Source organism: Jaculus jaculus, chromosome 6, assembly GCF_020740685.1.
Source record: "Jaculus jaculus isolate mJacJac1 chromosome 6, mJacJac1.mat.Y.cur, whole genome shotgun sequence".
NCBI lineage: Eukaryota > Metazoa > Chordata > Mammalia > Rodentia > Dipodidae > Jaculus > Jaculus jaculus.
In genome coordinates, this window is record NC_059107.1 from 40,006,016 (window position 1) to 40,148,583 (window position 142,568).

Below are 142,568 nucleotides of genomic sequence, written 5' to 3' on the forward strand. Positions count from 1 at the left end.
ATTTGAGAGAGAGAGAGAGAGAGAGAGAGAGAGAGAGAGAGAGAGAGAGAGAATGAGTGTGCCAGGGTCTCTAGCCACTGCAAACGAACTCAGACACATGCATTACCTTGTACATCTGGCTTACATGGATCCTGGGGAATCAAACTGGGGTCCTTTAGCTTTGCAAGCAATTACCTTAATTGCTAAGCCATCTCACCAGCCCTCTTTTTTATACCTATTATCAGAAAAGTGATGACTTCATTTCACAATTTGATGGAAGGTCTTTAGTTTTGTTTTTTTATATTTTTAACTCATAGAATTGTTAATAACATAATTGATTTATACAGTTTGAGTAATTAGTGTCGTTAGAAATAAAGTTCTTCATACAAATAGTGTAGAGAGGTAACCCTCGCATTACTAAAAAATAAATTTTTATTTATTTGAGAGAGAGAGAGAGAGAGAGAGAAAGAGAGAGGCGGGGTGGGGGGAGGAGAATGGGTGTGCCAGAGCCTCTAGCCCCTGCAAGTGAACTCTAGACACATGCGCCACCTTGTGCAGGTTTATGTGGGTAATGGGGAATCAAGCCTGGGTCCTTAGGCTTCACATGCAAGCGCCTTAACTGCTAAACCATCTCTCTAGCCCACTACTAACATTTTATAATTAAACTGTTTTCTGTTTCAATTTTAAACATTGTATAGAAGTCAGTCTCAGTGCAGTTCTCCTTCAGCGCCATGGTCTGAGCTGCAAACTGCGACCTCCAGGTCCAAGCATCATAGGCTGTGTCCAGCTTCCACCCTGCCCATTCCATTCCACTCAGCTTTCTCTGTTTGACTTTGCCCACTGGTGCATCATCCTGCAGATATGCCATCTAGTCCCTAGGCCCGATTCTGCTTACTCAGCACAGCTCAGCTCAACCCTGACTGCCCTTTTCCTATTTAGTCACCTCAGAAGCACACCTGTTCACCCCCACATTCTCTTTCACTAGCGTCCCGGGAGCTTCTTCCGGGAAGACACAGGAGGGGCCCCTTGGTTGAGGGGAAAACCTGGATCTGGAGGATCCTTATACACCTGGCCCATGTCACAGCTGGATGATCTTGGGGCTGTCCTCTCACCTCTAACTCAGTCTCTTTATCTGTAAGAATGCAGCTGTTCCATATGTAACAACTGGCGCAATAGTGGCATGTCTCCTAACGGGGAAACCAGCTGCTCTCTGACTGGACTTGAGGCCTGGTACTGAAAATCTAATCAAAAGTCTATGGCTGGAGAGGTCCTTAGTTCTAAGGGGGAACTACTTCTGTTGTTTGGCTAAATAGATATAGCCACCAAACTGCCATATAAACACTTATATTTATACTCATATATTAACTTTTGGTTAAACAAACTTCTTTTTTTTTTTAATTTTTATTTATTTATTTGAGAGAGACAGACACAGAGAGAAAGACAGATAGAGGGAGAGGGAGAATGGGCGCGCCAGGGCTTCCAGCCTCTGCAAACGAACTCCAGACACGTGCGCCCCCTTGTGCATCTGGCTAACGTGGGACCTGGAGAACCGAGCCTCGAACCGGGGTCCTTAGGCTTCACAGGTAAGCGCTTAACCACTAAGCCATCTCTCCAGCCCTAAACAAACTTCTTTTCAGATGGCAGTGACCACCAGGGTGACTCAAAACTCATCAAAGTGCTGAGAAGTGACAATGGAGTGTTCAGTACTAAATGATACATCACTATTATATCCCCCAAAGTTCAGGGACCACTGTACAAGAGGTGGAAGAAAGAGTGTAAGAGCCAAAGGAAGGGGAAGAGGGCTAGCAACACTGACTTCCTAAGTGCCTTTGACATTCATGACCTCACAGTGGCTGATGCTACATATACAAGACCCGAGTAATAAGAGGGAAAAAAATATGACATCAAAATAGAAAACAGACCATTTGAAAAGAAAGGGGGATTCTCAGTGTTTAAGGTGCTTGCCTGCAAAGCCTAGTGACTGGGGCTCGATTCCCCGGTAGCCACATAAAGCCAGATGCACAAAGTGGGCATGTGTCTGGAGTTTGCTTGCAGTCGCTAGAGGCCCTAGTGTGCCCAGTTTTTCTCTTCCCTTGCAAATGAATGCAAAAAGAAGAAAAAAAAAAAAAAAGGAAAGAAAAAAGAAAAAAAGGACAGGGGATTTGGGAGGGGGAAAAGGGAAGGTGATTGGAGGGTTAACATTAAGGAACTTGTCAATAATTTTTTTTTTTTAGTATTTTATTTATTTAAGGGGGGCAGATAGATAATGGGCACACCAGGGCCTCTAGCCACTGCAAATGAACTCCAGATTGCATCTGGCTTTACATGGGTACTGAGGAATTGAACCTGGGTCCTTTGGCTTTGCTGGCAAGCACTGTAATTGCTAAGCCATCTCTCTAGCCCTATGGTTTGTTTTAATGTGTACATTCCTATTAGAAAAAAGTCACAAGACTCTCTATAGGATGGTTACACTTGTCATACTTGGCCAGGCCCAAGAGCTCATCTTTTAACTTCACAAACTTTTTTTTTTTTTTAAACTGTGCTCTTGAGCTTTTCCACAGTGACACCTGCCTCCAGTGTGGCAGGTAGCATCTTGGTACTCAGACCTCCTAGGCCTTCCCCTGTAGTGTGGGCTGAGGCACTTCTAACAAAAGCTGCAGTAGTTATAGATGGAATACCATTGACTGCGGGCTCGATGTAGCCGTGTAAGGTCCTGAGTTCAAGATGAGTTTACAAAATGACTCTGCCTCTCATCTTGTTCTCCTTTGCTCTGATCGAAGTCACACACATTGTGAGGTGACCTTAAGGTGAGATCCACAATTCATAAAGACTCAACCAACTGTGTCCTGCTAAGGACTACTTAAGTAACTGTAATCCCAGAAACCTGGGAGGCTGAAGCAGGAGGACCACAAGTTCATGACCACCCTGAACAATTTAGCATAAGGCCTTTTCTCAAAATAAAAAGGGCTGGGGAGTTGTTAGCCAGGGAGGCCCCTGATGTCCCCAAAACATTACAGGCATTGCCAAGGCTCTTGGGTCTCCCCCCCTCCTCCCACTGAGCAGTAGATGGTAAGACCCTACTGCTGAAGATTCCACATGCTTGGGCTGCAGGTCACTGTGAAATCAAGTTGGAGCTGAGCTGAAAGCCTCCTCCCTGTGGACCAGCTGACAGAAAGCTGGAAAGAACACCACTGCATGCAGCTTTATGGGAGGCATAAGTCATCAACGGTGGAGAACAGTGGACATTGCAAGTCTTAAGATTGGCCAGCCAGGCCAAATGGTGCCAATAGTGGCATGTCTGTTACAGGTGAAACTAACCACTCTCTAATGAGACTAGAGGCCCACTTTGTGGAAGGGAAAACATGCCTAGTACTGAAAACGTATTCAAAAGCCTATGGTGGGGAAGGTCATGAGTCCTAGGGATGTAATACCTGTTGTCTGGATAAATGCATATATTATGCCCATCAAACTGCCCTGTGAACAGTTTTCTTAATGTTCATACCCATGTATAAATGCTACTCTCCCTTTTGGTTAGAGAAGCTTCTCTTCTCAGATGGTAGCAAACGACCACTGAGATGATTCAAATCACCACAGTGCTGAGAAGAAATGAATGACAGTGGAGAGCTCAGCACTGAAACATCTATATGACACCTTCCAAGGCTCAGGGTCCATTGCAGAAGAGGTGGCAAAATGTAGTCAAAGGGGTAGGACTGCTTACAATGCACTCTTCCAGATACACAATGGCCTGGATAGCCATGACCTCACGGGGCATGGCTACCTACACATCTTCATAAAAGGAGGAAAAGAGGATGGCATCAAAACGACTAAATGAGAGAGTAGGGAATATGATGGAGGGTGGATTTGTGAGGGGGAAAGTGGGGATGAGAGGGAATTATCATGATTTATTGTCTGTAATTATGAAAACTGTCAATACAAAAGTTAAAAAAAAGGACTGGGGATGCAGCTCCATGATAGAGCATAGCATGAACTAGTCCCTAGGTTCAATCCTTAGTAGAGCTGGAATAAGTTTTTAAGAATTTCTAAATGATCATTTTTTAAAATTTGTGAACATTTCTGAACATTTGTGAGCAATCTTTGCCATGCTTCTATATTTCTTTGAAGGAATTATGTGTAAAGTTTATTGAAATTTAGGGTTTTAAAAAATATCTTATTACTTATTTGAGAAAGAGAGAGAAAAAGAGGCAGATAGAATGGGCACACTAGGGCCTCTAGCCACTGCAAATGAACTCCAGACACATGCACCACTTTGTGCATCCTGCTTACATGGATACTGGAGAATTGAACCTGGGTCCTTAGACTTTGCAGGCAAGTGTCTTAACCTCTAAGCCATCTCTCTAGCTCTAAAATAAAATAAAATAAAATAAAAATAAATTCTGACTAGTAAAAACAAAAGACACATTAAAAAAATCAGGTAGAAATCATATTTCCTTTTAATTGACTACTTCATTCACAACATTTTCTCTCTTGCTTGTTGCTCTGGCAACAGGTCCCTACCTCTCAGGAATAGTTCATCTGACTACACTGAGCTGGTGTGAACATGGGTCCCAAACCAGGACTTTGGAAAAGTAAAACAAGGAAGAGCTCTTAAGAGCTCACCTTTCCTTTTCCTTTGAAAGGGATTGAGAATCACAGCATCCAAACAAAGAAACTATGAGGCCTGGAGCTCAATGCAGACATGGAAACCAAACATGTTAGGCACGAAGCACAGTAACCACTCAAACACTTCAAGGTGAGTATATAACCACTGGCCTCTGATTAGGAATGTCCCCACTCCACCGTTCCACAGGAAGATGTTTTGGCTTGTATTTAATTTCCTAGAGGTATAAAATCTACTAAAGGATACAATGGATCAGAACAAATGAGCTTACTCACAAAAAATATTCCTGAATGATAGTTTTTGGTTGCTGAGAATATTCAGCACATTATCATTAGAAACATTCAGGCAATCAGAGAAAAGGCAATTCAACAGTGACAGCCACATTCACCAACAGGTTTATGTAGGACACATGGATACACACACCTCTTTTTTTTTTTCAGTGTATATGGCAAACAGCCAAACCCCCTGATCATCAAAATAACTTATTTTGTACATTACAGTGCACAGAACAACAGAAGGAAAGACACTTTTCACAGGGCAACTGAAAAGCATTGTGCCAAAGGTCCATGTTGCTCTGAAGCGGAAGGACTGGAGCCCAGGGCCTGTGGCCTTCATGAGCTTGACCCCTCCTCTTTGACTGCAGGGCCCTCGGCAGAAGCTGCTTCCTCAGCATGTTTTGCTGGCTTCTCCTCCTCCTCCTCGTCGTCTTGGGGATAGAGGTCCGGGTATTTCTGCATGCACTCCTGCATGGCTCGGAACTGGTCTACACAGTCTGAACCCTTGATGTCCTCTGTGCTATAGTGGAAGCAGGAAAAGGCTGACTTGAACTGTTCCCCACAGGGTCCGCTGGCCATTCCTCCAAGGCATGGGCAATTCCAGTTAATGTCTCCATTTGGCAGTATCAATCCTGGAATAGAAGACAGGCAAGGTATGGTTGAGAGATGTTCTCACTTTCAGAACATGTAAAGCCAGTCCAGTTCTCACAGTGCTGGGCAGGCCCTACCCTGTGGACCTACCTTTTGATTGGGATTAGGTTCAGATGTATAGTACAAAACCAGCAATCCCAGGCCCAGCTGGACAAAGTAGCTCCTGGCACTTCTCCTCATATGGAGCACTAGCTTATATTGTAAGCCACCTCCCAGTGCTGGGAGACTTAACTCTGAGACTTAAATGCTGGAAACCACTTAAGGAAAAGAAAACATGGGAAGCTGGGTGTGGTGACACATAACTTTAGTACCAGTGCTCAGGAGGCTGAGGTAGTAGGATCTCCATGAGTTCAAGGCCAGCCTGGGGTACAAAATGTGTTCCAGGTCAGTCTAGGCTAGAGTGAGACCCCACCTGGGGGAGCATGGGGTCAAAAACAAACAAACAACAATAACAAAACAAACCCCACACAAACAAAAGAAGCAGTGATTACTTAGTGAGAAACTTGTTAAGGGACTTAAGTACTACTCTCCTTCCAGTCTCTGCTCCCCTCACACAGGTGCCCATGCCATGTGTCACAGTTTAGCTCAGCACAGCACATGCTGTACAATGAAAAGCAAGTGCTGTGATAGCACTCTTGTAAAAATAAACAAAACAAACAAACAAAAAACAAATTCTCCCACTTGAGGCAAGACCTAGAATTCATTCTGTAGGCCAGGCTGGCCTTGAACTCATGGTTATCCTACCTCAGCCTTCCAGTGCTGGGATTAAAGGCATAAACCAACACATTTGGCTCCAAACAAGCCATTTAACCATGAGCTGAAGGAAGTGAGGTTACAGATGGCTCTAAGTAGGAAAACTGCATTGGCCTCTTTCCTTTGATTTTACCTTTCTTTTCCTCCTCCCAACACCAACTCTCTTTTGAGTTTCACTCTTGCCCAGGCTGACCTTGAACTACCTTAGCTTCCCGACTGTTGGGATTAAAGCCTGTGCCTCTGTGCTTAACTTTGGTTGTCTTATCTTTGAACTGTTCACATCTTATTATTATTATTACTATTTACTCATTTATTTGAGAGAGAGTGAGAATGGGCCACTGCAATTTAGCCACTACAAAGGAACTCCAAATGCATGTGGCCACCTCGTGCATCTGGCTTATGTGGGCAGTAGGGAATTGAACCTGGGTCTTTATGCTTCGCAGGCAAACACCTTAACTGATAAGCCATCTCTCCAGCCCTTTACATCTTAATGGAATGTTCCTGTTTTCCAAAATGGTTCAAAGAGGATTATTTCATTTTCAGTATATGATGATCATACAAATGTGATTAATAAAGAAGCTTCTAGCTGGGTGTGGTGGTGCACGCCTTTAATCCCAGCACTAAAGAGGGAGAAGTAGGTGGATTGCCATGAGTTTGAGCCCGGCTGAGACTACATAGTGAATTCCAGGCCAGCCTGAGCTAGAGTGAGATCCTGTCTTGAAAAACAAACAAACAAAAAAAGCTTAGTGGTTAAGGTATTTACCTGCAAAGCCAAGGGAGAAAGGTTTAATTCTCTGGGACCCACATAAGTCAGATACACAAGGTGGTACATGCGTCTGGACTTCGTTTGCTGTGGCTAGAGGCCCTGGTGTGTCCATTTTCTCTATCTGCCTCTCTCAAATAAATAAAAATAAAATATTTAAAGATGTCTTTGAAAAATAAAAAAGCTTCTTACATGAGATTTCTTGAGACAGGGAACACTAAGAGTGCCTTTAAGACTGGGAATGTAATACTTGCTTAGCAAGTGCAAGGTTTCAGCTTCAAGCCCCAATATGGCCAAAAAATAAAAATAAAAAAAGGAGAGACACAGAGAAAACAAAGCCTTTAAAATACCCACTGAAATGACCCATGACCCTGCACTCCAGGGATGGAGCAGAGTCCCACGTAAGTCCCAGCTGGGGAAGCTTTACCAGTCAATAGATGTGCTGCTACTTTTCTTTATAAATGCTCTTTTCTTTTCTCTCTCTTTTTTTCGAGGTTGGATCTCACTCTTGCTCAGGCTGATCTGGAATTCACTATGTAGTCTCAGGGTTGCCTTGAATTCATGGTGATCCTCCTGCCTCCCGAGTGCTGGGATTAAAGGCGTGTGCCACCACGCTTGGCTTTTAATATTTTTATATATTTATTTGCAAGCAGAGAGAGAGAGGCAGGTATGTAGGGAGTTAGAGAGAATGGGCACACCAGGGCCTCTAGCTACTGCAAACAAACTCTAGATGCAAGCACAAGTTTTTGTGTATCTGGCTTTACATGGGTACTGGGGAATTGAACTTGGGTCATTAGGTTTTGCAGGCAAGTACCTTGACTGCTGAGCCATCTCTTCAGCCCTAAAATGCCTTTCTTTAGCCATCATCTTGAGCAAACTTTTTCTTTTTTTTCAATCAGTATATTTTATTGAGATAAAAAGAAAATATGGGGCTATAGAGAAGGCTCATTGGTTTTTAAGTGCTTGCTTGCAAAGTCTGACAGCTCAGATTTGATTCCACTGTGTCCATGGAAAAAAAGATGCCCAAAGTGGCACATACATATGAAATTCATTTGCACCGTCAAGAGGCTCTGCTATGTTCAGTCCTTCTATAGACCATTCTATCAATCAACTGTCTATCCATCTATCTGTCAGTTAGTCAATCAATCAATCAATCAATCAATCATCCATTTATCTGTCTCATCTCTTCCTGTCTGTCTGATTTGAGCAAACTTTCTGATATCTGTCTGCAGTGTGGTTTCTGGGCTTCATGGAGACCAAGTCTGGACTATAGCCATGACCCACAGGATTCCCAGAGCCCAAGTCTCCCCTACAATTTACTACCTCTCCCTACTACCCTAGCATCTCAATGCAGAAACACACACACCAACAACAAAAACAGTGCAAATGCTGACCCCTGGAGGTTCAAGTCTACTAACCTGCACAATGAGTTTCCCAAAGAAAGAATACGGACATTGAGAAACTACAACTCAATTAATTAAAAAAACAAACAAAAAATTTGGGCTAGGGAGATGGCTCAGCAGTTAATGGGACTACTACCAAAGGCTGCTGTCCCAGGTTTGATTCCCCAGGCGCAATGTAAAGCCACATGTACAGAGTGGCACATGTATCTGAAGTTTGTCTGCTCTCTGCTTGCAAATAAATAAGATATTACAAAAACAAGAATAGGGCTGGAGAGATGGCTTAGTGGTTATGGCACTTGCCTAAGAAACCTAAGGACCCAGGTTTAACTCTTCAGACCCCATGTAAGCCAGACACACAAAGTGATGCACATGTCTGGAATTCGACTGCAGTGACTGGAGGCCCTGCTGCACCAATTTTCTCTCCTCTCTCATTAAAACAACAACAACAACAACAACAAAAACTACAGCCCAGAAGCCAAGTGTTGTGATGCATGTCTATAATTCAAATATTCAGAAGGCTAAGGCAAGAGGATCCCAAATTCACAGCCAGGTTAGGCTATACAGTGATCTCATCAAAAACAGAACAACAACAACAAAATTACATCTAGGTCTACAGAGTCCTTGCTTTATTCCTTCTCTGGGAAGGTAAAATGAAACAGTCACCAGCCAAGAACACCTGGTGCTAATAGGCATTAGGGCACACAATACAAACCCACAATAAAAACAGTAGCTTCAGTAGTTAAAGCCCAGATATTCATTTTAAACATATGGAGGGGGCTGGAGAGATGGCTCAGCAGTTAAAGTGCTTACCTGCAAAGCCTAAGGACCCAAGTTCAATTCCCCAGTGCCCACATAAATCTACATCAACAAGGTTTATGACTAGTGAATTAGTGTGTAGATTGTTGGTTCTAACAAACCTACCTTACTTACACAGGCTGGGGTTAAGCATCTCATGAGTCTGGCAACCTAGAACCTTTAGAGCAATGTCTTAGGCCAAGTAACCATTTCTGTATTCAACCATAAGCCCAGGAGTAAGTGCTCTGACTATCTTAGTTGAGCCAGGTTTTGGAAATTGCATCTATGTCCAGTGACCTTGACAACCCAAATGCTACAGGAGCACTTAAGGGGACCTAGCAGGGACTTCAGCAATCTCATAGGATCAGCCACCCGACTGCTGTGTGCTGCCTGTAAATACACTGGGTAGAATGGTAGTATTCACGTTGGTAACCTGATACTTTTAACTACTGAAATCTAGACAAGACTCCTCACAGCTTAACCACCATTGAACACAGCTGTCTCAAGTCAGTGTAAACATTCCAGAGAGAAGGGGCAAGGGTTTCAGTAGGGACAAACTGCTGCTTGATGGCTCAGGGCAGCTCCAACCTCTTGGAGACAGACATAGCATCCACAGGACCAGAGAGCTGGCTGTCACTAAGGTGGACACCTCCAACCCAGCCTGAGATGGGACAAAGTGGGAAAGGAACTCAACACCGAGCCTCCTTTTGAGCACATCTATGGGTCTCTGCATCACTTACCATGTTCCTCGTATGGATCATTGGGGTCGTCAGCTACTAGCTCAGCACTGCTGGGAGTTTCATGGTCTTCTTTGGTCACAAAAATAATTCGATCCTTCCCTAATGTTTAGAGAGGAGAAAGACACATTTCACTTAAGAGCAATGATGACACCTCAAACTCAGAGCAGCCAGTTTGAAGACTGTCCGACATGCAGCCCCCAACTGCTCTCAAAGCCTCCCCCTGGACTGCGGCACTGGCTTTGGAGGACAGCCTAGCAGACACTCCTCCTGACAGCTTGAGCTGGAGCCAAAGCACTACCTGGGCAGTAGGTAAAGAGGAAGGTGACATACCCTGCCTTCTAAACTTGTAGGAGACAAAAATACACAATCCAGCCAAATGTGTCTGTTCTGGTCCCCAAATCTGCCACCAGTCCTCTGTTGTAAGTCTCTTCTTCTTTCCACCAGGAAAGGAACAACACTTCCCTCCCTCCAGGCCTAGGTCACAAGGAGTCCTGCAAATTGAGGGCCAGAAGTTCTCAGGGTACTTGAAACCAGGTGCCTCACCTGACCCTGCTGCACAAGCTGCTCACAGGCTGGAAGGTGGAAAAAAGGGCACTACAGAAAAAAACAAAAAACATGCTTTCAGGTATCCCTCAAAGAGCCTGGGGACAACTGAGAAGCAAGAACACTGTAGGGCCCACAGTGAAGCAGCCATGATGGACCTCCCAGAAGAGAGCCTGGGAAATGCCCTAGCACCAGCCTCTGGGAAAATAAAAAAAAGACCACAAACAGCTGAGTACCCTCTAGGACTTCTGGTTTCCAATCATGGCATGGGAAATAGGGGACATGTAACAAAAGTGCTAATGTTTTCACCTTCCATGAATAGCCCAGAGAAGGCACAGTTCAGCTTCTTCAGGGTCTCCACCCTTGGGCCTGGCTGTCAGAGGGTCCTGAGGCCTCCAGGGAAACAGACACAGGAGGCAGGTGCATTATTGGGACTTGTTTCTAACAGTGTAAGGATACTGGATGCCTCACTTTATCTGAATCCTGCAATGACGTCACCCACTAAGTACAGCAGAAAGCAAAGGCTCAGCCAGGTATGGTGATGCACACCTGGAATCCCAACTACTCAAAAGGTTGAAGCAGGTTAGAAAGTTCAAGGCTTGCCTCGGCTACCATGTGTTTTTTTAAAAAAAAGAAAAGAAAAGTAAATTTAGAAAGAGACAGACAGACAAAAGGCTCCAAGAGGTTACCCAAGATTAACAGGAGATAGGCAAAACAGACCCCTCACCTAGCCAAATCCCTTGACTCTCGCTCCTGAATGCCTGGTACTTATGAGGACTTCATCTCACCTGCCTATAATCTTTGACCACCCGTTAACCCCATAGCAGGTATGTTTCATATCAGCACCCACAGTTTACAGTGGGTCATCCACTTCCCTGGCAGTCCCTGGAGGACAGACTAGATTGAGCCAACTTTGGGTCCTATGTGCTATCTAGTCCCTTCTCCCCACAACTTCCTAAGAGACAGTAGTACCTCAGTTTAGTGGCATTTGACACAGGGGAGGTAGCAAAGTGACTCTCTAGCCACGTCTGCACAGGGTCTCCCACACAGGCAGACAGCAACAATAACTAGGTCTTGGCACACACAGGGCCTGGAGCGCTGACCACCTGGGTGCTATGATCACACAGGTGGTCTCTGCCTCAACACTTCACAGTATCTATCTCAAGTCCTTCTCCAATGTGGCTTGGGAAGCATTTAGACATGGACTGACCTTGGAAACTCTGGCCAGTTTTCAACACTCAAAAGCAGCCTGCAAAACTGCTGAATGCTAAGCAAAATTAGCTGACACAGAAGTTCTCAGCTCAGCTCTGACAGCTGTGCTGCCCCAGACCTCAGCTCAGCACAGCCTAAAGCTGAGACTGTCATAGGTTCAAAAGGAAGGAGCACAAAACTGGGCATAGTCCAGAGACAAAGCCAAATCAAGCTCTCGGACACAGCCATGTTGCTCCTGGACTTCCCAGGGGACTGTGATACCCAGCCAGGTTAGGACTCAGCTGCCTAGCACAGTTCTACAGAAAAAAACCCATGCTCCTCCTGGAATACCAAGCTCTTGGACTCCCCCTTGGCACATGCTTCATACTGAATCCAGGGAAGAATAGTATCTGCAACATCTTTTGCACATTTGTACCCTGTGCAATGCCTTTATACCCGTGGGTTCGGTTAGTCCTCACATCATCGCAGGGCAGTAATTACCCATTCTCCTTTCTCCATAGATGGGAAACAGACCCGAAATAACAGTGAAGGCACAGCAAGAATAGTACCTCTGCTCTGAAGGATCCCAAATATGTCACCTTATATGCTGTGCACTCAACACCTGTTCCACAAGGCCTATGCTTTCTGAAGTGAATATGCTAGGGGGTTGGGGATACAGCTCAGGAGAAGAGCACTTGCCTAGCATTTGTAAAGTATTGAGTTGTCTCCAGAACTGAAAAAATAAATAAAAAGTAGATGCAAGAACCAGCACAAAATTAAAACTGAATTTGAAAGTCGGGTGTGGTGGTGCACGCCTTTAATCCCAGCACTCGGGAGGCAGAGGTAGAAGGATCGCCATGAGTTCAAGGCCACCCTGAAATGACAGAGTTAATTCCAGGTCAGCCTGGACCAGAGTGAGACCCTACCTCGAAAAACAAAACCAAAAACAAACAAACAACAACAAAAAAAAAAACCACACTGAATTTGAACTCACAATCCTTCTGTCTCAAACTCCTGTTTCTTAGGGGACTGCAATATGCAGCCAGGGTTGTTTTTTGTTTTTCGAAGTAGGGTCTCACTCTGGTCCAGGCTGACCTGAAATTCACTATGTAGTCTCAGGGTGGCCTTGAACTCATGGTTATCCTCCTACCTCTGCCTCCCGAGTGCTGGGATTAAAGGCGTGCATCACCATGCCTAGCTGAGTTTTTTTTTTTAAATATATTTATGAGCAGAGACAGAGAAGCTGCAAAGATACAGAGGAGAGGGTGGGCGCACAAGGGCATCTAGCTACTGCAAATGAACTCTAGATGTGTGTGCCACCTTGTGCATCTGGCTTATGTGGGTACTGGGGTGTCGTACCTGGATCTGTAAACTTTGTAGGCATCTTAACTACTGGGCCATCTCTCCAGCCCCAAGTTAAAGAGTTTGATATATTTGACTGCTTAGCACTTTCACCTTTAAAATCTGACTTCCTCAAATGCCTAGGATTTTTGGAAGGAAACTCAACAAATACTAAACTCCTCTGTTCCAGGGACCTTTCTGGAGTTTTAGGGGCAAAAGTCAAAACACCTCTCTCAGTCAGGCATGGTGGTGCACACCTGGCACTCAGGAGGCTAACTGCCATGAGTTCAAAACAGCATGGGCAGCATAGCAAGTGCCAGGGCAGCCAGGGTTACACAGTCCTCTCAAAAGCAACCTCTGCTGAGCACAGTGGTGCACGCCTTTATTCTCAGCACTTGGGAAGCAGAGGTAGGAGGAGCAATGTGAATCTAAGGCCACCCTGAGACTACATAGTGAATTTCAAGCAGCACCAAGTGCATCTGGCTTATGTGGGTTCTGGGGAATCAAACCTGGGTCCTTAGGCTTCGCAGGCAAGCGCCTTAATTGCTAAGCCATTTCTCCAGCCTCCACTCACTCTTTAGAACCTCAAGACTGGAGGGGATGAAGGAGCATGTATCTGAATAATAAAAAGCTCCCTGTAATAAGAGTATGTGTCTAGCCCTCATCAGCTCCTGCTCTGTACCAGGGCTTGTGGATCAGAGCTATGACACAGGCACGCTAGTGGAGAAGCCTGGTGGGGACGCAGATTTCCACTGAAGAAGAGAAACTCAGAGGTAGGATCCAATCTGGAGGTAGGTGTTTGATAAGAGTTTAGGGAGGGAAGGAGTAAATAAGACATTCCTTAAAGAACTGCACAGGCAAAGACTGGGAGGCAAGATGACACAATGCTCATTCCCACATAGTCAGAGGACTGGAAAGCAGCACTTGTAATATCTCTAAAGCCCTGGGAAGACACCGGCAGCCTTTTCTTCATGTCATCTATCACAGCATGAAATTATCCATTCATCTGGTGATGTCTTAATGCCAATTACTTCTCATGTCATAAAGACAGACAATGAATGTACCACTTTTCTCACTTCTATATGCCCAATGACTGGTATATCACAAGTGTGCAGTAAATGTTTGCTAAATGAACAGAAGGTAGGTTCTTTATTACAAAGAGAAAACTAGTGGTTTGGGGATTTAGCCCAAGGTTCAGACCTGAGCAGTCAAAAATAAGAAGGCTAATTTCCCCAAACTATGAAATGGAAAGATCTTTGAATCAGGAAAGATAGGACTCCTTGCTGCAGTGGCAGCTGGATCGACACACCCATTCTGTAGCCATGAAGCTGGGCGTGGTGGCGCACGCCTTTAATCCCAGCACTTGGGAGGCAGAGGTAGGAGGAGGCAGAGGTAGTGAATTCCAGGTCAGCCTGGGCTAGAGTGAGATCCTACCTCAGAAAAAAAAAAAAAAAAAAAAGGTCACGAAAAGACCCAATCCAAACAAAGGGAACTAGCACAAACAGAAAACTAAGGAAAGGAATAGTATGACACTTACAGAGAAATGTAGCCAACAGAAGGCCAAAGAATGAGGCTATGCACACACTGTGGAATATCATGAATGCCAAGCTGACCTTTAACCTGGAGAGTGGGTAGACCTCTGAAGTAACTGTCTACAGGTAAGTAATCTGCTCAGAAAAGAAGACAGGCATGTGCCTGGGTTTGTTCCATAATGATCTGAGCACTCACTATATATCAAGTCTTCTGCTAGCTCTCAGCTTGGTGGGAGGAGAGGCAGGATATACAATATTCAAAAAAAAAAAAAGAAAAGGTAACTTTGAGATATGAATGATGGAAAGGTTCAGGGAAGGCCTCTCTGAGGAGGTGACATTTGAGTGGGATCTTACAGGATAAGGAATTAGCAACGTGAAAATAAAAGCTGGAAGAGGGCTGGAGATATGACTCAGTGGTTAAAGGCACTTGCTTGTAAAGCCTGACAACACGGGTTTGATCCCTTAGAACCCACGTAAAGACAGATGCCACAAAGTGGCAATGCATCTGGAGTTCATTTGCAGTGGCAGTAGACTCTGCCATGCCCACATTCTCTCTGTGTCTGCCTCTTTCTCTCAAATAGAGGAAGAGAGAAAAGGCAATAGAGTCGTTGAGTAGCAATGGGAAGATGGGAAAAGATGAGGCTGGAAGAATAAGCCTTTACATAATTCCTTATCCTTTAATATATATATATATTTATATAATATATATTTGCCATATATATACACATATATGGCAAAAATAAAGGTCTAAAAGTGAGTGCTGTTAATTCCCATCCCCAAACCATGAAATGGAAAGATCTTTGAATCAGGAGATAGGACTCCTTGCTGCAGAGGCAGCTGCACACCCATTCTGTAGCCTCTGAACCCTCCCAGAGAGAGAGGTGGTATTCACCTGCCTGGCCTCATTGCCCCAAAGGCTCAAAACTGACTAGCCCAATGAAGAAGGGCAGCAGACTTGGGAGGAAATGAAAAACATGATAAGTAGCTGGGCGTGGTGGCACACACCTTTGATCCCAACATGAGGAACCTGAGGCAGGAAGAGTGCCTGAGCCAGAGTGAGACCCTACCTATTTATTTTATTTTTGCCACGTGGTGCACGCCTTTAGTCCAGCACTGGGAAAGCAGAGGTAGGAGGATCGCTGTTAGATCAAGGCCAGCCTGAGACTAAAGAGTAAATTCCGAGTCATCCTGGGCTAGAGGGAGACCTTACCTTGAAAAACCGAAAAAAAAACTGTTCTCACTAAAGATGTCAGTGAATTGTTTTGAATGGGGCAGTTCCTCTCTAGACTAGACTCCTCACCACAGAATTTTGAATAGCTCCAATTTTCTTGGTAGCTTTACATTCTCCAACCGAACATCCCCCTTTTCTGGCCAGGAGATTGGCCTCTTGAATATCTGAATGAATAAAGCCCAACCTTTCAATTTGCAATACAGGAAAGGGCCCAGAGTGGCAGCTAAGGAACCAGGAGGCAGTCAGTGAAAAAGAAATCTTGCCACAGACCTGGATAGTCCTCAATTCTTCGGGGCTGTTACGTAAAAGGTAGCAGTGGGGAACCAAAAGCGCGTTTCTTGACTTTGGCCAAGTCCCTACCTGTATTAAGTTTACTGTTTGATAAGACGTGAACACTAACAGAGTCTTGACTTATAAAGTCACTGCAAGATCGGCTAGATGAACCAGCCTCATTAAATTTAAACAATGCCCGATACGTACTAGGAGCTCAGAAGTCCTCCCGTGGGTGGATCTTCATTCACTCCGGCACAGCTCGCTCTAGCCCGGGACAGTTAGGAAGCCCGTGCACGAAGGAACCACGTGGGGCGTGCTAGGAGCGATCGTGGCTAATTGCTAACACTATCCAATTACGAGTCAGATACACTTCCACAACCCCTTGCAGGCCATTTGCGCCATCTCCCACGTGAGGCCCCTCTGAGAGTTGGGTTCGAGCTTCACCATGACCTTGGACTAGCCCTCTTCCCCAGGAAGCCTCTTGGTTTCTCATCAGTCAAACAAGGTCTTCGAACAGGCCGCACACTCTGCCTCCAAAGGTCCCTCGCGTCGCCTGCCCCCGCGGGTTGTGAGGACGCGGGGTGCCCCGGGGCCTGTGGCCGGGATGAACGGACCGCAGGTCTTGCACAGGCCCTGGCAGGCCGGTCTCCATGGCAGCTGCCCATCCTACCCACCTTCCTGCCGGCAGTAGGACATGGTTGCTCCCGGCGCTCGGAACACTGGCAAGGCGGCAGGCGCGGTAGCGGGTACACCTTCACGCCGTGACCTCCCTTCTCCTCAGGCGCGCCGGGCCGCTAGTGAGGCCCGCGCAAACCCGCCCCCTCCAGGCCTGCCCGCCGCGCGCCTGCCTCGGCTCCGGCTCAGCCGCGGCGCTGCCGCTCAGCCAAGAAACTACATTTCCCAACAGCCCGCGCGCGCCCTCCAGGCGGAAGAAACTACATTTCCCAGAAATCCTGCAGAGCGGAGGCGCATCAGTGACGTACAAATGCCTGTCGCAATTTTGTGGTCGAAGGCGTTTGGCTTCAGACTACATTATCCAGAAGGTCTTGCGGTGCGCACGCTCAGACAACTTGGACTCTCCCTCCCGTCCCGTCCCCAGCCGCGGGGCGGTAACCGGAGAGTCCCGCCCGGTCCTGGATTCCACGCCGAGTCTGGGTAGCTGAGTGGAAGCCGCGGGAGGTTACTGCTCGTCCTTACTCTGGTCTACACTCTTCCTAGCCAAGCGGAGCGCGGCGGCGGCGGCTGCGAGCGGGGTCCACCATGGCCGCGAACGTGAGTGTTTTTTGGTCTGCCGGGTCACACCCAGACTCCCGTCACTCGGGGCTGCCTCTTTCTGGGGACGCGTAAGTCCTTTAGCGGTCCGACCCCGTGTGTGTGGCCGGCCCCGGTCTCCCAGTGTCCCGTCCTCTTTCTTTTTCGGGTTCTTTGCTCCACCCTGTCCGCAGGCCGCGCGTGTTTGTGGGGGCGAGGCCGGGGTCGTCGCTCCCCGCTCCCCGCCGTGGGCTCTCCTCGCGCGCGCCACTTCCATCCCCGGTGCCCGCGCGGGCCCCAGGGCTGCTCCTGAAACCTGCGGGAGCTGCCGGGATGGAGCTGTCCAGTAAAGGGGTAAACCGAGGTTGGGATGCTGCAGCCGGCCTAGCTTGGGCTGGAGCAGAGGACTTCGGGATATCAGTAGAGGGGGCATTTTGTTATCTCTGGACATGTCAAGTGTGGATTTGGTTACAAGGCTCTGTGACTGATGATGGTTACTTCCAGTTTGCTGGTCTCTTCCCATCGTAACCAGTCGTCTTCCTTGAGATTTTTTTCCAGTTAAGCCCAACATTGATTTAACAAACTGAGCAGCATTGCCTACTAAGGGTATTGGGTGTGGGAAAAGCTGATGACTCACCACCCACCGCCTCCTCTGGGAAAGCGCCTCACGAGCCAGCCTGGTAGCACTGCCAGCCCCAGGCACACCCTCCCTCAAGCTTTGGTGGAGTGTCCTCGTAGCCCTCCTCTGCTCTGGCCTGTTACACCCTCTTTTGAGGCCCATCCCTTGTCCCCACGCCTCCTCCAGTTACTTAGAGGCCATAGTTTGTGTCACTCATTGCCCTAGCGAGCTCCGTCTGGTACACTGTTAGGCCCTGGCCAGAGGAGGGGGACAAGGAATACTGCGACTAGACTGGGTCTGTCAGAGGAGAGGGCAGTCAGTACACCAGCACCCCTGCCTACACCCATTCATCACTGTTGTATTTTACAGTTCCCAGCAGGAGAAAACCCCTGTCCAGGGCTGTCTACCAGCCTGGCATTCTATGCACAGCATGGGATGGTGCTGAGGAGGGCAAATTTAGACTCTTCTATTTCTTAAGCTCTGTGTTCATTTTCTCATGAAATCGGTGACTATGAAGTTGAAGGAAGGCCACTTGGCACAGAGCCTAGTGCTCAGGAGGTACTTAATGTATGAAAAAATCCATTTTCATAGGCTAGCACAGATGGTCCTGGTAGGCAGAGACCATCTTGAGTATGTTGTCTAATCCCTCACACCAAGGAACATGTACACATTTGGATAAGTTACCACAGGCCTTTTGTTTGTCCATTGTTACATTATTTTTCTGGGAGAATTTGAACAAACATCTATTTACCCTTGATAGAACCTAACAACAGACAAAAGTAATATTCCATCCAAGTCCAGTTTGGTAAGGCAGTGAGTTTTTTCTTCCCCCCTCCCCTCCCTTCTTTCCAACCAGTCTGTCTTCTATTCTGATGCCATCGTTTTGTTTTCCTCCTATTATGCAGGCCACTGTTAGCTCATGAATACCTTGATGGTTATTTGAAGAAGAATGATTTGAATGTCAAAATTTTACATAGAAACTTCTTTTTCTTTTCTTTTCTTTTTTTTTTTTTTTTGGTTTTTCAACGTAGGGTGTCACTCTAGCCCAGGCTGACCTGAAATTTACTATCTTGTCTCAGGGTGGCCTCGAACTCACAGTGCTCTTCTACCTCTGCCTCCCAAGTGCTGGGATTAAAGGTGTATGCCACACATACCTAGTTTTATTATTATTTTTAAGACTAAATCAACAGTCCTCAAGTTAGAATTGCTATCTCTGATTTTTGTCAGCACACCCACAGCTTGGTGGCTAGCCCTGGTTATCAGATATGGAGAAATCCGACAACATTCCTATTAGCTAACTCCCACAAAGTGCCTACCAGGCCAGGGCACTGAGAGCCTCCAGCCCATCATTGGACTATACCTCCATTTGACCCATGAGGAAATGTGGGAGGCACTACAGAGAGTTTCAGTTGCATGCAAAGGGCCCACAGCTGGTGGGTGGCAGAGCCAGGGTTGAAGCCCAGTCCCTCTGTCCTGGGTGATGAGCAGTGAACATATCCCAGATTATACTGTTCATAGGATGAGCACAGCCTGCTCCTGGTGACCTACCATTTGAGACCTATAGGAAGCTGCCTGGGCATGCCTCGTAACTCCATCATCCTGCTGGTCCTCCACAGCTAGAGCAGGCAGGTTCATGCTCCCTAGAGCCTCTCCCTCTACACCATCGCTCACACAGTTCCCTTACTAAGGACACTCTTCTCCTGGCTCTGCCTCTGCACTCCACTCAGTGCCTCCTCCTCCAGGGAGGTTGCCTTCAGTTAGACACCCAGTACAACCTCCTAGTGCTGCTTATGGCTGTGATCTGACTTCCCTGAAGGCCATCTGTAGCTCTTCCAGCACCATGGGATGTAGCAGGAACCTCAGGAAGTCTAGCCACTTACTACTCAAATTTCATTAAAAGTACAGTCCTAAGAACTTTTTTGTAACATAGCATGTCAGTTTTGTTAAAAGTTAGACAGTTATCTTCCCTGTGATCCAGCCATTCTGCTCCAAGGTCTGGTTGCTCCTCAGTGTCTGCAGAGGACTTCCAAGAACCTCCTTGGATATGAAAGTTGTTTGCCAGAACCTATCAAGGTCAGCATGTAATATCTGAACATTCCTATTATATGTAAAAACTTAATAAAAACTATGTATAAATAAATAGCAAAGTTCAGTATTTTTAGTGGTTGTTTAGTTTTGCAGTGCTGGAGATTGAACCAGGGACTTTGTGCATCCCATGTAAGTGCTCTAATACTGAGCAACAACTCCAGTTTGCAAAATTCTATATATGTGTATATGTTTTTTTCAAGCAGGGTCTTATTCTATCCTGGGCTGACTTTGAACTCACTCTGTGTGTAGTCCTGACCGGCCTCAAACTTGTGGCAGTCCTCTTCCTACCTCAGCCTCTGGAGTTCTGGGATTCAAGGCATATGCCAACCCTTCCTTGCTTATAATATATTTTTAAAGCTAATTATTCTGATTTTTAATGTTTTTCCCCCTCAGTATTCCAGTACAAGTACCAGGAAAGAGCATGTCAAAATAACATCCGATGCCCAGCCAGGCTTTCTGGAGAGGCTGAGCGAGACCTCTGGTGGCGTGTTTGTGGGCCTCGTGACCTTCCTGCTCTCCTTCTACTTAATTTTCACCAATGAGGTAAAGAGTTTGCAGTCCCCCTGGGCAGAGTGAGGGTCTCCATAGTGTCTAAGTCTGTGTTTGATAATCCAGGGCTGTGATTTGACAGAAGAGAAAGAGGGATGCTGAGTTAATCAGAATTCTTTCTGCTGTGATCAAGCTCACAATGCAAGCAAGAAGGGGAAGCAAACTACTTTACAAACCTGAGAATTCTGCTTCAGGCATGGTGGGATCTAGTTGTGACCATGCTGGGTTATCAAGAATATATAGAGAAAAAAGGAACTTTTTGTCTGTCTGTTTTCTGAAGTAGAGTCTCACTCAGGCTGACCTGGAACTCACTCTAGTCCCAGGCTGCCTCGAACTCACAATGATCCTCCTACCTCTGCTTCCTGAGTGGTGGAACTGTCTTTTTAAAATCAGTTTAGCAGAAGTTCCAGAGATCTCTCAGTATTTTGGTTTGGGTCTCAGTCCTCTGAACCAACCCCTGTGACCAGGGAATACATTCTGATTGGCTCAGCCTGGATCACATGATTCGGCTTGTATAAGTCACATGGGCTGAGAGCCAGGGAGAACAGAAAATGGAGGGATGGGTACAGGGTACACAGCGACACCAGCTATTCCCAACATGGGGGCAATGCTGAGATTGATGGGGACTGATGGGAAGAGGTCTTCCTGGGAAAGCAGGAGGAGTCCTTTTCAATCCTGAGTCTACACTTGCTAGACCTAATGGTAAAGTGAGGTGGTCTGTGCTCCTTGCTTGCCCAGTGCCTCCCAGCAAGCACAGGTATCCAACAGAACCTGAGTTGTACCGCCCTCCTCCCTCTCCCAGGGCCGTGCATTAAAGACAGCCACCTCACTGGCAGAGGGGCTCTCACTGGTGGTATCACCCGACAGCATTCACACTGTGGCTCCGGAGAATGAAGGGAGGCTGGTGCATATCATCGGGGCCCTGCGGACGTCTAAGGTAGGCTTGGTGTGATTGCTGACAATGAGGCTTAGGGCCTGAGTCTTGGATGTGGATGTGACTTCACTGCTCTGTAGCTGTGTGGACTCATGACTTTTCAGTCCCCCAGTCTTCACCTATAAGATAGGGGTGATAATACTGATAGTCTAATGGCCAGTTTCAGTGTGAACTTTACAGGTTAAGTGCCATTTTAACTATGACTAGTGTGTAGCCACTCTGGTTTTGGGAGTTCTGTTGTATCTTGAACGTGCAAAGAACTGCTTGTACCCTGAGGGTTGTTCTCCTGAGTATGGTGTTGAGAACTCTGGACAGGTAGCTCTGCTCCCTTGTGTAATAGCTGTGCAATTTTCATTCTTATCCCTATTCCCTATTTTTATTTCTCTTCCAAGTCTGCTGAGCCAGGGATTCTGGACTGATAGGAGTCTCATTTGAGTTTTTTTTCTTTCTTTCTTTTGTTTTTTGAGGTAGGGTCTCACTTTAGCTCAGACTGGCCTGGAATTTACTATGTAGTCTCAGGGTTGCTTCAAACTCACGGTGATCCTCCTACCTGTGTCTCCCGAGTGTTGGGTTAAAGATGTGCACCACCACGCCCAGCCCTCACTTCATTGTTTTTTTTTTTAAATATTGATTTGTTTGCAAGCAGTGAGAGGGACAGAAAAAAAAGAGAGAAAGAGAAAGTGGGTACATTAGGGTCTCTTGTCACTGCAAATAAACTCCCTATGCATGGGCCACTTTGTGCATCTGGCTGTACGTGGGTACTGGGGAATCAAACCTGGGCAGTCAGGCTTTGCAGGCAAGCACTTTTAACCATTGAGCCTTCTCTCCAGCCCTCACTTCATTTTTTGTTTGTTTGTTTGTTTGTTTCTTTTGAAGCTCTTGTCTGACCCAAACTATGGGGTGAATCTTCCGGCTGTGAAACTGCGTCGACATGTGGAGATGTACCAGTGGGTAGAAACAGAGGAGTCCAGGTGAGGTGCCAGGCAGTGAGGGTGGCATATGGAGATGTACCAGTGGTTAGAAACAGAAGAGTTCTGCTGAGGTGCCAGGCAATGAGATGTCACCTTGGGGTAAAGGACATACGTCTATGAGGAGAGAGTGTGGTGGTTTTCATGTTAATGCCATTTGACAAAATCAAAAGTATAGGGTCTGCCTATTAGAAGAATGTTATATTATCTCATGAGTAGACAGTAACCTTTTTATTTGGAGGTGGCAAAAATCCAGGGCAGAGTGGCCCAAGGCAGAAGTAAGGTTGCTCAGCTCCTTTACCTGGGATGCTCTGGCACTGCTCAGCCTGAGGCGTGACTAGATGGAGCTCTCAAATGGTGTCACTTGGCTCTGAGTGGCTCTCACACTGACAGTCCCTGCTCAGCTTTCCCCTGAATTGGCCCTTTCTCTGCCACAGTGAGCAGGTGGCATTCTTTTTTTTTTTTTTTTTTTTTTTTGGTTTTTTGATTTTTTTGAGGTAGGTTCTCACTATCCCAGGCTGACCTGGAATTCACTGTGGAGTCTCAGGGGGTCCTTGAACTCATGGCAATCCTCCTACCTCTGCCTCCTGAGTGCTGGGATTAAAGGCGTGCGCCACCACGCCCGGCTTGCCTTCTTATATCCTATTGGAAGCCCCAGAGTAGGCTTTTGGTGGTTGAGGTGTGGTACTGTAGCCAGGGCTGGGTCAGCCCCACCTTAGTCACATGTGAGTGAGAGAGAGTGCCTGGGAGACATGGGGGAGAGCTTTAGGGGTCCTCCTCTGGATGATTCCCCATCTCCCTGGGCTCTACTAGATGGTGCAAGTAGATACCTGAACCCATAGGCTGGGCTGGGTGCCTTTGGGTGAGTCAGGTGGAGGTAGGTATTCACTTGGCTGAAAAAGCACGTCCCATTAGGCAGCCTTCAAGGAATGCCACCTGCTATGTGGTAGGTGGGGAGCTCCTGTCCCTGAGCTGCTACTCCAAGACTTCTGTCCTTTGGAGGGAGTGGACGCTGAATCTACTTTCATCCCAAGATGTTTGGAGACCAGAAGCCCTTAGGAGACTGGATTGACTCCTTCCTGCCTGTGTTTTCTCTGCAGGGAGTACACAGAAGATGGGCAGGTGAAGAAGGAGACGAAATACTCCTACAGTGAGTACTCGGCCCCACGCCTGGCAACAGTGGGGCTGTGGGAAGAATACAACACCCAGTGTAGTTCCTAGATGCCAGTCCTCAGATCCCCTGCATGCCCAACCACGCAGAGAGGCCTCACGAGCTGGCCCCCACCCTCCTGGCCCAGGAGTCATGGGTTCTGTTAAGAGGACTGTGAGGCACTCTTACCTGAGTTGTTCTCTCTCCACACAGATCCTGAGTGGAGGTCGGAAATCATCAATAGCAAAAACTTTGACCGAGAGATTGGCCATAAAAACCCCAGGTGAGCTGGGCTCAGGCCTAAGTCCAGCCTTTCTACTTCTGTAGGTCTCCAGCCTATTTCTTCATCTGGAATTGAGTTCTTTTGTTCCATGAGTGGTGAAAATGTGGGAGATAGTTTTAAGGCTAAGCCATGTGCTGGCCATCAAGAACACAGAATGAGGCCTGACAGAAGGGCTCTAGGAAGAGTGGCGTTTGACTTGGCCTTTCTTAGGATCCTCAGATGCATGAGATGGGGCCATGGTGGTATCACTTGGGTGTGGCTGGAGCATGGGCTGGATATAGCAATTATCCAGGATGGGCCAGAAAGATGGTCAGGTGCTTGGAGGCACCCCAGGCTTGAAATGGGCAAGGAGGGCTATGTGGTCCAGAGAGGTCTTATCTGATAGCTGGTGGGGTAGGACAGGCTGTCAGGTGTCTGAGAAAGAAGGTATGAAGCTCTAGGTGACAGGACAGAGGAGGAGTACTCAGCTCACAGGAGGGAAACAGGAGTTCTCTGTGGGTGGTAAAGACAAGATGTCTGCTGCACCTGGGCTAGTTTGTACTTCCAGGTATCCCTTGAGTGGGGACCTACTAGTGCCCCATCACTAACAGCTTCCCCTCTTTTCCACAGTGCCATGGCAGTAGAGTCTTTCACAGCTACAGCCCCCTTTGTCCAGATTGGCAGGTTTTTTCTCTCTGCAGGTAAGTCTCAGTGCTATCCAGAGACCCTATCCTCTGGGCCCCTCCCAGAAACAGAGCCCCAGAACCCAGCCTTGTCTTAGGCATCCCTTGGCCAGGATTTTAGACAAGGCTGTCTCTTGGTTCCTCCCTCTAACTCGTGAGTGATTCCCCTTGTGAGCCTGACCTGGCATGCAGCTCTTTGGCAGGAAGAAGGAGCCTATCACTATCCCTGCAGTATCTTGAGAAATCGTCAAGGGATGAGGTGGCACCATTGGCCACAGCAACCCTGGGGCTCCATCCCTGGGCTGAGGAGGGTGATGGAGAAGATATTTGGGGGGTCCAGATAGCCAAGGTAAGGGGGGAGAGGCCGTGCCCTCACTGGCCACCTGTCAGCTCTACCACTTGTGGCAGCCAAGTGCTACCCACAGCAGGGTCTTAGTCCAAGATGTCAGCCCAGCTTAGGTGTGGATCACATGGTCAAAGACCAAGTCACCTCAGAGCTGAGGCCAGTCCGGCTTGGCAGGAGGTGGCACAGGGAAGTTTTCCTGAAGAAGTCAGAGACTGAGATGGGTTGACCAGCACAGAGAAGCCCTTTCTGCAAGAGATGGAATCGGGCGCGGTGTGGTAGGGCATGCTTTAAGCCCAGCACTTGGGAGGCTGAGGTAGGATTTCTGGGTGTTTGAGACCAGCCTGAGCTATAGAGTGAGTTCCAGGCCAGCCAAGGCAACACCCTGCCTCAAAAAAAAAGTTCAGGGCCAATCTGGCTACATAGGAAGACCTTGTTTCAACACAAAAAAGAAAATCATATTACAAGTGGGAGAGCCAAGTGGGGTGAAGGGCTGAGGGTGTGGGCTTAGTGGTGGCGTGTGGATAGGCTGTCTGAGGGTGCCATGGGGGAGGTACCAAGTTGCAGGGTTTGTAGATCAGGGATCTCCATGGATTCCATGGTTTCTGAGTACTCTGCTTCTTTCAGGCCTCATTGACAAAATTGACAATTTCAAGCCACTGAGCCTGGCCAAGCTAGAGGACCCTCATGTGGACATCATTCGCCGTGGAGACTTTTTCTACCACAGTGAAAACCCCAAGTACCCAGAGGTACATAGAGTTGGGGGCTTCTTACAAAACAGAGGCCACGGCCTTGGAGTGGCCATGAGGACAATACACAGGGAATGTACTGAGTGAAACTTAGTGGACAGGGCAGCTTGCACAAGGTGGGGAGGTGGGAAGAGTCAGTTACTGGTGGGTTGATGGCATCCTGTAATGCCCCACTTCTCTTCCATTCTCAGGTTGGCGACCTGCGTGTCTGCTTTTCCTACGCGGGACTGAGCAGTGATGACCCTGACTTGGGCCCAGCTCATGTGGTAACTTGGCTTTCCCTGGGCTAAGCTCAGGTCAGGGTTTCACAACTTCCTGGGGGAATGTCTGGGGTGCTTTGCACCTCCCTCTGGACATGCATACACATGCATATGCACTCATACAAGCAGCAGGCATGCTTTTGAGTGCTTTCAGGTACCTGTGTGCCCTGCAGCTGTCCCTTGGTCCCAGGCTGGAACTACATCCCCAGAGAGTTATTCTAGTCTCCTGCAGCTCCTTTCTCCCAGTCACAACTTTTGGTCTGTATTCTTCTCATGCTCCATATGCAGTCAGGAACTCGATGCCGGGGCCTGACCTAGAAGGGTGAAAGAGAAGACATTTGGGGTCCAGGTAGCCAAGGTGAGAGAGGAGAGGTAGACAGGGCAGCAGTCTGGCTGCCTTATGTGTTCTGCTCCACAGCCAGTCCCTGTTGTCACCACAGTCCTGCCCACAAGAAGCTCTCAGTCTGGGAAACCAGCCCAGCTTAGCCCCTGTTCTGCCCCAACATGAGCTTCTGCCTAAGTCCTTCTGGGATCATTGAGTGAAGCAGCTCAGCTGCACCCAGTCGAAGCATGGAGAGACTGCTCAGGGTCTGCTCATTTCCTTCCTGGCTGGAATGGACTCTGCAGGGTAGGCTGTGGGGCTCACCTTCTGCCCCTCTGATTGCCTCACTCACCTTAACACTGTCCTCTCTAATCAGGTCACTGTGATTGCCCGGCAGCGGGGTGACCAGCTAGTCCCATACTCTACCAAGTCTGGGGAGACCTTGTTGCTCTTGCATCATGGGGACTTCTCAGCAGAGGTGAGTTGCTGCTGTCTTGGCTGTAAAATAGGACGGGTACATTCATCCCTCCTTCCTCCCAGTGCTGTTGAAGAAGGTGTCACCACTAGAAGTTATAGCCAGTGCAATGTGGCAAGAAAAAAAGATAGGACAGCAGCCTCCTCTGGGAGGGCAGTGCTGGCCCCTGAGGACTGTGCAGAGCAGAGCTTTCAGGCTCTTGGCCTTACAGGGAGAACAGTGAGGTGGACCAGGAAGTAAGGATGGCTGTGCAGTGCCACAAAGCAGAAGCCACTGCTTTAGCCTGATGGATTTCTAATAGAAATTAGTTTCTGTGCTCAGGGCCTCTGTGACCAGATAGTTTTGCAGAGGTACATCCTGGAGCAATAAAGATTAGGGCAGGAAAGGGTTTGCCTTGTCAGTGGGCCCCAGAAATGCAGGGGCAGTATGGACAGTAAGATTGCCACAAAGCAGAGGTTACTCTGAGGTGCCTTTTCTCCTCTAGGGCATTGGGACGATGGAGTGTTGGGGCCAGGTGAGCGAGAGCAAGCATCCCATATACAGATGTTCCCATAGTCTTATGGGAATGCTTTTCCAAGCTACATATAGGGAAGGTCATGTCTCACCTAGTGCTAAGGAGGATGACACTGATAACTCAGCCCTGTGTCTCATGAGCTAGCCTCTGCCTAGGCAAGAAGTCCTTACCAACAGAAAAAGTGTTGATGGTAAATCTACTTCTATATATGCCATAAGCCAGACTGCTTGGGTTTCCATCCAGAAGGGTCACAAAGGGTCAGGAATGTGGCCATCATGAAGAAATCACTATGGCCCTTTCGTTTCTATTTTTGGGCTCTCAGCTGCCCTCTGTCCATCCAGTTGTTGCCTCTCTCTACACCCCTGCCTCATAGCCACAGTTGTGGTACTGTCTGGGCCCCACCTGGTCCTTGTCCTGGCCAAGACAGGGTGTGGTCGAGCTGTTGCACAAAAGTCTGCTTACCAGCCTCAGGGTGGAGCTGCTACCTCCCAGCCTGGTGGGCCATGAGTCATCCTAGGGGACATTCTAAAATCAGGAGGCCCTCTTCTCTCTGCTGGGACTCTTGTTCAGCTCCCAGCTTCTAACCTTCCAAGGTAGAGTGCCAGGTCTCAGAGCTGTCTCACACAGAGCTATAGGTGGAACACATGGTTACTGAGGCCCAGTAGAGAAGCTCTGCCAGTGCAGATTGGCATGTGTCACTGAGGAGAAAGCTGGGCCTGAAGTTAGGATGCCTGGACTCCAGCACCAGGGAACCCAGACCAGGACACCATACAAAGTCAGGGTGCCAAGACTCCAGTGCCAGGGCAGGAAAGTTCCAACACCCAGATTAGGACATAGCACATGGGCCCCTGCCCAGTCCTGGCTGTGCCAGTTTCTTACCCTGTCTGAGCCTGGGTCGGGCTTTCAGGTCTGGCAAGCAAGCAAGTGCCTTTTACCACTGAGCCATCTCTCTACCCTTTTTCTTTCCTTTCTTTCTTTCTTTTTTTTTTTTTTTTTCAAGGTAGGGTCTCACTCTAGCCCAGGCTGACCAGGAATTCACTATGTAGCTCCTCCTACCTCTGCCTCCCGAGTGCTGGGATTAAAGGCGTGTACCACCATGCCTGGCCACCCTTTCTCTTAAAAGTATTTTTTTAAACTTTTCTATTGACATCTTAAAAGTATTTTATTTAGCTAGGCATGGTTGTATATACCTTTAATCACAGCACTAAGGAGGCAGAAGTAGGAGGATCGCCATGAGTTCAAGACTACATGGTAAATTCCAGGTCAGCCTGGGCTGGAGTGAGACCCTACCTCAAAAATTTTGCGTGTGTCTCTCAAATAAATGAATAAAATATTTTAAAAGAGAGGATGGGCATTCCAGGGCCTCTAGCCATTGCAAACATCTCCAGATGCATGCACTGTCATGTGCATCTGGCTTACATGGGCACTGGGGAATCAAACCTGGGTCCTTAGGCTTCATAGGCAAGAACCTTAACTGCTAAGCCATCTTCCTAGCCCTTTAATATTGTTTTTTTTCTGCCATTGTTTTGTTTTTCAAGGTAGGGTCTCACTCTAGCCCAGGCTGACCTGGAATTCACTATGTAGTCTCAGGCTGGTCTCAAACTCACAGTGATCCTCCTTCCTCTGCCTCCCAAGTGCTAGATTAAAGGCATGAGCCACCATCCTTTTTTCTACTGTTTTTTTTGAGGTAGGGTCTCATTGGCTTGGAGTCACCAATTAGGCTAGACTGTTGGCTAGGGAACCCAGAGATCCTTCTGTCTCTGCCTCTCCAGGGCTAGGATTATAGACACACCCAATATTTTTACATGGGTGCTTGGGATTAGATTCAGGTCTTCTTGCTTACAAGATAAGCACTTTACTGACCAACCCTTTGTGATACAGATTTTGACAGGAGTGGGTACTGTTTAAATCATGTCCGGAAAGGCTCTCAGAAGAAATGGGACTTGAAACAAGGCTGGAAAAGTGCAAAGCTTGCTGGGTATGGCTGTGGGCAATTAGCATGTGCAGAGGCCTGATGTGACAGATTACTTGACCTGGTCTCAGCACAGACAGCCAGTGGGTCCCAGTAGCAGGCTTAGAGGGTGGCAAGGCCTCAGCAGGTTGCTGGGGGGGGGGGGTTGGGTGAAGCAGGGAGTCAAATGAGGGGAGGCTAGTACAAGGGCCCAGGTGAGTGATGGCATCCAAGTTCTGATTCTTAGCACTAATCCGCACCCTCGCCATTGTCCAGTGGGAAGTAGGATGGCCATTCCAGGTGAGACCGTGAGCTAAGCTACTTCTTAACACAAGGATCTCTAACATCATACTCTGTTGTGCCAGGCAGGTAGGAAGATGCAGATGAGAAGTCTGGCATTTCCCTGTGGTTTGTTCAGAAATAGCCAACAGCCTTCTGCAGTGTCTGCCCTGCTGGCTGAACAGGCTGGTAACTCCGAGTCCTGACACCCACCCAACTTTGTCCTACAGGAGGTGTTCCGTAGAGAACAGAAGAGCAACTCCTTGAAGACATGGGGCCTACGGGCGGCTGGCTGGATGGCCATGTTCATGGGCCTCAACCTTATGACTCGGATCCTCTATACCCTGGGTAGGTGTGGGGGAGGTCCCACTGTCATCTGTAAACCTTTGCAGGCTCCCTGGGCAAAGACTAGGCCTCTCTGTGTCCCACTAGGGAGCTTTAGGATAAAAGTCAGAGCAAGGCCAAGCATGGAAGATAGTGTTCACACCTGTTAAGGAATGGAGGTGCTCATCTAGTTCTGTGATCTGGAGGTCTGGCCAGCTCTGGCTGTTGGCTTACTCGCTTGCTCATCATTTGCTCCAGTTGAATCGCCATGGGGAGGAGGCTGGCCAGTCTATGGAATGACTAGACACTGGGCCGTTATGTTTCCCATTCAAGCTTCCCTTCCTCTGGGGTTTGTCAGGGAACTTTCTACTCAAGTCTTTGCACTATTGTATGGCCCTCTGTAGCCTTCTTAGAGTAGCAGCAGAAACCCATTCCCTTACACATTTACAAATTGGGGGGAAATGTGGCTGCAGTCAGAGCCAGGGATGTGAGAGCATCTTCATTTACAGATGGGAAATCTAAAGCTATGGCCTGAGATTTTCCCTGGACATCCAAGTTGTGCTGACAAAAATCAACCATATCACGGGTACATTATGGAGTGATCAGAATATTTGCTGTGTGATTGTAGACAGACCATGTTTTCTCTGAGCCTCAGTACCTCACCATTTGCCTCAGTCTGTGGTCCTGATTCTTCTGCTGGTGGAACAGGGCCACTTGGGACAGATGTGGAGTGTAGAGCCCACAGGACCTGCTGCAGGATGCACATGCACCTCCCTATCCATCAGTAACCATGCCCTGACGGAGCAAGTACTGGGCCAGCCAGTGAACAGGATAGACAAGGCCCTGTGCTCTACAGGCCTAGGGCAGCACTCAGGCTCTGGCCTGGCAGTCTAGAGCTTAAGTCCTGACTCTGGGAATGCAGGATACAGGGCATTTACCATATGATGGAGTGTGTCTTTTCAGTGGCCTCAGCATGGACTGTGAAATCTCAAAACACTCTCATACATCTGCTTTCCTGGGACTGGGAAGAGCAGGGACTAAGGGTGTGCCTGGCTAGTAGGCTTAAGGAGGTCTAGCTTCAGCATGAGGCTGTTTACCTTCCACATTGACCTCTTCCTCCTGCGCATGACAAGGGCTTGCCTTTCTCTGTGGGCAGAGAGGAGCATGGTGGCCTTGGTACCTCATGGTCTTTCTTTTCCCCACAGTGGACTGGTTTCCTGTCTTCCGGGATCTGGTCAACATTGGCTTGAAGGCTTTTGCCTTCTGCATGGCTACCTCACTGACCCTGCTGACCGTGGCTGCTGGCTGGCTCTTCTACCGACCATTGTGGGCCGCCCTCATAGGCTGTCTGGCCCTGGTACCCATCATCATTGCACGGACCCGAGTGCCTGCTAAAAAGCTAGAGTGAAGGAGACCTGAACACCTGCCCAACCCGTGTGGACCTCAGCGTCCAGGTCACTCTGGCTGCTGTCCAGCTTCATGGCACAAGACTGCATACCCAACTCTTAGAGGGGCCAGCGGTGATAGCATGCACGTCAAGTTTGGTGGTGTGTCTCACATCTTCCTCAGCCTTTTTCTTACCAGAATGCAGCTTTGGTGGGCAGCAGCAACAGCTCGAGGACAGCGACCCAGCAAGTGCTGCCCTGCTTATTTCCTCCCCTCTCTTGGCTGAGTGGGTGTGGTAGGCAGGCACTTCTGAGACAATGCAGGGACCCTCTGCAGACTTGATAATGAGCTCAGCCATGCTTCCCACTTCTCATCACTGTAACCAGGCAGCAGGACAGCCACACCCACCAGCCACATCTGTGACCCTAAAAGGCAGCCTTCATCCAGTACTGCTAGCTTCACTGGATTAGAGACTACATGGCCAGGTGAAGCAGGCAGACCTGAAGCCAAATTTGCGCTTAGAACTTGATTCGGTACCTAACAGAACACCAAAAATGTGGTGATGGAGAAATGGCATTTGCTGGGCTTTATGTTCACTGTATAGTTTGGCTGAACATTACTTAGCATGTGTGAGCCCTCCAAGGCCTTAATTCTTTTGTTCCATGTTCTCATGAACTCTTTCCTAAGGACTGAGGATTTAAAATTCAGGCTTGGAGCCGGGCGTGGTGGCACATGCCTTTAATCTCAGCACTTGGGAGGCATAGGTAGTAGGATCGCTGTGAGTTTGAGGCCACCCTGAGACTACATAGTGAATTCCAGGTCAGTCTGAGCATAAGACCCTACCTCTACAAACCTTAAAAAAATAAAAAAATCAGGCTTGGGCTGGGTGTGGTGGCATATGCCTTTAATCCCAGTACTTGGAAGGCAGAGGTAGGAGGATCACTGTGAGTTCAAGGCCACCCTGAGCCTACATAGTGAATCCCAGGTCAGCTTGGGCTACAGCAAGACCCTACCTTGAAAAACAAAACAAAACAAACAAACAAAAAAAAGCAAGAAAAAAGAAAAATCAGGCTCGGGAGGTGTTTCAGTGGGTAAAGTGCTTGCTGTCCTGCCATGAAAGCCTGAGACACGAGTTCAGATCCCCAGAATCCACATAAAATGCTAGGTGTAGTAGCATGGGCCTGTAAATCCAGCACTGAGTTGGGACAGGAGGATTCCTAGAACTGGTTAGCTTGTCTGAAAAATGAAAACAAGATCCTCCTAAGTAGTTAACATTTGACTTTTTTTTAAAAGTATATATATGATTTTATTTATTAGTAAACAGAGAAGTACAGACAGGAGAGTTTGGGTGAACCCAGGACTCAAGCCACTACAAATGGATTCATGTGCCACTTTGTGCATTTGACTTATGTGGGTACTGGGAAAACAAACCCAGGTTACTATACTCTGGATGCAAGTGCCCTAACCGCTGACCATCTCTCCAATGCCCTCCCCCACTTTTTTTGGCTTTCAAGGTAAGGTCTCGTTCTAGCCCAGGCTGACCTGGAATTCACCATGTAGTTTCAAGCTAGCCTCACACTAACAGCAATCCTCCTACCTTGGCCTCCTGAATGGTGGGATTAAAGGCATGTACCACTGTGCCCACTGAAAACATGTCATAACATATTGAGATTCAGAGCACAGAAAGATGTTAAATCTGTGGCTTACTGATTTTAGTTACCTCTGTCATCAGAAACCACCTGTTTGCCTAAAGATGGTTTTGAGGTTTTAGCTTTTCAAGGAAAAGACTTCACATACATAAACAGGGCTCCTTCGTGGTGATTTCTGGTCAACCAAAACCAAGAATCAGTGGACTAAGGCTTATTAAAGACTCCAATGTGTGTCCTAGCCTTTTTCTTCATTTTTGGTTGTTGGCACCTTAGCCTCAAGTTGCTGCCACAAAGTGGTCACTTTTGTGTTTGATAGTCACCTCTTTGCTTGTCCTGAATAAAGTTCACCCACACTTAATTTACATAATTTCTAAGTTCACTAGCTACTCTTACCCCTTCTAAAACACACTGTTAAAAAGCTGGAATTACGTTTGTAGTCCTTTACTTTGTATGTATTTGTAAATTATTTTGCCTTTGCTGGGAATGGTTGCTTTGGCACACAGTATTTGGTAGCTAAGTAAGGTGTCAGAACCTCTAACACTAGTATCTGTAATAGCCCTTCTTGCTGTCCTGGGACATCAGTGCTGTCAGTTGGGATTCTTGTTAAAAACAGCCAAAAGGGACTAATCTGGTTTTATGATTACAGTTACTGCTTGGTGAATGCTGCAGAGATTTCATTAAATCTCTACGCTCATAAAAGATGCTTTACAATCAGTAAAGTAGAAAATCCTTGGGACTGTGATTTTTTTTCTTACATAGACTTTGCCTGTCAATTCAACACGCTCTTGAAGAACAAAATGATACCAAGAATAATCTGATGTATAGAAAGCACACTGAGATTTGTATTCTTTGTTAAAATTTGAAATAAATTTCTATGTAACTTTTGGTATAGGACCTTGCCATTAGCCTGGTTTATAAAGCTGGGAGGGGTTTGTTGTGTTCATTTAAAGAATTGAGCCATTAAACCGGGCGTGGCAGCACACGCCTTTAATTCTAGCACTTGGAAGACAGAGGTAGGTGGATGACCATGAGTTCGAGGTCACCCTGAGACCACATAGTGAATTCCAGCTCAGCCTGAGCAAGAGTGAAACCCTACCTTGAAAAAAAATAAAATGAAAATTGAACCATTAGATTAACTATATGAATTTTAATCATTCAGTTCTATCCTACTTTTTTATATTTTAGAGAGAGAGAGAATTGGCAAGCCAGGGCCTTAGCCGCTGAAAATCAAATTCCAAGTGTTTGCGCCACCTAGTGGGCATGTGCGACCTTGCGCTTGCCTCACCTTTCTGTCTAACTTACTGGGATCTGGAGAGTTGAACATGGGTTCTTAGGGCTTTGCAGGCAAGCACCTTAACTGCTAAGCCATCTCTGCAGCACCTTAACTGCTAAGCCATCTCTGCAGCACCTTAGTTTTATTTCATTCATTCATTCATTTATTTGAGGGAAAAGGAAAGAGAGAATGGGCACAGCAGGGCCTCTAGCCACTGCAAATGAACTCCAGATACATGAGACACTGCATCTGGCTTTTGTGGGTACTGGAGAATCAAACCTGGGTCTTTAGTCTGCACAGACAAGCACCTTAACCACTATCTCTCCACCTCCTTTTACTTTTTTTTTTTTTTTTGTAAACTTTGAAAAAAATTACTTGCACATGTGTGTGTGTGTGCATGTAAGTCAGGGTCTCTTGTCACTGCAAATGCACAGACATTTGGCTTGACATGGTGGCTGGGGAATTGAGCTGGGATGGCAGGCTTTGTAAGCAAGCACCTTTTACCACTGAGCCATTTCCCCATTCCCCTCAATGTAGTTTAAAAAATATATACCTTGGCAAGCAGAGAAGAGAATGGGAATGCCACACCATGGCCTCTTGCCATTGTAAATGAACTCCAGATACATGCACTGCTTTATGTATCTGGCTTTGTATGTGGATACTGGGGACGTGAACTCTGGCCATCAGGCTTTTCAAACAAATGCCTAAATTGCTGAGCCTTTTTCTCCAGCCCTCAATTCTTTAAAAAAAGAAAGAGCAACTGAACCTTCCTAGTGCTTACTAAAGCCCACTTTGTTTTGGCTGTGTTAAAACTGACTCACACTTCATAAACCTTCAGTGTGTGCCAGAAGAGGTAGAAAGAGGATCCTGCGCAGCAGGTGCTGACTTTAATCTGGGACAGATGAAGCCTGCCTATAATTGGTTCATGTTGGGCAGGCTGTCAGTCTTATCTGTAAAATGAGGATGCCTTTCTCTTGCACAAGGTTATCAAGAGGCATGAATAAGCTGAAACCCATGTGCCTGACACATAGGGTACTTTTTCATTCATCTTCCCTCCAGCCCGAAGCAGTGTAATGCCTGGTGTGATGGCCTTTAATCCCAGCACTCTAGAGGCTAAGGTAGGAGGATCACTGTGCGTTTGAGGCCAGCCTTGGGGAGTTCCAGGTCAGCCTGAGCTAGAGTGACCCCTACCTTGAAAAAACCATTGCAGTGTAACACTGCTAACTGTACTCAGGCTAACAGGCTGACTTCTCAAACCTGCAATTTCATTCCCATGCCTCCTTGTAGCTGCTGTCCACACTTCAGAACCCCAGAAAAGGTGTTCACCTCTTGAAAACCTGGCAGACTCTGGCGCAGGAAGTATGAGAACAACTTCCATGGCAACCATCTGTTTCTCTACCACATGAGTCCAGCCAGGCTCTTGCTACATGAGTCATACTCTAGTGTTTTGTTTGTTTGCCTTGGTAAGAGTGACTCAACATGTCAGAGGCTATGCTCAAAGATGAAGTAACATCAGTCACACACATAAGACTGTGATGAGTTAGCAACCTACATGAAAACAACTTTCACTGTCTTCTGGGTGTTCTTAGCTAATAGAAACTCTGAAAGAAAACGTGTAGTTAAACATACTTAGGTAAATGCTTTTTATTTTGTTTTCCTCAAAATTTTACAAAAGTTCTCCTGAGAATCTGTAGCACAGAGCTTGGTAAATTCATTCAGCGATGAATAAAATCTAAGACAGATCCACTTTTACTAACATTTCCATAATTCTGAATAAGGCTTTCCCCTTCTTTCTTGATTTTAATTCTTTTTGTTGTAGTCTTCTGCCACAAAATAGAGCCCTAAAGTGCTCTGACATGAACAAATTTGTTCTGCTCATTTGCTGTTCCTGACTAGTGAAGCAGAGAAACTTGACATAGAAAAACTACATGGTCTGCAGAAGAGGTGAGAGAACAAACCCTTGACAGGTAAAGACCTCAGCCTTACTAAATGGCCAAACACCCAGAAATTTCCCAGTGATTTCTATGTTTAAAAAAATAATAATAAGGCAGGGGGAGGTGGCACAAGCCAGTAATCCCAGACCTTAGGAGGTGGAGGCAGAAGGATTTGGAGTTCAAAGCCAGCCTGGTTGAGACTCTATCTTTAAAAAAAAAATTATCTGAGTGTGGTGGTGCACGCCTTTAATCCCAGCACTCGGGAGGCAGGGGCAGGAGGATCACTGTGAGTTCAAGGCCATCCTGAGACTCCACAGTGAATTCCAGGTCAGCCTGAGCTACAGTGAAAAATCTAAAGAGATGAGAGTAGCAAGGCTGACAGGCTGGGACAGAGTCAGGAAGCGCTCCATATTTCAGAATGGGCTTTGCTAAGCTTCAAAAGCCCTACCCTGCATGGACCTGAAAAGAGGTGGTACCAGACCCATCCTGAGCAGGACTTCCATTTGGCCTGTAGTGCCCAAGCCCCGTCTGGCTACCTGTGTAGGCAGAGAAGAACCAGCGCTGGCTGGTGGAGACCTGCAGTGGGGTGGCAGGATCACAGCTTCTCAAATGGGAACAGGTGGGAAGCTGCCACTGTCCCTCTTCTGGTCTTCCTGGGGCACTTGGGCTTCTGCTCTTCAGCTTCTCGGTTTTGAGGCCAAGAGGCAGCCAGGATTCTGGCTGCTTCTGCTTTCGAGCTGGTCCCTTCTTCATCAGAAGAGAGTCCATCTCCTACAGCTGTGTGGGGAGCTTCTGCCTTGATCTGGAGGGGGAAAGTGAAGGGGCCACAGTCAGAAATGGGCACCTAAAAATTGCCTTCAGGAGGCAATGAAGCTGCCAGCAACCAACACAGCCTCGAACCTTCTCTAAGCCAGGTAATCTGGAGGATGAGGGTCCTGGGTGACACTGGCCTTCCTCATCCTGGGGACTCACTCATTCAGATTTGAGAACTGCCAGCAAGCAGTGCTGTAAACACAATGGCCAGGTAGGCAGCCACCCTCCAGCAGCTTAGTCTAGTCCAGGCATAAATAGCTGCCACTGTGTGTGTCACCTCTAGACAAAGGCACATTATGTCTCAGGTTCTACACACACAAGGTGAACGCAGCCCCTAGGGATGTAAGGCAGCTCCCCTGAATGCTGGCTGGATTAGCTAGGGAAGGGATCTTAGATGCAGGGGGAAATAGCACATGCGTGGCCAGGAGCCAGTAAGAAGAAAAAGCCGGATGAAGAGGCCCTTAGTGGAATTCAAGAGGTCAGTATACTTTGTAGGGAAATAGGCAGTGTAGGAGGCTTGAAAAGGAATAGAACATTCCAGAACATGACCCTGCTGAGTCTGAAACAGTACCTGTCATATAATGCAACTGCTCCAGGGCCTGCCTGTACCCAGATGGGCACCCCTTGGAACTGTGGGTCAAACTGACATCAGCTAGGCATGGCACAAGACAGGTGCTATAGAAGGTCTATCAAGCAAACGTGTAGGCTGGAAAGTGGTCATAGTCACTGCTGCTCAGCACACTAGACACTGCCTAGGTGGGGCTTAACAAATCAGGCCCAGTACAGACTTAAGAGGCTAGGAAACAGACAGCTGAGGCCTCCTTCCAGGGACACCTCTGCCAACAGGCAGGCATCTGAGCATAAAGCTGTCTACAACATGATGTTGGCAGAATCGGTCAGGCAATTAGTCCCCCCAATCCGAGGAATTTACGTCAGGCTTGCTTTGTTTGCAAAGACCCCATACAGACCTCAGCCCCAGTCCCATAGCGGAGTTTCAGTCTCTCCCTGATCAGCAGTCCTTTGACCAGCAGCTTCCAGTTTCCCAGAGCCCGCTTTTCCTTTTTCTGAAGAAACCAATTGGAGAAAATGTGAGGCACTAAAATTGTGGGAAAATGAAGACAGAACCTGAGACTTTAATATCCATGCAGCTTAGGTTAAAGACAATTGCATGCCCTAAGTCTCAAGGTCATCAAAAATCAAGCCTTCTTAACTGTCACAGACTGAAATTCTCACTCGATGTGGTCTAGAACTGAGCCTTTTAAGTACAGCCAGTCTTGGAACCTGCACCCAGGCAGTAGTACACAAGGCAGTGAACATGGAAGATCATCAGGAACCAGTTTTACCCAGTCCTTGTCCCCTAGGGCCCTTCTGTGAAGTCAGAATTTCAGAGCACAGGGAGAAAGCTTGGACAGGGGAGATGCACCCTAACTGTGTGCTCACCACCCCTCCCTTCTCCCAGGCTCTGCCTACCTCCTTCTCCTTCTTTTCAATGAGGGCCTGCTCGTTTTCCCAGGCAGCCAAGAGCACGTCTTTGAATTCCTCGCAGACAATGTACCCATCAGTTCTGTGGGACACAATAGGGATGACCTTCCCTGAGCCTGCTTCCAGCCCTGCCCCTCCTCCTCCTCTGTTCAGGTCAGTGGTCCTGACTGAGACCCTAACATTTCAGGCCACCCATGCAGAAGGCAGGCCTGAGGGAGCCTATCTAGGATCTGGAGACCCATCTCTAGCTCCACCCCACACAAGACAGCTCAGAACTAGGAAGGATGCTGACCCTATTTTGGCCGCCAGGATGTGGCCACCATGAAGGGACAGTGCTTTAATTCAGCAGCACTGCGACACTGGCTACACTGGATTTGCTACCTTCTAAGAACTCAGGATGCTTCCACTGTTAAGGCTGACTTTAAACGTGGAGTGTCAAACCTTGAAAGAACCACCAGCCCTAGCCCGCCATCTATTTCTATGGCCTCCCCACTCGCCATCAATGGCCTCTCACACACACGGGGTGGGAGTAGCCTCCATGGAAATCGAAGCCAGTGATGGCCTGCACGCAATCAATGTCCAGCTTGCGGGCCACACGGTGCAGATTGGGAAGATTCAGCTGGACACAGCCAATGGGCATCATGCTGGGCAGGAAAAGGTACACATTCCCAAACTCATTCCGTGGCACCTGCAAAGGATAGGTGTTCCAGGGTGTGGCCACTAGAACAGGCAGCCTGGCTCTGAACCCCCTAGGGCTCTCCTTACCTTCCCGCCCACTGCTACGGGGGGCTGATACTCCTCTGTCTGCCAGTGGCCAAAGAGGCCCAGGTCGTTTTGGTCCTGTAGCTGAGGTTCTGCAAGCCGAGCTTTCCGGGCCCGGTTAGAGTAGCCTTTCACCATCTACTCCAGAGGAAAGAGCCAGTTTACACAGACTTCCATCCCAGAGCATTACCCTACACAAGGACTGCACCCTTTTGTTAGCTCATTCATGCCATGTGGACAAATCTGCAACCAGGCATCACTTGCAGAGCAGGGCCAGGCTCTCGCCATCCAGGCACTGTTCAAAGCATGTTAAAGCATTGTTTTCTGTTCTTTGGTTGGAAGATAAACACTTGTCTTTTCTTCAAACCCCTCAAGCCAAAAAGTGAGCCATTTCTGGCTGCCAATCCCAGGCATGCACAGGGTAGGGTAGCTCCTCACCACTCTTCCACCCCCAGCTCCTGAGCCCTGAGCACTCACCCCCTGCAGTGTGCTCGCTGGTTACCTTGTAGGGTACTTCTCCAAGCCGCACCACTCTTGCTTGTTTCAGCCACGTGTCCTTTGAGTGCAGAGTATGCACACAATCCCTAAAGAAGCAACATGGGGAGACAAGGATGAGCTCAGTCCACTGCAGGCTGTGGGGACAAATGCCCTTGACCCCAACAGAAGCATGGCTGCCTGTTCCCACTGACAAACACTGCTGTGTAGAAGATCTGTTCCTTATGAGGCTTGGTGGTCGTGGCCACCCCCTTTGCCAGCTTTCCTCTCCTCTGCCAGCCACAGCCACAATGCAAGCTAAGCTCTCTCTGTGGCACGTGGAAGCTAAAAGTCAGCATGATGGCTGGAGAGATAGCTTAGCGGTTAAGCGCTTGCCTGTGAAGCCTAAGGACTCCAGTTCAAGGCTCAGTTCCCCGGGACCCACGTTAGCCAGATGCACAAGGGGACACATGTGTCTGTCGTTCTCAAATAAATAAATAAATAAATGAACAACAACAACAACAAAAAGTCAGCATGAGCAGGTGCCATTACTCACTACCAAGCAGTGCCTGCTTAAAATGTGATCTGCTGCAAAACAACACAGGGAGGAAATGCATGCGCAAACAGGAGTGGGGAGCTTTAAAGGAAATTAAACCATACACATGAAGCAAGCCACTCAGGGCGCTGTGACATTGCAGAGGCCATCATTCTTCTCCCTTTGTCAGGAGGCTCAACTGCTTCCCTTGTCAAGCCTTTTGTAAGAAGCACACCACTTCTTCTTCAGCTTGTACCCCTAACCTCTATATGGGGACAGGGGCTCCTACAAGCACATCTATCAGGTCTCCTAGTGCTGACAGCATGTACTACTGCTTAAAGCTGAATGTTTCTCTTTTGCTTTCCACTGCTGATTCTCAAAACAGTAGTACAAAGCCGGGCATGGTGGCGCACACCTTTAATCCCAGTGCTTGGGAGGCAGAGAGGGAGAATGATCACCGTAAGTTCAAGGCCACCCTGAGACGATACAGTGAATTCCTGGTCAGCCTGGACTAGAGTGAGACCCTACCTCCATCCCCCCTGCAAAAAAAAAAAAAAAACAAAATTGTAGTACAGCATAGTAGACAAGACTGGATCCTGCCTATACAACAGCCTGGCTGGTGACCTGCTCTAGTTGATCTACTCCCTGAGCTACATTATAGTCACCCAGTAATGGGGAATAAGGTCATCATCCCTTCCACCTTACACCTTAAGTGCTGGTGCAGTGTTTCTCTACCACTAACTCTGTGTCAGGGCTCAAAGCTCTACCATGCACAATGGAGGCTGAACATCCTTGACTGCCCACAGAAGTGACTGAGTCATGGTCAGGCAGGTTGGAACAGAGAAGGGAGAGTCAGGGATGCTGAACGGTAGGTATCATCTGAACATCCTAAGGAAAGTAGCAGGGAAAGACAAACAGTCCTCTCTGAGTAAATGCCAATGACTAGCCATTTCATACCATTAGGATATTCAGTTATTATTAAAAGTCTCAAATATAGCAAATGTTAGTGAGGACATGGTGTAACTAGGATCTTTCTGCATTGCTGGGGGAAATGTAAATGGAGTGGACCACTATGGAAACAGTACAGTGGTTCCTCAAAAACACTAGCGGTTGGGGCTGGGGAAATGGCCTAGTGGTTAATTGCTTGCCTGCGAAGCCTAAGGACCCCAGTTCGATTCCCCAGGACCCACATAAGCCAGATGCATAAGGGGGCTGTTGCAGTCAGGTTTGCATTGCTGGTAGAAATCACCCAACCAAGAGCAGTTTGTGGGGAAAAAAAGGTTTATTTTGGTTTACAGGTTCAAGGGGAAGCTCATGATGGCAGGGATAACGATGGCATGGGTAGAGGGTGGACATCACCCCCTGGCCAACATAAGGTGGACCATAGCAACAGGACAGTGTGCCAAACACTGTCATGGGGAAACTGGCAATAATACCCATAAGCTCACCCCCAATAATACACTGCCTCCAGGAAGCATTAATTCCCAAATCTCCACCAGCTGGGAACCTAGCATTCAGAACACCTAAGTTTATGGGGGACACCTGAATGAAACCACCACATTTCACCCTTGGCCCCCATAAACTGATGTAAAATGCAATGCATTCATGCAACTTTAAAAGTTCCCATAGTTTTTATGAATTCCGATGATGTTCATACAGGACCCACATAAAGCCACACACACAGTGACTCATGATCTGGAGCTTGTTTGTAGTGTAAGAGGTTCCAGCTTACCTATTCTCTCTCTTAAGTAAATAAATATATTAAAAACAAAAACAACAACAACATAAATGCTCTGGGATCATAAACATGTGCCACTAAGCCTGGAATTATTAGGTTTTTTTTTTTTAAGGGAAAAGAATGTTTTTTAAAAAAAATTTTGAGAGAGGGAAAGAGGCAGAGAGAGAGAGGGAGGGAGGGAGAGAGGGAGGGAGAGAGAATGGGCAAGCCAGGGCCTCCAGCCATTGCAAATGAACTCCAGACACATGTGCCACCTTGTGCATCTGGCTTACGTGGGTCCTGGGGAATCGAACTGAAGTCCTTTGGCCTTGCAGGCAAATGCCTTAACTGCTAAGCCATCTCCCCAGCCCTGGAATTATCTTTTTAATGAATGCTTTGGAGATTAAACTCAGAACCTCATGCTTGCAAGGCAAGCAATTTACCAACTAAGCATCTTCCTGGTTCTGTTTTCACATTCATTAAAAAAGCCTTGGGGGCTGGAGAGATGGCTTAGCGGTTAAGCGCTTGCCTGTGAAGCCTAAGGACCCCGGTTCGAGGCTCGGTTCCCCAGGTCCCACGTTAGCCAGATGCACAAGGGGGCACATGCGTCTGGAGTTCGTTTGCAGAGGCTGGAAGCCCTGGCGCGCCCATTCTCTCTCTCTCCCTCTATCTGTCTTTCTCTCTGTGTCTGTCACTCTCAAATAAATAAATAAAAATTAAAAAAAAAATTAAAAAGCTTTGGGCTAGAGAGATAGCTTAGCAATTAAGGCACCTGTTTGCAAGGCATAAATACCCAGGCTTGATTCCCCAGTACCCACTTAGGCCAGATGCACAACGTATCACATCTATTTGGAGTTTGTTTACAATGGCTCTGGCACCTCCATTCTATCTGCTACTCCTCAAATAAATAAATAAATAAAATAGCTTCGAAAAAACAGCTTTTATTTTCTAGCCTAACATTTCAGTATTTCCAAAAAATCTACTCTGGGTTGTGGAAATAGCTCAGTGGCTAAAGGAGCTTATTTGCAAAGTGTGCCTGTCTGGGTCCAACTCCCTAGTACTATAAAGCCAGATGCACAAAGTAGTATATGGGTCTGGAATTCATTTGCAGGGCAAGAGGCCCTCGAGTGCCCATATTCTCTCTCCCCTCACAAATAAATAAATAAAAAATGAGTAAATCACTTCTTCATTCATTTTTTTAAAAAAAGAGTGTGCACAAAGAACTCATGCCACTGCAGATGACCTGCAGACACATGCACCATTTCTCCAGCCCTGCTTTGAGAGAAAAATGTGTGTGTGTGTGTGTGTGCGCGCCCACAAACATATGTATTGCAAGCAGAGAAAGATAAAAGAGAAAGGGGGAATGGGGGCCAGGACCTCTAGCCATTGCAAATGAACTTCAGATGCATACATCACTGGCTTTATATGGGTACTGGGGAATCGAGCCTGAGGCATTAGGCTTTGCAGAGAAGCACCTTATCCACTGAGATATCCATCTCTCCAGTCCCTTTGTGGTCTTTTAATCCTTATTGAGCTTTCAACTTTAGTCTCTTCTCCATAGTACTCACACACATACTAGCTCACCTGAGAATGCTGTTAACCAGTGTGGTTAGTCTATGTGAACAGTAGTAAATCCTAGGCCACCAGGAGCCCAACCAGGCTGCCTTACATACCTGGAGTAGACAGCTTCTCCACGACAATACCCAAGGATGGCAGCTGTCTCAGGATAGATGGCTTCGTATTTCAAAAGGTGCCGCTTCAGGGCATACAGAGGATGGTTCTTATATGTGCCAATGGCAGTGGGCAAAGGCTGGTCTAGGTGCTTCTCCTGAAACTGAAGAGGCCAGACAGACATAGGTGAACATGGTATTTTAAGTGGAAGTGAAGTTTGAGGTAGACAATCTCCTAGCTTGAGTTGACAACAAATGACAGTCTAGATTTATGATTATGAACACTGGCTTTGTAACGTTACACCTGTAGCTCTAGCCATTAGGTGCCCCATAGATCAGTCAAATACCATGAAGAATTAAGCAATTTTGCGCCTTGCAGCAACTTCAGAATGCTATCCTTTTTTCAATCCTAATATACTTTAACCAGTTTTGGCAGTACCTGTTCTATTGGGTATGGCAAGGAGACAGCCTATGTTTTCTTTTTCTTTTGTTTGGTTTTCCAGGTAGTGTCTCAGGCTAGCCCAAGCTAACCTAGAATTCTCTAGTCTCAGGGTGGCCTTGAACTCATCTTCCTACCTCCACCTCCCAAGTGCTAGGATTAAAAGTGAGTGCTAGCACGCCTGGCTAGCGTCAGTTTTCTTCTGCAAGGACGTCTTACTTCAAAGCAACACTGATGTCCTGTAGCACAAGCTTACTTGACTCTACTTACAGGAAACTGAGCTGTTAACACCTACAAGAGGTGTTCCACACACAGATGCAACCACAATTAACACAGGTCCTTCTGCACTTGTCTTTTTCTTTTTTTGGTTTTTCAAGGTAGGGTTTTGCTCTAGCCCAGGCTGATCTGGAAATCACTATGTAGTCTCAGGCTAGCCTCAATCTCATAGCAATCCTCCTACCTTGGCCTCCTGAGTGTTGGGATTAAAGGCATGTGCCACCATGCCTGGCTCTAAGTCCCTTCTTTCTGAGGAGACAAATTTAGTGGGATGTGTGTCTGTGCAAGCACAATGAGAAAGAGGCCATCATATAAAAATGAGTCTTTCTTTCCCTTAGTATGACTTACACAACTTGCTCAAACTACTTTCAAGCTCCAAACTCACAACTAGTACTAATGGAGGTACACAGACTTCAAAGCCAAGTAGACAGGTTTTTAAATACCTTGTCAGCCACTTGGCTCTTCCAACGTTTTACCAGTAAAATGATGGCTATAACTCTAGCTAGCTCTTTAATGTTGGCATGACAATTAAATAAAATACCACATAAAAAACACCAACAATACTGCTAGATACATATGATGATCAAAAAAAAAAAATAAAGAAAGAAGTAATTGGGCTGGAGAGATGGCTTAGTGGTTAAGGCATTTGCCTACAAAGCTAAAGGACCCAGGTTTGATTCCCCAGGACCCACATAAGCTAGATGCACAAGGTGGCATATGCTTCTAGAGTTCATTTGCAGTGGCTGGAGGCCCTGGTGGAACCATTCTTCTCTCTCTCTCTGCCTCCTTTTCTCTCTTGTTCTCTCAAATAAATAGATTAAATAAAATTTTTAAAAAGGAAATAATTTTAATAACCTGATTGGGTCTTTGAGCCCTGGGCTGTCAGTGCCTTACCTCCAAGTCTTCTTTCTTTTCTCTTTTCATAAATGGGCTCTGGTAGGGTCTCAAGGTTTTGGTCCACCACTCAGCATCAACCCTACACTTGCGCGTTGCTGTCATCCAGGCTGGGTCGTATCTCTGAGTAACATCTCGGACCCAGCCATCACTGTCTATGCCTACAACATAGGTCACGGGCTTGGTGGCATATCTATAACAAACCACAGGCTGGTTCACCACACCGTGCACACAGTCCACACACACCCACTTTTCCTCTGGCTCACAGAACACCTCCAGCCACTGGTCTGCCCCAGCTTTCCTGTCTTCTTCCTCTGGGCCACCACTGGAAATCTTCTTGCTTCTCTTACTGGTCGATAAGCTTGAAGATACTGCTGGAAACTCTGAAAGCTTACAGTAGCTTCCATGTTGGGTCCTGGAATTTCTCTTGGACCCAGTCTTTGTCCTCTGAGGAGCTACAACCCTCTTCTGCCTAGCAGGGCCAGGTTCAGAATCCTCTGAGGAATGATGGGCTTCCCCACTGGAAAGTTCAAAGTCAGACCCGCTGCCGGCTGCGTCACTTCCACTCTCCTCTTTGTAAGACACTCTGGATGCCACCCGCCGTCCTCGGGCATTCTTTTGAGCACATGGATGACTCTGAGTTTCCTCTGGCTGTTCCCCATCTTCCTCACTGGAGGAGAGCCTTCTCGGCTCCTTGTCACGTGCAGTAGACTTGCTTCTCTTCCATTTGGCACTTGTCTTGCTATTGCCTTTACAAAATGTTTCCTCTTGTTTGGTTCTTTTGCTTGTCTTGGGTTTATCGTGGCTTTTTAGAATATGGCAGGAAGGTTCTGAGGAGGCTCCAGGACCATCTATAGATCTTTCCTTGGAAGGTTTCTTCCCCTGAAACAGATCAAGAAATTTTGTTAGCCAGCCTGTAATCTCAACACTTGGGAGGTAGAGGGAGGAAGATCAGGAGTTCAGGGTCATCCTTAGCTACTAGTGAGTCTGAGGCTAGCCTGAGCTGCATGAGACCCTACCACACATACACACCACCACCGCCACCACCAACAAAAAACACAACAGCGCTAGGACATGGCTCAATCATTTAAAAAATTTCTTGCGCTTGCCTACTGACTGGAATTCAGATTCCCAGAACCTATGTAAAACCAAATGAAATTAACACATGCATCTGTAATGCCAATGTGCCTAGGGCAATATGAAGCAGAGTTAGGAGAATCCCATAGCTAGCTAGTCTGGCATTTGCAGTGCCAGTGTTTTGCAGGCAAACAAAAAAGACTCTGCCTCAAACAAAGCAGAAGGCAAGGACTGACACCAGAGTTGTCCTCTAACCTCCACACATACACCATGGCACATGCATGCTTATGTACACATGCACCTACAAAAGAACATTTTAAAAATATTTTCCTTCACTTGAGAAAGCTATAGAGACAGAGAAAAAGGCAGACACACAGGGAGTGGATATGGGTGTGCTTCTGTAAACAAACTCCAGATGCATGTGCCACTTTGTATAACTGGCTTTATGTGGGTACTGAGGAGTTGAACCCGGATAGTCAAGCTTTGCAAGCAGGTGCCTATAATAGCTGATCCACCTCTCTAGCCTACAAGAGATTTTGCTATTTCTGTTTCTTTCTTTCTTTTTTTTTTTTTTGTCTCCCTCCCTCTTTCCCTATCATATGGCAGAAATTCTATATTTTTTTGCTGTTGTTTTTTCAAGGTAGGGTCTCACTTTAGCCCAGGCTGACCTGGAATTCACTATGGAGTCTCAGGCTGGCTCAAACTGACAGTGATCCTCCTCTCTCTGCATCTTGAGTGCTAGGATTAAAGGCATATGCCACCATGCCCAGCAAAGAAATCCTATAATTTAATACATCCAAATCTCTGGCTAGAGAATAAGTAAAGTAACACATCCCCAGATCAGACATCAGACTACAGACATCAGACTACCTTACTGATTGCCCTACCACACTATAATATAGAGTACTGAAGACTCAGGTGAGCCACAATATCGTTCTTTTCACCTTAACTTAGGTCATAACTAAAAACAGGGAAACCTTCAAGTCTTAGCACCCTCACGTGTACATACCCATTTTGCAAATCACTTCAGAACTTAATATGCTGTGGTTTTAACATAGGAATTACGCCATTTCCAAAGTGCGAAGTTTCAGACAGTGCCCACACCTCAATAAGGCAGCACTGAGCCTACTTCCCTGAGTATCTAAAAATGCAGAGTCCTTCACTATCAGCACTCCACACAGCTACTGAGGACCAGCAGCACTCTACCCAGTTTACAGAACACAAACTACAGGACCCTGGAGCCCAGACCTCTGCCAAGTGAATGAGCACACAGAGCTCAGAGTGGTAACTACCTACTTGTATGTACAACAATCTTCTAACACAGAGGATCTGCAACACAGGCTCAGTGGAACTCAGACTCCATGAATACTAGGTTTTAGAAACATCATAATGCCCAAATTCCAATTTGATAATTTCTCTATTCCCTCTTCTGTGGAAGCTCTGAACACCTCACCTTTGCAACAGATAACTTCAGAGGAATGGGCTGCAGAGACACCACCAACCTGGTCAGCAGTTGCAGAGAACGGAGAATCAGGAGAAATATCTATGATAAAAACAGAGAAAAACTTTAAGATATTCAGGACTAAATAATTCAGTGTTGCATACTGCTTGTTTGCAACATGGGAAAGAGAGGCAGCTGTCACAGGACACTGGTACCCTGCACACTATTCAAAACAATGCTGGAAGCTGGGTGTGGTGGTGAAACAGCCATCACTGACACTGGCACCCTGCACACTATTCGAAACAACACTGGAAGCTGGGTATGGTGGTGAGGCAGCTGTCACTGACACTGGCACCCTGCACACTATTAGAAACAACACTGGAAGCTGGGTGTGGTGGTGAGGCAGCCGTCACTGACACTGGCACCCTGCACACTATTAGAAACAACGCTGGAAGCTGGGTGTGGTGGTGAGGCAGCTGTCATTGACACTGGCACCCTGCACCTATTAGAAACAACACTGGATGCTGGGTGTGGTGGTGAGGCAGCTGTCACTGACACTGGCACCCTGCACACTATTAGAAACAACGCTGGAACCTGGGTGTGGTGGAGAAGCAGCTGTCACTGACACTGGCACCCTGCACACTATTAGAAACAACGATGGAAGCTGGGTGTGGTGGAGAAGCAGCCGTCACTGACACTGGCACCCTGCACACTATTAGAAACAATGCTGGAAGCTGGGTGTGGTGGTGAGGCAGCTGTCACTGACACTGGCACCCTGCACACTATTAGAAACAGTGCTGGAACTGGGTGTGGTGGTGAAGCAGCTGTCATTGACACTGGCACCCTGCACACTATTAGAAACAACGCTGGAAGCTGGGTGTAGTGGAGAGGCAGCCGTCACTGACACTGGCACCCTGCACACTGTTAGAAACAACACTGGAAGCTGGGTATGGTGGTGAAACAGCCGTCACTGACACTGGCACCCTGCACACTATTAGAAACAACGCTGGAAGCTGGGTGTGGTGGTGAAGCAGATGTTACTGATACTGGCACCCTGCACACTATTAGAAACAACGCTGGATGCTGGGTGTGGTGGTGAAGCAGCCGTCACTGACACTGACACCCTGCACACTATTAGAAACAACGCTGGATGTGGTGGTGAGGCAGCCGTCACTGACACTGACACCCTGCACACTATTAGAAACAACGCTGGAACCTGGGTGTGGTGGTGAGGCAGCTGTCACTGACACTGACACCCTGCACACTATTAGAAACAACGCTGGAACTGGGTGTGGTGGTGAGGCAGCCGTCACTGACACTGGCATCCTGCACACTATTAGAACCAACGCTGGAAGCTGGGTGTGGTGGAGAAGCAGCCGTCACTGACACTGGCACCCTGCACACTATTAGAAACAATGCTGGAACTGGGTGTGGTGGAGAAACAGCCGTCACTGACACTGGCACCCTGCACACTATTAGAACCAACGCTGGAAGCTGGGTGTGGTGGAGAAGCAGCCGTCACTGACACTGGCACCCTGCACACTATTCGAAACAACGCTGGAAGCTGAGTGTGGTGGTGAAACAGCTGTCACTGACACTGGCATCCTGCACACTATTAGAAACAACGCTGGAACTGCGTGTGGTGGTGAAGCAGCCGTCACTGACACTGGCACCCTGTACACTATTAGAAGCAACGCTGGAAGCTGGGTGTGGTGGTGAAGCAGGCGTCACTGACACTGGCACCCTGCACACTATTAGAAACAACGCTGGAACCTGGGTGTGGTGGTGAAGCAGCTGTCATTGACACTGGCACCCTGCACACTATTAGAAACAATGCTGGCAGCTGGGTGGTGGTGAAGCAGCTGTCATTGACACTGGCACCCTGCACACTATTAGAAACAATGCTGGCAGCTGGGTGGTGGTGAAATAGCTGTCACTGACAATGGCACCCTGTACGCTATTAGAAATAGCACTAGAAGCTGAGTGTGTGGCACACGCCTTTAATGCCAGCACTTGGGAAGCATAGTTAGGAGGATTGCCATGAGTCCAAGGCCACTCTGAGACTCTACAGTGAATTCCAGGTCAACCTGGGCTCGAGTGAGACCCTACCTCAACAACCAAAAGAAAAAAGAAAAACAAACAAACCAAACCAAACCAAAACCAGCACTATAAGATCTATCTTCACAGAAAATGTTTACTACATCTTAAAGAAAAAGAAAGGTGTGTGTATGTGTATAATTTTTTTTTTTTTATTTTTTTATTTTTTCAATGTAGGGTCTTGCTGTAGCCCAGGTTGACCTGGAATTTGCTATGTAGTCTCAGGGTGGCCCTGAACTCAGAACTCACAGTAATCCTCCTATGTCTGCCTGAGTGATGGGATTAAAGGCATGTGACACTACCCCTGGTGGTGTATTTTTATAAGTACAATGTGATCACATAAAAAAATATTATTTATTTGAGAGAGAGAGGAAGAGGCAGAGAGAAAGAGAAAATGGGCAAGCCAGGGCCTCCAGCCACTACAAACAAACTCCACACTCATGCACACCCTTGTGCATCTGGCTTACATGGGTCCTGGGTAATCAAATTGGGGTCCTTTGCCTTAACCACTAAGCCATTTTCCCAGCCCTAATCACATATTTTTTAAAATTGCATGGACTTTTAAAATATTTTATTTTTATTTATTTATTTGAGAGAGAGAGAGAGAATAAATGAGAATGAGCATGCCAGGGCCTCCAGCCACAGCATACAAACTCCAGATACTTGCACCCCCTTGTGCATCTGGCTAACATGGGTCCTGGGTTATTGAACATGGGTCCTTTGGCTTTGTAGGCAAATGCCTTAACTCCTAAGCCATCCCTCCAGCCCCTTGATCACATTTTTATAAGAAAAACTGTGACTATAAATATGGGGCAGGAGTATAGGTCAATGGTAAAGTGCTTGCCTAGCATGCGTAATAAGCTCCTAGGGTCAATGTGTACACACACACACACACACACACACTACATAAAAAAGTATACAGACATAGATGCATGCTTGAAAAGATATCCACCTATCAAGTTACAGATGTTTACAGGATAATACTTTTTTCTGCTGTTGAGTGAACTTTTCACGGAGAGGTAAGAACAAATGTCTGTGCCCCCAGATAGAGCACCAACAACAGAGCAAAGTAACAATTCCATCAAAGTCTAACTTGGTGAACCAGTGAGTTTAATGAGCTTATTTAAACAGTGTGAGTGAGAGGCTAAAGGAGCATGGGTAAGCCCAAAGCAACCACATTCTCAGCAGGAATGACCTTTCCTGTAGCTGCACAGATGGAGAACCCCACATCAGTTAGCCTTCACACAGTACACTCTTAACACCTCTCCCAAGACCACGAATCCATGTGCAGCTGGGGTACAATCACAGCTGGCAGAAAGACTCCAGAAAGAGTGGCTGACATCTAAGGTGAGGGTCTCATGATCCTCCCTACCTCAACCCTCTATGAGAGAACATTAACAAGCCCCATTTACTCTCTTTCTCTCTCTCTTTCCCCCTCTTCCTCTCTCAAATAAATAAGTAAATATTAAAAAAAAGAAATAGGAAGATAAGTTACTATCAGAAGCTATGATAGGTTAAAAATAGCAATTTTTGTCTTTTATCTTCTGAGGCTTAAAAAAAAGTGTGGGCTGGAGAGATGGCTTAATGGTTAAGGTGCTTGCCTGCAAAGCCTAAGGACCCAGGGTCGATTCTCCAGGTCCCATGTAAGCCAGATACACATGGTGGCATATACATCTGGAGTTCGTTTGCAGTAGCTAGAGGCCCTGGCATGCCCGATTTCTCTCTGTGTCTCTAATAAAAAAAAAAAAAAATAAATCTTTAAAAAAATAGTGTGAGATGCTAGGCATGGTGCACAGGCCTGTAATCCCAGCTCCTAGCACTTGGGATTCTGAGGCAGGATGATCAATGATTCCATGCCAGCCTGGGCCATAAAAAGGAAGATAACATACGTAATATTTAAAATATATTATAATCGAGGCCAGGCATAGTGGCACACACCTTTAATCCCAGCACTTGGGAGGCAGAAGTAGAAGGAGCACCATGAGTTTAAGGCCACCCTGAGACTACATTGTAAATTCCAGGTCAGCCTGGGCTAGACTGAGACCCTACCTTCAAAAAACAAAAACCATATATATGTATGTATGTATATCATACATACACACACACACACACACACACACACACACACACACATATGAATATATGACAATTGAAAACACAAAAACTGCAAAGTCAGACATAAAAAGCTGCATGTTATATTAATTCTTAAAAATGTTTTATTTATTCATTATTGGGAGAGAAACAGAAGCAGATATATAGAAGGAATGGGAATCCCAGCACCCAGGAGGCAGAGGTAGGAGGATTGCCATGAGTTCTAGGCCACCCTGAGACTACAGAGTGATTTCCAGGGATACATATCTTTCTGGATTGACTGTATATCATCTGGCTTACGAGGAGGCATCTTAATAGAGCTGGCCATGAGGGGTCGAGTCCATCTGGAACCCCCCACCATGCGTAAGAAGAGATTACTGGACAGAAAGGTACTGCTAAAGTCAGACAGCCCAACAGGTGATGTCTTACTGGATGAAACTCTCAAGCACATCAAAGCAACTGAACCAATACAAACTGTCCAAACCTGGATAGAGCTGCTCACTGGTGAGACATGGAACCCCTTCAAATTACAGTATCAGCTGAGAAATGTACGAGAACGAATTGCAAAGAATCTAGTGGAGAAAGGTATTCTAACGACCGAGAGGCAGAATTTCCTGCTATTTGATATGACCACTCATCCAGTGACAAATACAACAGAAAAACGACGACTTGTGAAAAAACTTCAAGATAGTGTGCTAGAGCAGTGGGTAAATGATCCTCAGCGCATGGACAAGCGAACTCTAGCACTCCTGGTCCTAGCCCACTCGTCCGATGAGCTAGAGAATGTCGTCTTCTCGCTGACAGATGACAAGTATGATGTGGCAATGAATCGAACCAAGGACCTAGTAGAATTGGACCCTGAAGTGGAGGGCGCAAAACACAATGCCAAAGAGATGATCTGGGCTGTCCTAGCAGCCTTCAATAAATCCTAAAGCTAGCAGGTGGGTTTCCCCTTTTGTCCTGCTGCCTAATGACTGGTGGCTGTCAGAGACCCCATCATTGAGTTTTGTGCGATAAGACATTTTCATCTGTTTTTCTTTTCCTTTTTTTTTCTTTTTGTTGTTGTTATTTGTTTATTTTTCTCAAGGTAGGGTCTCACTCTAACCCAGGCTGACCTGGAATTCACTGTGTAGTCTCAGGGTGGCCTTGAACTCATGAAAATCTTCCTACCTCTGTCTCCCGAGTGCTGGGATCAAAGGTGTGTGCCACCATGCCTGACTAATTTCTTTTCTTTTTCTTTCCATCTTCTTTTCTTTTTCTTTTTTCTTTTATCCTCTCATCTTTTGAATCAGACTCATGACTTGGGAACTTCTGGGCTTCTCCATCGACCTTGACCTTTCTGAACTAACTTGATTTTTCCCTGTACTTCTACTCCATAGAGGAATGAACTGGGTGAAGCCACACATCCAATAAACAGCTTCCATTTCTGAATTTAGTTTCATCTAATGTGCTTTTCAATAAACAGAAGTATCTAAATGGAGTTTAGAAATCTCCAGAATCAAAATGTGAATAAGATGAAGAAATAAACCATTTATTAAATTTTTATTTGTTTTCTATCCTATTTACATGTTTTTCAACCTTTGTCTCTCAGACTCTGTTAAATAAGTATGTAGCTTATGGAAATAACAGTGATTTTGAATAAAGGGCAGTGGAAAAAAAAAAAAAAAAAAAAAGGAATGGGCATGCCAGGGCCCCCAGCCACTGCGAATGAACTACAGATTCATGAGTCACCTTGTGCATCTAGATTATGTGGGTACTAGGGAATCAAACATGGGTCCTTAGGCTTTGTAGGCAAGTGCCTTGACCACTAAATCATCTCTCCACCCCCAACCCTTTTTTATGGTAAGGCTTCACTGTAGGCCAGGCTGACCTAGAACTCATTCTGTAGTCCCAGGCTGGCTTCAAACTTACCTACCGAGTGCTGGGATAAAAGGTGTGCACCACCATGCCTGGCTGTATGTTATGATTTTAAATAATCACAAGAGGTAGATCCACAGACAAGAAAGCAGACTGGCTTTTGGTTGGTACATGAGCCAGGAGAGAGGCTGGGTAACAGAGGGCATTTAACAGTTGTATATAGGGCTTACCTTAGGGGTGACACAGCTGATTTGGTTGCACAACTCTGTAAATGTACTGTCACTAAACTGCTCCCTTCTTTAAAAAAAACTGTCCAACCAATGAAACAAAAACATATGTAAAAGTATATAGGAATAAAGTCTGGGAGAACAAGAGTAAAATATTAATGTTTTCTCCTGGGTGGTGGTATTATGTAGCATTCATTACTGACCCTGCTTGATTTCTCTGGCTTATAGCCAAACCTGAAGAGGATCAAAGACACTATTTGATGTCTCTACATCATTTGGCCTCTACAAAAATGATGTCTGGTCTTTCTCCAAATTCTCTGGGAATTTAGAGTTCCCAAGTATAAGTGTATGGATTAACAGTAATCTAAGGATGAACCATGTTTTTATTACCATTAGTTGACAGTAGTAATAAAACAGTGCTGCTGGAAGAATCACTTACATGGACCAACTCTTCTTCATCCCGTGCAGAGTAAATAGCGAACCTCCTTTCCAGTGTTGTCTGCAGGCTATCTTGCTCACTGCTTGAAAGGTCTGCATTAACTGTAAATGTTCCAATGAACCTGAGGAAAAGCAAGCATTCCCTTGTTGTCAGAGCAAAGAGGAATTCTGTTGTCTTTTACAGCCAAGAAAACTGAAAGGGGTAGTGATTCCTAAGACCCACCTGCTTGCATTTGGCTCTTCCCTGCTTAGCTAGCTAATTCCTACCATCACTGAGACCCCAAAGCAGATGGAACCTCTTTGGACAGGTTCCTGGACTGGCCACCTGAGGGAAGCACTCTAGCCCTGGCACCCCTCTCTTTCAGAGCACCCCTCACAATATCCTATGTTAACTAGTTTAGGCAGGTTTCCTGCCAGCCTGGGAGCTTTTCCAAGGGTTGGAATCATCCTAGTGTTTCCTTCTCTTCAATGCTATGCTCCCACCCCAACCTGATGCACGCTTCGCCTTAAGCAGAAGAGGTCTATGGGACTGACTTGCATCCACCCAACCCTATATTCCAGCTCTGGAGGATGGATGGATGGCCTTACCACTTCACCAGGTCACAGAGGTAGTGGATGTCCACATCCTGAGGTGGCACTTTGGTAAAGTGAGTTGGAATGATGGAGAGGCCAATGGCAAGCAGATCTGGCTGGCTGCAAATGCTACTTCGATAGAAGCCGTTTGCCAGCAGGCATAGGAGGTGAACCTGCAGAGGAGAAGGGACAAACATGGAGAGAAGGCTAAAAGCCAGCAGAGCCAGGTGTGGTGGCACATGTTTTTAATCCCAGCACTTGGGAGGAGACCAAGGTAGGGAGCTTCTCTGAGAGTTCAAGGCCAGCCTGAGACTACACAGTGAATTCCAGGTCAGCATGGGCTAGAGCAAAACCCTACCTCAAAAATACAAAACAAGGGCTGGAGAGATGGCTTAGTGGTTAAGCGCTTGCCTGTGATGCCTAAGGACACCAATTTGAGGTTCGATTCCCCAGGACCCACATTAGCCAGATGCTAAAGGGGGCGTACATGTCTGGAGTTCGTTTGCAGAGGCTGGAGGCCCTGGAGCGCCCATTCTTTCTCTATCTGCCTTTCTCTCTCAAATAAATAAAAAAAAATGAAAGAAAGAAAAAATAAAACAAAAAGCTATCTGAAATTTTGCTGTCAAATTCAGGCACACTGTGGGCAGAAAATATCCACTGTCATTTCTACCTACACACCAGAAAAAACAAAAACTAACATTAGCCTCTCTTCCCTCCATGTATACTCAAAATACCCTTTCTTTCAAACAGTCTTGTCTTTTACGACACATATGCAGGATTTCTGGATGAAAGGCTCTAACACCTGAGGTTTACTCCAATGAGGCCAGCAGAAAAAAGTAAGCAGGGTGAGCCAAGCAGGACTACTCAGAGGCATGACTGGACGTTAGGCGAGGGGCAGGACTCACTGACTGCTCTCTCCTGTGTGTCTGAACCCAACCCCCATAATCTCTCCTCTCCTGACCTATCTATATCTGTCACCTTACCAAAAAGCTACAGTATTACATGATTGTCTCTGGCCCCCTGCCCCCCAAAAAGCCAAATGCTAGCTTCCCTCAAAGTTGGTCATCTTTCTCCCTAACAGCCTCTACTTGTTTTTTTTGGTTCTTCAAGGTAGGTGTCGCAATCTAGTCCAGGCTGACCTGGAATTCACTATGTAGTTTCAGGATGGCCTCAAACTCATGGCGGTCCTCCTACCCTTGCCTCTCAAGTGCTGGGATTAAAGACATGTGCCATCATGTCTGGCTTCCTCTATTTTTAATGAATGGTGCTATCTCTCACCCCTCACTTAAGCTTCAAACTTTATAGTCATCTTGATTCTTCTCATTCATCTCCAGCATTCATTAAGAAGCAAAACAAACAAACAAACAAAGCTAAAGTACCTCCTCTAACCTGCAGGCCTCTGGGAAGCAGATGTCACCTTAACTTTATCCAGGTCTTTTAACTCCAGAGTTTGTCCTTTCCCAGCACTCCTTGTCTTTACCTTATGTGTGTTCTCTTGTACTTCTTTATTGAAACGTTTCATCATCCTCCGAATATACGTCTCAAACTCCATTTTTATCTTCTCACTGTTGCATACAATGGAAAATCTGAGAGTGAGGTGGGAAACTGAAAAGAAACCTCACTGCCCCAAGCCACCCTTACCATGAGAATCACCCATCATGTTTGTTTGTTTCTGTTTTTCAAGGTAGGCTCTCTCTGTAGCCCAGAATGACCTGGAATTTGCTATGTATTCTCAGGGTGCCCTTGAACTCATAGTGATCCTCTTATCTCTGCCTGCCTCCAGGGTGCTGGGATTAAAGGTGTGCACCACCAGGCCCAGCACTCATCATGTTTTGCTGCACTACTCAGGCAAATATACAAGTGACCATTTTCTGTTCCTCATTTGCAACTTGCACTCAGGACACTGTGCATCCAGTCCACTGTCCTCTAGGCCAGCAAACTATGCCCACCCACAGGCCTCCAAGCGTGCCTCCCCAGAAGCCACACCGACTTCCTGTCTAGACTTTCTCCTCGGAAACACCGCCTCGGTATTAGCTGTTTATCTGACACTGCTCTCATGCATCATCTGAGTCACAGGAACGTGCAAGAAAACTTCCTGGATGGCACTTCACCTCCTCCCTCCTCCCTGCTAATCATGTTCCTCTTACACGTTAACCAGACTTTACTCTCTCTCTCCCTACAGTCTAGAGGACTGGGGGTCCTGGGAAGGGTGGAAGCTTCTAACAACAGTGGCACAGACTCATTTTATGGAGTAGTGGGAAGTGTGAGTCAATCAATAGGGATTTAGGTCCTAAATTCTCCACTTTCTGGCTGAGTGGCTAATGGAATGTGAACTCTCTGAGTCTCTGAAGCCTTGTTTATAACACTAAGAACTAGGTAAACCAAGAGATGGCTAAACGGCTTAGTTCTCGGCGCACAGGTGTTTCTTCTTTCTATCTCTCAGCAAGCCAGGACACCAGTGTTTCTTATTCCAGTCCTAAAGGCAAACCCAGGGCTCTCACCTGTGATTCCTGACCACTCTGATACTCAGTCTTGCTCACTTATGTGTTTCTTAAAGGTTGCTATTGCCTATTATGTAGAACCAGAACCCACAAGCAAGGGTCTACTCTTACCTTCTTTCTCTTGTTTTCGCCTGCTCTGGTGTTTCAATTTCTATCTCCACTGGCTTCACAGGCAGAACAGATGGACAGGAGGCAGAATCACCCAGAACAGGCTCAGTAAGTTCTATTAACAATCGTTTTTTTTTTAAGTTAATAGTAGTAATAGTTAATACACTAAACAAAATGGGGGTTCTGCTCAGAAGCATGAAGTGACAAATGGATGCACAGACCACTAAGCCAGCCACGTTTAAGGCTTCAGTAGTACACTGGTTACTGTGCTAAGTGTTCTCATTTACTTGTCTCACTTAAGCCACACGACAACCCAGGAATAGCTTCTTCAGATGAGAAAACTGAAGCACAGACACACTCAGCTGAATCAAATACACATTCCTCCCAATGAAGAGCTAGTGCCTGTACATGGGCTTTGGTAAATACCTACCCTTTGAAGAACAAAAATCCAACTTGGTATGGTGATGCACACCTTTGATCCTGGCACTTGGAAGGAGGTTAAGGTAGGAAACTCTGTGAGTTTGAGGCCAGCCTACATAGTGTATTCCAGCTCAGACTGGGCCAGAGTGAATAGAGTGAAACTCTACCTCAAAAAAACAAAAACAAAAGCTGGGCTTGGTGGCACATGCCTTTAGTCCTTGCACTTGGGAGGCAGTCCTAGCACTTCGGAGGCAGGGGTAGGAGGATCACCATGAGTTCAAGGCCACCCTGATACTACATAGTGAATTCCAGGTCAGCCTGAGCTAGAGTGAGACCCTACCTTGAAAAAACAATAATAATAAGATAAATAAAAAGTTTACAGACACTTAAAAGCCAAATACAAGGCCTATTTTTCATTTTCTTAGGAGTGGTAAGGTTATTCTGCCACGTAAAAGCATGGCATCCTCTAAGGACATGCATACTCAAATATTTAGAAGGCAAGTGTCAGGACATATGTAACATTTAAATGCTTCCACAATGTATATTTATAGAAAGATACATTCCATGTTAAAAAAGAAGTAAATTAGCAACTTTTCTTTCTTTTTTTTTTTCTCTCACAGATTTGAAATCAAAATAAAGCACCAGGGGGAAAGCATGCTGTACAGAGGGAACTAGGGAGCTATCATTAGCTGCCGCTCACTGTGTGTATATGATGCCTCAGGTCTATTACATCTGCAGCCTTTCCATAACTGCCCTGGAGTCTAGTCCATGTGCGGCTCAAATCTCCACTGGGTACTTACAAAGCAGGGTCAGTGAGGAAACTCTCGTCAGAGAGCAAAGTACCTGCTCATACAAGGCTATGCAGGTGGCTACAATGGGCTCTGAGCTCAGGACCAACCAACAGCTTCCCAAGCTATACCTCACCTATGGACATTGCTCTCTCTGAGGAAGAGAACATACAACCTTCTTTGGTATCCCACTGTGGTGGTTTGATTCAGGTGACCCTCATAAACTTAGGTGTTGTGAATGCTAGATCCCCAGCTGATGGATATTTGGGAATTAATGCCTCCTAGAGGGAGTGTATTGTTGGGGGCGGGCTTATGGGTTTTATAGTCAGTTTCCTCATGCCAGTGTTTGGCACATACTCCTGTTGCTGTGGTCCACCTTATGTTGGCCAGGGGGTGATGTCCACCCTCTGCTCATGCCACCATTTTCCCCTGCCATCGTGGAGCTTCCCCTCGAGCCTGTAAGCCAAAATAAATCTCTTTTTCCCAGAAGCTGCTCTTCGTTGGGTGACTTCTACCAGCAATGCAAACCGGACTGCAACACCCACCCATGGATGAACCTTTAAATGAAAGACAGTTCCCTACTGCAACTTTATTTGCTCTTGGTTTCAAAGAAAACAACGGTATTGCAGTAACTGGCATGGCCTTAAACAGAACAGTCCAACAGCTCTAAAAGAAAGAGATGCTTTACCTTCAACCTCTTCCCACTCATCCTCACTTTCTTCCTCATCTTTGTCACTGCCTTTGTCCACTGTGACCTCTCTCTTTGGATGCTTCCCCTTCCTGATGTTGCCTGTAAAGTCCCTGGGTAAAGAAAGATGAAGAAGGCTCAGACACCCTAATGTCATACTGGGGCTGAATGGCTTGTCCAGGACTCCTTCTGTTTGCTGAGAATCTGTGGAAACTAGGTACATAAAGATGGTTAGTGGCCCGGGCGTGGTGGAAGCCACGACTTTCATCCCAGCACGCGGGAAGCAAGGGGAGGAGGATCACCGTGAATTCGAGGCCACCAAGACTCCATAGTGAATTCCAGGTCAGCCTGGGCTACAGTGAGATCCTACCTCAGGGGAGGGGGGTTTAAGATAATTAGTGAGCACTGAGTTATTTCCTCCATCAACCTGGGACTAAAAAGCCCATCAAGACATGTGAAACTGAACTAATCTAACGAATACGAGATGTGCTGTCAAAAGAGAAGTAGAGCAAACTGGTACACACCAGTGATCCCAGTTTGGGAGGCTAAAGCAGGAAGCTTGTGAAATTGAGGCCAGCCTGAGCTACACAGCAAGATCCTGTCTTATAAAAAACAAACAAAATGCCAAAATAACTTATTAACTTATAATCCATGTGAAGAAAATGGAGTGTCTGGAAATGTTAAGGAAAAAGTTAAAAAGAAACAGTTGACTTAGGTTGCGTTATCTGTGTTTATACACACAGCTAAGGCCATAGATAAGAGAAAGGAATTCATAGTTGCCAGTCCTCCTATGAATCAAGTCAGAGAGTCTTTTCCATCATTAGGAAATGTGGAAGACTAGAAGTTAAAATTCTAGTGTCAAGATAAGTGAGGAGGTTATATTTAGCATGTCATAAGCAACAGAAACATGGACAGCTACTAGCTAAACAATGACTCAAATTAAATGGTTGCTAATGTAATTCATATATAAATTATGTCTGCAGTACTGAATTACTTTTAGCTTATATAAATCTGGTATTAAGTGAAAATACCTAAGCTTTCAGCAGACTTTTAAAATACTCCTGCTTTGAGGTCCAGTAACACATTCTTTTCAGCCTACTACTTCCTCTCACCATCTGGGCAATAGCAACTTCTGTGGTAAATATCAGAAACATTCGTAACTACAGGTTTGGCCACAGTTAACTCTCCGATGAAAGGGAAAGGAGGACTGAGTGTTTGTGGGTGGCATTCTGACCTATCTTTGTGTGGATACAATGGAAATCTCCATTCCACAACTGATGAGAGGCAACAGAGAGGCAGTGAGCTCAGTGGCATTCTTTACAAAGGCCAAGGGAAGATGGACCATGGTGGGAAATCTGCACCCATTCCTTTCCACTGCTGAACTTCTCTCTTAAACCAGGATTCCATGATCTGGAAAAGGCAACAGTATAAGAGAGGATTTGGGTTTTTCTTTTTTCAAGGTAGGGTCTCACTGTAGCCCAGGCTGAACTGGAATTCACAGGCAAGCACTTTAACTGATAGGCTATCTCTCCAGCCCAACCTGTAATTCACTATGTAGTCTCAGGGTGGCCTCGAACTTACAGCGATCGTCCTACTGCCTCTGCCTCCCTAGTGCTGAGATTAAAGGCACGTGCTACTGCACTCAGCAAGGATTTCCTTTGAAGCAGAGGGAAAAAAAATCCGTTTTTTCTCTATTCAACTACTCTCAAACTTTCTTAGGCACCAGAAAGTCAACTATTCTTATGTTCACTGTTAACCACATACAAATGTGAATATTCATCAAGAACAAAAAAAAAACAGTTGGTATCTGCCCTAGATGTCACACGACCCATGGGAATGGACCAAACAAAGTTCTACTTCTCTAACACCTAAGAGAGTTGCAAACCTGAAGATCTGGCATGGTCATTAAAAACAAAAAACAAACATAATACCGGGTGTTTGCCTGCAAAGTCAAAGGACCCAGGTTTGATGCCCCAGGATCCACATTAGCCAGATGCACAAGGGGGCACATGCATCTGGAGTTCGTTTGCAGTGGCTAGAGGGCCTGGCGTGTCCATTTTCTCGCTCTCTCTTTCTCTGTCAAATAAATAAATAAATAAATAAATAAATAAATAAAAACAAAATACTGGCAGACATTTTATACTCTTTAGAAACAGGAAAATGAGAAGAGAAAATAGGAAGAATAAAAGATTGGAGGATGACTTCAGACATGTATCCTCAAGGTGGAAAAAAGCACTTCAGGTAGAAAGGGGAACATGAACACAACTGAGGGGCAGCAAGAGGCTGGAGGTGCAGCTCAGTGGTACGGCACTTGCGTGTTATGCATAATTATGGCCTTTGGTTTGATCCCTAGTACAGTAAGAAAACAAAAACAAAAAACCCCAAGAAGGACACCAGAAGTGCTCAGTGAATGCTGAGAAGCCCAGCTTGGCAGAAGGAGCAGGAGCTTGAGAAGAGCAGTACAAAATCAGACTGAATGGCAGGTGAGTATCTTCTACCTCTCTGCTGAATCTTCAGGTCAGAGGTCCTGGCTTCTACTGAGTTTGCTGCTAGTGAACTGTGTAAGCACAAGTAAACCACTATGCGCTGTCACTGTGCTCATCTGAAGAACAGGAACAGGTTCAGCTCTTTTTAGTTGAGCTCTATCCAGAAAAGCTTCAAGATCCCTCCTCCCCAGATCCCAGTGACAAAGAAAAGAGTGGGTTTATTACCCACACTTCTCTGCTGGGAACAATCAATCCTGGGTCCCAAGTTCTGCCATCTCACCTGAAATCATCGCCTTCACTGAGGGCTTCATCCTGCATAACCTTGTGGCTCCCAGATTTAACAGACACCTTGGCCACTTTGTTTTTGGCTGGACCACCTGCTGGGCCTTCTAGGTGACTGCAGCCTCTCTTCCTCTTTCCTTGTGACACTTTTGAGGGTAAGCATTTCTTTATCTGTTTCAGTCTCTCATCTTCAAGGACATCTAGGTAACAACATAAAACAAGAAGCAAGCAGTGAGAGGAAAGGTGAAGGGAGTATGGCTTATGATCAGGTTCATGAGAGGCCCTGTAACCCATCTCAAGCTACATAATCCTGCACCATCATGTGCTCTCACACTTTCTTCACCTGCAGCCTATACTAGGTTCACAATTAAAAAAAAAAAAAAAAAATCAGGCTGGAGAGATGGCTTAGCAGTTAAGGTGCTTGTCTGCAAAGCCAAAGTACCCAGGTTCAGTTCCCCAGGGCCCACATAAGCCAGATGCACAAGGTGGCACATGAGTCTGGAGTTTGTTTGCAGTGCCTGGCACACCCATTCTCTCTCTCAAACAAATTAATTAAAAAGCATCCATTTTTCAAGCTAGAAATAAAATCCAGGGCCTTGCACGCGCTCTTAAAATAGCTTGTTTTCTGTTAAGGAGAAAATTAAAAGTCCATGAACTATTGATTTTAGTTAACCTAGGGTATCTAAACAATCTGTTTATTTACATATTATTATTAAGTAACTTATAAATAATATAGCAAGGAAGGATATTTTCTCCTTTTTTGCAAATATATTCATAAAAATGATAAATAAATATTCCTTTGCTTTTCCATGACTCTACTTCAATTTATTTTGGGAACTGATAATCTAGTTTTTAAGGTTCCGAAAGGGAATTATCAAATTCATTCATTCCCTCCATTCATCATTTGTCCAGTTGACTTTCTGGACAGGCATTTACATTCCCTGAACATATATTTTTTGCATGTTTATGTGAAAGGGGTGAAAACTCTTACCCTTTTTTTTTGTTGTTGTTTGTTTTTGAGGTAGGGTCTCACTCTAGCCCAGGCTGACCTGGAATTCACCATGTAGTCTTGGGCTGGCCTCAAAGTTACAGCAATCCTCTGCTTACAGAGTGCTGGGATTAAAGATGTGTGCTTCCAGGCCTGGCCTCACTTAAAAGATACACACACATATATATTTTCAAGGAGGTGGGAGAAGAAGACTGGGTGTGCCAGGGCCTCTTGCTACTGAACTCATGAACTCCTTCATGCACCAATTTGTGTATCTGGCTTTACATGGGCACTGGGAAATCCAACCCAGACCATCAGGCTTTGCAAGCAAGTGCCTTTAACCACTGATCCATCTCTCCAGCCCTCTCTCATTCACTTTTCATCTAAATGAAATAATTTAACTGAAGTTCATATTTGTTTTAATACTAGATGAATCATTAATTCAGTCATGTTTTGTTTTAAAAAAGTTTCCGGGCTAGGAAGATAGTTCAGTGGGTAAAGTGATTGCTGCACAAGCACGAGGACCTGTGGTTGGATCCCCAAATGCACATAAAATGTCAGGAGTGGGGCTGGAGAGATGGCTTAGCGGTTAAGCGCTTGCCTGTGAAGCCTAAGGACCCCGGTTCGAGGCTCGGTTCCCCAGGTCCCATGTTAGCCAGATGCACAAGGGGGCGCACGCGTCTGGAGTTCGTTAGCAGAGGCTGAAAGCCCTGGCGCGCCCGTTCTCTCTCTCTCTCTCTCTCTCTCTCTCTGTCTTTCTCTCTGTGTCTATCGTTCTCAAACAAATAAATAAATAAAAAAAATTTTTAAAAATGTCAGGAGTGGAAGAGGTGAAGATAGGATCCCCAGGGCTCACTGGCTAGCGTCTAGCAGAATTAGTGAACTCTAGTTTCAGTGAAAAACACTGTCTCGAAAATTAAGGAGAAGAGTAATAGCAGAACACCCTCTACGTCAGCTTCTAGCTTCTACATGTACACATCTGCAGTAGCAAGAGACCCACACAATTTTAAAAAATGTTTCAAAGAAAGGCCTCAAACTTGTAATAAGCCTCCTGCTGTAGCCTCCCAAGTCTGAGTGTACAGGTGTGCACCACCACTCAGAAATTCTTAACAAATGCTGAGTACAGGTGTGCACCACCACACTCAGCAATTCTTTTAAAAAATTATATTTATTTATTTGCAAGCATACAGAGATACAGAGAGAATGGACACACAAGGACCTCTAGCCATTGCAAACGAACTCCAAGAATCTTCAGCTTCTATCAATAAGCAAAAGTGAAAAATATTTCATATGTAAAATGAAAGAAAGACAGTATTTCAGCCAGATATGAGAGCATATACCTGTAATTCCAACAACCTGGTATGCTGAGACAGGACGATTATGAATTCCAGGCAAACCTGGGCTACAGAACAAGACTGTCCCCAAAACAAAAAAGGGGCTGAAAGCCAGGCGTGGTGGCGCACGCCTTTAATCCCCGCACTTGGGAGGAAGAGGTAGGAAGATTGTCATGAGTTCAAGGCCACCCTGAGACAACATAGTGAGTTCCAGGTCATCCTGGGCTAGAGTGAGACCCTACCTTGAAAAACCAAAAACAATGGGTGGGGGGCTGGAGAGATGGCTCAGCAGTTAAACATACTACATGGAAAGCTGACAGCCTGGGTTCAAGTCCCCAGCACCTATGTAAAGCCAGATGAACACACACACAAGCGCACACAAATAATTAAAAAGCAAAAGAAATGGCCACTGTGCTTGCTTTTCCAGCAAATGAGATTTACCATGAACAGTTGTATATGGCTTCTAGCAACCTCTCAATGCACTCAGAATGAAATTCAAACTCCTTAGCTTAACTCCATGCTAAGGGTCCTTCCCTTTCTTTACCTCAACTCCTCCCACTCACCCCCTTCACTACTCTGTCCAGCCAGGAGGCTGTAAGCTTCCTGTTCCCTCTACACAGAACACTTTCCCCAGAACTTCCTATGAACAGGTCAACATTCAACTGACCACAGATGCTGCCTGTTGTTGACACGAATGGAAGTTGTATTATACCAACCTGTTTACTCTGGCCATTGCTCTTTTCCTTTTTATCTTGTTATGTGCACTTACTGGCTATGGTGGTTTGAATGTAAATGTATGTCCCCCATAGACTTGGGTATTTATTTATTATTTATTTATTTGGGGGGGGGGTAGAGAAAGAATTAGGTGCACCATGACCTCTAGTCACTACAAACGAACTCCAGACACATGCACCGCCTGTGCATCTGACTTATGTGGGTACTGGGAAATTGAACCTGGGTCCTTTGGCTTTGCAGGCAAGCGCCTTAATCATTAAGCCATCTTGCCAGCACAACTCAGTGTTTATTTTTTAATTTAATTTTAATTTATTTACTTGAGAAGTAAAGAAAGAGGCAGATAGAAAGAAAGAATGGGCACACCAAGGCCTTCAGCCACTGCAAACAAACTCTAGACGCATGCCCCATCATGTGCATCTGGCTTACCTGGGTCCTGGGGAACTGAATCTGCATTCCTTGGCTTTTCAGGCAAGCACCTTAACCACTAAGCTCTCTCTCCAGCCCTTAAATTTTTTTTTCTATTTATGGGGGGGGGGCGCAGATAGAGAGCCAACTCAGATATTTCTGATTAAGATTAAGCTTCCTCCTTAAGTCCCCAGCAGCCTGCTGGAAGAGGTGTGTCACTGGAGGTGGATCTTGAGTACAGCCCTAGTTGGTGTGTAACGAAGCAGTATGAGCTCATGCTTGCTGGTGCTGATTTCTTTCTCTGTGCCATGGATGCTGAAGTGAGCCAGTTTCTTCCACCAGGAGGAAACTTACCCTGGGAATGGTCAGCCTGAAATAAATAAACCCTTTTTCCTATAAGTTGCTGGCATACTCATTCTCTCTGTCTCAAATTAAAAAAAATTTTTTTTCTTTGCAAGCAGAGAGAGAACAGAGAAACAGGGAGAATGGGTATACTAGGGCCTCTAGCTACTGCAAATGAACTCCAGATGCATAGGCTACCCAGCATCAGGCTGGTCATTAGGTATTGCAAGCAAAAGACAAACTCTGAGCCATCTCTCCAGCCATAAAAATGTTTTTTAAAGGCTATAGTGAAGAAACTTCACTGAAAAGTCCCCAGATTACTGTTCTGTGGCCTAAATCACAACTGTAAGGTCTTTGCAACCACAACTAATATGTTCAACTTCAAATCCTGGAAACTGCTTGGAAACATTGCAAACTCTGCTAGCTGGAAGAACTTAGACTATGTTTGGGTGTATCATTTCGACCTGTATGCTACTCTTGAGCTAGCCAAACTGAACATCTAACATGGGACCATGCCAAGAGCTTTATGGGCTGCCTCACTGAAAACTCACAACCACCCTGCAGGCTGTAGTATGATCCACAGCGGAAGTCCAAGGGCTAAATTACTTTTGGCAACAGATCCATGTGCACATAACTACTAAAATATTGCAGATGCACAAAGCTGGTGTCCAGGTGAAGCAATAACCTTGGAGAAATGCTTCTCAGGCCAAAGGCATTTCCATTTGTTTAAAACTTTTACTCTTTGAATTATCACAACAAAATACAAACTGAGCACAATGCCAGCTTTCTCGCACATCTCTTGCTGAAAGAGTAACTATCATGAAAGTCACACATTAAACAACTCAACTTTTCCAGAAAACATTTCCCAATCAATGTCACCTGTCAAACTTGATTGCTACTCTGGAAGCTTCAAAGGTCTGTATCTTCTCCTGTGATATTTCACATGCTTTACCTTGGATGATGTACATGCAAGTATATGTTAACAGTACTCTGTAAACTCTTCCAAGATTCCTTTACTACCTGTCACCTAACTGGTGAGCAGCACATAGCATATGCTCAAAAATATCATCTGTGGTCGGGCATGGTGGCGCACACCTTTAATCTCAGCACTCGTGAGGCAGAGGTAGGAGGATCACAGTGAGTTCCAGGCCACCCTGAGACTATTTTGTGAATTCCAGGTTAGCCTGGTATAGAGGAAGACCTTATCTCCAATGACCTCCCCACCATATCTGAATAAGTAAATGGACAAAATGAAACTTGAGTGGAGTAAGCCACCTCCTAAGTTTAGGAATTACTATTGCTTATTTCCTAATGAACAATGATCTTAAAATCTGCATAATCACAGAGCCTAGTGTTGTACAAGCTTCTGGGGTTACCTAGTCTAATTTCCTACCCAGTTATTTCAGAAGATCCAGATATCCCTTCTCCATCATCATATGTATTTTGTACATATTTAAAATCGTTTTGAGCATAAGTAAGGAGACAAGCAAAAGGAAGAATAAGATAGGACACATTAAAAAAAACATGATTTAACAAGGCTTATATAGGCAATCAAAAATAAAAATGAAGACCACCACAGAGGCTGGCAGGGCAATAATTGTGGTGAAATTGTCACAGAAATGGAAATGACAACCTTAAATTAGATGGCATGTCTTAAACCTGAAGTAGCGAAATTATTAACCCCATGCTATGGAAGAACATTCTGCCAAAAAGAAACATGAAAGGCAAAGGCTCCAACTGAGGAATAAACTTGGCATATTTGAGAACAGAAAGGCCATTTAGGGCTGAGCACGGTGGCACACATATGTAACCCCAGTCCCTGGGAGGTTGGATCCAGAAGGATCTAGAGTTCAAGGCCAGCCCGGTTCAAACAAACAAACATGTTGCAATAAGGAAGCAGGGGATCTAGAATGAAAAAACGGTAGTAGGGACAGCAGGAGAGTTATAATACTATACAAATTATGGGGTAGGGGAGAGACACTTAGGCCATTCTAAATGCGTTTGATTTTATGCTTAGAAAAGGGGAAAACAAAGAGGCTTGAAGTAGAAGCATGGCACATGACTTTTCTTGTCACTATAATTTGGACTGATGTGTGGAAAGGGATGAAGACAAGCCAGGAAGAGGCAACTTCACTCATTTAACTCAAAGACGACAACAGACTTAATAGCCATAAAAACAAAGGATAGGGCACAGACTTAGGTAGACCCAGGGCTGAAGTGGACTTGACGATGACCAGGTAAGGAAAAGCGGGAGGAAGGGTGTACTTTAACAAGGCAAAGGCATCTCTACTGACATGGGAAAAGGCGTGTTTAAAGGGAGAAACTGAGAGCTCTGAGGTGAGATTCAACTTGTTCTGGAAGTTGGCAGATCACAGCACTCTGCGTCCTATTTCAGTCAGTCCCGGCCCCCAACTAACTCCGCTGCGGTTTCCGCTCAACACCTGCCAAGAGGCAGGGCTTTCACCCCCTGGGCCACAGCAACAGGAAACGGGGCTACGCGGGGGCGAGGGCGGGGCCGGGGTGGGCTCCGGAGGACCCGGGCGGCCGGGATGCCGGCGAGGACCCGGGCCCGCAGCGCACAGGCGCGCGGCGGCTCCGCCCTCGGGAGCATCCCCCGGCCTCGCGAGCGGCCCGGCCCGGCCCGGCTCTCACCTGCCTCCTTACCGGGCGGGCCGGTGCTCACGCCCTCCGCTTCCGGCCCGCCGGTTTCGCGGCGCCGCGACCTTCCGCCGACCGCGCGCTTCCGAGCCATGCCCCGGCGTGGCACGACAGCCCGACCCCAGGGCAAGCCGAGGCGTGCGGGCCCGCCCCGCGGCCGAGCGACACCCCTCCGCGGAGAGCCGAGCCCCGCCTGCGCCGCTGCCCCGCCCCACGGGAACGCGGAAAGGACGAACCAGTTGTGCTTCCGGCGCACGGCGCCCTTCCGCTCCTGAGCACCGGAAGTGCCCGTGCGTTCTCGCGAGCCGCCGGAGAGGGCCGCGGGGCTGCGGACATGGCGGACGACGTCGATCAGGTAAGTGGGCTCCGGAGAGGGCTTCCCGCGCCCAGCCCCGGTCCTGCTCGGCCTCGCACGTCAGGGCCATCTCGTCCACATTCTGTGCCCGCCGGGAAGGGGCCTCTTCCCGGGCCATCTCCTCCACATTCTGTGCCCGCGCTCCTCTCCGTGCCCGCCGGGAAGGGGCCTCTTTCCGGGCCATCTCCTCCACATTCTGTGCCCGCGCTCCTCTCCGTGCCCGCCGGGACGGGGCCTCTTCCCGGGCCATCTCCTCCACATTCTGTGCCCGCCGGGAAGGGGCCTCTTCCCGGGCCATCTCCTCCACATTCTGTGCCCGCGCTCCTCTCCGTGCCCGCCGGGAAGGGGCCTCTTTCCGGGCCATCTCCTCCACACTCTGTGCCCTCACGCTCTTCTCCTTGCCCCTCAGGCTGGGAGAATGAGGAGTGTCAGCCCGCCTGACAGCTTACCCCTGGCGCCCTTTATGTCTCTTGAGCCTTTATCAGTAGTGTGCAAACGCTTATTCCCGCCCGTCTAGCTGTCAAGATCAAGATAAAGTGAAGGAGTTTTCACTTTCGAACTCAGCAGTTAATTTCACTTGTAACCAGCGGATATAGCCCACCAGCTTTGTGTGGTTCTAAGCACCAGGGACACTGGTCATGACTCACTTAGAGTCTGTGTTGTGGAGGAAGTCAAGCGAGCAGAAACCTGGGGTGCACAATAACAGCGGGGCCTAAGGCTTTTAAAAAACTTTTCTGTTCATTTATTTAAGAGCTACAGACAGAGAGAAAGAGGCAGAGAGAGAGCCCGCGCGCGCCAGGGCTTCCAGCCTCTGCAAACGAACAGCAGATGCGTGCGCCTCCTTGTGCATCTGGCTAACGTGGGTCCTGGGGAATCGAGCCTTGAACCAGGGTCCTTAAATTTCACAGGCAAGCGCTTAACCGCTAAGCCATTTCTCCAGCCCAAGGGGCCTAAGGCTTTTTCATCTAAGCTTCCCGCTTCCTCAGATGTGTTTTGCCTTTCCCAGGTAACCAATGTATATACCTCCCCTCCCATACACACACCTCTTCCTTAATGGACCGCGCCTTGGAAGGTGTGATAGAGATGTTTCAGTGCTGGACACTTCTCCCTCACTACTTCTTAGCACTGTGTTGCCTTTTGGATCATCCCAGTGGTCATCGCCGAGATGGCAAGGTTTTTAATCCTAGTTCAGAAGATCCAGGAGTTGAACCCAGATTGCCTGATTCCAAAACCAGTGTTTTCAACAGCCCTCTGTGCTGCCTACTGTTTATTGTACTGACCTATTGTCACCCCAAACTCAACTGGCCCTGTGCTAGATTCAAAGTCTCCCCTTAAATCTTCACCTCTGCTTAATGCTGTGACTAGTGCATGTTGTAAGTATTCTGTGACTGTTTTTCAAATGATTAAATAACATTGAAGATAAAACTAAGGTCCCTTTGTATACATCACTTAAGCCTGATAACAATATTAGGCAGATATTTTTGTTTTCTTGGAGAAATTAGAAGACTAAGACATAGAAAGATTAAAGCAACTTGCCCACGATCACAACATAGTAGTCATTCAAACTGCTCTTTAGTATTAGTACCTCATAAGCCTGCTTCTCTTATCAGCAACAGACCACCAATACCGTAGAAGAGCCCCTGGATCTCATCAGGCTCAGCCTGGATGAGCGAATTTATGTGAAGATGAGAAATGACCGAGAGCTTCGAGGTAGATTACATGTAAGTGTGTTAAATTACCTTGGTACCAGATGTTTCCTTCCTACTCTTATTCCATTGAAATCTGCAGTGTTAGTTGACTATTTTAATATTTATTTGTTAGAGACAGAGCAAGTCAGAATGGGTGGGGTGCGCCAGGGCCTCTAGCCACTGCAAATGAACTCCAGATGCATGTGCCACCTTGTGCATCTGGCTTACGTGGGACCTGGAGAATCAAACCTGGATCCTTAGGCTTCTCAGGGAAGTACCTTAACCGCTAACCTATCTCTGCAGCCCTTAGTTGACTGTTTTAAGTTGTGTAAGAAAGGAAGGTGGAAACTCACTTTTAGCCAAATGTAACTATCCTTTATTCATATTTTTAATATCCTTTCTCTTAATAGGAATATTTAGTATAGAACATTTTATCCCCTTCAGTTTCTGTTTACTTGTAACTTTTTGTTTGAAACAGTCTTGCCATGTATCAAACTCATGATTCTCCTCCTTCAACCTGCCAAGTGCTGGGATGGGCATGCCCTACCACTCCTGGCTTCGTTCTTTGTATTTAAAGAGTTTTGTCTTGCTTTTTACCTGTTGACGTGCACATGGAAAAAATTAAAACAGGCTAGGAATGTCGCTTGCTGGTAAGTGCTTGCCTGGCTATTACAAGGCCCTACATTCAAGCCCTCACATGACAAAGAAACAAAACAAACAAATTAAAACAACACCTGATTAAACGCTACAGAAAACATAGAATAAAAGCTGAAATGACTTTTATTTAATTGATGACTACTATTGAAGGTGGTTTATAAGCCCTCTTTTTTGTAGACTAACCATATATACATAACTGTGTATATCATCCATACAAAACAAATGTAACCTTAGTTGGATGTAGTGTCACATGCAGGAGGCTCATGTGTTGGAGTGCTATCCTGGGCTGCATGTTGGGGCTCTGTCTCAAGCTGTAGGATGTCTTTCTTTTTCATTTAATCATTTGTGAAAGTTATGGCTCGTGAGCACATACAAGCCTCCCTGTCTAACATGAGGGGACGCGTGGGCAGGAGCCCAGCAGCCTAATGACTGCATAGCATTCTCTAAGATGGTATGATATTTGCACTGTTTTCTATTTTTTTTGTCATTATAAATAATACCATTGTAAGTATTATTTTTATAAAATGGTAGGAGTGGATATCTTTGTAATACTGGGGATTGAACCAGGGCCTCACTTGATGCTAAGAAAGCAGTGTAGTACTATGCTAAATGCAGATTTTTGTATTTAATTTGAGACAGTCTCCCTAAGTTGCATGTGCTGATCTCAAACTCATAATCCTCCTACCTCATTCTCAAGTAGCTGGTATTATGGGCATGTGTACCAACCGCCCCTGGTTTGTTACTTTTGTTATCACTCTAACCTAAACTGAGAAAAATAGCTAATATCTATTGAGCATTAATTACATGCTGGGTACTATTACTCTGCATATTTCTATTTATTTGAGAAGAGGAGAGAGAGAATGGGTGTGCCAGTGCCTCTAGCCACTGCAAACCAACTCCAGATGCATCTGGCTTAAGTGGGTCCTGGGGAATTGAACCTGGGTCTTTCTGACTTTGCAGGCAGATGCCTTAACTGCTAAACCATCTCTCCAGACCAGACCCCTTCTTACAGTTTAGGAAACCCAAGCTTAGAAAAAGTTCTGAAAGTTCTGTAGAGTTGTCAGAGCTACAACATGAACCTAGCAGTCTCACTTCAGAGTCACTATTAAGAGCTATAGTTGGGCCAGGCGTGGTGGCGCACGCCTTTAATCCCAGCACTTGGGAGGCAGAGGTAGGATCGCCGTGAGTTCAAGGCCACCCTGAGAGTACAGAGTTAATTCCAGGTCAGCCTGGACCAGAGTGAGACCCTACCTCAAAAAAGCAAAAACAAAAAAAAAAAAAAAAAAAAAAGAACTATAGTTGGAAGCCACGCATGGTGGCGCATGCCTTTAATCCCAGCACTCATGAGGCAGAGGTAGGAGGATCGCCATGAGTTACAGGCCACCCTGAGACTACATAGTGAGTTCCAGGTCAGCCTGGGATAGAGTGAGACCCTACTTCAAAAAACAAACAAACAAAAAACTATAGTTGGGGGCTGGGGTGATGGCTTAGATGCTGCCTGTGAAGCAAAAGACTCAGGTTCAATTCCCCAGTACCCACATAAGCCAGATACACGAGTTCATTTGTCGTGGTTAGAGGCCCTGGCATGCCCATTCTCTCCCTCTCTCTCCCTCCCTTCTTTCCCCCTCCCTCTCTCTCCCTCTCTCCCACCCACCCCCTGTCTCACTTTCTCTCACTCTCTCAAATAAGTAAAAAATATTAAAAAGACAAGATCTTTAGTTGGTGCTGGAGAGATGGCTTAGTGGTTAAGACGATTGCCTGGGAAGCCTCAGAACCCAGGTTCAAGTCCCCAGTATCCACATAAGCCAGATGCACATGGTGGCCCTTGTGTCTGGGGTTTGTTTGCAGTGGCTAGAGGCCCCAGTGCACCCATTCATATTCTTTCTGTCTCAAACTAATAAAATTAAAATATATTTTAAAGAAAACCTGTAGTTTTCCTTCCTTGACACTTGAGCATAAAGAACCTCCGAGTTTGGGAAGGAGACAGTGGTCTTAATCTACATCTAGACTTAAGGGAGGAAGAACTCTGGGAAATGTAATAGAGTCAACCCTGAGGAGAAAAATAGAATGGATCTTAATTATCTGGGTTTATGCCACATGGAAAGACATGTTACCCTTAATTTGGAGGCTTCTTGAGTTCTTGACTTGGTTTTTTGGTTTTTGGTTTTTGGGTTTTTTTTTTTTTTTTTTTTTTTTTGGTTTTCTGAAGTAGGGTCTCATTCTAGCTCAGGCTGACCTAGTAGTCTTAAGGTGGTCTCAAACTCATGGCAGTCCTTATACCTCTGCTTCCCAAGTGCTGGGATTAAAGCACCACCACGCCTGGCTAGTTCTTGCCTCTGTATTAAGTGGCCCCAATTTTCTGTCTACTTATTTGCATACTCCGCCTAGCAGTTCCCCACATGGCTGGTAGACTGTTTTTATCTTGATGTGAGAAGACAAATCATTTAACACTTTGTTAGAGGTAAAATGTATGTGGGTCTGAAGAGGCCCCAGAGAGTTTTCCTTTTAAGTAAAATGAATGAACTTCAGAGGTTTCACTGAATGCCTTTGATATTTACTAAGCCCACCTGCCAAATCCACATTCTGGATAGGTTATATGCAGGCATAGTGTGCTCTACCTGGTTCATCTACTACTCTGGGATTAGTGGGTCAGTGACTGTTCTGTCTGGAGAACTGCAGAGCTGTCATCTTAATAGGTACACATTTAATTTAATTTAATTAATTAATTTAATAGATACACATCTTATACCACTTGCTGCTTCCTTGCTCTCACATCATTACATTCAGAACTGAAAGAAAACTGGTCAGTGAAGAATCTGGCATTGTTCATAATTAAATATTATAAATTATGTGACTGCTTTGGATATCAAGAAGGGCAAATATTTTAAAAGTAACTGAGTTATTTTGAACAGATTCACTTTTTAAAATACTTATCTATTTGAGAGAGAGAATGGGTATACCAAGGCCTCCAGGTACTACAAACGAACTCCAGATGCGTGCACCCTTGCACATCTGGCTTACGTGGGTACTGGGGAATTGAACCTGAGTCCTTAGGTTTTGCAGGCACTAAGCCATCTCTTCAACTCCCAAGCAGATTTATTTTTGATCATGTATATAATAAATGTTATATTAATGCAGCAAGAGTATTTTTTAGTTATGTGTAAAAATTTGTAATATTGTTATTGAATATGTTGCTTATAACTGATCCATTTACATATTATAAGCCCAGTTTTCATCCTGTCACAACTTCAGGCTTATGACCAACACTTGAATATGATACTGGGAGATGTAGAAGAAACTGTGACTACTATAGAAATTGATGAAGAGACATATGAAGAGATATATAAAGTAAGTAAGTTATACAATTTCTACCTATCACTTTGAAAATGTCAGTTCTCAGTGTGTAGCAGCATAACACATTTATGGAAACTGTCATGTTTAGATAACTATTTATAAACTTTACTGTTACAATATAGTAGTTCAGTGCAAAGGCTTGGGGGTCACAGATACCTGCTTTCAGGGAGGACTTGGCTTGTTCCTATGTGGATTTCCTTGGACAAGAGAATTAACTTGGTAGGCTTCTCACTGGTGAGCAGGAATGCTACTATTTATCTCAGGTTTACCAGATTCAGTGAGATTTTATATAACAGTAGTACAGGATAACAGTCTTTCATGTCACATGGATTTGACCTATCAGTACTTACTTTATAAGAAACTAAAACTGGGGGACTAGAGAGATGACTTAGTGGTTAAGGCTTTTGCCTGCAAAGCCAAAGGACTTTGGTTCCATTCCCCAGAACATGCATCTGGAGTTCATTTGCAGTAGCTGGAGGCCCTGGTGTGCCCATTCTCTCTGTCTGCCTCTTTCCCTCTCTCAAATAAATGAATAAAAAGAAAAAGAAACTAAAACTGGGAAATCTTTTTTGTTAATTTTAATTTTTTTAAATTTATTTAATTTGTATTAACATTTTCCATGGTTATAAAAAAAATCCCATGGTAATTCCCTCCCTCCCCCTCCACACTTTCCCATTTGAAATTCCATTCTCCATCATATTACCTCCCCATTACAATCATTGTACTTACATATATACAATATCAGCCTATTAAGTACCCTCCTCCCTTTCTTTCTCTTCCCTTTATATCTTCTTTTTAACTTACTGGCGTCTGCTACTAAGTATTTTCCTTCTCATGCAGAAGCCCAGTCATCTGTAGCTAGGATCCACATATGAGGGAGAACATGTGGCGCTTGGCTTTCTGGGCCTGGTTTACCTCACTCAGTATAATCCTTTCCAGATCCATCCATTTTTCTGCAAATTTTGTAACTTCATTTTTCTTTACTGCTGAGTAGAACTCCATTGTATAAATGTGCCACATCTTCATTATCCACTCATCTGTTGAGGGACATCTAGTCTGGTTCCATTTCCCAGCTATTATAAATTGAGCAGCAATAAACATGGTTGAGCATGTACTAAGGAAATGAGATGAGTCCTTAGGATATATGCCTAGGAGTGCTATAGCTGGGTCATATGGTAGATCAATCTTTAGCTGTTTTAGGAACCTCCACACTGATTTCCACAATGGCTGGACCAGATTGCATTCCCACCAGCAGTGTAGAAGGGTTCCTCTTTTTCCACATCCCCGCCAATATTTATGATCATTTGTTTTCATGATGGTGGCCAATCTGACAGGAGTGAGATGGAATCTCAATGTAGTTTTAATCTGCATTTCCCTGATGACTAGTGACGTAGAACATTTTTTTAGATGCTTATATGCCATTCGTATTTCTTCCTCTGAGAATGCTCTATTTAGCTCCAAAGCCCATTTTTTGATTGGCTTGTTTGATTCCTTATTATTTAACTTTTTGAGTTCTTTGTATATCCTAGATATTAATCCTCTATCAGATATATAGCTGGTGAAGATTTTTTTCCCATTCTGTAGGTTGCCTCTTTGCTTTTTTCACTGTGTCCTTTGCAGTGCAAAATCTTTGTAATTTTGTGAGGTCCAAAAGTGAGAAATCTTTAAACTATTCATGCTGTCAGAACTATAAACCTGTAAGATGGTTAGCATATGTTTGTTTATTTGGCAAGTTCCCCCCTCCCTCCCTCCCTCCCTCTCTCCTTCTTTATATATATATGTATATATACACACACATGCACACGCACACACATATATTGCCCAGGCTCAAACTCCCAATCCTCCTGTCTGCCTCCTAAATGTAGTCACAGGCATACACCATCATACCTGGTTCATAAATAACAGTTTTATGAACAATAACTATATTTTTTGAAGTGAAATATTTAGGTAAGAGTTGTTTAATGCCTGGCTTAATTGATAATAAGACTTACACATCTTTTTTTCCCCCACATTAAGTATATTGGGACATGTTGTTGTAAGTTAAACAAAATCTGACCATGAAGGCATTGAGAGATTACATTTAAAAAGCCTTTAGAGCCGGATACACGACAAACCTTTAATCCTAGCAGAGAGGCAGAGGTAGAAGGACTACCATGACTTCAAGGCCACCCTGAGATTATATAGTGAATTCCAGGTCAGCCTGGGCTAGAGTGGGACCCTATTTCAAAACACACACACACAAGCTTTCAGATGTAACAAGCACCTATTCACTATGTAGGCTCAGGTTGGCCTCGAACTCACAGCAATCCTCCTTCCTCAACCTCCTAAGTGCTGTGAGTAAAGGTGTGTGCCACCATACCTGGCTCTGTTCTTTCTTCCTTTAAAAAAATTAGGCTAGAGAGATGGCTTAGTAGTTAAGTGCTTGCCTGTGAAGCCTAGGGACCCCAGTTCAAGGCTCCATTCCCCAGTACCCATGTCAGCCAGATGCACAAGGTGTCACATGCATCTGGAGTTCATTTTCAGTGGCTGGAGGCCCTAGAGCACTCATTCTCCCCCCCCCTCCCCGCCTGTTTCTCTGTCTTTTGTTCTCAAATAAATAAATAAAATATTTAAAAAATTATTTGCAAGCAGAGAGATAGAAGAGAGACAGTGAATGAGCACACCAGGGATGCCATCCTCTGCAAATGCACTCCAGATGCATGCACCAATTTATGCATCTGGCTTTAAATGGGTACCAAGGAATTGAACCAGGGTTGTTAGGTTTTGCAGGCAAGCAGTCTTAACCACTGAGCCGTCCCTCCAGCCCTGGATGTCCTTTTCTCTCTCTCTTCTGCCTCATTTCCTTCACACAAATTCTCTCACTGCACCTACAGTTTTTCAGTTGGACCGGATGGCTAGCAAGCCCCAGCCTCTTAGCACTGGGTTACAGTTTACACAGCCATGGCTGGCTTTTTTTTTTAAATAGGTGCCAGCGATTGAAATCAGGTTCTCATGTTTTCTCAGCAAAAGCTGAAGGAAGGATCAACAGTCCCAAAACGGATGCAAACCCACAGGCCATAGGTATTTCATGGGACTTTCCCCTATAACTTACAGTGATGGCTTAGTGATTTGCTCATGGGACAGCAGAAAGCAGTTAGCCTTGCTCTTCTTTCTTCCACTTCTCCATAGAGTGTTTGTTTTGTTAATTGCTAAAGTTATGCTTGGCTCCAGCATACTCCAGCCGTCCATCACATTAACCACCTTCCTTCATAGAATTCAGTTTGGCTCGCCACTGGTTTCTCTGGGATATGCTGTGCCTTTTTGTAACAGAGCAACCTTGTACCTAGGCCTGCAGCACCCTCCCTCACCTTTCAGGGGGTCTCAGACCCCCGCACCCGCCCCCCCCCCCCACATTAATGTCCACCATTAGTTTCACCAAGTTTGTGTGTAAAGGCAACACGTTTAATCTGATTTTTGCCTCAGGGGCTGAGTTCCTTTGAGAAATTTTACCAGCCTTGTTCATATTTTTTTTTAAATTTTTATTAACATTTTCCATGATTATAAAATATATCCCATGATAATTCCCTCCCTCCCCACCCCCACACTTTCCCATTTGAAATTCCATTCTCCATCATATTACCTCCCCCTTGTTCATATTTTGGTTTGTTGTTTTTGTACTTCTTTAGTTTGGGCTCTAAAAGCAGCTGGCTATTCTAACCCTCTGGGTCCTATTTCTTTTCATCTTTGTCCAAAAAAACCAGCCACTTCTTGCCTGAGCTCCTCTCTTATACTTACTTGCTGAATGCTTCAGGTTACTAGCAATACCTGTTAACATTTGACTTTTTCCAACCACTTGCTTGAGTCTGTAGCTATGGGAAGTCTTTGAGCTACTCCTAGTTTTACCTTACATCTTGCCAAGGCACAATGAAGACTCCAAACATGCCATGTGTCTGGCTGCCCAAAGCCTGACCACTAAGCTGAAGTCTCCATGTCTGCATTGTGTATATGTGCCTATAGGAGCACGTGTAATGGCTGAATGGGGGCAGATTTTCTGCCCACAGGACAGTCCGTGAAGTTTTAGGTCAGCACGACAGCTCTCTTTCAGGTGCAGGTTTCTGTCAATGGCTCTGCTATCCCCTAAGTTCTCAGTGTTTCAGAGACCATTCAGTGGTAAAGGAATGACACAAATTGGCATTCATGGGAAGTACATGGGTCAGTCTGGATGAGGCTAACGCAGTGGTTAAAACTCAGTCTGTGCTGGGATTGGGGCTGACACTCAGTTGGAGAGCACTTGCTTAGTATATGCAGGCTCTCTGGGTTTAGTCCCCAGCATTCAAAAAACGTCATTCCTAACTAGACACACTCCTGTAATCCAGCACTCAAGCAGCTGAGGCATGAGTACCAGGCCGGTCTGGGCCACACAGAGAGAAAGCCCCTGTCTCCAAAAACAAACAAACAAACAAAAAAAAAAACTTTTACCCTGTGGCTAGATGTAGTTCCAAGGGAACCTCTGAAATACAGTCTAGCTACATGCCCAGGAAGAGGAGAGTGGATTTGGGTGAGTAGCTCTGGTCTCTGCCACAATTGTCATTATTCCAGAAAATAAAAAGCAAAAACTAACAAGTTGTTTTTATTATTGTTAATAATATTATTTTAAAGAAAGTGTTTTGGGGCTGGGAAGATGGCTCAACAGTTAAAGATGCTTGCTTGCAGACCCTACCAGCCTGGGTCCAATTCCCCAGTACCCACTTAAAGCCAGATGCATAATGTCATGTGTTATGCTTCTGGAGTTCATTTACGGTGGCAGGAGGTCTTGGCATGCCCATGCTTGCTCTGTCTTGTGCTCTCACGCTCCCCCTCCCTCCATGTGAGCGTGGGAACTTAGATTTGCATGAGAAGTACTTTTATCTGCTGGGTAATCTCCCCAGCCACAAAGTCCATATCTCTCTATAAAAACATTTTTACTTATTTATTAATTATTTATTCATGGTGGGGGGATCAAATGGGTACGCCAGGGCCTCCTGCCACTGGAAACAGGCACAGCACTACATTGTGCATCTGTCTTTATGTAGGGACAGGGAAATGGAACCCAGCTCTTCAGGCTTTGCAAAGCAAGCGCCTTTGACCACTGAACCATCTCTCCAGCCCTTTTTCTTTCTTTTGAGACAGGGTCTCTCACTAGCCCAGGCTGACCTGAAACTCACTTTGTAGTCCAGGCTGGCTGTAAACTTGTGGTGATTCTCCTATCTCAGCCTCCCAAATGCTGTGATAGGTGTAAGCTACCATGCCCAGCAAGTTGGGTTCTTTATGTTACAGAGGTGACTGGTTTTTATAGTCTGGCTTTTTTTTTTTTTTTTTTTTTGAGGTAGTGTCTCACTCTAGCCCAGGGTGGCCTCAAACTCACAGTGAGTTTACTACTTCTGCCTCTGAGAATGCTGGGATTAAAGGCTTGCACCACCACCCCTGGCTTTTATATATGTATATATGTATATATATATATGTGTGTGTGTGTGTGTGTGTGTGTGTACATGTATATATATATATATATGTTTTTATTTATTTATTTATTGCCAAGGAGAGACAATGGGTGTGCCAGGGCCTCCAGCCACTGCAAACGACTCCAGACACATGCGTCACTTTGTCCATCTGCCTTTACATGGGTACTGGGGAATCAAACTCAGGTCGTTAGGCTTTGCAGGCAAGTGCCTTAACCATTAAGCCATCTCTCCAGCGGTGTGCGTGCATGCACACTTGTGTGTGTGTGAGTAAAGTAATCCATGTTTTAAAGCTTATCTCAACACAAATAAATGACACACACATTTATATATAAATGCGTTTTTGTTTTTCTCTTCCAGTCAACAAAACGGAATATTCCAATGCTCTTTGTCCGGGGAGATGGGGTCGTACTAGTTGCGCCCCCATTGAGAGTCGGCTGAAAACAAATATCTATCCTGTGTAGAGAGTAGGAGACTATAATTGCCCCTTCATGTGGACAAGACATTCAGAGAGAGAAGCCTGCGAACAAGTTGATCGTAAGCAAAGACCCGAGGGCTCCCCCACCGGAAATGAGTTCATGGCAGCTTACAACTTCTTGAGCTAAATGGCATTTTTGTTTTTCTTCAATCTTTCAATAAATGTTGTCACCAAGGTGCTCTTTTTCAGGAGTTGGTTTGCGCTATTGTTCTTGCAGGCAGCTTCTGATTGTTTTTTCTTTAAAATTAAACTTGGTTTCCTTTTTTATTTTGTAATGTGTCTCCTGTAAATTCTTTCAGTGAATGTCTGGCTTTCATTTCATCCACATAGGCAGTGCATCTCCCTTGTTGAAGCACCAAACTGAGTGTCAGGAAGAAGAGTATTATACGCTTGCTTTCATCTGAGAAGACAGCTGTCTACACCAGCAGTTACAGAACATGAGAGCAGTGCTGGCAACAGCTCACATTGAGGATGCCATCAGAGTGCAAGGGTGAGGGCCCAAGACAGGCCACAGGGGAGGTGGTGGTTACTGCAACACTGGCATTCCAGGAGAACACAAAGCAGCTTCTGCTCCCGGTGCTGCACTTACTTTATGACTGAGGAAACCCACTTCCACTCTTGGATCACAGTTTGCCAATGGCAAGGCGTCTAGAGCAACAGCCTCAGCAGTCCGCAGAAGGTGGCCAAAAGCAAAGCTACTTAATTTCTAGCTTCAGTCAGCTGCACCCTTTGCAGTATGTAACATGCTAGAATCTGTAAAATGTATCAGGACAGGGTTTGAACCCAACACCCTCCACTAAGCAGGGTACTACATCTATGTAGAGAACTGAGCTAGGAATAGCCCAGTGGGTGAGCGCTTGCTTGTTCAGCGTATGTAAGTGTAGAAATGTTTTGTGCAGGACTTGCTTGTATCACACTGAATGTGTGTGCTAATCCATCACCAAGCACATGCTCATGTAAGCAGGATATTTTAAGCCATCTACAAGGAAGATCCTTTGAGTAGATGTCATTTTTGATTTCAATCTTTATTGTACCTGTCCCTGCAAGTTAGTGGGGAAGAGAAAAACAGGTGTGAGTGAGCGTATGGGGGTTTTATCTTACACAAGTTGGCAGGAAAGACCCTTGCTTCAGTAACTACTGCCTCATTGTCCTTAGGGTTTGGTGATGCTGGGAGGTAACCTGGTCACTGGAGAAAATGGGACTTTGTATTTCTAACAATAGCAAGTGGCCATTTCTTGGACCAAATGCTTGACTAAATGGTAACAGTAATAGCAACAATTGCCTGAGGCAGGTCATTCACAGTAATCTCACTACTCCTTTGGAGTCTTTCAAGAAGCATGGCTGGTACTAGTATGTAACAGCAGGATGTAGCTCCCAGCTCTGGGCGGAACATTGGCTCCCAGTGTCTGCCCCAGCCGCCACAATTCTCCCCAGCATTGTGTATCTAAAGATTTCTACACTTAATTCCTGGACACTACTCAATGCTTGGCCGTCTTTTGTTTCATATTACTGATAGCTTACTCTAAAACTTTTGACTGTGAAGACATTTCTAAAGTCTAAGAACATTAAAATCTGACATGGCTCTCTTCATCCACACACTCACCTCCAACACACAAACACCCACCCATCTAGTTGCCAAGATGAGGGAGAAAGAATGCTATTACAGGACGATCATCTATTATCCAACAGGGAGAGGAGGAAGTGTGAGTTTGGGAGTGAGTCCCTTTGGATTCAACACTCTACAGGGCCCTTGCCCCAGTCCCAACATCAAGGGCCCTGCTGTAGGCCTGCGGAGGTGCTATTCAGGCTGGGTAGCGGAGGGCCCCAGCAGCCATGCTTGAACTTCTGAAACGAGAGAGCACTCAGCTGATCCATTACCCAGGCTCATTGGAACTGGTGACTGACCCATGGTTTAAGTGTGAAATGTCCCCCACGGAATCATGTATTTGAACACTCAGTCCCCAGTTGTTGGTGCTGTTTTGGGAGATGGTATAACCCTTACAAGGTTTTAAAGCCCATCTCTGCTTTCTGTCATGTCTGCTATCTGACCATGCTATGATATGGGAGCAAGCTGCCCCATACTCTTGCTGCCCTGCCTTCCCCGCCCACGTCGATGTACCCTCAAACTAAGCCAAAATCAGTACTTTTCCCTTTGAGTTGCTTCTTGTCAGGTATTTGATCACAGCAAAGAGAAAAGCAGTGCAATGTCACTCAGCTCAAGGGAAACCTCAGCGGTACATGTCATACTTGGATGTGTTGGTCATTTCATGAGACAGGAAAGAATGCAGAGCCATCTTTGAGATGAAATATGCTCGAGTTGAAACCCATGTAACTGATTTAATCTGAAGTCATTAGTGACAAATGAACAATTTCAAGTAGTGAATTTTGAAGATCTGTCCAAACCAGATACTCTGTGGCATAATACTTCACTGTTGCTCACACATTGTCCCTGGCTATGGCCAAGAGGAATGTTCCTTGTGTGAACAACTCCTTGCTGTGAGCAGTGCTTACCTTTGCCAGACGTGGGAGGGGGAGGGTAGATGAAATTAGGAGTCATTCTGGCTGGATCACGGTGCACAATGATTTTTGGTATTAAAACACAAAAAGGCTCTCAGCTCTACTCATGATCTCGCTCTTGGGCAAGCTCTTTGCTGTGTCAGTTCCTCACGTCCACTCTCCCTGTTGGCCAGCTGCAGTGGGCTCGTTCTCCCTCAGAGTGCGGGCTCGTGTCCGTCCCTGGGCCTAAGCAGGATGCTCCCCACCTCTTAACTAGTGAAGAGGGAGGTTTTCTTCAAGGGACATAGGGAAGTGGGCCTGAGCGCTGGGGACAAGAACACCTTTTGTGTAGGATAACTCTGCTCTAAATATTGAAAGATAATTTGGTAACATCTCAAGAGTGATTTTAAGCTGCTGCTGTGAAGTTTAGGTGGAGCTTTGAACACCCAACAGAAGAGTGGAGGTGGGTGGAGCTCAGCCTTCCATGACTGGCAATGGGCCCCATAGCACTGGAGGACCCTGGGGCAGGCTGTATGTGGGGGAACTCTAACACGGAGGGATAGGCTGGGAGTATATCTTCTAGGAGAGGGTAGGATACTTGAATGGTGTGAGTTAAAAATACTGAGCAACTCCCAACAAGTGACAGCTTGTATTCCCATCCCCTGGCATGGGGTCTGCCCAAGAGTCTGTCCTCTATCTATACTGAATGAATGGAGATTCAGTAACAATGCCAGGGACCTTGGGGCTTTGGCATGAGAATCATGAGTAGAAAGGGTGAATGGTAGTTTGAATGAAGTTGAAGTGCACAAAGTTCTCCACATGGTGTCCTTTCCACAGTTGGGCAGGGCCGCCTTCCACCCTTCTGCCATCTGTGCTGTGTACCTCAGAGGACGGCAGGTGCCAGCTCTGAGCGGCTGACAGGGCATGGGTTTACGTGGAAAACACCAAAAATAAGGGAGACGTGGCCAAATGTTTTAAATTCCTGCCAGGGCCATTGCTCAATTTCAATAAGCCAGAACATGCGGGTTCTCATTTTTCTGGCTTCGTCTAGATGTTTTTTGGGTGTGGAAACAGCATGCCCCACTGAGGTTTCTGATATTGATTACCCCGGAGGAATTTTTTCTTGACGCTCTTCCCATTCACACCTACTGTGCTGTGGGATCAAGGTTGAGTTGTTGACAGGTGGCCCCCAGCTGCCCTCAGTGGTTTGGGATCTTGTAGTGTGATGGAATCAGGTGTGCTTCAAATTCCAGCTATGCCCTGTGCCAGCTGGACCAGCGAAGTGCCCTGAGGTCAGCAGCAGGGATTAGAAGGCACCTCTGAGAGCAGCCTGAGAGTGCTGGCATGGTACTGGCTCACCTGTGCCCAGGATGGAAGTCTCGGGTAGAAGCAGCACCAAAAGCTCACTCCATCTGACTTCATGCAACTGCCCCACGCTGTCCCTCCCTGACTACTTTTCAGAAGAATCGCAACTTTGAAATAATTTGATTCATTCAGTTAAAATTTACTATCCTGCTACATGCCAGGATCTTTCAGTAGAGGACCAGCCTAAACCCTCCCAAGTGCTAAGTGCTGTGAAGGACAGGAAGAGCATGAGGACATGGCGAGAGGTGGTCTGGGTATAGCATGGCCCCCATATCCTTATGTGTTTGTGATAAGGCTTTCACTAGACCCCCAGCTGGGAGAGCCTTGGAGAGGTGGGCCCTGGGAGGAGGTGTGGTGCTTGGGTGGTGTTGCAGTCCGGTTCGCATTGCTGGTAGAAATCACCCAACCAAGAGTAGCTTCTGGGAAAAAGAGGTTTATTTTGGCTTACAGGCTTGAGGGGAAGCTTCACGATGGCAGGGGGAAACGATGGCATGAGCAGAGGGTGGACATCACCCCCTGGCCAACATAAGATGGAACACAGCAACAGGAGGGTGTGCCAAACACTGGCAAGGGGAAACTGGCTATAAAGCCCATAAGCCCGCCCCCAATGATACACTCCCTCCAGGAGGCATTAATTCCCAAATATCCATCAGCTGGGAACCTAGCATTCAGAACACCTAAGTTTATGGGGGACACCTGAATCAAACCACCACAGGTGGGATCTTCAGGTCCAGCCCCACTGAGTGTTCACTGTAGGCAGCTCACACCCTGTGTTCTCCCTGCCGCTGCGGTGGTGTGATGCCTGGCTGTTTGCTCCTGCTGTGCTTTCCCCTCCACCACCACACTTCCCCAACCCCGTAAGCTGGAAATAAATCCTCTCCTTCCATAAGCTGTTTCTGGTTGGGTGTTTTGTCCCAGCAATGAAAAGGGAAGTGCAGCAGGAGAGGCAACAGTTGAGCGGGACCTGAGGGGACTTGACTGAATGGTGCGAACAGTTTTTTTCTGGTCAAAGGTCAGTTCAGCTGGATGTGGTGGGTCACACCTGTGCTCTCAGCACTCAGGCTAAGACACCACAGATCAGTGTGAGTTCAAGGCCAGTTCAAGGTCTGCACAGGGAACTCAGGCCAGTCCGGGTGATGGGATAAGACCTTGTCTCAAAACAAAAGCAAAAGTTAGGTGGTCATTGGGTGGGCTGGAGAACACGGAACCAGGCAGCAGATGAGGTGACAGAGGGCCCGATACCTCAGAAGTCCTGCTGTCACTCAGCGCTTCATTTCACACATAGTGAAGCAAAGCCCAGGGGAACAAGAAAACTGTCCTGGCCACAGCCCAGGGCTGGTCTAGTTCTAAGACCCAGTCAGGGCCGCTGCAGGCTCAGCTCTAAGAGGGCTGTCACTTGTTGCCACAGTGCCATGGTGTGGTTTGGAGGCTGTGTGGTCCCCTTCCTTCTGATCACGTCCAACCATCTCACCTTTGGGAGGAAACAGTCTTCTTTCTGAAAAGCTACCATTTGGCCGAATGAGCCCTGGCTTTCCCTGCACACAGCAGGAAAATGGACAGAGTGCTTTCCTTCACTGCCTCAGGGGGAGAGCAGAGGTGGGAAGCAAACCCGCCAGACCTGGCTCCAATTCTCACATGCTATGTGAATTGTAAAGTCTCTCACCCTGGGTCTCACCTGCTCTCATGAAGGGAACTGAGCTTACCCCTAAAAACAGCTCACCTAAACCTGCATGTCTTCACATTTTGAAACATATATATATATATAATTTTATTTGACAGAGAAAGAGGGAAGGAGAGAGAGTGAGAGAACAGCATGCCAGGGCCACCAGCTGCTGCCAATGAACTCCAGATGCGTGTGCCCCCTTGTGCATCTGGCTAACGTGGGTCCTGGGAAATCAAACCTGGTTTTTTGGCTTTCTAGGCAAATGCCTTAACTGCTAAGCCATCCCTCCAGCCTGTCTTCTTTTTTTTGGTCTTTTGAGGTAGGGTCCCACTCTGGCTCAGGCTGACCTGGAATTAACTATGTAGTCTCAGGGTGGCCTCGAACTCATGGTGATGGTGATCCTCCTACCTCTGCCTTCCAAGTGCTGGGATTAAAGGTGTGCGCCACCACGCCCAGCTCATCTTCACATTTTTTTCTCAATTTTTATTAACATTCTCCATGATTATAAAAAATATCCCATGGTAATTCCCTCCTCCCCCCCCACTTTCCCCTTTGAAATTCCATTCTCCATCATATCCCCTCCCCATCTCAATCAGTCTCTTTTTATTTTGATGTCATGATCTTTTCCTCCTCTTATGATGGTCTTGTGTAGGTAGTGTCAGGCAGTATGAGGTCATGGATATCCAGGCCATTTTATGTCTAGAGGGAGCATGTTGTAAGGAGTCCTACCCTTCCTTTGGCTCTTACATTCTTTCCGCCACCTCTTCTGCATTAGACCCTGAGCCTTGGAAGGTGTGATTGAGATGTTACTCAGTACTCCAGTCACTTCTTTCCAGCACTATGATACCTTCTGAGTCATCCCAAGGTCACTGCCACCTGAAAAGAGAAGATTCTCTACCCAAAGTGAGAGTAGCATTAATATAAGGGTATAAATATTAAGAGAAGTGCTTACTGGGCAGTTTGATAAGCATAGTATATACATTTCTCAGACATCAGCAGATGTTACACCCCTATGGGTTTTAAGTTTTCAGTATCAGGGATGTATTCCCCCCTTGTCTTCACATTTTTTTTTAATTTTATTTATTTATTTGAGAGCGACAGACACAGAGAGAAAGACAGGTAGAGGGAGAGAGAGAATGGGCGCGCCAGGGCTTCCAGCCTCTGTAAACGAACTCCAGACGCGTGCGCCCCCTTGTGCATCTGGCTAACGTGGGACCTGGGGAACCGAGCCTCGAACCGGGGTCCTTAGGCTTCACAGGCAAGCGCTTAACCGCTACGCCATCTCTCCAGCCCTGTCTTCACATTTTTTAATGGCACATGAAAACTAAAACTTGGAGCTGAGCATAGTGTCACATGCCTGAGATACCAGCATTCAAAAAACAGGCAGGAGGGGCTGGAGAAATGGCTTAATGGTTAAAGTGTTTGCCTGCGAAGCCTAAGGACCCAGGTTTGATTCCCCGGTACCCACATAAGTCAAATGTACATGGTGATGCATGCAGTTTGCAGTGGTTAGAGGCCCTGGTGCACCCATTCTCTCTATATATCTGCTTCTTTTGCTCTCTCTCAAATAAATAGTTTTGTTTCTTTTTCTTTTTTTAAGTGCCTTTAAGCACTTGGGAGGCAGCAGTTGGAGGATCGCCATGAGTTTGAGGTCACCCTAAGACTCCTTAGTGAATTCCAGGTCAGCCTGGGCTAGAGTGAGACTCTACCTCGAAAAACCAAAATAAATAAATAAATAAAAATAAAAGACAGGAGGATTGCAAGTTCTAGGCAAAACTGGAGTACATAACAATAACCTGTCTCAAAAAAAAAAACCATAAAAATTGCACACATAAATGTTCCAATATATGCATGCATGTGTAGTGTTTATATCGGCATAATATATATACTTCCTTAAAACTTTCAAAATCCTTTCTTCTATCCTTTTTATGCAGTACACATCACCACTGCCTATTGTCACCCTGGGGCACACCTGCTGTCTCAACAAACACTTCATATTTCAACACCAGAGGGCACTGTTCTCTTTTTTTTCAACCTCCTTGGTTTGCAGCATGTGAAAAGTACTGGCCTGCAAATTTGGTTAGTTGTTTTTTTTTTTAATACGTTTAAATTATTTATTTATTTATTTGAGAGAGAGAGAGAGAAATAAAAATGCAGATAGAGAGAATGGGCATGCCAGGGTCTCTAGCCACTGCAAACAAACTCCAGACACATGAGCCACATGTGCATTCAGCTTTACATGGGTCCTGGGGAATCTAACCTGGGCCCTGGGGCTTTTCAGGCAAGTGCCTTAACTACTAAGCCACCTCCCCAGTCCTTAAACACTTTATTCATTTATGAGAGACAGAAAGAGGCAGACAGAGAGTGTTGAGTATGGACGCACCAGGGCCTCCTGTCACTGCAAATGAACTGCAAACACATGTGCCACTTTGTGCATCTGGATTTTTGTAGGGAATCAAACCTGGGCCATCAGGCTTGCAAGCAAGTACCTTTGACTGCTGAGTCACCTCTCCAGCCCTAATTTTTTTTGAGGTAGGGTCCCACTCTAGCCTGGGCTGACTTGGAACTTACTCTGTAGTCCTAGGCTAGTCTCAAACTCACAGCAATTCTACCTCTGCCTCCTGAGTACTGGGACTAAAGTCATGGACCAGCATGCCCAACTCAGATATATTTTTTAAATTTTTTTTATTTTTATTTATTTATCTGAGAGTGACAGACAGAGAAAGAGGCAGATAGATAGATAGAGAGAGAGAGAGAGAGAGAGAGAATGGGCATGTCAGGGCCTTCAGCCACTGCAAATGAACACCAGACATGTGTGCCCCCTTGTGCATCTGGCTAATGTGGGTCCTGGAGAGTCAAGCCTCGAACTGGGTCCTTGGGCTTCACAGGCAAGCACTTAACCTCTAAAGCATCTCTCCAGCACAGCTCTATTTTTTCTTAATTCAAACAATATTTGGAAATTTGACCATAATATATATACTGCTTTCAGGAGCAAGAGACAGAAAACAGCACATGTGCATGGATCCCAGGAGAAAGTTACCAGGTATAGTGTCCTAACGATGTCTGCATCCTATGATGCTGAGCCAAGATTGTCCACAAGAACACATTCTAGAAGGATAGTTTGTGTCAGGACGCTGAGTCCTGTGCATGTGGTCAGAGAGTGGTTGAGTAGAGCTTTTGTTGGAGCTCAGATTCTATAGAGCACATTTCTGCTTCTACTTGAGTCTTAACGTCCCCACTTGCCCAAAACCTTTTTAGCTTGAATGATGTGCATCTCAGAGAAAGATCCAGAAGGACTCTGTTATTGATTAAAAATTTGGAGCTTTTAAAAACATCTTGGTCTCAGTATCTGAGGAACAACATTTATGTACTTCTAGGTAAGGATACAAGTTAGTCAAGAATCCTTGCATTCAAAACCTAGCACCATCTTGTGTGTACCTTCTGAACACCAGACTTAGCTGCTCTGGTCCTCAGTGTTCTTGCCTATAAGGAGGACTATAGCAGTGCCCACCTCAGAGAGCAGGGCTGAATATGTTCATAAAGGCCCTAGCTTGGAGCCTGGCACAGAGCAGGAAGTCAGAACCTTGTTGTTGCCCTCAGCACAACATGTTGTCTCTCTCCCAACTGCCATTTGGGCCTCTGGATGGTCTTCATGTTAGAGAGCACACATAGGTATGTCTTCATGCTGATCAAAGCTGCTCTGAGTTCTCAGTTCTGTCCTGCTGCATCTACTATAGTCTGGTTACAAATGTATGTTAATGGCCCCTCCTCCTCCTCCTCCTTTCTGTGGTATTGGGGATGGAACACAGGGCCTCATGCATGCCAGTCAAGAGCTCTGCCACTGAGTTATATCCCTAGCCCTTGTTGATGTCTTCCTGTCTTGTTTTCCTTTGTGACTTGCCAAGTCAGACCAATGCTGGGGGGTTGCGAGCTTGGAGATCTAGCTTCCCCTTTGCAGGGTCCCTTGTCCTCTCCCCCACTCCTTGGTTCTCAGCAGTGGTTTACTCAGTTCAGCTTTAGGGTATAAGAGAAATGAACAGAACCAGCTTGGTGAGCAAGGTCACCCAACATCACGAGATGATGACATCACTGTCAGCTGTAGCCCAGCAAAAACCCAGAGCTTGAATAACCAAGGGAAAGGGCAAGTCATCTTCATGGCAGGGTGACAGAGCTGGTGGCAGGCTTCCGTCAACTATCAGGGCTTCGGAGTGTTGCTGAAAGTTACCCAGGAACTGTACCTGCCTCCGCTCAGCCTGCACTGGGCAGTCTCTCTGTCCTCACAAGCTCAGAACAACAGAATCTCACCAAGGGGGACTTTTCCCCCCTTTCCTAGAAGAAAGGGGACAACTGCCAGAATCAAAATAGAATGTGAATCGTGTCATAGGAATCACATCCAATCCAAGCACACTCATTGTGCAATGCCCTTTGGGGGATGGAGTTGATAAGCAAAACCTCCAAGTTATTATCACTGTTGGAACTGACATTGCAGAAGGCCTCTAGCCAGCTGGTCGCTCTCTGAACTCATGTTCTGCAGTGCTGCATGTCAAGCAAATCAAGTCTTCAGTGTCCTATAGCCCTGCTTTGTAGCTGAGCCACATACTAATTCTATGTAAGAAACCATTTTGTTAAAGTGAATAGTTGTTCCAATTCATTTACCAACTTCATACTTTCATACATTATTGTCTTTTTATTATGTGCCTGATTTAATTTTTTTAATGTATATATTTGCTTATTTGAAATAGAGAGAGAGAGAGAAAATGGGCACATGAAGCCCCTCCTGCCACTGCAAAGAAACTCTGAATGCACATGCCACTTGGTACATCTGGCTTTACATGGGTACCGGGGAATCAAATCCAGGTTGTTAAGCTTTGCAACCAAATGCCTTAACCACTGGGCTATCTCTCCAGGCCCCTGGCTTAAATTTTTAATGCAGTTTTTCACAGGGTAGGAAATAACCTTGGATAACCTTCCTAAAGAACAAATAACAAATGAGAGAATTCAATGCTTGGCAGGTCTGTCACATATATGATACATATGGGCATAATTTTATCAATTAACATTTTAACTTCTTTTTGTTTGTGTGTTTGTTTCAAGGCAGGGTCTCACTGTAGCCCAGGCTTACCTGGAACTCACTTTGTACTTGAACTCAGAGATCCTTCTACCTTTGCCTCTCAAGTGCTGGGATTAAAGACATGTGCCACCACACCTTGTTTAACTTTTTATACTATGAGTATTTTTATTTATGAGAGAGATTGGGTGCACTAGTGTCTCAAGCCCTTGCTAATAAACTCCAGACACATGTACTACCATGTACATCTGGCTGATGTAGGTACTGGAGAATCAAACCTGGGTGCTTAAGCTTCACAGGCAAGCGCCTTAATCACTAAGCCATACTCTAGCTCACTATCAGTATTTTTGTATTCTATATAGAATAGGCATTTGAAAATACTCGTGAATGAATTTTGATAACTTAACTTTTTATTGTGATTTTTTAATGTAACATAAAATGTACCACTTTAACCATGTGTAAGAACATAGTTAAGCCACATGAAGTATATTCCCACCATAGTGTAATGTACTGTAGGTTTTCTTAAAGCAAAGATATATTTATAAATTATATAAGTATATGGATATATTTATAAATTATAGAACATGGTTCCTATCCACCACATCCTTGTGCCACAACATATTTTATTACTGTGCCAATGCTTACTTTTCAAAGTTTTCAAAGATTTGACAAGTAACTGTGAACAAAATCCATGGACAGTATTTAAAATACGAGCCTCACATGCTACATGTAGTTCAATGGGAGAAAGAGGTACCACCAGTGAAGATACTCAACAGTGGACCCTGCAAGCCTTATAATTGTCCATCCAGGCCAAATGAGCCAACGGGTGCAACAGTGGCACGTCTGTCATGGTGGAAACCAACTGCCCTCCAATTGGAATGGAGGCCCGCTCCATGGGGGGGGGGGACACATCCCTGATACTGAAAACTTAAAACAGGGGTAGCCATGAACCCTAGGGGTGTAACATCTGCTGATGTCTGGAAAAATGTATATACTATGCTTATCAAACTGCCCAGTAAGCACTTCTCTTAATATTTATACCCTTATATTAATGCTACTCTCACTTTGGGTAGAAAATCTTCTTTTTTCAGATGGCAGTGACCTTGGGATGACTCAGAAGGTATCATAGTGCTGGAAAGAAGTGACTGGAGTACTGAGTAACATCTCAATCACACCTTCCAAGGCTCAGGGTCTAATGCAGAAGAGGTGGCGGAAAGAATGTAAGAGCCAAAGGAAGGGTGGGACTCCTTACAACGTGCTCCCTCCAGACATAAAGTGGCCTGGATATCCATGACCTCATCATGCCTGACACTACCTACACAAGACCATCATAAGAGGAGGAAAAGATCATGACATCAAAATAAAAGAGACACTGATTGAGAGGGGGAAGTGTTATGATGGAGAATGGAATTTCAAAGGGGAAGGGGAGGAGGGAGGGTATTACCATGGGATATTTTTTAGAACCATGGAAAATGTTCATAAAAATTGAGAAAAAAAAAATTATTCCCACAAAAAAATAAATAAAATACGAGGCTCACTTAGAGAAAACTATGAGCTAACGCATTCTTTCTTCCTTCTCATAAGCTACACCTCTGTAGGTAGAAAGTGCCAAGGCTGGTAGGAGCATGGCTACCCTGCTCGTAGCTCCTCCAGTCTCCCCATCTAACCCAGGCAGCGCCCACACTCATATCACAGCTCATCTCACCACCTCCTACCTCACCTGCCCATCTGGCTTACCTCACGTTTTCAACCCAAACACACTGGCCTCCTTGTTATCCTCAAAAATGTCAAGCTCTGGGCCAGTGAAAGAAGTGCTTGCTCTGTGAGTATAAAGACCAGAGTTTGGATTCTCAGCACCCATGTAAATAGTAGGTAAGTAGGCTGCCACCTGTGATCCTAGCACTAGAGGCTGGATTGTAAGGCAAGCTGCGTAGCTGGTTTGGCAAGCTCTGGGTTCAAGTGAGACCTTGCCCCAGTAAATAAAGTGGAGAGTAATCATGGCAGACACCCAACATCAACCTCTGGTTTCCACATGCATGCACACAATCAAACACACCTATACATATGTGCACTCTCACAAAATATCAAGCTCCTTCCCTCTTATGGATCATTCAATTTTTCTTATGCTTCTTCCTAGAAAAAAATCTTAAATTGTGCTGACAACAAAATTGCTTACAGAGCTCATGAATCTCCTGATGTCAAGGATGCCCTATACCAACTAAGTCATTATTTCTGGAGGCTTCAGGATCAATATTTACAAACACACAAATAAACAAAAAAAACGGGAAAATATCTCCACAGGGAATTACAATGTATAGCTGCTCCTACTGTCCTGGATGAACATTTCTCACCTTGTACCTGGGATCAGCAACTGTAGCAGCACCTGGGGACATGTTAGACACGCAGACTCTTGGCTGGAGGTCTAGGTCAGAGCAGAGCACTTGCCTAGCATGTTAAAGGCTATGGGTTTGATCCCAGAACAAAGAAAAATGAAAAAAGCAGACACTCAGTCTCCATTTCAAAGTTACTTTGGGAGTAAGGTCTAGGAGCACATATTTGAACAAGTCCTCCAGGTGATTCATGCATACCCTGTTATGAGAACCACTGTCCTGCAACTTTGATACTCAGGATGTGTTCCACAGACCAGTATCATCGGCACATCCATGAAGCTTATCAGATGTGTAGAACCTCTAGTACCATCTGAGCAAGGATCTTCACTTCAACCAAGTCCTCAGTGACCCACTGTGGTGGTTTGATTCAGGTGTCCTCCACAAACTCATGTATTCTGAATGCTAGGTCTCCAGCTGATGGCAGTTTGGGAATTGGAGGTATGTTGTTGGGGAAAAGCTAATGGGTGTTACAGCCAGCTTCCCCTTGCCAGTGTTTGGCACACTCTCCTGTTGCTGTTGTTCACCTGATGTTGGCCACGTGGAGATGTCCAGTCTCTGCTCGTGCCACATTTTTCCCTACCTTCATGGAGCTTCCTTTAAAGTCTGTGAACCAAAATAAACCCTTTTATCCCTCCATCTGCTTTTGGTCAGGTGCTTGGTGCCAGCGATGAAAAAGTAATTACAACAGTAAAATTGGTACTAGAAGTGGGGTTATTGCTGCTAGAAACCTGACTGTGTGGCTTTTGGCCTTTTGGAACTGATTTGCAGGAGGAAAGAGGAAGGATTTGAAACCTTGATCTCAGAGACTTTGCAGTGCTGAAGGAAGAGTTTTATGGACCATTCTGGTCAAAGTTGAAAGATTTGAATGTAGTAAGAATCATGGACTATGAGGTTTGACTCATGAGGGGAAGAAAGAGCTTTGTCTGGACTGGGCTACAGGCAGTCTGTGTGAGTAATTTACTGCATCTTCCTATATCTTGAGAACTTTTTCAGGGTTGCATTGTGTAGAAATGGACTGGTGTGGGCAGAAGGATATGGCACAGAAAGAAATGAAATTTTTGGCCTGAAATTACTGCCTATTTAGCTGCAGTTGTTTGAGAGATTTCAGCTATGGAAATAGGTCCAGCTAATCTGCATTAGGACAGCAGAAAGAACATGGACTCTTTTGAAAGTAAGGGACCTGAGGGCTGAAGGAGTGTCCTGCTTTACAAAGTTGGCTTTATTCCCCCCCACCCCCAGATTAACAAAGTTGGTAGCCCACCTGGTACTATGGAGTATCTATAACAAGTGCTAGAAAGAGAAAGTCATTAGATTTACAACATGGTTTTGCATTTTGGAAATGGTCATGGGCAATGTGAGGCAACGTTGTTGGAAGTCCCTGTGTGCAGGCTCTATGGAGCCATGAGGATGAACCATGGTTTGCAATGGAAACCCAGTAGAGATGCCAGGATTACGGGGCAACTGCCAAAGAGAGCTGCCAGCTCAGGATGGACTTTGTTCCCTAGGCTGTGAGCTAGAGAGGTGGAACTGGAACTCCAGAGACTTGGCACTGGCTAGAATGATCAAACTTGGAGACCTGTCACAAATTAGAGTTGTCAAACTTGGAGTTGAAGAATTGATGTTTGCCATGTTTGTTTAAAATCTTGTATTAGTTCAGTTTTTATTTGTTATGCCTAATGCCCTCTTTTCAGTGTGAATGTTTATTCTGTGCCATTATGTTTTGGGTTTTTGTTTTGTTTGTTTACAGCTCAGTCAAGAGACCTTGGACTATAGGAATGTTTAAATAGCATTTGGAGTGATAAAATCTATAGGGACTTTTAAAGTTGAACTGAATGTATTGCATTTTACATAATGGATGCTCATCAATTTATGGGAGCCAGGGGCAGAATGTGGTGGTTTGAGTGAGATGTCCCCCATAAACTCATGTGTTCTGAATGCTAAATCCATACCTGGTGGCGCTTTGGTAATTGCAGCTTTACTGGAGGAGGTATGTTGCTGGGGGCAGGGATATGGATATATAGCCACTTTCCCCTTGCTGGAGTTCATCACACTCTCCTGCTCTGTTGTCTACCTGATGTTGGACAGGAGGTGATTCCAGCCTCTGCTCATGCCACATTTTCTCTTGCATCATCAAGTTTCCCCTTGAGTATATAAGCCAAAACAAATCCTTTCCTCTCGCAAGCTACTTTTGGTCAGGTGCTTTATCTCAGCAATATGAAGGTAACTGCAATATTCATGTACATGATGCATCAAGAAGCCTCTTCACTCAGGTTCAAGATGACCCAGAAACAGTAAGACTCTGGGAGCAGGAACCTGACCTACACCAGATCACAGTTCCTAGATATCATTTCACACCAAAGAAACAAGGCTCGCTTGATAAAAGGCTGATACCTTGACTGAGGCAGAGGAAGCACCAGATCAGTGTTTCACAAAGCAAGGAGACACTTTGAGAGTGAGGGCAACTGTAACAAAGACCCAGAAGCAAGTTCCAAGGGCTCTTGTTCACCTCATTTAAAATGAGTTTGGTAGTAGTAGACATAATCTATTGAATAAAACATAAATCCATGAGTTCATGGTTATATAAAGAAACACATGATTATATCAATAAATGTGAGAAGGTGTTACAGATGCTGCAGGAGAAAAGTCACCAGTGCTCTTGTGCAAGTGTGAACTCTGCTACAATACTGATCTGCCACGCAAGGTGTGCTCACTGATACAATGGTGGCATGAGTGTTATGGGAGTAACCAACTGCTCTGTGGTTGGATCTGAAGCCTACTCCAGAGGAGGGCATTCATGTCTGCTATCCTAAACCTGGACACAAGTCCTTTGGCAAATGGCTTCTGGGGAGAGGGAGCAACTTTCTGTCGTGGTGTATCCACTGGTAGGTTGCCCGTGCTCCAGTGATAAACCTCCTACCCATCACCTATGCTCTTTTAAGCAACCTTAATTTAACCCAGTGGGTCACATACACAAAGAGGCATGAAAGTAGGAAAGGGAGTAGTTGGGAAGAAGACAGAGCTCAGTGGAGATGGGAGAAGACAAGAGAGGGTAATGGAGGTAAATATGAGTGAAATACATTACACCCATGTATGATATTGTAAAAAAAATAAAAATATTAAAAAAGTAAATATGGGGGGAAAAACTATTTCTTTTTTTTTTCCCTTTGGCTATTTGAGGTAGGGTCTCACTCTAGCCCAGGCTGACCTGGAATTCACTATGTAGTCTCAGGGTGGCCTTGAACTCACAGAGATCTTCCTACCTCTCCCAAGTGCTGGGGTTAAAGGTGTGCACCATCATGCCTGGCCTATTTCTTATAGTAGAATACTAACTTTTGGAGTTTAGAAATGAGTTGTGTCCCCCAAACACTCATGTGCTGAAGGCTTGGTTGTCAGCCTGTGGTGCCCTTGGGAGGTGGTGGAACTTGAGAAGAGGGGGCCAGCCGGAGGAAGTTAGGCCATTGGGGGTGTGAAAGCAAGACAACCTTGGCCTATTTTCTTTCTTTTCTTCTCCACTGCCTTGCAGCAAATAGGTCTTCTCTGCAACATGCTTCTGCCACTAGCAAATGCTGCACCACAGGCCCAAAAGCAATGGATCCAAGTGACTATGGACTGAAACTTCCAAAATAACTAAAATGAATCTGTGTTCCTTAAAGGTGTCTATCTCAGGTGGTATTTTGTTTTGTTTTTGGTTTATTGAGGTAGGGTCTCACTCTAGCCCAGGGTAACCTGAAATTCACTATGTAGTCTCAGGCTGGCTTCAAATTCATGGTGATCCTCTTACCTCTGCCTCCCAAGTGCTTGGATTAAAGGCATGCACCACCACATCTGGCATCAGGTGTTTTGTCACAGTGAGAAAAAGCTGACGAAATAGAAGTTAAAGCAAATTGTCTATGAATAATAAAATGAGAGAGCATCAAAATATTTGTACTATAAAAGTAACAACTACTCACAAATGATTTATTAGTTACAAGTGTGAAAACAGTGACTTCATAGTGGAGGAATGTGGTGGAGAGCACCTGTAATGGTTTGAATCGGCTATCTCCCATGAACTCATGGGTTCTGAATGCTTGGTCCCCAACTAGTTGCAATTTGGGAGGTGGAGCCTTGCTAGAGGAGATGTGTCATGGGGTGGACCTTGTGATTTATTAGGCCTAGCTTGTCAGTGTTAGTCGGCCCACTCTCCTGCTGCTGCTTTCCACCAGCTGTGGCAAGGAGGTGTTGTTCAGCCTCTGCTCAAGTTTTTCCCTGCTGTCATGAAGTTTCCCCTCAAGACTGTAAACCAGAATAAATCCATTCCTCCCATCAGCTGCTTTTAGTTGGGTGTTTTGTGTCAGCAATGATAAGGTAACTACGACGCCATGGTTTAACCTCACAACCAATATTACCATCACTATACTCAGATGCACTGAGGATACAATACTACTTCAGTGGTCTTCCTGCCCAAAATGGCATTATCCTCAGGAACTATAGGCAAATTCAAACAGGGAAAAGGTTTCACAAAATAATTAGCCTGCCCTCTCAAAAGCACCACAGGGTCAAGAGAGAGAGAACAGTCAAGGAATAGTTTCAGATCAAAGCTGACCAAAGGGACAAGAGGGATGAATGTAATATGTGATACTAGAGCTGGAAAACTGTAATTTGAAAAGGTTATTGACTCCAAGAGATTCAAGATTAGATATTCACTGTGTTTACGTAAGACAGCTCTCCTTCCCATGAACTGCACACTTAAGTGTGTGGGTGGGAGTGTGTTTGCATTACAAGTGGTTCTGATAAAAGCATGTGCATAGCCAGAGAGGAGAGAGAATGGGTCAAAACATAAACATCCCATGAATCTAAGAGAGACTTTCTTGTACTATTCTTGGAGCTTTCTTATAAGTGTGAAGTTATATCAAAATGCATTTCCTTTTCTTGCAAAAGAAAATATATTGATGAGAGCAAACACCAAAATAGGCCAAGTGAGAAGCAGTGGCCTAGAACTGCCTCTTGCTTCTGAATTCAGGGTGGCTCTTGTCAGTCACTCAGGTCTCTACTCTGTGCCATGCTCACAGAGAGGTCCTCTCTACCCAGCTACTCATGTCGCCCACAACACCCCTAGTCCTCCTCCGCCACATCTCTATGGTGTCCTCACTGCACTGTGTAAAATTATGCTCAGATACACAGAATGTTTGTCTCCTTGTTTAGGATCTCTTTCTTCCAGAACGTAAACTTCCTAAGAATGGGGACAATTTCCCTATATATGTATCCTTTTGAAGGGCACCAAACAGCTAGCAGGAACTTCCTAGGTATTTGTGAGATGAATGAATGAATAAAATGACAAATCTACACCCCTGTGACTCAGTTTTCCTATCTGCAGATCCAATATCCAAACTCCCTCTTGGGCCTGACATTGAAGCAAGGAGTGTAAGGGAGTGGGAATTACAATGGAGTAACAGATGCTCTGCTATTCCACCCAGGCCAGTCCTGAGCTCTGGAGTTCAAGTGATCTGATCATCCTGCCTCATACTCCAAGTACCTGGGACCATAGTGCATGCCACCAGTCTTAGCTTGTCCTAGGCTTCAATTTACTATTTCTCATGTCACCCTCACCCTGATCTTGCAACAGTGCCAATAATGAGCAGATATGTGCTGAGTGCCTGATGCTAGCTAGGTACTGAGAAAACCCCTAAGGTTGATTAGGGTGCCAGGTTAGCAGGAGCTGGCTGAGAAAAGCCAAAAAGCTTCCCCAGCTCACCAGTGTCACACAGCAAGTACCAGTTGTGCTCTTTCCACTCCTGGTGACAAGGGACTCCAAAGACTGACAGTTGATAAGCCCTGGGGGGGGGGGCAGTGGCCTTCACGCCCACCTATGTCTAGAGGCCTTGCTGAACCTTCTTGGCAGAGAACAATAATGTGCTCCATGTTGGCCATTTCTGGTTGTGTTTCTTATTCTTCCATGGCCCCTTGGTCCTTCTTACTTAAGATAAGCGGGAGACTGTTCTGTTTCACTGGGAAAGGTTAAGTTCAACTCAACTTGAAAAGTAATCTAAGTTGGAGATGTGATCAAATCACCTCTCCAGAAACAAAGAACTGATGTGGCAAAAACAGAAAATAAAAACCCCACTTCAAAAATGTCTCAGGAAGAGACTGTATGTGAAGAATGAGAACAATATAAGGGAACTGGGAATTTCTTAAAAGATGCTTTATTTCTCTTCAGTTTATTGATCCTTTCCTGTCTGGAAGCTCTCTGCCAATCAATCACTCCGCTCATCACAAGGCCCTGCTTCCCTCTGTATATCTTTAGCCTCCTAAGCCCTGGGTAAGGACCACAGTAAATTTCCCTAGTTAGCCAGACAAATGTTTGTCTTGGGAGCTCAGTCACCATGCTGGGAGGTCTTGGATTCCTGGGATTTAGTGCATGCCTTGCCTCGGACTGACTAGGTGACCTCCGCTTCTCTCTGCCTGGGAGTCAGAGACTACACAAGGAAAACAACATTACAGAGTCATGTTTGCAGATTGCTCTGAGTTCCCTGCTGGAAATTGGAAGAGGGTACTTGGCCAAGGATATGATTTATCTGTGCCCATAAATGCTTCTTTTTCTGGAAGCCAGCTAATTAAGTTAGGAATTGGAAATGCATTCTCTGTGGGCAACTGCAACAGAGTCCTTACAGGAATGTGTAGACACATTAACAAAGTTTTGTTATTCTAGAGGGGAAAAAAAAAAGTCATATGGTCATAAAGTTCAGAGTAGGGGAGGGGATGCTCAAGAAGAAAGTGTTGTTCTCTGGAAGTATTGTTTACAGATGGTTAACCCAGGAGACAAGCTTTTCTTTTCATTGGATGGGTAAGACAGCCATGTGGATGATGAAAAGGCCCTGTGAGTGCCTATCCTCAAAAGTAAGTCAGAACAACAGACCTCTTGGTAGAGGGTGTGATGAAGTTCAGGTGATAGAAGAAGTTTCAACTAGGTGCCCCCCCCCCCCAACTCTGAGGCTCAGGGATCCCACTGTCATATACTCTTCTGACAGACAAGCAATGCTCAAGGACAAAGGGGAGGATCACAAGAATTTGAAAACTATGAGGTTCAAATCACACAACAAAAGCATGGCTTTTCCTGCTCTAACACAAGCATCAGAATGGAGATCACAGGAGAAAATGTTTCAGTCCAGTTCTACTGCTATTACAGAATGCCACAGACTGGGTAATTTATAACCACAAAAAAAGTTTGTTTGCTGGTTTCACACTAGAAAGTCAAAAATCATGGCACCAACATTTGATGAGGGTCTCCTTGCTGCATTTTAACATGGGACTAGGGCACCTGAGCATACCCACAGTGAGACTGAGGTCTCTAACAAGCCCAACCCTGTGATAACTTACCCACTCCCATTATAGCAGCATTAATCCCAGTCACCTTCTTAAGGTCCTATATCTCAGTCTTGTTGCAGTGGCAATTGAATTTTAGCATCAGTTTTGGAGTAGAAATCTAGACCATAGCAGGACACCATGTATTTAAAGAAACACTTTTAAACAGGAAAGGCTGTATGCACTGTGGAGCATGAAAGGAATTCTAGAAACCCCTGAGATCTCTCTGGTAGCTATCAGTCACAGGAAGCCCCATTACTGATGAGTGGAGAAGGAACCCAGCATTAGAAACCCAAAAAGGGTGAACACAGTGGTGGAAACTGGGAACAGTGAACTGGACGTGGTGGTTCTTGCCTATAATCCTGTCATCCTAGCACTCCAGAGGTGGAGATACAAGGATCATGAGTTCAAGGCCAGCATGAGCTACTTAACAAGCTCTAGTTCAGCCTAAGCCACATGGTGAGACCTGTCTCCAAAAAAAAAAAAAAAAAAATAGAGGAAAGATAAATTTGGGATGGTGTCAACTTTATCAGCTCAATAATAGCAGTTCCCAATTATTGGTTCATCCCCTCTGTACAGTAAAGTGTGCGGTTTAGAGAAGACACTGGATTCCCCTAGGGAGCCAGAATTCAAATTCAAGTCACTCTACTTTGAAATCCACATTCCCTCCAGTTTTTCAGTCTTCAATGAAAAGATGGGGCTGTCAACTTCATTTCTTGTACTGAGAAAAACTGAGCTCATAAAGGGAGATATAATAATGGACTAACCGAGTTCTGGTTGACACCAAATCTCAGCCTGGCATATTGTGAGGAAGCACTGTACACTGTAGAGTGCAAATGCTGGGCACTATTCATAGGGCACCCCAAATAATTAAACAAATATCCGACCCAACGACATGCCCTTTGCCCCATGCTTCAGTGCTTCTTGAAAACTCAAATGATAGAAAAATTCAATTTTAAGTGACAGTAGACTCTGAAGACTTCCATCAGGAATGAGTTTATGAAGCCAGGCATAGTGCCCTGTGTTTGTCACCCCAGCACTCAGGCTGCTGGGGCAAGAGGATTGCCACAGTTTGAGGACAGCCTGAGCTATAGCATGAGACCCTGTCTCAAAACAACAACAACAAAAATAATGAATCTGCGAATTCCTTATCTGTGGATACTTTTTATACTCAACAAAATAAGAGGATAAAGAAGCCTTCCTGAGCAGGGCCATATGGCACACTTTTTCATGATTACCTGTGGAGGCTGTTGTGGAATTAACTTCTTCCTCTGGCATGACTGGTGGAGCATGTTGGCTCATTTTGCTTTTCCTGCAGTCAACATGTACAGCAGCAGGCATTTGATTTTCTGGGTCTAGTTCTCTCTCTGAGGGCTCAAGCCTTTTTGATATTGTAACTATAAGGTTCTGGAGTGACCAAGATCATGGAAACTACTCTGAGGCTGACCAAGGTCATGGAAACCACTCTGAGGCAAAGATGGAAGCTTTTATTCAGGAAAAGCATGAGCTGCCAGGACTGACTCTCAAGAGCTGAGCACAGCCAACCTGAGATTCCAGATAGTGGGCTTTATAAGGCTTCTTCAGTTGGGGGAAGGTGAGGAAGGGGAAAAATTTAAATAAAAGTTTCTTTAGGGGAGATTTAAGATAGACAGGGTATGAACCAGACAAGATGAGGGGGCAGGAAATCATGACCTGGGTGGTGGGCGTTGTTAGGCAAGGAAAGGGTAATGGTTGGGCAGTTTCTTGAGGAATGTGCATGACCCACTTCCTTGTGTCTGTCACCACATGGTGAGTCCATTTTGGGAGCCTGTCCCAACCTAACAGTAACTCTTGAGTCTGTAAGGTGCTTTCCTCAAGCTGTGAGTTTCCAACTTCATAATGTAACCCAGACTTTAGTGGGATAGGACAGGTATCCTACGTATCCTCAAGTTTCTAAAGAGGGAAAGTCATGTCGAGGTTGGTTATAGTTCAGTCCTGCCCAGCATGAAGTTCATTGAGTGTCATATTTACTGGAGTCCCCCATCTTTCCCACATGGGCAACTGAACTGCATAGACTGATGGTGACAGCCTTATTGCTGTTTTCAGGATTCTCGGTGTCATTTTACATCTCATTGTCTCAAGTCAAAATAATACACTTTCAATTGAGGCTTTTCCAAGTTGAAAGAGATGCTACAGATCCCTGAACCTAACTTTTCCCAAAGTCTGTTTGTTAGACACTTCCCAAGATATAGTCCCCAGCAAGGGATCCTTTGCCCTAAGTTTGGGGACTGCAGTGTCCCCTATCTCCTTATGAATTACACCCTGAAAGGACAATGGCCAATCTGGTACTCTGATGAGTCACCCTGGTATTCCCAACATCACTGCACTGGTGGACCTGGGGGAGAGGGAGACTTATTTTTAAAATGAAAGTCCTTTTGGCCATCAGTTCTCATCAACTATCTCGTTTGAGGCAGGGTCTCTCATTGTTCATTATTCACTGTTGCATTTACTCAGCAGGCTAGCTGGTCCCTGATCTTCTGGGAAATTCTCCTGTCCCTGTCTCATATTTGGCCATTGGTGTGCTGTGATCACAGATGCCTCTCAGGGTTTCAGTCTTTTATATGGGGTCTGGAGATTCTAACTCAAGTGCTTACCATTTGCATGCAAGCGCTTTATCCACTGAGCCATCTCTTCTACACTTGCTTGTTTTCCCTCTTCCTTCCTTCTTTCTTCCTTCCTTCCCTTCCCTTCCCTTCCCTTCCCTTCCCTTCCCTTCCCTTCCCTTCCCTTCCCTTCCCTTCCCTTCCCTTCCCTTCCCTTCCCTTCCCTTCCCTTCCCTTCCCTTCCCTTCCCTTCCCTTCCCTTCCCTTCCCTTCCCCTTCCTTCCTTCCTTCCTTCCTTCCTTCCTTCCTTCCTTCCTTCCTTCCTTCCTTCCTTCCTTCCTTCCTTCCTTCTTCTCTCTCTTTCTTCTGAAAAATGCCCACTGGAAAATAACTTGGGAGCTATCACTCTAATCAGACCACCATCACATCACACTGCTGCATATGGCAAGTGACAGCAGCGAGGGCAAGGCAGTGACCTGGAGCTGTATAGTTAACAGACAACCTGCGCCTGGAACTCTGTGTTTCTGACCTCAGGATCCCGGTGCTTATCAGCTGCCCCTCCCAGGTAAAACTGTAAACAGCTATTAGCAAGATAACTGAGATAGCTGGGTGGTAAAGTGCCTTTTGACCCAAGTTTCATCTGAAGGCTATTGTACTGAAAAAGATTAATTGTGAAACCCCAATTTCAGTTCCTCCTGGGTGATCTTTCCAGCTCTAAGGACAGACACTTGACCTCTGCCCAGCTGCAGACTGCTTCCCACAAAGCAGCTTTGAAGAGTTGGAATAGGGGAAGATGGAAGGGCCAGTGACAGGGCTAAGAAGCCATCACCACAGCCCATAATAAGTCAGGCCTGTTCTGAGTAGGACAGGACACCACACAGGTGAAACATCAGGTATAAATCCAGCCCCATCATGGCATGTGTGCTCTTAGACAAGAAACTTGATCTCTCAGAGCCCCAGTTTCCCAGTGTGAGAAAGGGCTAAGAGGACTGGAGAGATGGCTTAGTGATTAAGGAGCTTGCCTGCGAAGCCTAAGGACCCAGGTTCAATTCCCCAGAACCCATGTAAGCCAGATGCACAAGGTGGCACATATGTCTGGAGTTTGTTTGCAGTGGCTGGAGACACCGGCATGCCCATTCTCTCTCATAAATGAACAAATAAATAAATATATATTAAAAAAAAAAAAAAGAAAAAGGGTAATGAAAGTACTTACATGTTCCTGGCACTGTGCTCTTAGAGAATTTTGTGTCATGGTCCCCTCACATGGAACATTGGGAAATAAAAACAGTACTGCCTTCCTTAGAAGGAGGTATTTGACAAGAGAAAGAAAGACTCTAAAAATCAGGAAACATCAAAGGCAACAATAGGCAACACCAAAGTACAGTTTATTTGAGAATGGCAAAGCCAACCAAGAATATATCATTCAAGGGCTGGAGAGATGGCTTAGCGGTTAAGCGCTTGCCTGTGAAGCCTAAGGACCCCGGTTCGAGGCTCGGTTCCCCAGGTCCCATGTTAGCCAGATGCACAAGGGGGCGCACGCATCTGGAGTTCGTTTGCAGAGGCTGGAAACCCTGGCGCGCCCATTCTCTCTCTCTCCCTCTATCTGTCTTTCTCTCAGTGTCTGTCGCTCTCAAATAAATAAATAAATAATTTTTTTTAAAAAAGAATATATCATTCAAATGTAATACATCACCTTTCTTGACATGGAAGGTGAGGTTAGCACTTCCAGAGCAGGCTTGCGTCTTTGGCTTTGTGTAAGTAGGCCCTGTTACCTTTTGGGATGGCTTTCAGCCTCACCAGTGCCGAGTGTCCACCTTGATTCCTCCCGGTTGCTCTGTGGACTGCTAGGCTGCTTGGTCGCTGGATCTGGTGAGGAGATTTTCAAACGTTGTACGGGGCTGGCTCTCATCACCCCGGGGAGGTTCGGGTAGGCAGCTCAGGAGGTGCGTGTTTGGTCTGTGTGTGACAGGAAGACCAGAATGGAGGTGGTTACTTGGGTGAACATTAGTGACAAGTTACTCAAGCCTTCATCACGAAGGTAAATAAGAGGTATTTTAACAACTTTTTATCGACAACTTCCATAAATATAGACAATAAGCCAGGACCCTAATCCTCTTGCTTCACCTTACCTCCCCGCCCCCAATCTCCCTCCCATTGAATCCCTTCTTTCCAGTTTTCATGTTATCAGTTTCTTCTTTTTCTTTTCTTGCCCTCCTATTATGCAGGTGGCATCAGCCTCCGTGAGATCATGAAGACCAAGGTGGCTTTTTTTTTCTTCCAAAGACTCTCACTAAGTTGTTCAGGCTGGCCTCAAACTTGTCCCCCATGGGCTGAGAGAGGCCGTATTTTTCCTGAAAATGGAGGCAAAGAGAAGTTATGGGAGATGAATAGACTATATTAACCTGGACTTTTTCATTAGCAATTCACAACAACAACAAAAAGCCAGAGATCTCACTGCAGGTGTGGGCGTGTCTAGGAGTCCAGGTAGCACTGCCAGGAATCTGTCTGCTCCGTTCTCTGCTGCTGACCCCTGAGCCAGGCTCTCCCCTCCTGCCGGCAAGATGGCTGCAGCAGCACCAATTGGACATTCTGCTGCTTAGCCATACAGCTCTTTCTCAAAGGTCCAGTGACAATCCTCAGAGCCATTATGCTCAGCCTGGCCCACATCACATGCCCCTTCCAATTTCCTGGGCTCATTAGCCAGACTGTTGTCATTTGTTTCCTCCTGAATATGAAGCCAACTTGGTCTCCTGCCTAGCATTTCCTCCTGTTTCCTTCATTCCTAACTCTTGTCCAATTGCTGCTCTCCCGTTTCCCATCACACCTCATTCAGCCCGGGCAAGAAGTAGCCCGTGCCAGGAGCCTGTGAATTAGGGTTGGAAAGGGTGAAAAGAAGCCAGTTCAGATAAAGGGAGGCAGCATTCTGTGGAAACAGTATGGTGGGAGACTTTTCATCTTACATGCCAATCATAGCAGTGCCCCTTGTCCATGGTAGTACCATCTAAGAACCAGTGACTGCCTAAACTTAGACAATACCAAACCCTGTATATGCTGAGTTCCCTCTCATGCATACCTGGGAGGAAGTTTCATTTGAAAATTAGGCAAAGTAAGAGATTAGAACAGTGGTAATTAATAAAATAAACCAATTATGACAATATAACATAATAAAAGATGTGCAAATGTGTTCTCTCTCTAATATCTTATTGCACTGTAGATCTTGGCAATCTCAGAATCTAATTTTTTTTTCTTTCTCTGTTAAATTGGGAATATAAACTGCCCTTCTCACTTAGAGAAGGTGCTTTATAACTTCTTTGCTTGTACAACTTGCCAGCATTTCTACTTGGTACTCTGAGGCCATTCTGAAGTAAAATAGGGGTGACTTGAATACCAGCACCATGACATCATCACGGCCTGCTATGCACCATAGCTGCTCAGTGGCCTACAGGTAGCATATACAATGTGGCTGCTCTGGACAAAAGCATGATTCATGTTTAGGGAGGGACAGAGCATGACAGTGTGAGATTACCTCATGTTTGTTACAAAGAGTAGCATGTAATTAAAATTATGAATGTTTGTTTCTAGAATTTTTTATTTAATATTTTCAAATCTCAGCAAATTAATCTCCAGACAATGGGGGATAACTACAAGATGAACACTGGCTGCTACCTAAGGACTGCCTCAAAGGGTATGCTAAAACTAAGTCAGAGCCGGGCGTGGGGGCGCACACCTTTAATTCCAGCACTCGGGAGGCAGAGGTAGGAGGATTGCCTGAGTTTGAGGACATCCTGAGACTACATAGTGAATTCCAGGTCAGCCTGAGCTAGAGTGAGACCTTGCCTCGAAAAACCAAAGAATAAAAAAATAAAACTAAAAACAAGTTCAGATTCAGAGGGAAAAGAAGAAGAAGCCTTGGTTGATGAATTATGTCTGTCTGGACCCCTGAAGCAAGTAATGCGGGAGACATGCCAAATATTTGCCAAATTTCATTACAGAAAGATCATGGAGTACAACTACTCAGTTTTGGGCAACTCCACTTCTTAGGCCTGTGATCACAGAGCAGTTATACAGGTTTGTAAGTAGCAGTGGCCCTATCTGCATGGTGAGGCCATTTATCCTAAAGAATAAAAGACGGGCTGGAGAGATGGCTCAGTAGTTAAAGGCACTTGCTTACAAAGCCTGTTCACCAGGGTTCAATTTCCCACTACCTGTGTAAAACCAGATGCACAAAGTGGCATGTGGGCCTGGAGTTGCCTGGAATAGCAAGAGGCCTTGGCATGCCCATTCTCTGTCTCTCTCTCTTTCTTACACACATACAAAAATGAATAAATTTAAATATTTAAAATAAATAAATAGAAGCCAGCATAGTGGCTCACACCTTTAATCTCAGCACTTGGAAGGCAGAAGTAGGAGTATCACCATGATTTCTATGTTCTTTTTTTTAAAAAAAAAATTAATAGGGCTGGAGGGATGGCTTAGTGGTTAAGGTGCTTGCCTGCAAAGCCAAAGGACCCAGGTTCAATTCCCCAGAACTCACATAACCAGATGCACAAGGGACACATGCATCTGGAGTTTGTTTGCAGTGGCTGGAGGCCCTGGTGTGCCCATTCTCTCTCTTTCTCTTTCTCTCTCTCCCCCCTCCCTCTATCAAATAAATAAAGAAAGAAAAACAAAATATTTTTTAAAAAATTAATTTTATTCCTGAAACAAATCCTACCTGCTTATGGGGTGCAATCTTTTTGGTGTTGTTCTTTTGGGGTTTTTTTTTTTTGAGGTAGGATCTCACTCTAGCTCACGCTAGCCTCAAACTCACAGCAATCCTCCTACTTCAGCCTCCTGAGGGCTGCGATTAAATGCGCCACTTTGTGCATCTGCTTTTACGTGGGCACTGGAATATCGAAGTTAGGTCATTAGGGTTTGTAGTAATTGCCTTAACCTCTATGCCATCTTTCTTGCCCGATACAATCTTTTTACTATGCTCCTGAAACCCATTTACTTGTAATTTGTGGAAGATTTTTGTATCTTTTAATTCATAGAAATATCAGTGTGTAGTTTTCTTGTGATATTTGTGTCTGGCTTTGGTATCAGAGTAATTCCCACTTTATAGTTTTCTTCAGCTCTTTGAATTTAAGCTGATTGATCATCTTTATGGTTTTGTTTACTAAGTCCAAAGCCTTCCTCCTCTCATGGATTTTTCCTTTCTTGGAGATAGGGTGTTGCTGTTCCAGCTGAAGCTGGCCTCAAACCTCAAACTCTTGCTCCTCGTGACTCAGCCTCTCCCGTGCTGAGATGCCAGGCCTGAACCACCACACCCCAGACACACATTGACTATTACTTTCTTTTCCCAAATAGGGTTTCATGTATCTTAGGCTGGGCTCAAACTAACTATATAGCCAAGGATAACCTTGAACTTCTGATTCTCCTGTTTCCACCTCTCACGCATGTGCTAGGATCAAAGGCCTGTGTCTCCACGCCCTGTGCCGGAAGTTCCAGGGATCAAACCTGGGACCTCATGTGTGCTACGCAATCATTCTAGCAACTGAGCTGCCCTCTCCCCCTCCCCCAGCCCCACATGGACCATTTCTATTAATTTTTGCATATGGGCCATAGATTCTTATTTTGTTCCATGACTCATAATATTTTATTGAAAATGATATTTTAGTATTATAATGTCACAACCCTGAAAATCATATTCTCCCTTCTTCATCAGAGTATTATTCTGTTGTACTGTTGTTGTCTATTTACTCACCTCTTTTCTGAATTAATTTGGGACAGGCTCTGTTCTTTGTGATGTAGAGTCACTGAGGCATTTGTTCTATTAGCCTGATAGTCATCAGACTTGAACATTTTGCCTGAGCCAAAAAAAGGAAAATAGTTCTCAGTATTTGTCAATGGACTCCTGGGACATGCCTTCACTTCTTAGGCAGGTATTTTACAACTCTACTTTGGACTTTCTTTCCTGCAAATGGAGAGCCTCAAGGACAACCAGAAATGAGAATTCAAGGCCTTTTCAGCTTTTTCTAATCCTAGCATGAAAGTGTGCTTCCATATTCCTAGGAATATCTGATAGCTTTTCAAAGCCTTTATTCTTCCAAGTGCATTAGTCTCTAAACTTTCTATTTTTTTTTTTTAATTTTGAGAGAGAGGGAGAGAGAGAGAAAGAGAGAGAATGGTCACACTTGGGCCTTTAGCCCACTGCGAATGAACTCCAGATGCATGAACCCCCTTTTGAGCATGTGTGACATTGCCTGCATGCATCACTGTGCATCTGGCTATGTGGGACCTGGAGGCTTGAACATGAATTCTTAGGCTTCACAGGCAAGCGTCTTAAATGCTAAGCCATCTCTCCAGCCCAGTCTATTCTTTCTTTGTGTGACTTGGTTTCCCTGTAGTCTGCTGCAATTATCTTGTGCTCCCTGTGCAGAAGCACCTTTTTATTTATTATTTGTGTATTTTTAACAAATGGCCTCTAGGAAGCTGAGTCAGCCCTTAGACTGCTCAGCAGCAAGCCAGTTCCTTAAGGGTCAAAGCAAACCACCACACTCCTTGGAGAAGCAGGTCTTTTTCCCCATTATGTACCAAGATCCTATAACAGGAATGTGGATGTCTTTAAGACAACTGCTGAGCTGGGGTAATTTAAATACCACAAAGTTCTAGTATCAAGATTCTGGTGGTTTCTTTGTTTTTTGCTTTTGCTTGATTAAGCATTCTCTTGGTTGCTGTAAACCTCTAGTTTTCAAGCTCCAATAAAGCTGATTTTGATAGCTCTTACCTATTTCCTTACTCCTTTTGTGAAAGCATGGGCTTCTGTAGTTTCTTACTCTGCCATTCTCACTCTAGGATTCTTTTTTCTTTCTTTTTTTTAATCATTTATTTGTTAGGGGGAGGGAGAGAAAGATAGAAAAGATATGGGTGCATCAGGATCTTTTGCCACTGTAAATGAACTCTAGAAGCATGTACCCCTTTATGTATCTGGCTTTATGTGGATACTGGGGACTTGTATGCAGGCCATCAGGCTTTACAAGCAAGCACCTTTAACCACTGAGCAATCTCCCTAGCTTCTGTCTTTTTAAAATCAAATTCAGGTTGTTAGGTTCTGCAGGCAAGTGCCTTAACCACAGAGCCATCTCTCAAGCCCCTGATTCTGTCTCTTAAGACACAATGTGTACTTCAAAAAAGCAGCCATTGGGCTGGAGAGATGGCTTAGTGGTTAAAACACTTGCCTGTGAAACCTAAAGACCCAGGTTCGATTCCCTAGTACCCACATAAGCCAGATGCACAAGGTGGCACATGCACCTGGAGTTCATTTGCAGTGGCTGGAGGCCCTGGCACACCTAGTCTTTATCTGCCTCTTTCTCTCTCTCTTTCCCAAATAAGTAAAGAAAAGAAAAAAAATACTTTTTTTTTTTTCAAAAAAAGCAGCCATTATTTGATGCCAGGACCCTGTCAGGTGACCATAGTAACAAAGAGGGGAAATTAGCATGGTTCCACCATCATCACTTGCTTCAGTAATCCCTGTAACTGTAGGCTCTGCTGAACTAGTACTCTTGGTCTTCCAGCGTGGCTGGGGGAGAATGAGGAAACGCTTCTCTCAGGAGCCCATAAATCTACAGTTTCCCCTTGTCATGTTAGGGTCTTCATGCCAGCAGAGCGCTGAGAGAAGAAAGGGATGTAGGATACTAATTATCATGAGGAAGTCAGCTAAAGCTGCAGAGTGAAGTCAGGGATGGCCAGGCCCAAAGCATGAGAGATGCATCCTGATATTTCTATGGCTAAAGATGATGGCTATAGGCGATGAGCCAACCGTAATCTGACCAGACCTCCAGAGAAGAGGTCCAGCTGTGCCTGCAGATCAGCAACCTCAATATGCCCTAGTGCTTGCTAGTCAAGACTGAGAGATTTCCAGAATGACTGGTGACACAAGGAACAATGATCAGCAGTTATCATCCTTATTTTTTTTTTTTTTTTGAGGTAGGGTCTCACTCTAGCTCAGGCTAACCTGGAATTCATTCTGTAGTCTCAGGGTAGCCTTGAACTCACAGTGACCCTCCTACCTCTGCCTCTCAAGGGCTGGGATTAAAGGTGTATGCCACCACGCCTGGCTAGCAGTTACTATCTTGAAACCAACTATATCTTGAAACCAACTATAGCTTGTCCCATTAACACTCTTTGTTGTTTGTTTGGTTTTTCATGTTGAAAATTTTCATTGTGTGTATTTGTTTTACATGGCACTATGTTGTATAAGGATAGTTTCATACAAGTACATATTGTATGCTAAGCATATTCCCCCCATATTCCCCTCACCTCTTCTTCCTTACCCCCTCCTTTGTTGCTGATTTTTGAGACAGAGTCTCACTTTGTAGTCTGTGCTGGCCTGGTGCTTGCTGAATGGACCAGGCTGACCTTGAGCTTGTAGGCGTTCACTTGTCTCTGCCTCCTGAGTGCTGGGATTATAGTTGTGAGTTGACATACCTGGCTCTTATCTTGACAGATGTTGTGACCAGCAACCTCCTAGAAAAATCGATAGCAGAAGGCTGTGGACTCAACACAGGTACCAGTGTCCTGCCCATACCTCTAGGTCTCATGCTTCGATGGAAGCTGGTCCACCTTCTATCTGCCAGTACCTGCATCTCACTGGCAGAGGTCCTCCTCTGGCTGCTAGAGCCTGCTCTCAGTACAGTCTAGAAGTTCCAGAGCATAAGCATCTGCCCCAGCAGCAGTCCTGATCCTCCACGAGGTGGGACATCACCAAAGTCATCAGAATGTCACTGGGTTCCACACTGGCCCCGGCATTTCCAGTGGGATTCAGCCCTTGTTGCTTACCAAGGTGATTTGTCTGTTTGCGCATGCTTTCTTGGCTCCTTCCCTTCCTTATCTCAGTTCTATTACCCTACAAGTACTTCTTAGCATGAAATAAACTATTTGCACTCAACTCCTTGGCTCAACGTCTGCTTCTTGGGCAGACTAGGCTGAAACACAACACTTTCCTCCCTTTTGTCTGTTTTCTTTCCTTTCCAACCAGAAAGCATGGGCACAGGCTCTGGTATATGTATTAATCAATATCTTCCTACCAACTGAGCCACACAGAAATGTTGGAAAGGACCCTGAAGGTATTGAAGGCTGATGAGTGGAGGCGGTAAGGCTGTGAGCGTTGAAAGCAGTAGGCAGGAGCCTTGCCAGAAGCCGACAGAGCCCAGGGCTGCTCTTTAGTCTCTGAAGGTGGATGGTCCCAGGACTCCAAGAGCTAACTCTATTTCTCCATAACCCTTCTAGCTTGTTCTTCATTTCTCTTTTCCTCTTGGTAACAAAACTCTTCAAAAGAACCTTTTTGAAGCCAGGCACTTGGGGTGGGGGACAGAGGTAGAAGAATTGCCGTGAGTTCCAGGACAGCCTGGGTTAGAGTGAGCCCCTACCTAAAAAAAAAAAAAAAGAAAAGAAAAAAAAGAAAAAAGGAAAAAAGAAAAGAAAGAATGAACCATTATGACTCCCTGCCTCTGACTACTCTCTTCCTAAAGTCTCAGGATTTTCTGCCCATTACACCACCAAAACTTCCCTCCTGCCCAACCACAGTATTTCACATACAAGCTGCAGCACAGCCTGAGGTCTGGTTCTCTCTCCTGCTATTTCCCCAGCTTCAGGGAACAGGAACTCTGTGTATGAGCTCAGGCCAAAAGCTTTGGTGTTCCCCTGCTTCCTTGCCACATCCAGTCTGTCAACACGCTAGGCAAGGGTCTCTGCTTCTAATCTTGCCTTCCCTGTCTCAACCTTAAAGCCTTAATCACCTTTCAAAAGGTTAGTCATCACACTCAATAGGAGAGCTCTTGCCTAGCAGGGTGAGATTCTAGGTTTGATCCCCAGTACCACAGATCACCTCACTGTTTCCCTCTAGCTCCCATGGGCAAATGTTTGAATTCCCTCAAAAGATACGAGTTTCCCTCACTTCCTGGCTCAAGAACCTCCAGTGTTCTCCATCATGTTGCAAAGCAAACCTAAAGTTCCAATCATGACGCACAGGGCCCTGTATGATCAGCTCTCTCCCCTTCCCTTTTCTTTCATCTTCTACTGCTCTTCTCCTCTCCTCAACTCCAGCTCCCATGGCTTTCCAGAAATTCCTTAAATAGCTCTCTGCCTGGCAGCTGGCCGTAGTTCTTTCTGCAGGTGGCCGCAAGACTTGCTCTCTCGCTTCTTCAAACTTCTATGCAAATGCAAGCTTATGTATAATGCCTCCTTGAGCCTAAACCAGTGAGCCCATGGCCTTAGAATTTCTATACCCTTCCTCTGCTTTATTTTTTCCCATAGTATCTATCTCCCACCTGACATTATATTTTATTGTTTACTGCCTCTCTTCCCAGCTAGCACGTGAGTTCTGTGAAAGTAGAAATTGCATGTCCAGTTTCCTTCTGTGGCACCCATGCATGGAACAAGCCCTGCTGAAGGAATGGATGAGGCTGTACTCAGTGAAAATCCACATAGGAAATCTATCTTCACTTTCATGTGGATCTCAGGGGCATGTCCAAGACATCATATAGCATTTAGAAGTACGAACTGGGATTCTAAAGGAAGTGTTTTTTGCTGTCTCCCTTCTAGCCTCTTTGTCAAGGGCTCAGTGCCCTTCTTTTAGTCATAGGAGATCAAAGCCTGTGCCATTGTTTGTTTCCCCACATGACCTTGGTCTGATCCTCTAGATACTCTGATTTTCTCCTATAAATCTTCTTCCAGCCTGGGGTTCTATGGTTTGTTTCTACCTGTGATGGCCATGGTCTTGATGCTTGACCCTGAGGAAAACATTCAGATACGAGTCCTGGCTGTCTCGGGATCCTTCATCTTCACCTCCATTCCTTCACATGAAACCCAACACAACAGTTCCCGGGACTTGTCTTCCTCATTGATAAAGTGTCCCATAACTTCTCAATGAGCCTGCACACTGTAACTGCAGTGATAATGGGCTATATCTGGCCAGTCTGGAATCCTGCCCATGTTCCAGACCTTACTATGGCTATCAGTTATCTGCTGAGCATGAATGATCAGAGGCAGAAAAAGTTCAAGCAGCCATTCTGATGAAAAGTGGAAGTGATTAATTTCTGCCACATGCGCTGGTCTTAGTAAGTGATAGGAAGAATGCATGTTGACAGCTGCCGTGGAGTTCACACCACACCGTCAGTCCTGTGCAGGAAGTAGATTACTCCAGGGCTCTCCAGCTTGTTGACAGCTTGTGCTTTCAGATAAAGTTGTCAGAAAAAAAAAAAAAGAAAAGAAAAAGGGCAGTCCCAGGAAGAGGGGGGTTTCCTGTGTGTGGAGGTTCTCCAGTAAAGGGGTATGCAATGGATGCTGTGGATGAGGTGGCACATGCCTGGAGGGAAGGTCATATCAATCCCAGCCTCCCTGGTGGCATCACAACCCAGCACTGTCCTGTGTTTTTTCCTTGAGACTCAAGGTCAGTGCTGATCTGCTAGGACATCAGTTAGGTCACAGGGGTATTGAATCAAATGAGAGGTGATTGGAACAAGCGAGTTTAATCCCAAGGAGAGCAAGGGTACAGGTGTCAGGAAGGGGTCACATCCAAAGATAAACAGGAAGCCAGAAAAATTCAGAGAGATGAAAGAAGTCACCATAGGGAAGATGAGATAAAGCAAAAACAAGTCAAGAACAACTAAGATTTGAGGACAGTAGTATTAAAAAGTTCTTTTTAGGTATGGAGAGATTGCTTAGTTGTTAAAAATCTTGCCTGTAAAGCCTGAGGACCCAGGTTCGATTCCCCACTACCTACGTAGACCAGATATACAAGGTGGCACATGTGTCTGGAGTTCGTTTGCAGTAGCTGGAGGCCCAGGCATGCCCATTCTTTCTCTTTTTCTCTCTCTCTCTGCCTCTTTCTGTCTCACTCACTCAAATAAATAAAATAAAAAATAAATATTTTAAAAAGTTATTTTTGATAAACCTAAAAGGGCTTATTCTACCTTGTTCCTTGGCCTGGCTTTAAAAAAATGACCAGAAAATTCAAGTTGTGCTGATGCATTCCTGAAAGCTCAGCACTTTGGAGGTGGAGGAAGGAGGATACTGAGTTCAAGACCAACCTGGGCTATGTAGCAAAACTCTGTCTCAAAAAAAAAAAAAAAAAAAATAGAAAGGAAGGAAAAGAAGAAAAATGACCAAATGTGGGTGTGTGTATGTGCTTGCTGCAGAGTGACAGTGAGAGGCCAATTCAGAAATCCAGAAATGCCTTGCAGCCATGTTTTCCCATCTAAATTGTTTTTCTGAGCTCCTATAAAAAAAACTGTATACTCTTGCAGCTTCAAATATCCATTTAATGGTATTGCATTTTAGCCACTTGGATGTCATTTTCTGGGCATTTTATTTTTACAAGAAGTCATAAGGCAGCAGCATCTTAATCTTTCCTAAGCTCTCGGATACATGAGGGCTTCCGCAGCATCCCAGCGCTGTGGTGGGTGTCATCAGGTAGCCTGGCCATAGTGAGGAAGCAGTACACACTGCATGGCTGTCCAGGGAGTTCCTGACCGTAAGAACCTGTTCTGCTGGCAGGTCTGCCTCCTCTCTCCCTCCCCTCGAGTTGCAGTAGTTTTCAGCCAGGCCACAGAGAGCAGTGAAAGCTCTCTGCCCCACCCTCTGTACGGCTCCAGCCGGGCTGGTCCTGGCATCCATGGGCAATGATCGAGTTCTCTATTTCTACCCTGAAGTATGTCACAGGAGAGAGCTTGACCTGGGTGGGGTGAGATGAGGAAACTGGATGCCTTCCCAGCCTCTCATGAGTCAGGTGTTCATGGTCTCATTCTTTTGTTCTAGAGAATTCCTGGAACATCACCCATTTTCTGTTATCAGTGCAAAAACACCTCCAATGCCAAGTGCTACTCTTTAGGGGTCACGTCCGAGGATCCTACAGGCAACCTCCTTCTCAGGTTGGGAGAGGTGGTCTGGGGGCAATAGACAGGGGGTCCCCTTTGCAGGTTCTCTGGGGCAATGGTGAGAAGTTTGAATTTGACTCTTAGAGCAATTAATGCAGGAAACAGGCCATGATCTGATACTCACTTGTAAAATACATCTCTGTCAGTAATATAGCTGAGAGAAAGGGGGAGTGAGAGCTGTGGGAGACCATCAGGGTTGCTACTGAAGTATCCATCACTCACATATTCATTCAAATATCTACTGTCCTCTATGGGCAGGAGACACCAGAAATAGGGTTCCTTGCTCTCCTGGAGCTTATGTTTGTGGGGTGCAGGGTGGAGAAGGACAATAACCAAGTACACAAGCAAACCACAAGACATGTTTTTCCAACGGTGATAAGTGCTGTGCAGAAAATAAAACAGGGTGCTGTGATAACACACGACCAGGGAGAGAGGTAATGGTCACTTCAGAGGTTGCAAGGACAATCTCTTTGTGGAAATGACACTTGTGCCGAGACCTAAATAGTGGGAAAGTGTGAGTCATGTGAAAAGGTGAAGTGGGGATGAGAGTCGTGTTGTACGCAAAGGAAATTGCAAATGCAAAGGGCTCGAGGCAGCAATGAAAGTGACGCGTGACTGGGGAGTGCAGAGCGATGAGTGGCGTCCTAAACAAGGAGTGGAGGGGTGACCAGGGGCCAGCCCTGGCAGATCCTCCGTGTCCACACCGAGAAGCTGAGCTCTGGTTTTACAGTGAGGGCAAGAGAACTCATTTAAGTGTTTTGAGCAAGGAGGCCACTGACAAATGCAGAGGCCAACCAACTACATCCTTATGGTCGTATCCAGTTCACCCTGTTTCTATAAATAAAGTAGTACTGGAACATTTATTCACATATTATGTACGGCTGCTTTTACCCCACACAGCATTGCTGAGCACTCGTGACAAGGACCACCTGCCCCACAAAGCCAGAACTATTTTCTCTCTTTCTGACCCTTTACAAGAAAGGTTGCTGGGTCCAAGGTCCATTCCAGCTGTTGTGTGGGCTGCACCGTGGTGCAGAGCTACAGACCACTGCAGGACAAGACTCGATGAGTTGTGCCCTTAGCCTCAGTCTCAGAGAAAAGGAGGCCGGCTTGGCCCACCAGGCTCATCTCTCTGGGTGTCTTCTCACTGCTCAGCGCACAGTGGCCAGAAGGGCAGACTCTGCTTCGCCTGATAAACTTAGCAAGCGGAGTTCATTGCTGCTTGCAGAGCCCCCACCCAAGCCATCACTGCCTGTCCTTTGTCTGTGGCACCTCGTCACCACTTTGGACCTTACAAGACAGCACGAGCCAAGCAGCTGTTCCCCATTACCTGCTTGTCCTGTTTTAGCAGCCCGTCATGACTGCCAAGTATGCCCACACCACTCCCAACAGGGAGCGAGGGATGCTGTGAGAATGGGATCTCATTTCTAATTCGCAGGGCTGATTGGTTTTGTTTTGTTTCTTAAGAAAAAAAAAAACATTAAATAAGTAAAATAGTTGAACACTATGTAAGAAAACTAACCCCAAACATCTGGGGTTTTGTGCTGTGGCAGCTTATTTTCATTCCTCTGGTTTTAACTGATAAATAGTCATAGAATAATTGAATTAGTCTATTTTTGGGGGGAGGAAAACCACTCGAGTTATGTAAAGAAATGATGAGGACTAGGGCAGGGGCAAGAAGACTTGGGAAGAGCTATCCCCTTGTAGCTCACCATAGTTGGAAGGTCAGAATGTACTTCAAGTTTGCTTCCATAAGTATTTATTTGAAAGCTACTCTGTAGCAGTCACTGCTGGGTGCTAGGAACCCAGGTGAATAAAGACCATGTCCCTGCCACAGGGACCCAGGCTCACAGTGTTCGTAACAAAAGCAACTGGGCCACCTGGACAAGATAACAAAAGCAAGCACGTACGCAAGTCTTTCATGTCCCCCACACCCCTCTGATAAGGGTATTATCCTCTCAGCTTTAACCTAGGGTATGAAGCTTCCACAGAGCTGAGATTTGAAGCATGTCAATTTGTCTTTGCAGCCTTTCCTTGCTCTTCAGATAGCAAAACTTGAACCCGTCACTACAAGTTCCAGGCAGGTAGGCTGCAGCCCGAGAACAGGTAGGGATGGTGAGTGGTGCACCAAGGGTGATGTGTAAGTGGAGGCTTTCAGAGGCACGGCGGATCCAGACCCTTCCATAACACTGTCAGAAAGAGTGGCTCAGCTCCACTCTCTCCTCGTCTGACTTCAGCATTGAGCAGGTCCTTCCTCCTCGTGTTTTCAACAAAATAACGGCATCTTTTCCTGAGTTTCAGCACAAAGCTCATGATTAACTCCGAGGGGCTTGGTTTGAGTTACATGACCATTTCTTCTTCTTCTTCTTTTTTAAAATCTTATTTATTTGGGAGAGAGAAAGATGCAGGGAAAGACAGACAGACAGGGGGGTGTGCACCAGGGCCTCCAGCCACTGCTAATGAATTCCAGACACATGTGACACCTTGTGCATCTGGCTTACATGAGTCCTAGGGATTCAAACCGAGGTCCTTTGGCATTTCAGGCAAGTGCTTTACTCACTAAGCCAACGATCCAGGCTCGACATGACCATTCCTGAGCCAGTCCCTACAACCATGCAGCCATGTGTCTATAGGACTCGCATTGGGTAAACTCAGCAAGCCACATGAACTGAGAACAGTCCTCTCCCGGAAGTTGTGGTTTGTGCCCTCCAAGGCTCCAGTGTGGGATGCTTGGTCCCCAGTGTGGTGGTGTGAAGCATGGTGAGACGTGTAAGAGGTGAGGCCTGGTGGGAAATGTATGAGAGCATTGAGAGACTTACGCAGTTCTTGTGGGAAGCTGACACAAGGGACATTACCGAAGAGCAGTCCTGACCTCTCCATGCTCTCTGGCTTCCTATGTAAACACTCCCTTCCATAAGCCAAGATGGCACCATGAAAATGTGACATAGAAAAAGGGACCCTCACCAGACACTTAGCTGTGGAGTCTTGGACTTTCAGCCCCCAGAACTGTGAACTTAATAAATCTCTTTTCCATGTAAAGTACCTAGCCTCAGGTATATTGTGACAGCAACATAAAATAGACTAGCATGTGTGTGCATACACACACACACACACACACACATATGTGCCACTCCAACCTCCTAAGTTCCTCTAATGTAACTCCTTTTAAAACTACAAGGAAGGGGCTGGAGAGATGGCTTAGCAATTAAGGTGTTTGCCTGTGAAGCCTTCTCCAGAATCCATGTAAGCTAGACAGATGCACAAGGGGTGCATGCATCTGGAGTTCATTTGCAGTGGCTACAGGCCCTGACTTGACCATTCTCTCTCTTCTTCTCTCTCATCAATAAATAAATAAATAAAATGTTTTTTAAAAACTACATGGAAACTGGGCTCTTTGGGGTCTGTGGATGGGATGCCATGGGATCCTGGAAGAAGGGAGGATTTGGACCTTAACTGGTTTGGCTAATTACCTAGTACATGACCTTGAGCAAATATCCTCCTATGAGCCACATCTACAAACAGGGCATCATAGAACCCTCCTTGCTACCTACAGGGAAGATTAGCCAGACTCTTCACAATGCCTGGCCCAGGAGAGGAAGCCCAGTGTCAGGAGAGGACCAGTGTAGGAAGGACTGTGGGAAAGCTACAGCTACCTCAGGACCAGAAATCAGTTGGAGGTAAGATGCGGTGGGTGGCCAGTGATTCAACCAAGATGACAGCCACCAGGCAGGCCAGGGCTGGCTGCACATGCATGCTGAGTCTCGGCACTGAGCTTCTGGGATAGGGCCCACTTGGACAAGGTGCTGTTTGTAAAGATCTGGCCAAGACGGTTGCCCTCTCCAGCTTCTGCTCCAGCCGGCTCCCCAGAAAGCAGCATTGCATTCCCAGAAAAAGCTGGCTCTGGGCCTGATGGAAATGCTGCCAGAATAGGAGATTTAGAGACCAGCCTCAGCTGCTCAGGGTGGGGGTGGCAGTGGGAGTCAAGGGGCTGCATTAGAGACAGCTGAGTAGGAGGAAGACATGCCAGGGCCTTCGTCAGGACTGGTGGGCACATGAAAACATGATGTTTGGATCTGACCCCATCTATCACCAGCTATGTGATCTTCGGCAGGATCTTGCATTTTCATCTCTAGAACAGGTACTATTAGTCATATCTGTATCAAAAGTTTGTTGTAAGGAGTAGACATGTTGAGCCAGGTGAGGGAGCCAGGAACAGGCCTGTGATACCAGAACTTGGGAGATAGAATCAGGAAGATCAGGAGTTCAAGGTTGTTCTTGGCAACTTAGCAAGTTCAAAACTATCCTGGGTTATGTGAGACCCTGCTTAAACAACAACAACACCCCCTAAAAAATTCCCAACTGAAAACTAGATAAGTCAATAGATTGGGTAAACTACTGTTGCAGGTTTACAAATAGGAATTGTCAGATGTTGTACCTGAAACCATAGATTATTAGAAACATTTCAGTACAGTGCCAGGAGTGGGATACCCTCTGGCGAGATGTTGGCCAGGGAGGCCCCTGATGACCCCCAAACATTACAGGTTATTGTTAAGGCTCTGGTTACTCACTAGAACTAGATGGGAAGACCCTACTGCTGACGACTCTATATGCTTAGGTTGAAGATCACCAAGAAATCAAATGGGAGCTGAGCTGGAAGCCTCCTCCCTATTAACTAGTTGTCAGGATGTTGGAAAGATTTATGCAGCCTGTTGGGGAAGAAAAGTCATCAATGGTCTTAACCAGCAGTGGACCCTACAAGCTTTACAGCTGGCCATCCAGGCCAAATGTACCAACTGATGCAATGGTGGCATGTCTGTTATGGGGGAAACTGACTGCTCTCTGATTGGACTTGAGGCCTGCTCTACGGGAGGGAATTTCTGCCTGGTACTGAAAACCTAATGAAATGCCTATATCTTAGAGGGGGGTCATATGCCCTATGTGGACAACTACTACTGTTGTCTGGCTAAACAGGTATATTATGCCCACAAAACTGCCCTCTAAATACTTATGTTTATTCTCCTATGTTAATGCTACTCTCACTGGAGAATCAAACCTGGGTCCTTAGGCTTCATAGATATGGACCTTAATGGCTAAGCCATCTATACAGCCCAATTATTTTTATTAAGTAATTTTATTTATTTATTTATTTATTTATTTATTTATTTATTTATTAGTTATGGACATACTCAGTATGTAAACAGTACATGTTGGTACCATCCTTTTCCTCATCCCTGCCCTCCCTCCAAAGGGACCCTTCTTGTTGGGAATACCGGTCATCCCCGCGGGAATTGTGGGTCATGCACTGTGGGGGCAGCCATCAGTTATAGGGAAGAGGCAATGCATAATGTCCCAACTTGTGGCTCTAACAATCTTTCCACCTCCTCTTCCATGCTGAGCCATGTTGGGTTTGTTTTAAGTCTACTTCAGTGATGGGCTCTTAGGAGCCTCTGAATCTCTAATTTTTGCTTTTTTTTTAATTTGTTTATTTGAGAGCGACAGACACAGAAAGAAAGACAGATAGAGGGAGAGAGAGAGAATGGGCGCGCCAGAGCTTTCAGCCTCTGCAAACGAACTCCAGACGCATGTGCTCCCTTGTGCATCTGGCTAACGTGGGACCTGGAGAACCGAGCCTCGAACCGGGGTCCTTAGGCTTCACAGGCAAGCGCTTAACCGCTAAGCCATCTCTCCAGCCCTAATTTTTGTTTTTGAGTCAGGATATGACTATACAGTGCAGGATAGTCTCAAGCTTACCAAGTAGTCCAGGCTGAAGTGGCACATGAAATTGCCCTGTCTCAGCCTCCTGAGTGCTAGGATTGCAAGCATACACCCCCCATGACTGATGATTCTACACCATTCTATATAAAATACTTGGGCATGTGCAGATTTGAGTGTATAGGGAAGGATGTGGAAGAAATCCCCTTTCAGATACCAGAAACAGCTATTCCCTGTGCCAACTAGAGTGAAAAACCAACGGTGCTTTGTGATGGTGAGTTTTATGTGTCATATGGTCCTGTTATTAAAACAAATTTAGTTATCTGGGTATAGTGGCACATGCTATAATCCCAGAACTCAGGAGGTTGAGACAAGAGGATTGTGACTTTGAGACCAGCTTGGATTACATACAGAGATCCTGTCCAAAAAAATAAAAAAAACATGGGTTGGAGAGATGGCTTAGCAGTTAAGGGACTTGCATGCAATACCTAATGACCTGGGTTTGATTTCCCAGTACCCACATAAAGCCACATGCACAAAGTGGTCCATGAAGCTGGAGTTTGTTTGCAGTGCCTAGAGGCCCTAGCACACCCATTTATATTCTCACTCTCTCCTTGCAAGTAAATAAATAAAGTATATTTTTTAAAAAACAAAAACACAGCTGGGTGTGGCGGAGCATGCCTTTAATCCCAGCACTGGGGAGTCAGAGGTAGGAGGATCAAAATGAGTTTGAGTCTACCCTGAGATTACAGAGTGAATTCCTGGGTTGGCCTGAGCTACGGTGAGATCCTACCATGAAAAAATAAATTAACAAACAAAAACAAACCAAGAAGCAGGTGTTTCTGATAAGGTACCTTGCAAGTGTGATAAATGTCCATAATTTATTGACTATAAGTAAAGGTTACATCTTACACGATAGAGATAGGTCTGCTTAAGTCTCTGGAAAGCCTTTAGAGCATAACTGGGGCTTGCCTAAAGAAGCTGTGCTGTACAGAAATCAGTAGCCTTCATATATGCTAACAACAAACACACAGAGGATGAAATCAGAGAATCACTCCCATTCACAATTGCATCAAAAAAAATAAAATACCTTGGAATAAACCTAACTAAGGAAGTAAAGAATCTATACAATGAGAACTTTAAGACACTCAAGCGAGAAATTGCAGAAGACACTAGAAAGTGGAGAAACATCCCTTGTTCCTGGCTTGGGAGAATCAATATCGTGAAAATGGCAATCTTACCTAAAGCAATCTACACATTTAATGCAATCCCTATCAAAATTCCAAAGGCTTTCTTCATGGAAATAGAAAAAACAATCCAAAAATTCATTTGGAATCATAAAAAACCTCGAATATCTAAAATAATACTGAGCAACAAAAAAGAGGCTGGTGGTATCACCATACCTGATTTTAACCTATACTACAGAGCCATAGTAACAAAAACAGCATGGTACTGGCACAAAAACAGACATGTAGATCAGTGGAACAGAATAGAGGACCCAGATGTAAGCCCAAGTAGCTATAGCCACCTGATATTCGATAAAAATGCCAAAAATACTCATTGGAGAAGAGACAGCCTCTTCAACAAATGGTGTTTTGAAAACTGGATAAATATCTGCAGAAGGATGAAAATAGATTCTTCTCTCTCGCCATGCACAAGAATTAAGTCCAAATGGATTAAAGACCTTAACATCAGACCGGAAACTTTGAAACTGCTAGAGGAAAAAGTAGGGGAAACCCTCCAACATATTGGTCTTGGCAAAGACTTTCTAAATACAACCCCAATTGCTCAGACAATAAAACCACAGATTAACCACTGGGACCTAATGAAATTACAAAGATTTTGCACCGCAAAGGACACAGTGAAAAAAGCAAAGAGGCAACCTACAGAATGGGAAAAAATCTTCGCCAGCTATATATCTGATAAAGGATTAATATCTAGGATATACAAAGAACTCAAAAAGTTAACTAATAAGGAATCAAACAGGCCAATCAAAAAATGGGCTAAGGAGCTAAATAGAGAGTTCTCAAAGGAAGAAATACGAATGGCATATAAGCACCTAAAAAAATGTTCTACGTCACTAGTCATCAGGGAAATGCAGATTAAAACTACATTGAGATTCCATCTCACTCCTGTCAGATTGGCCACCATCATGAAAACAAATGATCATAAATGTTGGCGGGGATGTGGAAAAAAAGGAACCCTTCTGCACTGCTGGTGGGAATGCAATCTGGTCCAGCCATTGTGGAAAACAGTGTGGAGGTTCCTAAAGCAGCTAGAGATTGATCTACCATATGACCCAGCTATAGCACTCCTAGGCATATATCCAAAGGACTCATCTCATTTCCTTAGAAGTACATGCTCAACCATGTTTATTGCTGCTCAATTTATAATAGCTGGGAAATGGAACCAGCCTAGATGTCCCTCAACAGATGAGTGGATAATGAAGATGTGGTACATTTATACAATGGAGTTCTACTCAGCGGTAAAGAAAAATGAAGTTATGAAATTTGCAGAAAAATGGATGGACCTGGAAAGTATTATACTAAGTCAGGTAACCCAGGCCCAGAAAGCCAAGCGCCACATGTTCTCCCTCATATGGGGATCCTAGCTACAGATGACTGGGCTTCTGTGTGAGAATGAAAATACTTAGTAGCAGAGGCCAGTAAGTTGAAAAGGAGACATAAAGGGTGGAGAAAGGAAGGGAGGAGGATACTTAATAGGTTGATATTGTATATATGTAATTACAATGATTGTAATGGGGAGGTAATATGATTGAGAATGGAATTTCAAACGGGAAAGTGTGGGGGTGGGGAGGGAGGGAATTACCATGGGATATATTTTATAATCATGGAAAATGTTAATAAAAATTAAAAAAAAAAAATAAAATAAAATAAAATAAAATAAAAAAATAAAAATAAAATAAAAAAAAAAAAAAAAAAAAAAAAAAAAAAAAAAAAAAAGAAGCTGTGCTGTAGACTGCAGCGTTAGGTATGCCTGAAGTCCTGTTCACCTGCCCTTAGACTTTAGCTTTGCCTAGCCTGCTTCAACACTCATGTAAGCCAATTCTTTGTTTGTTTGTTTGTTTCGAGGTAGGGTCTCACTCTAGCTCAAGCTGGCCTGGAATTCACTATGTAGTCTCAGGGTGGCCTCAAACTCACGGTGATCCTCCTACCTCTGCCTCCCAAGTGCTGGGATTAAAGGCATGCACCACCATGCCCGGCTTTTGTAAGCCAATTCTTTGTATAAGCTCATGATGTGATGAGGCAAGAGATATGCTAAAGATTGCAATTTGATAAAGTAAGGAAGAGTATGTCTGAATCACAAGAGCTTCATTAAGGTGTCCCTTGGCACTACCATCTCCTGTGGTTAACATTAATGGAGGACTACAATAGCCCAAGTCAGGTGGCGCTATTGACGGCCATTCCTTTCAGGGTTGAAGGTCTCGGCCACCCCACCAGTTGAAGAGCCATGATCAACTAAGGTGTTTGCTGTGGGCAGAGGTAATATGGCATGCACAGTGGAAGAGGTTAGTTATAAAGCCAGGCACAATCATGTGGCCATTTGTAGAACTGAGGTCTATAAATAATTCTGAGTATAGTCATACTTAATATTTTTAATATTTTAATTTAATTTTTTATTTGACAGAGAAAAGGGGAGAAAGAATGGGCATTCCAGGGCTCTCTAGCCACTGCAAACGAACTCCAGATGCATGCACCCCCTTGTGCATCTGGCTAACGTGGGTCCTGGGGAATCAAACCTGGGTCCTTTGGCTTTGCAGGCAAACACCTTAACCGCTAAGCCACCCCTCCAGCCCCATACTTAATTTTTTAAAAAATGTTTTATTTGAAAAAAACTTGGGCTGGAGAGATGGCTTAGCAGTTAAAGTACTTGCCTGCAAAGCCCAAGGACCCATGTTTGACTCCCCAGATGCCACATAAGCCAAATGCACAAGGTGATACATAGGTAAGGTTGCATATGTGCACAAGGTGGTGCACATGTCTGGAGTTTGACGACAGTGGCTGGAGGCCCTGGCATGGCAACTCTGTCTCTCTTGCTGTCTCTCACTGTCTCATTAAAAAAAAAAAAAAGGCCAGTCTGTTGGGCTTGCCTCAAAAATATGTTTTGAAAAAATTAAAAAATGAGTAGCCCTTTGGAAAAATACTGAGTTCTAGAAATCTGTCTGTGGCGTAGGAGGTTCTAGTGGGAAGGCTGGGTGCATGCAGCCCGTGCAGGAGGACAGCCTGAGGTAGATGTCTGCCTGCGCCTGTTGTGTGGGAACTGATCAGCACTCTACGAGATCCACTGTGCAGGGGCTTGTATCAGAAATGAGACATTTCCAACGTTATGATGACTTGATGGATGAATTTATGAGGGCATCTACTGACAGATATGGCCAGAATATACTCCTTCAGTTTGAAGGCTCTGGAAATCACCCCGCTTTCAGGTTCTTGAGAAAATAGCAAGGAGAATATTTGACCTTTGATGATGGCAGTGGCTGCAGTAGCTTTATCAGGTTTTCTTAAGAGTCATTAGCAAACAAATATCAGAACACAAAACCTTAATTCTTGGCGGGGAGATGTGGTTCTTAGAGTTGCAGATCCTACAGTTTTATCTACAGTACAAGGTGACCTCTCAGAAGCACAAAAGGAAACATGAATGTTTGACAAGAATGGGTTAGTAGCTAAAAGGCAGACTACTGAAATAGGTATTGGGAATTGTTTATTCATCGAACCCTAGAGTGTCTTACTACTCCTGAAGAGGCTGAGAATACACTGAATCCCTCAGCTGTGATTGGAGTTGCAGGTATGCTTGCTTTTTCACTGGTGCTGAGGTCAAAGCTGCAGCCTCATAGGAGGAAAGGCCTGCGATCTTAGACTGGCGATCCTGCAGCAGAGGCGGAGGGCAGCGGGCGAGCGTGCCCGCTCGGACGGGAGGTGTGTGGCTGCAAGTTCACTTGGACCAGTGAGCACCATGAGCAAGTCTTCCCACCATCTCAAGGAAACAATGTATATATTTTTCCACGGGTGACTCTGTCAAACACAACATATCACTGACAGTGTTTTCCTGGAAGCTGCCAAAGTACTGACAAGTCAAGTGGAAGATTAAGACAGCCCAAGAGAGACTTTACCCACACCTGCTAATATTCAGGAAGTTTATGTTAAGCGCTGCTGACTGAAGTTGCAGAATACCTACATGGCAATGCAATGGCTTTCGAGCCCCCAGAACCGGAAGCCAAGGTGTGTTAAAGGAAGTCTATGGCAATGTGAGTATGATTTCCTGTTACTAGACATGTGGGCAAGCCCGAGGCTGCATTAAGACTGTCTTGAATAACAGAAAAGAATCCCCCAATACTTCCCACACTTCGGGGGGATGTCCTTTTTAGGTGAAAATGAACAGTGTTATTGGAGGAACTGTGTTGTCTCTGTTTTACGCTTCCCACCACTTTGCTGCACTCACTTTCTCCATAAATCTCCACATGTGCTGGAGGTATATGTTTACAGTACCATTAATGCCCACCAGACTCTGCAGTCAAACAGCCATTCTCTCTCTCTTTCCTGCATCCCAAGGTCTCCTGCAGCTCAGATAGCCCTGAAACTTTCTCTGTAGCTGAGAATGACCTTGAATACTTGCTCCTGACCCCACCTTCCCAGGGCAGGGATCACAGGTGTGCTTAATTTGTCTAGTATGCATGCCTGCCAAGACATTTTAGTACTTACTGTTTCAGGTAACTATCTTTTCCCACCCATTTCTTTTAAGGTGACTAAGATAGAAATTTACTTCTGTATAGAATTTTTTGTTTGTTTTGAGGCAGGTTGTCAGTTAAGCCAGGATGGCCTAGAACTTGTTCTGTAGCCCAGGTGGCCCCAAACTCACAATGGTCCTCCTATCTCAGCCTCCCACTGCTGGAATTAGAGGTATGAGCCACCAAGACCAGCCATGAGTACAGAATTTTAAGAAACCAAATTTTAACCAGATTCCAAAGAAATCTTATATCTAAAACTCTTATTTACATCTGCTTCATTTTACCTTAGTGTTCTGAAATTCCTCCATAGTAGACACATGTAGGGAAATATGAAACTTTCCCCTATTTATCTGGAAGAACTAAATCAAGGTTTAAGTATAGCACTGTGGTCAGGAGAGAAAGGCTCTGGCTTATAAAGCCTGATGGCTTGAGTTCAGTTCCCCAGGAGCCACATAAAGCCAAGGCCCACAAAGTGGCACATGTGTTTGGAGTTCATTAGTGGCAGGAGGCCTGGGCACAATCATTCTCTCTCTCTCTCAAATAATAATAATAAAAAAAATTTGAAACCAAAAAAATAATATTATAAGATAATAGTAGGAACTATTGCTGCCTTTAGACAAAGCAGTCATTTTCCAATGTATAAAATCACTGTAATTTAATAAAAGAAATACCTTAAATTTAAAAAGAAAGAAAGATTAAAAAAAAGAGAAAGGACAAGAAACTTTTCTCTTTTTAAATGGAGTCAAGTGTGTCAGGCAAATACTCTACCAATGAGCTACACCTTGAGCTCTGTGCTTCCTTTTTATTTGTTTGTGGGTTTTGGATCGTTATTTCTGAGGTGAGGTTCTCATTCTAGACCAGGCTGATTTGGAACTCACTCTGTAGTCCCAGCATGGCCTTGAACTCATGGGATTCCCCTGCCCCAGCCTTCAAATGCTGGGACTAAAGGCTTATGCCACCAAGACCCAGCTAGTTGTGGAGTATTTTTTCTGAGATAGGGCTTGCTCAGAAGAAGGTCCAGGCTGGCCTTGAACTCAAGATCTTCCTGACTCAGCCTACTGAGTTCTGATCACAGGTACCACTATATCCAGCCAAACTTCTCTTTCTAAGTTGATTATCACAGAATTTTATCATAGTGAAGGAAAGCTGATGAATACAACTGACATTCCTTGAATGTCAGAGAATTATCTTGTGATTTTTTTCCATTAACAATTTAATTACTTGCCAGGTGTGGTGGTGCATACCTTTAATCACAGCCCTCAGGAGGCAGAGGTAGGAGGATCACTATAGGTTCAAGGCCACCCTGAGACTATATAGGGAATTCCAGGTCAGCCTGGGCTAGAATGAGACCCTACCTCAAAACAAACAAACAAACAAACAAAAAACAAATTTAATTTACTTAGTTGAAATATTATTGAAATTATTTCAGGTTGGATGAGTTTAGTAGTTTACATTTTATTTTCTGAACAGTTGAGCATTTCACCTAAATTGTCTAACTTATATGTGGGGGTTTTTTTCTTTTGAGACACAGTGTATAGTGTCTCACCGTGTAATGAAGGCTGGCCTTGAACCTGCATCAATTGTCCAGACTCTGCTAGGATTACAGATGTGTACCACCAACCTCTAGTTTGCTGGGGCTGCCAGGATTAAATACCACACACTGGGTACTTACACAATAGATAATCAGTTTTTTTTTTTTTGTGGTTATAGACCATCTGGTACATTTCCTGAGGCCTCCTTGGCTTGTAGATGGCCACCTTCTTGCTGGGCTTCACATTGTTGTTTCTCTATGCCATACATCCTAGGGTCTCTATGGGTCCAATCCTTTGAAAAAAATATTTTTTTTATTTATTTATTTGAGAGCGAGAGCGGGAGAGAGAATGGGCACACCAGGGCCTCTAGCCACTACTACAAATGAACTCTAGACCACATTGTGCATCTGGCTTTACGTGGGTCCTGGGTCCTTAGCCTTTGCAGGCAAACACCTTAACCCCTAAGCCATGTCTCTAGCCCTCCTCCCCTTTGTAAAATCAATTTTTTGTCATGTGTGTGTGTGTAGTATGTGTGATGTGTGTGGTATATAGTATATACATGTGTGTAGGACCCATGCTCGTGTATGTAAGGGCCAGAAGAGAACATAGGGTGTTCTCTATTGTTCCTCCACTTTTTTCCTTGAGATGGAGTCTTTCATTGAACTCAGAGTTGCTATTTTATTCAGCCAGACTATGTGACCAGTGAGCCCCAGTGATTCTCTCGTTTCCACTCCCCACAGGACTGAAGTTACAGATGTATGTGGCCACTCAAACTACATGGTCACTGTAGATGGAATCTGTCTCTCTCAGGCCCTTATGCCTATATGGCAAGCACGTATTCTCTGAGACATCTCACCAGCTCTCTGCGAGTCTTCTTATAAAGCCACCAGGCAGCATGGACTGGGGTTCACCTGACCTGATTGTTTTAATTCAACACTATCTTAAAGGTCCTTTCCCCAGTAAAGTTCTGAGACACTGGAAATGAGGAATCCGAAATATGAGTTGGAGAAGTGAGGTGAGGACATAATTTAGCCCCTAAGGGGTAATGAGCAAGCAGTGGACTGGCAGGACCGTGTAGCCATGTGTTACTAGATTGCAACAGGCTGTGAGGACACATTGCAGATGGCCCAGAAAATGCTGCAGATGTATGAAGAAAAGGTAGCAGGCTGGAAATATAAACAAAGGTGAGAGCAAAAGCCACAAAGGGTAGAGCGGGGCCTGGGGGATCAGCGGTGCTAAGAGGGGCTTCAGAAAGCCCACGCTCAGCTTGCCAAGGCTCCTGGTCCTGCCCACAAGAAGCCCCTGCCCAGCATTAGCCTCAGAAATCATTGTGCCTCCTCTTCCCTCTCCAAACCCCCTCGAAAAAATGATAAATGGAAATCCACAGGAATACACGTTATAACGAGACTGCTGAGAGCAAAAGACAGAAGAAATGGCGAATCTAGGGCAGCTGTAGTGTCACTGACTGACAGTAACATCCCCCAAGTGTGGCGTGCTCCGAGCCACCCGCTCATGAATGTGCTAGTCCAGCCAGGATTTTGGTAACAAAGTTATGCTGGTTTCATGAAAGGAATTTGGAAGCTTTCCTTCTTTCTCTGTGCCCTGAAATGCTTTAAATAGCATTGGAACTAGCATTTCCCTGAAGACTCATGGGTTCACTTATGGGTCTGGTGACTTGGTCCCCTTTGTACACGTTGTACTAAGGGATTCTCATGGTAGATGACAACCATGCCCATCACTCCAGAAGGTTCCCTGTGCTCCTTTGTGGCCCCTCTGTGTCCCCTAACTTGCTATACCAGATTGGTTTGAATGTTTTAGAATTTTATGTAAATGGAATCAAAGTTTTCTGACATTTTTCGTGTACATGTGGTTTACCATTGACCAAAATGTCCTATGTGGCAAGTAACTAATTATTTTGAGATTTACCCATGCAGTGTGTATCAAAGGCTCATTTATCTCTCTTGAGCAAAATTTCATGGTGTGAAAACACCACCATTTGTCTACACCTTTACCTGCTGAGAAGCACTTGAGCTTTTTTCTTTTCTTTTTTAAAAATATTTTTATTTTTATTTATTTATTTGAGAGAGAGAAAGAGTAAGAGAGAGTGAGAGTGAGAGAGAGAGAATGGGCACACCAGGGCCTCCAGCTACTGCAAACTCCAGATGCATGCGCCACCTTGTGCTTCTGGCTTTATGTGGGTCCTGGGAAATCAAACCAAGGTCCTTTGGCTTTGCAGGCAAGTGACTTAACCACTAAGCCATGTCTCCAGCCCTCTTCTTTTCTTTTCTTTTTCTTTCCTTGCCTTCCCCTTCCTTCCTTCCTTCTCTCCTTCCTTCCCTCCCTTCCTCCTTCCCTTCTTCTTTCCTTCCCTTTTCCCTCCCCCCCCCTTCCTTCCTTCTCTCTCTTTCTTTCATTCAGATTAGGTCTTGAACTCACAATGCAGCCAAAGATGGCCTTGAACTATTGATCCTCCTGTCTCTACTTCCCAAGTGCTAGGAATACAGGCATGTACCTCCATACAATATTTCATGGGTAAATATTTAGGAGTGGAAAAAACAGACTATATCACAGGCATACATTTAAGAAACCGCCTGTTTTCCACGGTGGGTGTTCCATGTTCCATTCCCATCAGTAGTGTACAAGTGCTCCAATTTCTCTCATGCTAGGCACAGCTGGTTTTGTGAGGAGAGGAGCTGCTGGTGGTGGATTAAGTTTTCCCTGAGAAGGAGAACAAGACCCAGTGATGTTGGCCAGGTCTACTAGTCCAATGGAAAACAGTATTCCAAGTTTAGATCCACTCACACATCTGACCTTTGATGTAGCCCTGGGATGCAGGTGAGAATTTGCAGCCCTGTATTTCAAATTAAAATTCAGACTTCCAAGCCGGGCGTGGTGGTGCATGCCTTTAATCCCAGCACTCAGGAGGCAGAGGCAGAGGCAGGAGGATTGCCATGAGTTTGAGGCCACCCTGAGACAACATAGTGAATTCCAGGTCAGCCTGAGTTACAGTGAGACCCCGCCACAAAAAATAAATAAATAAATAAAATTTAAAAAAAAATCAGACTTCCAACCAGGTGTGGTCTCACACATCTTTAATCCCAGCACCTGAGAGGCAGAGGTAGGAGGATTGCTGAGTTCAAGGTCACCCTGAGACTCCACAGTGAATTCCAGGTCAGCCTGGGCTAGAGCAAACCCTTCCTGGAAAAAAAAAAAATCAGACTTCCCAGGTCAACTTGCTGGAGATTATACATCAACCAAGGGTGACGCCTTTGGACTCTGGTCTGCATGTTCTTTCCACTGTGACACACAGTTGCAAAATGCTCTCAGGTCGACATTCTGGTCTCAGTTTGCTTTCAGGCACCATAGGGAGGACAGAGCAGCACACGCCCAATCATCCTTTCGCTCTTCTTGGGGTGCGGCATAGTAGTAGGCTTACAATGAAGGTAATGGCCTCCCTTGGGCTCTGCTTGCTTGCTTACTGGGCAGAGTATAAGCACTAGGTGTTAGATGCCTTGTGACCTGTGGAGAACCCAAAATGAAGACAAATTGTCCTGCCATCATGGAGTCTATTATCACTGCGGAAGGGGATCCAACTCAGGGCCTTCTGCATGCCAAGCAAGGAATTTGCTGAGGAGCCATACCCCAGCTCCCTTATGCAATTTCTAATCCTACTCACTTTACAGCAAGGATTGTTGATCTAGTCAGCTCTCCCTAGCTATGTGCTCTACATACACAAATTCAACCAAATGAAAATAAAATATGCTGTCATATGTTGCATCTAGGGGGCTAGACAGATAGCTTAGTCTTTAAAGTACTGGTCTTGAAGACCTGATCCCTAGAACCTATGTAAAATGTCAGGTGTGAGGGTGCATGCACAAACATGAACAGGCACACACACAGGCACACGTGCGTTAAAATGCATGTGGTAGTCAGGCGTGGTGGTACACACCTTTAATCTCAGCACTGGGGAGGCAGAGATAGGAAGATCACCGTGAGTTCAAGGCCACCCTGAGACTACATAGTGAGTTCCAGGTCAGCCTGAGCTAGAGTGAGACCTTACCTCAAAAAACCAAAAAAAAAAAAAAAAAAAAAAAAAGCATGTGGGAGCTGGAGGGATGCTCAGTGGTTAAAGGCACTTGCTTGCAAAGCCTGCCAGTCTATGTTTGGTTCTCCAGTACCCCTGTAAAGCCAGATGCACAAAATTGCACAAGCATCTGGAGTTCATTTGAAGTGGGAAGATGCCCTGGAGTGCTCATGCTTCCTCTGTCTCTGTCTCTCTCTTGCTCCCCCTCTCTCCATGCAAATAAATAAATAAAATATTTTTAAATGTATGAGGGCTGGAGAGATGGCTTAGCTGTGAAGGCACTTGCCTGTGAATCCTAAAGATGGAGGTTCAATTTCCAAGTACTCATGTAAGCCAGATGCATTAAGGGGTACTTGTGTCTGGAGTTTGTTTGCAGTGACTAGAGGTCCTGGCGTGCCCATTCTCTCTCTCTCTCTCTCTCCTTCTCTTTCTCTCTTTTTTTATTTTATTTTTTATTTATTTATTTGAGAGCAACAGACACAGAGAGAAAGACAGATAGAGGGAGAGAGAGAGAGAGAATGGGCGTGCCAGGGCTTCCAGCCTCTGCAAACGAACTCCAGACGCGTGCGCCCCCTTGTGCATTTGGCTAACGTGGGATCTGGGGAACTGAGCCTCGAACTGGGGTCCTTGAGCTTCACAGGCAAGCGCTTAACCACTAAGCCATCTCTCAAGCCCTCTCTTTCTCTCTTAAATAAATAAATAAATATATTTTTTAAACTGCATGTGAGGTTGGAGATGTGGCTCAGTGGGAAAAAGCACTTGCTGTTCAACTCTCAATACTCAAGTTCAGATCCCCAGATGCCATGTAGAAGCTGGAAGCTGTGGTAGACTTCTGAAATCCCATTGCATATATGACAATTAGGGAGGTGGAGGCAGGAGGATTTCCCAGAGCTTGCAAATGGAGTAGTGAACACCAAGGAGACACTGTCTCAAACAAGGTAGAAAATGAGGACTGACTGAAAGTTGTTCTTTGATTTCCACATGCATGCTATGGTACACATATACACACACAATACAAAATAAATATGTTAATTTTTTAAAGTTTTTAAAATGCATCTGTACTAAACATGTAAGGACTTTTTTCCTTGTCACTGATCCCTAAGTAATCCAGTGTAACAACTACTTATGCGGTATTTACATTGTAGTGAGGATTACAAGTCATCTGGAGATTTTTAAATTTTATTTTATCTGGAGATGATTTAAAAGTACAGCAATGCATTGCCCAAAAGCAGAAAGACATTCTGAGAAATGTGCTGTTAGACAGTTTTGTCATTGTGTGAACGTCATAGTTTGTACCCCCATAAGGGTGGCTACAGCATCACAAGGTGGTTCATCATGAGATGACCGTCTTATCTGTGGCACCTGGTTGACAGAAACATTGTTACGTGGCACACTGAGTGTAGAGGAGGGTGTGTATGTAATTTATGCTAACACATTGTGATTTATATAAGGAGCTTGAGCATCCATAGATTTTTGATACCTGTGGGGGAGGGGATCCTAAAACTAACACCCTGTGGTTACCAAGTACCAAGGCATGACTGACTATACATCCTAGGGCTGTGGGAAATTAACTAATATGTGTAAAGCACTAACAGTAACGTAAAAACTAATGTTTGCATGTCACAAACAGTGTGTATGGTAGTGATGATGAAGATGCCTGACCTGCAGAAACACTTGCGTATCAGCAATGGTCTGGTCACTGCGGAGTCCTCTGTGGTTTGAGGCAGGCATGGTGGCACAGATCTAGAATTCCAGTACTTGGAAAGATGAGATAGGGGGATCACAAGTTCAAAGCTACCTTGGGCTACAAACCAAAACTCTGCCTCCCCAAACTAAAATCTGGGGTTTGAACTCCAGTCATATTACCAGCAAGGTACACTATCTCCACAATTCAGCTTTCCCACTTGCCAAACTGGGCTTTACTCTTATCTTATTGAGGATGTAGTGAACCAAATTTTCACCCTTCCCCATATCCATGCCCTTTTTGTGATGGCTTCTGTCAAGAGGTAGAGTCTATTCCTCACTCCCTTCCATGGGGACAGCCTAGTACCTAGATTTGGTCAACTGAACATCTCTTCTTACTTTAGAACCCTGAGACCACCGTAGGAAGAGGCCCAATCTAATGGGAAGGATAAGGAGAGACAAATGACTGGTCAACCTTGTTGGCCTGCCAACATATAGGCAGTCCCCAGAAACCCAGCCAGCCTGCTGGCCTGCTGGTGCCCACAGACGCATTGTAGAGAGCCATCAACGGCCCAGCTGAGCCCAGCCCGCACCGCCACCTACAGAGCCGCGGGCGCACGTGGCCGGTCTAAGCCTCGAAGCTCTAGGCCATTGCGGCAGCAGCGAAGTGATCCGTCAAGCCAAACGCGCAGCCCGGAAATCCCAACCTCGGCACAGAATCAACAACCGTGATGACTGCGGTGGAAATCACCGTGCTATCCCACCTCAGGCCCAATACCTTAAAACGTTATTTCATAACTTCTATCCTAAAGTACCTCATGGCATAACACTGAAAAAAAAACGACAACAATAACCTCCAATGAACTCCCATTTATTTAAAAATTTTATTGACAGCTTCCTTAATTATAGACAATAAACCATAATTCCCTCCCCCCACTTTCGCTTTGCAAGTCGATTCTCCATCATATTCCTTCCCCCTTGTAATCAGTCTCTCTTTCATTTTGATGCCATGATCTTTTCCTCCTATTATGATGGTCTTGTGTAGGTAGTGTCAGGCACTGTGAGGTCATGGATAGCCAGGCCATTTTGTGTCTAGAGGAGCACGTTGTAAGGAGTCCTGCCCTTCCTTTGGCTCTTACATTCTTCCTACCACCTCTTCGGCAATGGACCCTGAGCCTTGGAAGGTGTGACAGAGATATTTCAGTGCTAAGCGCTCCTCTGACACTTCTCAGCACGATGGGTGCCTTTTGAGTCATCCCAGAGGTCACCGCCATCTGGAAAGAGAAGCTTCTCTAACCAAGAGTGAGGAGCTCCCACTTATTTATTCTTCAAGGCCTTGACCAGTTACCAAGACTGCAAGTCCTGCTAAGGTTATCTGGCTTTATATCCACAGTGAAGAGATACTTGCAGGTTCTCAGATTGGGAGAATTGGGCTAAAGTAGTGTCTTCGAAAGACTCTACCATGGGCAGGGAGGATCCGAGAGAGAGATAAGCTAAGCGAGGTCTGGTAATGAGTTCCAGGGGAGCAGCAATGGCAGCCACCTGCTTACAACCTCCATATCCCCATGGTTTAGAACAAACCTTAGACATCCTAAGTTACCCAGGGCCTGGGGTCACTTGGCCTCCACCCTCTTGAACTGCCCTTTTCACATTTCCTCCTTGCTTCACTCACGCCTGCTGCTCTGCTTTACTTGGTTCCTCAAATGTCCTCGACTTGTTTTCTCCCAGTGCCTTTTCTCCTGCTGTCCTGCAGCCTTTCCTGCTTCCTGTGTCACTGTGTTCACCCTACAGATTTCTATGGCTCTGATGTCTTTGAATCCTTCTAAGCCAGCTCACTCAGCCATACCCTCCTAAAATTGTGTGCTTTTCTTTTGTGGCAGACATCATGGGTTATACTATCAGCAACGTAGGAATGACATGATGGGCACCTGTCTCCTAGCAGACTGTGAGCTCACCAGAAATACAGCCAGGTCTATCTTGCTTGTGAGCTGTGCCCCAGAGCCTGGCCCAATTCCTGGCATATACTTGATATGAAGAAATGAATGGATGCTTATGAGTAGAAACCCTCTGGAGCTGAATATCAATGCAGATCCTGAAAGGGTGTTGGAGAGAACAGTCCATAGTCCTGAGAACTCTTTTCCTAGGAGACAATCTGTCTCATCCTGGAAGCATTTCCAGGACTCTGGCACCAGCTTTATAGCTGGAGGATACATTTAATCTGGTCAATAAATAACCAATCCCACCAGCCATGGTATCTGAGTGGAAAGTTCTTAAGGAGAGGATGACAATAATTTGGAACACCAAGTCTCTAACCTCGGGAGCATGGAATTCTCCTGCAGGGTCTGAATGTCTATTTGAACAAGGAATGTTTTCCCAAGACTTCCTTGTTTCATAAACAAGTCTGTGATCAGAAGCAAACAAACAACATGTGTAGACATCGGATGTTTGCAAGACTTCATCTAGCGGCAGCTGAAAGATGCCCAAAAAACGGAGCCGAAAGCAGCAAAAATCTGTGTAGCCAGGCCCTACTGTCTCCAAACAAGACCTTCATGACATCATTCCCCTTCATCCCATAGCGCCCCTCATCCCATTTGGACTTTTAGGCTTGAATGTAGTTATCTGGAAGCTTCAGTGTCCATTTGTTCCTGTTTCCCACGAGACAAGAAGTTCCATGAGGGCAGAGACAGACCTTGTCCACTCAGAGCTCGGGGCTTGTTAGCGGAGTTGTCTCTGTGAATATTTGCTCACTCAATAAGCAAAGGAGAAAGGCTGAGTGGCAAAAGGAATGGAGCCTGAGAGTGGGCTCAAAAGCAAGAACAGTAGAAAAACGGCGTGAAGGGTCAATAAGACTTGGAGCTCTAAATGAAGCCATTCCTGAAGTCTTCTCCACAACTGGAAGTTTTCATCACTAGCACTAGAATATCCCCTTTGTGGCTAACCCAGATTCACACCAGAGGGGCACATAAAGTTCACACCATCTTCATTCATAGTAGCCCTAAGAGAGACAAACTAAATCAGTGTTCATCAGCAGGTGACCAATACACCAACTCAAACACATCCATACAACAAGCCCATATAATGGAATGCCTTTAGCAACTCAGCAATAAAGGGTTAACAATAAATTACTCGCTATGGGCTGAATGTTTGTGCCCACCTAGAAGTCACACACTGAAGCTTAAGCTCCAGTATGTTTTTGATTTAGAGTTGAGCGTTATAAGGAAGTAATTGTGGTTAAATAAAGTCATGATGGTAGGGTGCTAACCCAATGGGTTTGGTGTCCTTACAAGAGAAAATGCCAGAAAGTGTCTGTGGTGGTTTGATTCAGGTGTCCCCTATAAACTTAGGTGCTCTGATTGCTAGGTTCCCAGCTGATGGAGATTTAGGAATTAATACCTCCTAGAGGGAGTGTATTGTTGGGGGCAGGCTTATGGGTATTATAGCCAGTTTCCCCTTGCCAGTGTTTGGCACACTCTCCTGTTGCTATTGTCCACCTTATGTGGGCCAGGGGGTGGTGTCCACCCTCTGCTCATGCCATCGTTTCCCCCTGCCATCATTGAGCTTCCCCTCAAGCCTGCAAGCCAAAATAAACCTCTTTTTCCCACAAGCTGCTCTTGGTTGGGTGATTTCTACCAGCAATGTGAACCTGACTGCAACAGTGTCTGTCCCCTCTCATATCTCCATCCTCCAAGGTGGGGGGGATCCCTTACCAGAATCCAAGTTCTGAGCAGCCAGGGCAGACTCTATACCATAAGCCACATATGGATGAATCTCCAAGATGTGGCACTGAAGGTCATACAACAGAATGAGAGGACTCCACACTGCAGGACCCCACTCCACTAAGCTCTCTGATGGCTACACACAACTATGGAGACAGGACTCCATGGATACTGCCTCTGGGTTGGTAGGCATTGATTGGCTAGGGATGGGAAGGCCTTTCTGGGGAGCAGGAGAGGTTTGTCTTAATCTGTCTGGTGGTTCTGCACATGAAATACACTTTAAGATGCTCATATTTTATGGTATTTAAGTTGATCCTTACTTTTTAAAAAATTGAGTGTAAGGCCAGAAGAGGATGTTGGGTGTCATTCTATCACTCTTCTGTCTCACTTCCTTATGACAGAGTCTCTCACTGAACCTGGAGCTCACACCACTTTCTGCTTAGGCTGACCAGGGAGTCCCGAGGGTTGTCCTGTCTTGTCTTTCTCAGAACTGGGGTTACAGGTAGGCATGGGCATTCCCAGCTATAGACCAACTCAAGGCCTCATCTTTGCACAGCAAGTGCTCTTACCCTTGGAGCCATTTCTCAAGCCCTTAGAGGTCATTTCAAATTTTCTTCAGCTTAGGGTTCTGCACTGGGGTCTACTGTCCCTCATTTACAGAGCTCCTTTGTAGGTAGTATGTAATCAGAGGGGTGCTGGAGTTGGAGCCTAAAAACCTGGCACTACAGGAATGGGATCCTTCCCGTGAGTTGTTGGCCAGGGAAGTCCAAGATGCCCCAAAACATTACAGGCCATTGCTGAGGCTCTTGGTTTCCCACCAGGAATAGATGATAAGGCCCTATTGCTGATGACTCCGCATACTTGGTCCTCAAGGTCACTGAGAAATCCTGCTGGGGCTGAGCTGAAAACCTCTTCCATGTAGATCAGCTGACAGAAAGCTGTAAAAAGCTACACTGCATGCAGATCGAGGGGAGAGAAAGAAATCACCAGTGGAGATACTCAACAGTAGAAACTGCAAGCCTTAAATTTGGCTAGCCAGGCCAAATGAGCCAATGGGTACAACAGTAGCATGTCTGTTATGGGGGAAACCAACTGCTCTCTAATTGGACTGGAGGCCTGCTCCACAGGAGGGAATATATGCCTGATACAGAAAACCTGCAACAGGGGTAGTCATGAGCCCTAGGGGTGTAATATCTGCTGGTGTCTGGCTAAATGTATATACTATGCTCACTAAACTGCCCAGTTAGCACTTCTCTTAAATATATTAATGCTACTCTCACTTTTGGTTGGAGAACCTTCTCTATTCAGATGGCAGTGACCTTGAGATGACTCAGAAGGCACCAGGTGCTGAGAAGTGGCAGAGGAGTGCTCAACACTGCAATATCTCTATCACACCTTCCAAGGCTCAGGGTCCATTGCGGAAGAGGTGGTGGAAAGAATGTAAGAGCCAAAGGAAGGGTAGGACTCCTTACAACGTGCTCCTCCAGACACAAAATGGCCTGGATACCCATGACCTCACAGTGACTGACACTACCTACACAAGACCATCATAATCAGAGGGAAAGATGATGACATCAAAATAAAACAGAGACTTATGGGGGGGGGGTGTGGATATGATGGAGAGTGGAGTTTCAAAGGGGAAAGTGGGGGAAGGGAGGGAATTACCATAGGTTATTGTCTACGATGATGGAAGTTGCCAATAAAAAAAAAAAAGAAAAAACAAAGTTCCCATGCCATGTGCTCATTTCTTATGTGTCAAGCTCCCCGAGGACCAGGAGGGTCTGGATGGCACAACCTGCTGTCACTCACTTTTGTCCCCAACCATCCATACCTGTCTCTGGCAGGAGTGGGTCATGCGGCTGAGTTGTGTGATTGGTTCATTCTCTCCTCCTTCCCCAAGGGTAAACTCAAGGACACTGCAAGGCACTCATGTCCTTTGGTTGTTGGGGACTATGGCTCTGGTCCCTGAGTCTTTCTGCCAGGTCCTGGTTGTGGGGCTGAAGATAAAATCTAGGAGGTCCTGGCCACCCCCAATAAGGAACTGCTCCTACATGGGCGGGAAAGGATAGTGGATGTTCAAGGCCCACCTTAGAAAGGGATTTGTGTTTGTGGAGGGAGATGGGTCCTAAATGATGTGTGGCTCAGAGGCAGCTACAAAGCATTGCTGCTCAGGGCAAGAGAGGCAGGGCCAAGACTGATGGGTGAAGCCAGGCTGCAGAAGGACCCCTTGGGCTGGTGGTCTGTTGCACAATTTTCCAGTGGTCAATGGACTTGGGTTTAGTGGCCAGATCAGATCTTCTTTAGTCCTCCTTCCCAGATCTCAGCGGAGTTGGTAACTCCTAATCATCACAGAAGAGGACCAAGTTAAGACTGAAGGAAGGCACTAAGTCTGCATCCTGCTAGGATGTCACTTATCCACTGCCAAGTTCATTTCTTTTGGGGACAGCCCCAACTATTTGCTGGCCATGACTGGGGTGGTACCCAGGAAAGTGGGGTTTCCTGGACTTCCCACTATGGTGGGCCGTGTATACCCAACCCATGGGCCCATCTGAGGATGGTTATTGGCTTGACAGTCTAGCCTAGACATCTGGAATTTTCCTATCTTTTTGGTCCTAGTGGCCTGGTATAGAGGCCTAGACCTTTGAGGGCATGCCCTGGGAGTGACACTACTCAGATCTGAGTTTTCTTCCATCCCCTCTGGCTAGGATTTGGTCCAAGAGTGGCTGAAAGCTATCTTAAGCTGGTGCTTGTTTGCATCATTGGGAGTCCTCATGCAAGTAAGGGGTCCTAAATCTTTGTTCCCAGGGGAACTCAGGGTTTCAGTTAATAGGGAGGGGATCTTGAAAAACTAGGGTGGGAGAAGCAAGACTTGTTTGGACTTCTCTCTTCCAACTTTTCTTCCAAGTTGCTCCATTGGCAGCCTGTTCAGAGTGTAATGTTAAAAATCTCATGTTTGAGTAGGTTCTAGTTTTGACATTAAGTTACTATGTAACCTGGGGTCACCTACTGCCATCTCTGTGCCTCAGAGTCCTCATCCAACTTTCCCTTCTTCCAGCTTTGTGATCTAAGGCTTCTCTGGGCTCCAAACCTGCCAATCCCCTAAAAGAAATTGTTTTTTCATGCTGTTCAAAAACAAAAGACAGGGCTGGAGAGATGGCTTAGCAGTTAAGGAGTTTGCCTGCCAAGCCAAAGGACCCAGGTTTGAGTCCCAAGAACCCACGTAAGCCAGATGCACAAGGTGGCACATATGTCTCTCTCTCTTTCTCAAATAAATAAATAAAACATTAAAAAATATGTTAAAAATTTAAAACTATAGTTTAAAAATAGTTAAAAAAACAAAAACAAAGGACAGGTGGGCATGGTGCCACACACCTTTAATCCCAGCACTCGGGAGGCAGAGGTAGGAGGATCACCTTGAGTTTGAGGCCACCCTGAGAGTACATAGTGAATTCCAGGTCAGCCTGGGCTAGAGTGAAACCCTACCTTGAAGGAAAAAAAAAAAACATAGCAAAGGACAAACAGCAACCACACAGATAGGAGCTGGGTGGAATCTTTGCATCCCTTCCTCCTTCCCAATGTTGGGGCCATGTTTTCTCTGCCTCTCCAGCCTGCAGGCTACAT

General features: G+C 45.5%; 5 protein-coding genes across 6 annotated transcripts; 3 read left to right on the forward strand and 2 right to left on the reverse strand.

Moving 5' to 3' along the window:
- Positions 1-4,407: 4,407 nt before the first annotated feature.
- Positions 4,408-16,933, reverse strand: Chchd4 (coiled-coil-helix-coiled-coil-helix domain containing 4). The gene is made up of 3 exons (XM_004673342.2): positions 16,763-16,933; positions 9,978-10,076; positions 4,408-5,504 (listed from the first exon to the last, which is right to left on the reverse strand). Exons 1-3 carry the CDS (start codon positions 16,782-16,784, stop codon positions 5,209-5,211), a joined length of 417 nt encoding a protein of 138 aa, XP_004673399.2. The 5' UTR covers positions 16,785-16,933; the 3' UTR covers positions 4,408-5,208.
- A 207-nt stretch (positions 16,934-17,140) lies between these two features.
- Positions 17,141-32,031, forward strand: Tmem43 (transmembrane protein 43). Its single transcript, XM_004671692.2, has 12 exons — positions 17,141-17,360; positions 20,440-20,589; positions 21,398-21,532; positions 22,406-22,500; positions 23,598-23,647; positions 23,861-23,930; positions 24,540-24,610; positions 25,563-25,684; positions 25,876-25,950; positions 26,643-26,744; positions 29,716-29,833; positions 31,015-32,031. The coding sequence occupies exons 1-12, from the start codon at positions 17,349-17,351 to the stop codon at positions 31,215-31,217; spliced, it is 1,203 nt and encodes a 400-aa protein (XP_004671749.1). The 5' UTR covers positions 17,141-17,348; the 3' UTR covers positions 31,218-32,031.
- A 3,715-nt stretch (positions 32,032-35,746) lies between these two features.
- Xpc (XPC complex subunit, DNA damage recognition and repair factor) lies at positions 35,747-68,735 on the reverse strand. The gene is made up of 16 exons (XM_045152573.1): positions 68,644-68,735; positions 62,186-62,387; positions 59,420-59,532; positions 57,527-57,638; positions 56,395-56,479; positions 54,930-55,087; positions 54,343-54,463; positions 47,644-47,733; positions 45,114-45,995; positions 43,508-43,668; positions 39,611-39,692; positions 39,112-39,246; positions 38,865-39,034; positions 38,335-38,428; positions 37,833-37,928; positions 35,747-36,853 (listed from the first exon to the last, which is right to left on the reverse strand). The coding sequence occupies exons 2-16, from the start codon at positions 62,221-62,223 to the stop codon at positions 36,647-36,649; spliced, it is 2,544 nt and encodes an 847-aa protein (XP_045008508.1). The 5' UTR covers positions 62,224-62,387; positions 68,644-68,735; the 3' UTR covers positions 35,747-36,646.
- On the forward strand, positions 47,867-52,854 carry LOC123461424 (Golgi phosphoprotein 3-like). The gene is made up of 3 exons (XM_045151587.1): positions 47,867-47,950; positions 49,111-49,338; positions 52,077-52,854. The coding sequence occupies exons 1-3, from the start codon at positions 47,867-47,869 to the stop codon at positions 52,749-52,751; spliced, it is 987 nt and encodes a 328-aa protein (XP_045007522.1). The 3' UTR covers positions 52,752-52,854.
- A 136-nt stretch (positions 68,736-68,871) lies between the features above and the next one.
- Lsm3 (LSM3 homolog, U6 small nuclear RNA and mRNA degradation associated) lies at positions 68,872-80,930 on the forward strand. Of its 2 annotated transcripts, none has more exons than XM_045153057.1 (4): positions 68,872-69,004; positions 70,615-70,725; positions 74,602-74,701; positions 80,538-80,930. In XM_045153057.1, exons 1-4 carry the CDS (start codon positions 68,984-68,986, stop codon positions 80,639-80,641), a joined length of 336 nt encoding a protein of 111 aa, XP_045008992.1. In that variant the 5' UTR covers positions 68,872-68,983; the 3' UTR covers positions 80,642-80,930. The 2 variants fall into 2 exon arrangements, with proteins under 2 accessions (XP_045008992.1, XP_004671750.1); XM_004671693.2 differs by having other exon boundaries at positions 74,602-74,697.
- Positions 80,931-142,568: the final 61,638 nt, after the last annotated feature.

Bases quoted from the DNA above. Each gene is read 5' to 3' on its own strand.
- Xpc (XM_045152573.1), bottom strand. From the start codon at position 62,223: ATGCAGGATGAAGCCCTCAGTGAAGGCGATGATTTCAG. The intron at 55,088-56,394 runs GTAAAGACAAGG...TCTCCTCTGCAG, and splicing joins TACAAGAGAACACACATAAG to GTTCACCTCCTATGCCTGCT. The intron at 37,929-38,334 runs GTAGGCAGAGCC...TGGTTTCTTCAG, and splicing joins TTGAAAAGAAGGAGAAGGAG to AAAAAGGAAAAGCGGGCTCT.
- LOC123461424 (XM_045151587.1), top strand. From the start codon at position 47,867: ATGCTGGAAGCTGGGTGTGGTGGTGAAACAGCCATCACTGACACTGGC. The intron at 47,951-49,110 runs GTATGGTGGTGA...GCACACTATTAG, and splicing joins GAAACAACACTGGAAGCTGG to AACCAACGCTGGAAGCTGGG. The intron at 49,339-52,076 runs GTGTGGTGGTGA...AGTGATTTCCAG, and splicing joins GAAGCAACGCTGGAAGCTGG to GGATACATATCTTTCTGGAT.
- Chchd4 (XM_004673342.2), bottom strand. From the start codon at position 16,784: ATGTCCTACTGCCGGCAGGAAG. The intron at 10,077-16,762 runs GTGGGTAGGATG...TCTAAACATTAG, and splicing joins GTCCTACTGCCGGCAGGAAG to GGAAGGATCGAATTATTTTT. The intron at 5,505-9,977 runs GTAAGTGATGCA...CTTCTATTCCAG, and splicing joins TGATCCATACGAGGAACATG to GATTGATACTGCCAAATGGA.
- Tmem43 (XM_004671692.2), top strand. The intron at 23,648-23,860 runs GTGAGTACTCGG...CTCTCCACACAG, and splicing joins GGAGACGAAATACTCCTACA to ATCCTGAGTGGAGGTCGGAA. The intron at 29,834-31,014 runs GTAGGTGTGGGG...TTTTCCCCACAG, and splicing joins TCGGATCCTCTATACCCTGG to TGGACTGGTTTCCTGTCTTC.
- Lsm3 (XM_045153057.1), top strand. From the start codon at position 68,984: ATGGCGGACGACGTCGATCAG. The intron at 70,726-74,601 runs GTAAGTGTGTTA...TCACAACTTCAG, and splicing joins AGCTTCGAGGTAGATTACAT to GCTTATGACCAACACTTGAA. The intron at 74,702-80,537 runs GTAAGTTATACA...TTTCTCTTCCAG, and splicing joins TGAAGAGATATATAAAGTAA to TCAACAAAACGGAATATTCC.